The following is a 144,179-nucleotide window of genomic DNA, read 5'->3' as shown; positions in this document are numbered from 1 at the left end:
GTAGGCTGTAGGCTGCATCTCAGTAGTAGGCTGCATAGGCTGCATCTCAGTAGCATCTCAGTAGTAGGCTGTAGGCTGCATCTCAGTAGTAGGCTGCATCAGTAGTAGGCTGTAGGCTCAGTAGTAGGCTGTAGGCTGCATCTCAGTAGTAGGCTGTAGGCTGCATCTCAGTAGGCTGTAGGCTGCATCTCAGTAGTAGCTGCTCAGTAGGCTGCATCTCAGTAGTAGGCTGTATCTCAGTAGTAGGCTGTAGGCTGCATCTCAGTAGTAGGCTGCATCTCAGTATAGGCTGCATCTCAGTAGTAGGCTGTAGGCTGCATGTAGGCTGCATCTCAGTAGTAGGCTGTAGGCTGCATCTCAGTAGTAGGCTGTAGGCTGCATCTCAGTAGTAGGCATCTGTAGGCTGCATCTCAGTAGTAGGCTGCATCTCAGTAGTAGGCTGCATCTCAGTAGTAGGGCATCTGTAGGCTGCATCTCAGTAGTAGGCTGTAGGCTGCATCTCAGTAGTAGCTGCATCTCTGCAGGCTGCATCTCGTAGTAGGCTGTAGGCTGCATCTCAGTAGTAGGCTGCATCTCAGTAGTAGGCTGCATCTCAGTAGTAGCTGTAGGCTGCTGCATCTCTAGTAGGCTGTATCTCAGTAGTAGGCTGCATCTCAGTAGTAGGCTGTATCTCAGTAGTAGGCTGTATCTCAGTAGTAGGCTGCATCTCAGTAGTAGGCTGTAGGCTGCATCTCAGTAGTAGGCTGTAGGCTGCATCTCAGTAGTAGGCTGCATCTCAGTAGTAGGCTGTAGGCTGCATCTCAGTAGTAGGCTGTAGGCTGTATCTCAGTAGTAGGCTGTAGGCTGCATCTCAGTAGTAGGCTGCATCTCATCTCAGTAGTAGGCTGCATCTCAGTAGTAGGCTGTAGTAGGCTGCATCTCAGTAGTAGGCTGTAGGCTGCATCTCAGTAGTAGGCTGTAGGCTGTATCTCAGTAGTAGGCTGCATCTCAGTAGTAGGCTGCATCTCAGTAGTAGGCTGCATCTCAGTAGTAGGCTGTATCTCAGTAGTAGGCTGCTGTATCTCAGTAGTAGGCTGCATCTCAGTAGTAGGCTGCATCTCAGTAGTAGGCTGCATCTCAGTAGTAGGCTGCTGCATCTCAGGCTGCATCTCAGTAGTAGGCTGTAGGCTGCATCTCAGTAGTAGGCTGCATCTCAGTAGTAGGCTGTATCTCAGTAGCTGCATCTCAGTAGTAGGCTGTATCTCAGTAGTAGGCTGTAGGCTGCATCTCAGTAGTAGGCTGTAGGCTGCATCTCAGTAGTAGGCTGCATCTCAGTAGTAGGCTGTATCTCAGTAGTAGGCTGTATCTCAGTAGTAGGCTGCATCTCAGTAGTAGGCTGTATCTCAGTAGTAGGCTGTAGGCTGCATCTCAGTAGTAGGCTGTAGGCTGCATCTCAGTAGTAGGCTGTATCTCAGTAGTAGGCTGTATCTCAGTAGTAGGCTGTAGGCTGCATCTCAGTAGTAGGCTGTAGGCTGCATCTCAGTAGTAGGCTGTATCTCAGTAGTAGGCTGCATCTCAGTAGTAGGCTGTAGGCTGCATCTCAGTAGTAGGCTGTATCTCAGTAGTAGGCTGTAGGCTATGTTTTGGTTATTTGGATCTCCATTTGCCTTTTATTTACTGTGTTTATTTCCTGTTAATGTAACTAGCCTAAATATAGATTGTGTCCTGCCTTTATCCATCAGATATGTTGTTTACTAGGCCTACTTGGTACCGCTGTTTTGTTCTGTTAGCGTTCATTCGTTTGCATTCGCAGTTGTGTCGGTATTCTAAGCCAAACTGCTATTCAGTATTTTTGTTTGCATGCATGAATAACTAGGATACCACTTTCAGCATTTAGTTTGTGTTTTTTTGGTAAAACAAATGTGTGTACGGCTGCATTCACATAGTGTAAATCACCTATTGCAAACAGCCTAAATATCTTGTAGCCTATATTCATTACCTAAATAGCCTTGCTTTAGTGTGTAGGGTGCTGGCCATTGTGTGGATACAGTAAACTTGAGATAGGCTACAGATTTCGTACCAACTTGTCACTTCAAAACACTCAATCAATGGTCTCAGGGTCTCTGCACTTGAACTTAATGTTTGTGATATAGCGTGATATAAGCAGAATTCAATATTATGCCAATGCAATAACCCTCCAAAATTGTGCCCAATCACCAATTTCAACTGCCCCCTTAGTCACTTTATCCTGGCGCCTGGTCTGCAAGGTAGCCTATACAATTTGATAGATGACAACACTAACAAGAGGTGGGATGATGAACCAAAAATGACCTCCTCTTACCTCATATGAGAGCAATTTTGCTTACATTGGTAATTTCAGTGATTAGGCTACAGAACATTCCTGTAGATTTTTTGGTTCTAAAAGCATTATTTGGTCAACAGTAATGTACACTAACCTGCTTACTATAATGAAAGTATCTGCTATGTCTAGCAGAGTATGTGTTTGAGATGATGCACCAGCGGAACACAGTGGAGCGTGCCATTTGAGGTGATTACATCAAGCAGCCTATAGGCCAACCAATGGAACATATGTGTTGGACATTTAATTTACTGTTAGATCAATTGCATGGCTATCTAACAACAATATCATATTCAGAGTTAGCAATCTAGCTAGCTTCCTCAGGTGGTAAATTATGTAGCATATAGGCTAGGACAATATACACAATAGACATGAAGGCCAATTCATCTCTAAAGAGCCAAAAAGATACCCAATTATTCTGGAATCTATTTTGACATGTTGCAAATCAAAATGTCCATCATGCATTCCCTGAACATGTTAGATTAAATAGCTACCTTCTTTTATGTCTTACTTGGCACTGGAAAAAGTCAGTCTAGAGTCCTTTTGCTTAGCTACCTTTCTTCGAAGTATAGCCATTTGATACATGATTCACTGAATGAGTGCATTATTTTATTCGACGTTTTGGTTGTAGGCTATAGCCTTAGGTGAAAGAGACACCCTAAAAATACAACTTTTGCAAAAATGGGCTCATTTCTGGAGGAATATTATAAGGTGTGTGGTGTGTGCAGTCCTCAACATTTGTATTAAATTGCATTCCAAGTTGCATTAAAAAGGTCTTAAAAGGTCTTAAATTCAACTTGAAGTTACCTGCAGATACCCTGGCAAGGGGAAAAACATATTTAAGAATAACAAGCTTCGCTGTGAACCCCTAATCAGAAAACGTACCTAAATTCAGTGTTCAACAGTGTTGGGGTCAATTCCATTTAAATTGCAGTTAAATCAGAAAGAAACCCCAATTCCAAATTAAAAGTATGGAAGAGAATTGACTGGAATTTAGATGTAATTGACCTCAACACTGGTGTCCAAGGGCATCTCCAACCGACTCAGGTAGGGAAAATTGAGAGAAACCGTAAGTACCCGTGGTAAGGACTGTTCAACGTTGGTCTGACCAATCAAAATATATGCTTCAAGATTGTTTTGATCACTCGGACTGGGATATGTTCCGGGTTGCATCTGAGAATAACATTAACGTATATACTGACTCGGGGATTGAGTTCACCAGGAAGTGCATAGACGATGTTGTTCCCACTGTGACGATTACAACGTATCCAAATCTGAAAGCGCGAACCACCACATTTAACCATGGAAATGTGACTGGGAACATGGATGAGCACAAATAGTCCAGCTATGCTCTCTGTAAAGCAATCAAACAGGCAAAATGTCAGTGCAGAGACAAAGTGGAGTCGCAATTCAATGACTCATGTGGCAGGGATTCCAGACAATCACAGATTATAAAGGGAACATCAGCCTTGCTCCCGGACAAGCTAAACACCTTCTTCGCCTGCTTCAAGGGAAACACAGTAACGACGACTGTGAGCTCTCATTCTCCGTGGCCGACATGAGTAAGACATTTAAGCATGTCAACCCTCGCAAGGCTGCCAGCCCAGACGGCATCCCTAGCCTCGTCCTCAGAGCATGTACAGACCAGCTGGTTGGAGTGTTTATGGGCATATTCAATCTCTCCCAATCCCAATCTGTTGTGTCCACATGCTTCAAAATGTCCACCATTGTTCCTGTACCCAGAAAGCAAAGGTAACTTAACTAAATGACTATCGCCCCATAGCACTCCCTTCTGTCATTATGAAGTGCTTTGAGAGGCTAGTTAAGGGTCATATCACCTCCACCTTACCTTACCTGACACCCTAGACCCACTACAATTTGCATACCGCCACAACAGATGCATGGATGACGCAATCACCATTGCACTGCACACTGCCCTATCCCATCTGGGCAAGAGGAATACTTATGTAAGAAAGTTGTTCATCGACTACAGCTCAGCCTTCAACACCATATAGTGCCCTCCAAGCTCATCACTAAGCTCGAGGCCCTGGGTCTGAACCCCACTCTGTGCAACTGGGTCCTAGACTTCCTGAAGGATCGACCCCAGGTGGTGAAGGTAGGCAACAACACCTTCTCGACACAGGTGCTTGCTCAGCCCACCTTAGAAACTGCTGCCTTATGTACATAGTCATTGAACACTGGTCACTTCAATAATGTTTACATAATGTTGTACCCACTTCATATGTATACTGAACAAAAATATAACTGCAACATATAAAGACTTCATCCTATATTCCATGAGCTGAGGAGTATTTCTGTCTGTAATAAAGCCCTTTTTGTGGGGGAAATTAATTCTGATTGGCTGGGCCTGGCTCCCAAGTGGGTGGGCCTATGCTCTCCCACTGCGCCCCCCTGCCCAGTCATCTGAAATCCATACATTAGGGCCTAATGAATTTATTGCAATTGACCGATTTCCTTATATAAACTGTAACTCAGCAGAATCGTTGAAATTGTTGCATGTTGCGTTTATATTTTTGTTCAGTATATATACTGTATTCTAGTCAAGGCTCATCCTATACAGTATATAGTAACTACTGCTGTACACACCTTGTCTATTCGTATACTGTCCATAATGTCTATACCCACCATCATATAAATACTATATAGATTTATATTCCGGACTCTGACATTGCTCGTTCTAATATTTCTAAATTCCTTTATTTTGGGGATTTGCCTGTTAGGTTTTACTGCACTGTTGGAGCTAGGAAAATATGTTATGTGAACAATACAATTTATTCTATAGACACTCCCACTCAGACTAAACCATAGAGCAGCAACACATATGTTTATCTTTTCAATATCCATCTCATATACTGTATGTTTAATCCATAAAATATAGTATGTATAAATTGGATCTCTGTGACAATATATTTTTGAAATGAATAATAATAAAATACTATATTGTTTGTCATTGCATCGCCCTCTCCTCATTGACCTCCATTCTTCATACTGAGTCAAGGAAAGTACCCAACTCATTCTCTCTCTATAGTTCATTGTTAGGTTTAGCTATAAGGATGGCAGATTCCAGTAACTTTCCCTAAATTTCCCAGTTTTCCAGAAATCCTGGTTGGAGGCTTCTGGATTTCCTGCTAATTCAGGGAATCCTCCAACCAGAAGTACTGGAAAACCTGAGAATATTTGGACATTTTGCAACCCTACCTGTACAGCATATTGACCATAGGATATTGACCCATTCATTTGTGTGTTTTGTCTACCTTTGTAAGTGGAGTGAATTATTAATTGGCAATGAACATTAAATGATTCAGTTAACCAAACACGCATGATACACATTTACATTTACATTTAAGTCATTTAGCAGACGCTCTTATCCAGAGCGACTTACAAATCCCACACACACCCTCACACCTTAAGTAGAAAAGAGAAATGACTATCAACAAGAACCCGTTTCTAGGTAATGGCAGTGTCATGTTATGGTTGCTAATTTAAAATGTTCTTCAGGTGTGTCCTCTCCTGGCTCAAAGCCATATCTCCTCCCAACTTACTCTCTGCTGCAGGCTACATACAAGACAGACTGGCAGATGCTCAAACAAACAGATTAGTTCTCTGTATTAAGTTTGTTGATTTTATCCAGTATCCTAAATATGGAGGTGACACTGTAGTTCTAAGAAGGTGGAAGAAGACACAACGATTAAATTTGAATATAACAAGTTGAAAGGTTTATTGCTGGCTGTATATTCATCAAAAAAGCAGCATATAAAGCATTACAAGTCGGCTTTAAGTAAAGTGTTATCACAATTTTTTATGCACACAAAGAGATGGATCCTTGCTTAATCTTCAAAAGGACCTTTCTAGAATGTCTTCAGTCAAACCGATCAAGGTGCCACAAAACTAACAGACATACAGACAAAATGACACACACACACAACGTTGAAGAGAAAATATGTACAGTATTTGATGAAAGTGGAACAGTTGTCATTTCACCTTTGGCTGTTTGCAGTATAGGGTTTACCAAATTTACCGGAATCTTCTGTAATTTTGGTCAGTAAAAGGTAATCTATGGTAACTTTGGAAATGAATTATTGAATAACTATATTTATATACACTACTGTTCAAAAGTTTGGGGTCACTTAGGAATGTCCTTGTTTTTGAAAGAAAAGCTACTTTTTTGTCCATAAAAAATAACATAACATTTATCAGAAATGCAGTGTAGACATTGTTAATGTTGTAAATGACTATTGTAGCTGGAAACGACAGATTTTTTAAAGGAATATCTACATAGGTGTACAGAGGCCCATTATCAGCAACCATCACTCCTGTGTTCCAAAGGCACATTGTGTTAGCTTATCCAAGTTTATCATTTTAAAAGGCAAATTGATAATTAGAAAATCATTTTGCAATTATGTTAGCACAGCTGAAATAGTATATAGTATATGTATATTTTATATCTTTGTCCATATTGTCCATTTTTTCCGAATGTATAGGCCATATGGTTCAAAAGAAAATAGCCTAATAATGAAAAAGCATCTAATTAACAATGGCATTATTATCAATTAACTCCGGCAATTCGAAAGGTGGTCTTGAGGAAGCCCTTCAAGACACTGGGCCTGCAACAAACTTCGGGCTGCGGTCTAGGCCAAGGTGGGGTGGATGAAGATTTTGAAATCTGCGCCATCACATTACCCTTTGAGGGGTGTTGATCAGAGTCCTGCACTGATCGAGTCTTCGACACCGGAAATACAGAAGTTGCGGGAGGAGAAGTTGGGCAGAGCGCTGCAGTGGGAAGCAGGTCTTTGGCTATGAGTGGAAATAAGAGATGAAAGAAAAAATTGGCAGACTTCCGTTGGCAACCTTTGTTGTTTGACAAAGAGCAGTCAAAACTGGGCGCCCTAATCTTAGACGGAGAGGTGAGCAGCTCGTGTAGCCTGGTCTTATAGACTAGACGTAACATAGTAAAAATAAATCCTGGATACTCAAATTAGTATGATACAGGGGAACAACTTTCACTCGGGACGGGGGACTTAACCCCTCCACAATCTGAAATTGCATTTTTGTCCCAGCTCCAGTTTTATCATTACACTGGGGTACAACAATAGGTATTGTGTGCTTTAGGACCATGCGGATGCTTCAGAGCAGTTGGGTAGCTGTTCGGGGGTTTGGGTAGCTGTCGGCTGGATTTAGGACTGTGCGGACACCAGAGAGTGTGCGGATAAGCTGTGTGAAGGCAAAGCTGGCTTATAGGACTTTCACGGGAGAGATGAATAGAGGCAGGTGCAGTCTGTGTTGTGATTTTTCTCAGAGTTGTAAAAGCAAGCAGAGCAGAAGCTGGCTACTTTTTATTTGACTGATAAAAGGTAACTACTGTTTGACTTCAGAGGAAAAATGTAGATTCACAGTGCCGAGCTAATAGTGTAGCTAACTGAACTGTAACATTAGTTAATGTTTCACAGTAGCTATTTTAGCTAGTAGCTACCACAGCCAGTTCAGCTCTAGCCTCTAGCTGTCTCAGTATCTGTCAGGTAGCAGTATCTAACTGCTGTCTTGTGAATGGAAATGTTTTGTAGCCTTTGTTTTGTCCCATTTCAACAGAAGTAAATGAACTTGGCTAGTTTTCACCAGTTGATGTACCATTAGAGCTAGCCAAAAGTTGGCTAACGTCAGCTAGCAAGCTCGCTAACTTTATCTATTATTTTTGCCCTAATTATACTAGACCTGAATCAAATGATGAAACCAGTTGCCAAACGATTAAAGACTGTTGTTTTTACATTTTCTGACAGCACAATGTGAGTTTTTTTCATTAGAGCCAGTATAGCCAGTATAATTCCCTACTTTTCACACTGACACAGCATTAACAGCTCTACAGGCTTCACTGTCATGACTCATTGTGCATAATCAGTACACACTACACAACACAATGCTCATCATGTCTTAGCAGCATTAGATGGTGACAGGTGTCCCAGCAGGGTCGGACAGCCAGGGAAGACCAGTTTACAGAGCTCAGGTGAGTTTTGCAGTGTATTGTAACAATCAGTGAATAGATAAAAAGTTCAATTTAGAGTTGATAGGTAGGTCTATAGTAGCTATATGACAGCAGCTTAAAGCTTCAGTCTGGGATCTGGTCATTTCAATTATTGAACCATTGATTATAGTCTTGGATAATGTAATGTACACCAAGAAGTGCAGCTTTGGGGAATTTTCATCCATATTGGGTGAACTGTTTAGAAATTACAGCACTTTTTGTACGCAGTGCCCCCATTTTAGGGGAGCAAAAGTATTGGGATGAATTCACCTGTATGTCTAAAGTAGTAGAAAGTAAACTAATTGGTCCCACATTCATAGAACCCAATGACCACATCAAGCTTGTTACTCTACACATTTGTTGGATATATTTAGTGTTTGTTTAGGTTGTGTTTCAGATTATTTTGTGTCCAATAGAAATAAATGTATGATACATTTGTTTGTTTCATTTTGGTGTGACTTTATTGTAAGTAAGAATATAATATGTTTCTAAACACTTCTACATTAATGATTACAGATAATTCTGAATGAATCATGAATAATGATGAGTGAGAAAGTTGCAGACGTACAAATATCATAACTCCAAGACATGCTAACCTCTCACCATTATAATAACAGTGGAAGTTAGCATTTTGGGGGGATATGATTTTTGTGCGTCTATAAATTTCTCACTCATCAACATTCACAATTCATTCAGGATTATCCATAGTTATGGTAGTATCCACATTCATGTAGATGTGTTTAGAAACATATTCTATTCTTATTTACAATAAAGGTTGTACATCTCAATTGTCAGTAGAAACCACATTTGTTTACACAAGTCAGCCATATCAGCTATGTTTTTTTAAAGGCAGTTAATGAGGCTGAATGAACTGTTTCTCTGCCAGACAAGGCTCCTCTGATAGCCAGGTGTAGCAGTGGGACTGCTGTTGATAATCTGCTGTTGGGACAGCTTTATGTAGGCCCTAACAGTTTGTGGGCACTGTTTGTCACCCTTAGAGTGCAATTAATGTATTGTTTAGTGGCTTTGCTGGCATGCATCCCACTTATCATTTTTTTGCCCAACCAAGATTTACATGCTAAAATCGCAACTGGATGAGGTCAGACACCTGGCAGTGTGATGCCAGAAAAACAACCTCTCTCTCAACGTGTGCAAGACAACGGAGCTGATCGTGGACTATCTTCAAGTTCTTTGGAGTCCACATCACCAACAAACAATCGTGGTCCTAACACACCAAGACAGTCGTGAAGAGGTCACGACAATGCCTGTTCCTCCTCTGGAGACTGAAAAGATTTGGCATGGGTCCCCAAATCCTCATATAGTTAGAGCATCATGACTGGTTGCATCAAATCAAATGTATTTGTCACATACACATGGTTAGCATTACCGCCTGGTATGGCAACTGCTCGGCATCTGACCGCAAGGCACTACAGAGGGGGAGGGCGTACGACCCAGTACATCACTGGGGCCAAGCTTTCTGCCATCCAGGACCTCTATACTAGGCGGTACCAGAGGAAGGCCCAAAACATTGTCAAAGTGTCATGTTTGTCATTTATTATCATGTCTTGTCCCTGTGCTCCCCATTCTATTCGTTTCCCTCTGCTGGTCTTATTTGGTTCTTTCCCTCTTTCTATCCCTCTCTCTCCCCCTCCCTCTCTCACTCTCTCGCTCTCTCTTCTCTCTATCGTTCCGTTCCTGCTCCCAGCTGTTCCTATTCCCCTAATCATCATTTAGTCTTCCCACACCTGTTCCCGATCCTTTCCCCTGATTAGAGTCCCTATTTATTCCTTTGTGTTCCGTTCCTGTCCCGTCGGTTCCTTGTTTAGTATTCACCATGCTGTGATTGCGTTTCGCCCTGTCCTGTCGTGTTTTTGCTGTGATTGTGTATCGCCCTGTCCTGTCGTGTTTTTTTGCCTTCATCAGATGCTGCGTGTGAGCAGGTGTCTCTGTCAACTTCGGCCTGCGCCTACCCGAAGCGACCTGCAGTCTGTGGCCGCTTCTCCTGTTATTCCCCTCTATAGACTAGAGGATTTCTGTTATTCCCTGTTTGGACTTGAATAAACTCTGTTTCTGTTAAGTCGCTTTTGGGTCCTCTTTCACCTGCATGATAGAAGGAACCGACCAAGGTATGGACCCAGCGACTTCAGACGCTCGTTACACTGCCGTCGAGATCCAAGGAGCCATGCTCGGCAGACACGAGCAGGAATTGTCTGCTGCTCGCCATGCCGTGGAGAACCTGGCCGCTCAGGTTTCCGACCTCTCTGGACAGTTCCAGAGTCTACGTCTCGTGCCACCTGTTACTTCCTGGCCTGCCGAGCCTCCAGAACCTAGGGTTAATAACCCACCTTGCTACTCCGGGCAGCCCACTGAGTGCCGCTCCTTTCTCACGCAGTGTGAGATTGTGTTCTCTCTCCAACCCAACACATACTCTAGAGAGAGAGCTCGGGTTGCTTACGTCATTTCACTCCTTACTGGCCGGGCTCGAGAATGGGGCACAGCTATCTGGGAGGCAAGGGCTGATTGCTCTAACAAGTTCCAGAACTTTAAAGAGGAGATGATTCGGGTTTTTGACCGTTCAGTTTTTGGTGGGGAGGCTTCTAGGGCCCTGGCTTCCTTATGCCAAGGTGAACGGTCCATAACGGATTATTCTATTGAGTTTCGCACTCTTGCTGCCTCTAGTGAGTGGAACGAGCCGGCGCTGCTCGCTCGTTTTCTGGAGGGACTCCACGCAGTGGTTAAGGATGAGATTCTCTCCCGGGAGGTTCCTTCAGATGTGGACTCTTTGATTGCTCTCGCCATCCGCATAGAACGACGGGTAGATCTTCGTCACCGGGCTCGTGGAAGAGAGCTCGCATCAACGGTGTTTCCCTGCTCCGCATCGCAACCATCTCCCTCCTCTGGCTTTGAGACTGAGCCCATGCAGCTGGGAGGGATTCGCATCTCGACTAAGGAGAGGGAACGGAGGATCACCAACCGCCTGTGCCTCTATTGCGGAGTTGCTGGACATTTTGTTAATTCATGTCCAGTAAAAGCCAGAGCTCATCTGTAAGCGGAGGGCTACAGGTGAGCGCAACTACTCAAGTCTCTCCATCAAAATCCTGTACTACTTTGTCGGTCCATCTACGCTGGACCGGTTCGGGTGCTACATGTAGTGCCTTGATAGACTCTGGGGCTGAGGGTTGTTTCATGGACGAAGCATGGGTTCGGAAACATGACATATCTTTCAGAGAGTTAGAGAAGCCTACGCCCATGTTCGCCTTAGATGGTAGTCATCTTCCCAGTATCAGATTTGAGACACTACCTTTAACCCTCACAGTATCTGGTAACCACAGTGAGACTATTTCTTTTTTGATTTTCCGTTCACCGTTTACACCTGTCGTTTTGGGTCATCCCTGGCTAGTATGTCATAATCCTTCTATTAATTGGTCTAGTAATTCTATCCTATCCTGGAACGTTTCTTGTCATGTGAAGTGTTTAATGTCTGCCATCCCTCCCGTTTCTTCTGTCCCTACTTCTCAGGAGGAACCTGGCGATTTGACAGGAGTGCCGGAGGAATATCATGATCTGCGCACGGTCTTCAGTCGGTCCCGAGCCAACTCCCTTCCTCCTCACCGGTCGTATGATTGTAGTATTGATCTCCTTCCGGGGACCACTCCTCCTCGAGGTAGACTATACTCTCTGTCGGCTCCCGAACGTAAGGCTCTCGAGGATTATTTGTCTGTGTCTCTTGACGCCGGTACCATAGTGCCTTCTTCTTCTCCGGCCGGGGCGGGGTTCTTTTTGTTAAGAAGAAGGACGGTACTCTGCGCCCCTGCGTGGATTATCGAGGGCTGAATGACATAACGGTTAAGAATCGTTATCCGCTTCCCCTTATGTCATCAGCCTTCGAGATTCTGCAGGGAGCCAGGTGCTTTACTAAGTTGGACCTTCGTAACGCTTACCATCTCGTGCGCATCAGAGAGGGGGACGAGTGGAAACGGCGTTTAACACTCCGTTAGGGCATTTTGAGTACCGGGTTCTGCCGTTCGGTCTCGCCAATGCGCCAGCTGTTTTTCAGGCATTAGTTAATGATGTTCTGAGAGACATGCTGAACATTTTTGTTTTTGTCTATCTTGACGATATCCTGATTTTTTCTCCGTCACTCGAGATTCATGTTCAGCACGTTCGACGTGTTCTACAGCGCCTTTTAGAGAATTGTCTCTACGTAAAGGCTGAGAAGTGCTCTTTTCATGTCTCCTCCGTTACTTTTCTCGGTTCCGTTATTTCCGCTGAAGGCATTCAGATGGATTCCGCTAAGGTCCAAGCTGTCAGTGATTGGCCCGTTCCAAGGTCACGTGTCGAGTTGCAGCGCTTTTTAGGTTTCGCTAATTTCTATCGGCGTTTCATTCGTAATTTCGGTCAAGTTGCTGCCCCTCTCACAGCTCTTACTTCTGTCAAGACGTGTTTTAAGTGGTCCGGTTCCGCCCAGGGAGCTTTTGATCTTCTAAAAGAACGTTTTACGTCCGCTCCTATCCTCGTTACTCCTGACGTCACTAGACAATTCATTGTCGAGGTTGACGCTTCAGAGGTAGGCGTGGGAGCCATTCTATCCCAGCGCTTCCAGTCTGACGATAAGGTTCATCCTTGCGCTTATTTTTCTCATCGCCTGTCGCCATCTGAGCGCAACTATGATGTGGGTAACCGTGAACTGCTCGCCATCCGCTTAGCCCTAGGCGAATGGCGACAGTGGTTGGAGGGGGCGACCGTTCCTTTTGTCGTTTGGACAGACCATAAGAACCTTGAGTACATCCGTTCTGCCAAACGACTTAATGCCCGTCAAGCTCGTTGGGCGTTGTTTTTCGCTCGTTTCGAGTTTGTGATTTCTTACCGTCCGGGTAGCAAGAACACCAAGCCTGATGCCTTATCCCGTCTGTTTAGTTCTTCTGTGGCTTCTACTGATCCCGAGGGGATTCTTCCTTATGGGCGTGTTGTCGGGTTAACAGTCTGGGGAATTGAAAGACAGGTTAAGCAAGCACTCACGCACACTGCGTCGCCGCGCGCTTGTCCTAGTAACCTCCTTTTCGTTCCTGTTTCCACTCGTCTGGCTGTTCTTCAGTGGGCTCACTCTGCCAAGTTAGCTGGTCATCCCGGTGTTCGAGGCACTCTTGCGTCTATTCGCCAGCGCTTTTGGTGGCCGACTCAGGAGCGTGACACGCGCCGTTTCGTGGCTGCTTGTTCGGACTGCGCGCAGACTAAGTCGGGTAACTCTCCTCCTGCCGGTCGTCTCAGACCGCTCCCCATTCCTTCTCGACCATGGTCTCACATTGCCTTAGACTTCATTACCGGTCTGCCTTTGTCTGCGGGGAAGACTGTGATTCTGACGGTTGTCGATAGGTTCTCTAAGGCGGCACATTTCATTCCCCTCGCTAAACTTCCTTCCGCTAAGGAGACGGCACAAATCATTATTGAGAATGTATTCAGAATTCATGGCCTCCCGTTAGACGCCGTTTCAGACAGAGGCCCGCAATTCACGTCACAGTTTTGGAGGGAGTTCTGTCGTTTGATTGGTGCGTCCGTCAGTCTCTCTTCCGGGTTTCATCCCCAGTCTAACGGTCAAGCAGAGAGGGCCAATCAGACGATTGGTCGCATACTACGCAGCCTTTCTTTCAGAAACCCTGCGTCTTGGGCAGAACAGCTCCCCTGGGCAGAATACGCTCACAATTCGCTTCCTTCGTCTGCTACCGGGTTATCTCCGTTTCAGAGTAGTCTGGGTTACCAGCCTCCTCTGTTCTCATCCCAGCTTGCCGAGTCCAGCGTTCCCTCCGCTCAAGCGTTTGTCCAACGTTGTGAGCGCACCTGGAGGAGGGTGAGGTCTGCACTTTGCCGTTACAGGGCACAGACGGTGAGAGCCGCCAATAAACGCAGGATTAAGAGTCCAAGGTATTGTTGCGGCCAGAGAGTGTGGCTTTCCACTCGCAACCTTCCTCTTACGACAGCTTCTCGTAAGTTGACTCCGCGGTTCATTGGTCCGTTCCGTGTCTCCCAGGTCGTCAATCCTGTCGCTGTGCGACTGCTTCTTCGCGACATCTTCGTCGCGTCCATCCTGTCTTCCATGTCTCCTGTGTTAAGCCCTTTCTTCGCACCCCCGTTCGTCTTCCCTCCCCCCTCCCGTCCTTGTCGAGAGCGCACCTATTTACAAGGTACATAAGATCATGGACATGCGTTCTCGGGGACGGGGTCACCAATACTTAGTGGATTGGGAGGGTTACGGTCCTGAGGAGAGGAGTTGGGTTCCGTCTCGGGACGTGCTGGACCGTTCACTCATCGATGATTTCCTCCGTTGCCGCCAGGATTCCTCCTCGAGTGCGCCAGGAGGCGCTCGGTGAGTGGGGGGTACTGTCATGTTTGTCATTTATTATCATGTCTTGTCCCTGTGCTCCCCATTCTATTCGTTTCCCTCTGCTGGTCTTATTTGGTTCTTTCCCTCTTTCTATCCCTCTCTCTCCCCTCCCTCTCTCACTCTCTCGCTCTCTCTTCTCTCTATCGTTCCGTTCCTGCTCCCAGCTGTTCCTATTCCCCTAATCATCATTTAGTCTTCCCACACCTGTTCCCGATCCTTTCCCTGATTAGAGTCCCTATTTATTCCTTTGTGTTCCGTTCCTGTCCCGTCGGTTCCTTGTTTAGTATTCACCATGCTGTGATTGCGTTTCGCCCTGTCCTGTCGTGTTTTTGCTGTGATTGTGTATCGCCCTGTCCTGTCGTGTTTTTTGCCTTCATCAGATGCTGCGTGTGAGCAGGTGTCTCTGTCAACTTCGGCCTGCGCCTACCCGAGGCGACCTGCAGTCTGTGGCCGCTTCTCCTGTTATTCCCCTCTACAGACTAGAGGATTTCTGTTATTCCCTGTTTGGACTTGAATAAACTCTGTTTCTGTTAAGTCGCTTTTGGGTCCTCTTTCACCTGCATGATACAAAGACTCCAGCCACCCAAAGCATAGACTGTTCTCTCTGCTACTGCACAGAAAGCGGAACCGGGGTGCCAAGTCTAGGTCCAAAAGGCTCCTTAACAGCTTCTACCCCCAAGCCATAAGACCCCAACCCCACCCTTTTTTTACACTGCTGATATTCGCTGTTTATTATCTATGCATAGGCACTTCGCCCCTACCTACATTACCTCAATTACTTTGACTAACCTGTACACCCGCTCATTGACTTGGTACCGGTACCCCCCCTGTATATAGCCTCCACACTGACTCTGTACCGGTACCCCCCCCTGTATATAGCCTCATCATTGTTATTTTATTGTGCTACTTTTTTCCACTTCAGTTTTATTTAGTAAATATTTTATTTTCTTTAAAGTGCATTGTTAGTTAGGCTTGTAAATAAGCATTTCACGGTAAGGTCTACACCTTTTGTTCCATTGGCGAACAATACACTACATGCGAAAGTGCCTCAAACTCTCTGATTTTCTCAAGCAAACAGAGTAAACAGATTGAAAGTGACATGGTTAAAAGTGTTGAGATGTGTGTGATTTTGTATTCAAGATGTGTTCGCTATATTTTGCTGAAAATGAACAGGCTCAGTGGTCCAAGGGAAAGTATGTTGTTTGGTATCTGTGCAAAAATATATTTAAATGTTTTATTGTCACATGCACCAGATAGGTGCAGTGAAATGTAGGCTGACCCAGTAAAACAACACATTATTGTCATGTTTTGTCATTGATTATCATGCCTTGTCCCTGTTCTTCTCCTTCTATTCGTTTCCCTCTGCTGGTCTTATTAGGTTCTTTCCCTCTTTCTATTCCTCTCTCTCCCCCTCCCTCTCTCACTCTCCCGCTCTCTCTTCTCTCTATCGTTCCGTTCCTGCTCCCAGCTGTTCCTATTCCCCTAATCGATCATTTAGTCTTCCCACACCTGTTCCCGATCCTTTTCCCTGATTAGAGTCCCTATTTCTCTCCTTGTTATTCGTTTCTGCCCTGTCGGTTCCTTGTCTAGAATTCACCGTGCTGTGTTTGTGTATCGCCCTGTCGTGTCGTGTTTTCCTCAGATGCTGCGTGGTGAGCAGGTGTCTGAGTCTGTTTGGTTCAAGTGCCTTCCCGAGGCAACCTGCTGTTCACCTGCTGTTCAAGATCGAGTCTCCAGTTTGTCCTCGTCATTTCGAGTGAAAGTTGTGTTTTTTGATTGTATTTACTTTACTGGATTAAAGACTCTGTTTTCGCCAAGTCGCTTTTGGGTCCTCTTTCACCTGCATGACAGAAGGAACCGACCAAGGAATGGACCCAGCGACTTCAGACGCTCGTTACACTGCCGTCGAGATCCAGGGAGTCATGCTCGGCAGACACGAGCAGGAATTGTCTGCTGCTCGCCATGCCGTGGAGAACCTGGCCGCTCAGGTTTCCGACCTCTCTGGACAGTTCCAGAGTCTTCGTCTCGTGCCACCTGTTACTTCCTGGCCTGCCGAGCCTCCAGAACCTAGGGTTAATAACCCACCTTGCTACTCCGGGCAGCCCACTGAGTGCCGCTCCTTTCTCACGCAGTGTGAGATTGTGTTCTCTCTCCAACCCAACACATACTCTAGAGAGAGAGCTCGGGTTGCTTACGTCATTTCACTCCTTACTGGCCGGGCTCGAGAATGGGGCACAGCTATCTGGGAGGCAAGGGCTGATTGCTCTAACAAGTACCAGAACTTTAAAGAGGAGATGATTCGGGTTTTTGACCGTTCAGTTTTTGGTAGGGAGGCTTCTAGGGCCCTGGCTTCCCTATGCCAAGGTGAACGGTCCATAACGGATTATTCTATTGAGTTTCGCACTCTTGCTGCCTCTAGTGAGTGGAACGAGCCGGCGCTGCTCGCTCGTTTTCTGGAGGGACTCCACGCAGTGGTTAAGGATGAGATTCTCTCCGGGAGGTTCCTTCAGATGTGGACTCTTTGATTGCTCTCGCCATCCGCATAGAACGACGGGTAGATCTTCGTCACCGGGCTCGTGGAAGAGAGCTCGCATCAACGGTGTTTCCCTGCTCCGCATCGCAACCATCTCCCTCCTCTGGCTCAGAGACTGAGCCCATGCAGCTGGGAGGGATTCGCATCTCGACTAAGGAGAGGGAACGGAGGATCACCAACCGCCTGTGCCTCTATTGCGGAGTTGCTGGACATTTTGTTAATTCATGTCCAGTAAAAGCCAGAGCTCATCAGTAAGCGGAGGGCTACAGGTGAGCGCAACTACTCAAGTCTCTCCATCAAAACCTGTACTACTTTGTCGGTCCATCTACGCTGACCGGTTCGGTGCTACATGTAGTGCCTTGATAGACTCTGGGGCTGAGGGTTGTTTCATGGACGAAGCATGGGTTCGGAAACATGACATTCTTTCAGAGAGTTAGAGAAGCCTACGCCCATGTTCGCCTTAGATGGTAGTCATCTTCCCAGTATCAGATTTGAGACACTACCTTTAACCCTCACAGTATCTGGTAAACACAGTGAGACTATTTCTTTTTTGATTTTTCGTTCACCGTTTACACCTGTTGTTTTGGGTCATCCCTGGCTTGTATGTCATAATCCTTCTATTAATTGGTCTAGTAATTCTATCCTATCCTGGAACGTTTCTTGTCATGTGAAGTGTTTAATGTCTGCCATCCCTCCCGTTTCTTCTGTCCCTACTTCTCAGGAGGAACCTGGCGATTTGACAGGAGTGCCGGAGGAATATCATGATCTGCGCACGGTCTTCAGTCGGTCCCGAGCCAACTCCCTTCCTCCTCACCGGTCGTATGATTGTAGTATTGATCTCCTTCCGGGGACCACTCCTCCTCGGGGTAGACTATACTCTCTGTCGGCTCCCGAACGTAAGGCTCTCGAGGATTATTTGTCTGTGTCTCTTGACGCCGGTACCATAGTGCCTTCTTCCTCCGGCCGGGGCGGGGTTCTTTTTTGTTAAGAAGAAGGACGGTACTCTGCGCCCCTGCGTGGATTATCGAGGGCTGAATGACATAACGGTTAAGAATCGTTATCCGCTTCCCCTTTATGTCATCAGCCTTCGAGATTCTGCAGGGAGCCAGGTGCTTTACTAAGTTGGACCTTCGTAACGCTTACCATCTCGTGCGCATCAGAGAGGGGGACGAGTGGAAAACGGCGTTTAGCACCCGTTAGGCATTTTGAGTACCGGGTTCTGCCGTTTTGGTCTCGCCAATGCGCCAGCTGTTTTTCAGGCATTAGTTAATGATGTTCTGAGAGACATGCTGAACATCTTTGTTTTTGTCTATCTTGACGATATCCTGATTTTTTCTCCGTCACTCGAGATTCATGTTCAGCACGCTCGACGTGTTCTACAGCGCCTTTTAGAGAATTGTCTCTACGTAAAGGCTGAGAAGTGCTCTTTTCATGTCTCCTCCGTTACTTTTCTCGGTTCCGTTATTTCCGCTGAAGGCATTCAGATGGATTCCGCTAAGGTCCAAGCTGTCAGTGATTGGCCCGTTCCAAGGTCACGTGTCGAGTTGCAGCGCTTTTAGGTTTCGCTAATTTCTATCGGCGTTTCATTCGTAATTTCGGTCAAGTTGCTGCCCCTCTCACAGCTCTTACTTCTGTCAAGACGTGTTTTAAGTGGTCCGGTTCCGCCCAGGGAGCTTTTGATCTTCTAAAAGAACGTTTTACGTCCGCTCCTATCCTCGTTACTCCTGACGTCACTAGACAATTCATTGTCGAGGTTGACGCTTCAGAGGTAGGCGTGGGAGCCATTCTATCCCAGCGCTTCCAGTCTGACGATAAGGTTCATCCTTGCGCTTATTTTTTCATCGCCTGTCGCCATCTGAGCGCAACTATGATGTGGGTAACCGTGAACTGCTCGCCATCCGCTAGCCCTAGGCGAATGGCGACAGTGGTTGGAGGGGGCGACCGTTCCTTTGTCGTTTGGACAGACCATAAGAACCTTGAGTACATCCGTTCTGCCAAACGACTTAATGCCCGTCAAGCTCGTTGGGCGTTGTTTTTCGCTCGTTTCGAGTTTGTGATTTCTTACCGTCCGGGTAGCAAGAACACCAAGCCTGATGCCTTATCCCGTCTGTTTAGTTCTTCTGTGGCTTCTACTGATCCCGAGGGGATTCTTCCTTATGGGCGTGTTGTCGGGTTAACAGTCTGGGGAATTGAAAGACAGGTTAAGCAAGCACTCACGCACACTGCGCCGCCGCGCGCTTGTCCTAGTAACCTCCTTTTCGTTCCTGTTTCCACTCGTCTGGCTGTTCTTCAGTGGGCTCACTCTGCCAAGTTAGCTGGTCATCCCGGTGTTCGAGGCACTCTTGCGTCTATTCGCCAGCGCTTTGGTGGCCGACTCAGGAGCGTGACACGCGCCGTTTCGTGGCTGCTTGTTCGGACTGCGCGCAGACTAAGTCGGGTAACTCTCCTCCTGCCGGTCGTCTCAGACCGCTCCCCATTCCTTCTCGACCATGGTCTCACATCGCCCCAGACTTCATTACCGGTCTGCCTTTGTCTGCGGGGAAGACTGTGATTCTTACGGTTGTCGATAGGTTCTCTAAGGCGGCACATTTCATTCCCTCGCTAAACTTCCTTCCGCTAAGGAGACGGCACAAATCATTATCGAGAATGTATTCAGAATTCATGGCCTCCCGTTAGACGCCGTTTCAGACAGAGGCCCGCAATTCACGTCACAGTTTTGGAGGGAGTTCTGTCGTTTGATTGGTGCGTCCGTCAGTCTCTCTTCCGGGTTTCATCCCCAGTCTAACGGTCAAGCAGAGAGGGCCAATCAGACGATTGTCGCATACTACGCAGCCTTTCTTTCAGAAACCCTGCGTCTTGGGCAGAACAGCTCCCTGGGCAGAATACGCTCACAATTCGCTTCCTTCGTCTGCTACCGGGTTATCTCCGTTTCAGAGTAGTCTGGGTTACCAGCCTCCTCTGTTCTCATCCCAGCTTGCCGAGTCCAGCGTTCCCTCCGCTCAAGCGTTTGTCCAACGTTGTGAGCGCACCTGGAGGAGGGTGAGGTCTGCACTTTGCCGTTACAGGGCACAGACTGTGAGAGCCGCCAAACGCAGGATTAAGAGTCCAAGGTATTGTTGCGGCCAGAGAGTGTGGCTTTCCACTCGCAACCTTCCTCTTACGACAGCTTCTCGTAAGTTGACTCCGCGGTTCATTGGTCCGTTCCGTGTCTCCCAGGTCGTCAATCCCACGCTGTGCGACTGCTTCTTCCGCGACATCTTCGTCGCGTCCATCCTGTCTTCCATGTCTCCTGTGTCAAGCCCTTTCTTCGCACTCCCGTTCGTCTTCCCTCCCCCTCCCGTCCTTGTCGAGAGCGCACCTATTTACAAGGTACATAAGATCATGGACATGCGTCCTCGGGGACGGGGTCACCAATACTTAGTGGATTGGGAGGGTTACGGTCCTGAGGAGAGGAGTTGGGTTCCGTCTCGGACGTGCTGGACCGTTCACTCATTGATGATTTCCTCCGTTGCCGCCAGGATTCCTCCTCGAGTGCGCCAGGAGGCGCTCGGTGAGTGGGGGGTACTGTCATGTTTTGTCATTGATTATCATGCCTTGTCCCTGTTCTTCTCCTTCTATTCGTTTCCCTCTGCTGGTCTTATTAGGTTCTTTCCCTCTTTCTATTCCTCTCTCTCCCCCTCCCTCTCTCACTCTCCCGCTCTCTCTTCTCTCTATCGTTCCGTTCCTGCTCCCAGCTGTTCCTATTCCCCTAATCGATCATTTAGTCTTCCCACACCTGTTCCCGATCCTTTTCCCTGATTAGAGTCCCTATTTCTCTCCTTGTTATTCGTTTCTGCCCTGTCGGTTCTTTGTCTAGAATTCACCGTGCTGTGTTTGTGTATCGCCCTGTCGTGTCGTGTTTTCCTCAGATGCTGCGTGGTGAGCAGGTGTCTGAGTCTGTTTGGTTCAAGTGCCTTCCCGAGGCAACCTGCTGTTCACCTGCTGTTCAAGATCGAGTCTCCAGTTTGTCCTCGTCATTTCGAGTGAAAGTTGTGTTTTTTGATTGTATTTACTTTACTGGATTAAAGACTCTGTTTTCGCCAAGTCGCTTTTGGGTCCTCTTTCACCTGCATGACAATTATACTACTATGCCTGACCCTGTAAAACAATACATTATACTACTATGCCTGACCCTGTAAAACAACACATTATACTACTATGCCTGACCCTGTAAAACAACACATTATACTACTATGCCTGACCCTGTAAAACAATACATTATACTACTATGCCTGACCCTGTAAAACAATACATTATACTACTATGGCTGACCCTGTAAAACGTCACTACAGTCCCTGGTTCGAATTCAGGCTGAATCACATGCGGCTGTGATTGGGAGCCCCATAGGGCGTCATAAAATTGGCCTAGCGTCGTCCGGGTTTGGCTGGGGTAGGCCGTCATTGTAAATAAGAATTTGTTCTTAGCTGACTTGCCTAGTTAAATAAAGGTGAAATAAAAAATGTAATAAAAATGAAAAACAACACATACTACTATGGCTGACCCTGTAAAACAACACATTATTCTACTATGGCTGTAAAACAATACATTATACTACAATGGCTCACTCACTTCCAAGATGGCGTAGTAGTCAGACGTCATTGTCTTGTCTCGTCCCATGTGTATATATCTTTTTTTTCGCGTTATTTTAAATATTTTTCCTAAACCTTAACTTCAAAATACTCTCCTGCAACCTGCCTCACCCAATGTGGTGTGGATTTGATTTTTCCCCCTAAAGTATTTATATTTACCGCCGAACTGGAATACCTCAACTGACGCTAGCTAGCTACCAGCTATCAATCAGCTAACCACTGCTAGCGGTCATCAGCTAACCTTTAGCTCGGAAAGCTCTCACCAGTTCGTACAACGCGTTTCAAACCAGAGCATACCGGACCTATTTTTCTCTCCATATCCCCGAATTCCTACCACAAACTCTGGATCATCACAGCTAGCTAACCGCAACCAGGGTTGACTACTCCTGGCTAACGTTTCCGTCCCATTTCTAGCACCAACTAGCCTGGGGATAGCCCATTCTAGAACCATCTCCCGGCTCACGCCTGGGCTACTGGCTTCCAGTTGAAGCTCGCATCCGCTACAAGACCATGGTGCTTGCCTACGGAGCTGTGAGGGGAACGGCACCTCAGTACCTCCAGGCTCTGATCAGGCCCTACACCCAAACAAGGGCACTGCGTTCATCCACCTCTGGCCTGCTCGCCTCCCTACCACTGAGGAAGTACAGCTCCCGCTCAGCCCAGTCAAAACTGTTCGCTGCCCTGGCCCCCCCAATGGTGGAACAAACTCCCTCACGACGCCAGGACAGCGGAGTCAATCACCACCTTCCGGAGACACCTGAAACCCCACCTCTTTAAGGAATACCTAGGATAGGTTAAGTAATCCCTCTCACCCCCCCTAAGTTTTAGATGCACTATTGTTAAGTGACTGTCCCACTGGATGTCATAAGGTGAATGCACCAATTTGTAAGTCGCTCTGGATAAGAGCGTCTGCTAAATGACTTAAATGTAAATGTAAATGCAATATCCGGACCCCTTCTACTGCCGGTATGGGGCACGGAAACCCGCCGATCCTCTATGACTGGAATACCGACATAATCTGCCCGAGGATTCCAACAGGCCCCCTCAGGCGCGACGCCCATTGAAGGCCCATTCTGCTTACCTGCTAGCTACCTAGACCTACGTGGAACCCTACTAATTCCACGACTGGTCTATCGGCGTCACCTCACGAAAAGGCAAAAACAGACTTACCCCCATCGCGATGTCCCCCAAAGGCTAACTTGCTAGCCCCGGTCTACTAACTGCTAGCCCCTGCTAACTGCTTGCTTGCTAACCCGGTCTGCTAACTGCTAGCTTGTTTAGCCCTGGCCTACTAACTGTTAGCGTGTTAGCATCGGCCTGCTAACTGTCTGAATCGCCGTGTTCCCAGTCAGCCCAACCACTCACTGGACCCATATGTTCACTTGGCTACGCATGCCTCTCTCTAATGTCAATATGCCTCATCCATTACTGTCCTGGTTAGTGATTGCTGTCTTATTTTACTGTAGAGCCTCTAGCCCTGCTCAATATGCCTTAACCAACCATGTTGTTCCACCTCCTACATATGTGGTTGTCATGTTTGTCATTTATTATCATGTCTTGTCCCTGTGCTCCCCATTCTATTCGTTTCCCTCTGCTGGTCTTATTTGGTTCTTTCCCTCTCTCTCCCCCTCCCTCTCTCACTCACTCTCTCACTCTCTCGCTCTCTCTCTCTCTCTATCGTCCGTTCCTGCTCCCAGCTGTTCCTATTCCCCTAATCATCATTTAGTCTTCCCACACCTGTTCCCGATCCTTTCCCTGATTAGAGTCCCTATTTATTCCTTTGTGTTCCGTTCCTGTCCCGTCGGTTCCTTGTTTAGTATTCACCGTGCTGTGATTGTGTTTCGCCCTGTCCTGTCGTGTTTTTTGCCTTCATCAGATGCTGCGTGTGAGCAGGTGTCTCTGTCAACTACGGCCTGCGCCTACCCGGCGACCTGCAGTCTGTGGCCGCTTCTCTTGTTATTCTCCTCTACAGACTAGAGGATTTCTGTTATTCCCTGTTTGGACTTGAATAAACTCTGTTTCTGTTAAGTCGCTTTTGGGTCCTCTATCACCTGCATGACAGAAGGAACCGACCAAGGAATGGACCCAGCGACTTCAGACGCTCGTTACACTGCCGTCAAGATCCAAGGAGCCATGCTCGGCAGACACGAGCAGGAATTGTCTGCTGCTCGCCATGCCGTGGAGAACCTGGCCGCTCAGGTTTCCGACCTCTCTGGACAGTTCCAGAGTCTACGTCTCGTGCCACCTGTTACTTCCTGGCCTGCCGAGCCTCCAGAACCTAGGGTTAATAACCCACCTTGCTACTCCGGGCAGCCCACTGAGTGCCGCTCCTTTCTCACGCAGTGTGAGATTGTGTTCTCTCTCCAACCCAACACATACTCTAGAGAGAGAGCTCGGGTTGCTTACGTCATTTCACTCCTTACTGGCCGGGCTCGAGAATGGGGCACAGCTATCTGGGAGGCAAGGGCTGATTGCTCTAACAAGTTCCAGAACTTTAAAGAGGAGATGATTCGGGTTTTTGACCGTTCAGTTTTTGGTAGGGAGGCTTCTAGGGCCCTGGCTTCCTTATGCCAAGGTGAACGGTCCATAACGGATTATTCTATTGAGTTTCGCACTCTTGCTGCCTCTAGTGAGTGGAACGAGCCGGCGCTGCTCGCTCGTTTTCTAGAGGGACTCCACGCAGTGGTTAAGGATGAGATTCTCTCCCGGGAGGTTCCTTCAGATGTGGACTCTTTGATTGCTCTCGCCATCCGCATAGAACGACGGGTAGATCTTCGTCACCGGGCTCGTGGAAGAGAGCTCGCATCAACGGTGTTTCCCTGCTCCGCATCGCAACCATCTCCCTCCTCTGGCTTTGAGACTGAGCCCATGCAGCTGGGAGGGATTCGCATCTCGACTAAGGAGAGGGAACGGAGGATCACCAACCGCCTGTGCCTCTATTGCGGAGTTGCTGGACATTTTGTTAATTCATGTCCAGTAAGAGGCCAGAGCCCATCAGTAAGCGGAGGGCTACTGGTGAGCGCTACTACTCAGGTCTCTTCATCTAGATCTTGTACTACTATGTCGGTCCATCTACGCTGGACCGGTTCGGGTGCTACATGCAGTGCCTTGATTGACTCTGGGGCTGAGGGTTGTTTCATGGACGAAGCATGGGTTCGGAAACATAACATTCCTTTCAGACCGTTAGACAAGCCTACGCCCATGTTTGCCTTAGATGGTAGTCATCTTCCCAGTATCAAATTTGAGACACTACCTTTAACTCTCACAGTATCTGGTAACCACAGTGAGACTATTTCTTTTTGATTTTCCGTTCACCGTTTACACCTGTTGTTTTGGGTCATCCCTGGCTAGTATGTCATAATCCTTCTATTAATTGGTCTAGTAATTCTATCCTATCCTGGAACGTTTCTTGTCATGTGAAGTGTTTAATGTCTGCCATCCCTCCCGTTTCTTCTGTCCCTACTTCTCAGGAGGAACCTGGCGATTTGACAGGAGTGCCGGAGGAATATCATGATCTGCGCACGGTCTTCAGTCGGTCCCGAGCCAACTCCCTTCCTCCTCACCGGTCGTATGATTGTAGTATTGATCTCCTTCCGGGGACCACTCCTCCTCGAGGTAGACTATACTCTCTGTCGGCTCCCGAACGTAAGGCTCTCGAGGATTATTTGTCTGTGTCTCTTGACGCCGGTACCATAGTGCCTTCTTCCTCTCCGGCCGGGGCGGGGTTCTTTTTTGTTAAGAAGAAGGACGGTACTCTGCGCCCTGCGTGGATTATCGAGGGCTGAATGACATAACGGTTAAGAATCGTTATCCGCTTCCCCTTGTGTCATCAGCCTTCGAGATTCTGCAGGGAGCCAGGTGCTTTACTAAGTTGGACCTTCGTAACGCTTACCATCTCGTGCGCATCAGAGAGGGGGACGAGTGGAAAACGGCGTTTAACACTCCGTTAGGGCATTTTGAGTACCGGGTTCTGCCGCTCGGTCTCGCCAATGCGCCAGCTGTTTTTCAGGCATTAGTTAATGATGTTCTGAGAGACATGCTGAACATCTTTGTTTTTGTCTATCTTGACGATATCCTGATTTTTTCTCCGTCACTCGAGATTCATGTTCAGCACGTTCGACGTGTTCTACAGCGCCTTTTAGAGAATTGTCTCTACGTAAAGGCTGAGAAGTGCTCTTTTCATGTCTCCTCCGTTACTTTTCTCGGTTCCGTTATTTCCGCTGAAGGCATTCAGATGGATTCCGCTAAGGTCCAAGCTGTCAGTGATTGGCCCGTCCAAGGTCACGTGTCGAGTTGCAGCGCTTTTAGGTTTCGCTAATTTCTATCGGCGTTTCATTCGTAATTTCGGTCAAGTTGCTGCCCCTCTCACAGCTCTTACTTCTGTCAAGACGTGTTTTAAGTGGTCCGGTTCCGCCCAGGGAGCTTTTGATCTTCTAAAAGAACGTTTTACGTCCGCTCCTATCCTCGTTACTCCTGACGTCACTAGACAATTCATTGTCGAGGTTGACGCTTCAGAGGTAGGCGTGGGAGCCATTCTATCCCAGCGCTTCCAGTCTGACGATAAGGTTCATCCTTGCGCTTATTTTTCTCATCGCCTGTCGCCATCTGAGCGCAACTATGATGTGGGTAACCGTGATGGAACTGCTCGCCATCCGCTTAGCCCTAGGCGAATGGCGACAGTGGTTGGAGGGGGCGACCGTTCCTTTTGTCGTTTGGACAGACCATAAGAACCTTGAGTACATCCGTTCTGCCAAACGACTTAATGCCCGTCAAGCTCGTTGGGCGTTGTTTTTCGCTCGTTTCGAAGTTTGTGATTTCTTACCGTCCGGGTAGCAAGAACACCAAGCCTGATGCCTTATCCCGTCTGTTTAGTTCTTCTGTGGCTTCTACTGATCCCGAGGGGATTCTTCCTTATGGGCGTGTTGTCGGGTTAACAGTCTGGGGAATTGAAAGACAGGTTAAGCAAGAACTCACGCACACTGCGCCGCCGCGCGCTTGTCCTAGTAACCTCCTTTTCGTTCCTGTTTCCACTGCCTGGCTGTTCTTCAGTGGGCTCACTCTGCCAAGTTAGCTGGTCATCCCGGTGTTCGAGGCACTCTTGCGTCTATTCGCCAGCGCTTTTGGTGGCCGACTCAGGAGCGTGACACGCGCCGTTTCGTGGCTGCTTGTTCGGACTGCGCGCAGACTAAGTCGGGTAACTCTCCTCCTGCCGGTCGTCTCAGACCGCTCCCCATTCCTTCTCGACCATGGTCTCACATCGCCTTAGACTTCATTACCGGTCTGCCTTTGTCTGCGGGGAAGACTGTGAGAGCCGCCAATAAACGCAGGATTAAGAGTCCAAGGTATTGTTGCGGCCAGAGAGTGTGGCTTTCCACTCGCAACCTTCCTCTTACGACAGCTTCTCGTAAGTTGACTCCGCGGTTCATTGGTCCGTTCCGTGTCTCCCAGGTCGTCAATCCTGTCGCTGTGCGACTGCTTCTTCCGCGACATCTTCGTCGCGTCCATCCTGTCTTCCATGTCTCCTGTGTTAAGCCCTTTCTTCGCACCCCCGTTCGTCTTCCCTCCCCCTCCCGTCCTTGTCGAGAGCGCACCTATTTACAAGGTACATAAGATCATGGACATGCGTTCTCGGGGACGGGGTCTCCAATACTTAGTGGATTGGGAGGGTTACGGTCCTGAGGAGAGGAGTTGGGTTCCGTCTCGGGACGTGCTGGACCGTTCACTCATCGATGATTTCCTCCGTTGCCGCCAGGATTCCTCCTCGAGTGCGCCAGGAGGCGCTCGGTGAGTGGGGGGGGTACTGTCATGTTTGTCATTTATTATCATGTCTTGTCCCTGTGCTCCCCATTCTATTCGTTTCCTCTGCTGGTCTTATTTGGTTCTTTCCCTCTCTCTCCCCTCCCTCTCTCACTCTCTCACTCTCTCGCTCTCTCTTCTCTCTATCGTTCCGTTCCTGCTCCCAGCTGTTCCTATTCCCCTAATCATCATTTAGTCTTCCCACACCTGTTCCCGATCCTTTCCCCTGATTAGAGTCCCTATTTATTCCTTTGTGTTCCGTTCCTGTCCCGTCGGTTCCTTGTTTAGTATTCACCGTGCTGTGATTGTGTTTCGCCCTGTCCTGTCGTGTTTTTTGCCTTCATCAGATGCTGCGTGTGAGCAGGTGTCTCTGTCAACTACGGCCTGCGCCTACCCGAAGCGACCTGCAGTCTGTGGCCGCTTCTCTTGTTATTCTCCTCTACAGACTAGAGGATTTCTGTTATTCCCTGTTTGGACTTGAATAAACTCTGTTTCTGTTAAGTCGCTTTTGGGTCCTCTATCACCTGCATGACATGTGGTGACATCACCTGGTTTAAACGTCTCTAGAGACTATATCTCTCTCATCATTACTCAATGCCTAGGTTTACCTCCAATGTACTCACATCCTACTTTACCTTTGTCTGTACACTATGCCTTTAATCTATACTATCGTGCCCAGAAACCTTCTCCTTTTACTGAACGTGCTAGACGTCCTGTTCGTATAGCATTTAGCCATACCCTTATCCTACTTCTCCTCTGTTCTTCTGGTGATGTAGAGGTTAATCTAGGTCCTGCAGTGCCTAGCTCCACTCCCACTCCCCAGGTGCTCTCATTTGTAGACTTAGGTAACCGAAAAAGCCTTGTTTTCATGCATGTTAACATTAGAAGCCTACATTAGAAGCCTTCCTCAACATCTTAAATAAGCATGCCCCATTCAAAAAAAAATGAACTAGGAATATATATAGTCCTTGGTTCACTCCAGACTTGTCTGCCCTTGACCAGCACAAAAACATCCTGTGGCGTTCTGCATTAGCATCGAATAGCCCCTGTGATATGCAACTTTTCAGGGAAGCAGCTCACAGATCACTGCACCTGTACATAGCCCATCTATCTACCTATCTCATCCCCATACAGTATTTATTTATTTATCTTGCTCCTTTGCACCCCAGTATCTCTACTTGCACATGAATCTTCTGCACATCTACCATTCCAGTGTTTAATTGCTATATTGTAATTACTTTGTCACCATGGCCTATTTATTGCCTTAACGCCCTTATCTTACCTCATTTGCACTCACTGTATATAGACTTTTTGTCTTCTTTTGTTCTACTGTATTATTGACTATGTTTTGTTTATTCCATGTGTAACTCTGTATTGTATGTGTCGAATTGCTATGCTTTATCTTGGCCAGGTCGCTGTTGTAAATGAGAACTTGTTCTCAACTAGCCTACCTGGTTAAATAAAGGTGAAATAAAAAATATAAAAAATGGCTGACCCTGTAAACCAACACATTATTCTACTATGGCTGACCCTGTAAAACAACACATTATTCTACTATGGCTGACCCTGTAAAACAACACATTATTCTACTATGGCTGACCCTGTAAAACAACACATTATTCTACTATGGCTGACCCTGTAAACCAACACATTATTCTACTATGGCTGACCCTGTAAAACAACACATTATTCTACTATGGCTGACCCTGTAAAACAACACATTATTCTACTATGGCTGACCCTGTATAACAACACATTATTCTACTATGGCTGACCCTGTATAACAACACATTATTCTACTATGTCTGACCCTGTAAAACAACACATTATACTACTACTTTTTATTACTATATTTCTCCTATAATCCCTGCCTTGTTTCATTCTGAAATATAAAGAATAAATGTTTGTTTGATTTTAGGCCCTCTAATCCCCATTCCCTGTTTGTGACTCTAATTCTGTAGCCTATCACATTAGTACATCATTATGAAATCACAATCTCCACTATTCATTCATCCTGTACATTCAATTGCTTTACTCGGGTTATGTAAACAAAAAAATGCCTGAATATATATATAGTTGATGTTTTTTACTGCTAGATTGATGCCTTCATTGTGAGTGGATGTGATGTCCAGAAAGGTATCTAAGAGTGTTTGGATTCACTGGTTGCATTCTGGTATTTTCCTGTTTTGTTTTGGGCCCATCTGTATTTCTTTTTTTTCTCTCCCTAATTTCATGGTATCCAATTGGTAGTTACAGTCTTGTCTCATCGCTGCAACTCCCGTACGGACTCAGGAGAGGCAAATGTCGAGAGCCGTGTGTTCTCCTAAACACAACCCAACCCCGCACTGCTTCTTGACACAATGTCCACTTAACCCGGAAGCCAGCCGCACCAATGTGTCGGAGGAGACACGGTACACCTGGCGACCGTGTCAGCATGCACTGCGCCCGGCCTGCCACAGGAGTCGCTAGTGCGCGATGGGACAAGGACATCCTTGCCGGCTGAACCCTCCCTAACCCGGACGACGCTGTGCCAATTGTGCGCCGCCCCATGGATCTCCCGGTCGCTGCCAGCTGCGATAGAACCTGGACCCGAACCCAGAATCTCTAGTGGCACAGCTTTAGACCACTGCGCCACTCGGGAAGCCTTTAACCTGATTATTTCTAAATAAATCTGATTTGTTTTATAAAATATCTACAGTCTCCAGGAATGCATTTCCTTGTCATTTTAAGAATTTAATTGCCTCAGAATGATAAATGAACTGTAGTTATAATTGTAACTATTTTATAGTTTTCTGCTGATTTGTAGCAAGTGGTGCCCCATGGATGATGTCATAGTAATCGGTGTACACAGAGTTAGAGTTACAGTTGAAGTCGGAAGTTTACATACACCTTAGCCAACTACATTTAAAATCAGTTTTTCACAATTCCTGACATTTAATCCTCGTAAACCTTCCCTGTCTTAGGTCTGTTAGGATCACCACTTTATTTTAAGAATGTGAAATGTCACAATAATAGTAGAGGGTGATTTTTTTTCAGCTTTTATTTCTTTCATCACATTTCCAGTGGGTCAGAAGTTTACACACACCCAATTAGTATTTGGTAGCATTGCCTTTAAATTGTTTAACTTGGGTCAAACATTTCGAGAAGCCTTCCACAAGCTTCTCACAATAAGTTGGGTGAATTTTGGCCCATTCCTCCTGACAGAGCTGGTGTAACTGAGTCAGGTTTGTAGGCCTCCTTGCTCACACACACACTTTTCTGTTCTGCAAACACATTTTCTATAGGATTGAGGCCAGGGCTTTGTGATGGCCAGTCCAATACCTTGACTTTGTTGTCCTTAAGGCATTTACCACAACTTTGGAAGCATGCTTGGGTTCATTGTCCATTTGGAACACTCATTTGCGACCATGCTTTAACTTCCTGACTGATGTCTTGAGATGTTGCTTCAATATATCCACAGAATTTTCCTTCTTCAAGATGCCATCTATTTTGTGACGTGCACCAGTCCCTCCTGCAGCAAAGCACCCCCACGACATGATGCTGCCACCTCCGTGCTTGACGGTTGGGATGGTGTTCTTCGGCTTGCAAGCCTCCCTCTTTTTCCTCCAAACATAACGATAGTCATTATAGCCAAACAATTCTATTTTTGTTTCATCAGACCAGAGGACAATTCTCCAAAAAGTACGATCTTTGTCCCCTTGTGCAGTTGCAAACCGTAGTCTGGCTTTTTTATGGTGATTTTGGAGCAGTGGCTTCTTCCTTGCTGAGCGGCCATTCAGGGTATGTTGATAAATAACTTGTTTTATTGTGGATATAGATACTTTTGTACCTGTTTCCTCCAGCATCTTCACAAGGTCATTTGCTGTTGTTCTAAGATTGATTTGCACTTTTGCACTAAAGTATATTAATCTCTAGGAGACAGAACACGTCTCATTCCTGAGCGGTATGATGGCTTCGTGGTGTCATGGTGTTTATACTTGCATACTATTGTTTGTACAGATGAACGTGGTACCTTCAGGCATTTGGAAATTGCTCCCAAGGGTGAACCAGACGTGTGGAAGTCTACAATTTGTTTTCTGAGGTCTTGGCTGATTTATTTTGATTGTCCCATGATGTCAAGCAAAGAGTCACTGAGTTCGAAGGTGGGCCTTGAAATATATCCACAGGTACACCTCCAATTGACTCAAATGGTGTCAATTAGCCTATCAGAAGCTTCTAAAGCCATGACATCATTTTCTGGAATTTTCCAAGCTGTTGAATGGCACTGTCAACTTAGTGTTTAAACTTCTGACCCACTGGAGTTGTGATACAGTGAATTATAAATGAAATAATCTGTCTGTAAACAATTATTGGAAAAATGACTTGTGTCATGCACAAAGTAGATGTCCTAACTGACTTGCCAAAACTATAGTTTGTTAACTAGAAATTTGTGGAGTGGTTGAAGAACTAGTTTTAATGACTCCAACCTAAGTGTATGTAAACTTCCGACTCCAACTGTACATGAAAAGAACTGTGGTGAAGGAATGGCTCCACTTCCCACCTCTAACAGGTTGTTGTATGAGAAACACTGAGGCAGGAGGCCTGGTATTGTGAAGTTGTCCCACCAGATTCCATCGATCTAGGCCAGAAAGATCTACCTGCTGTGGCACTCAGCAGATGAGTGCACCCGGAGGATAGCTCACTGCACAGTTAATGAATCGGAGTTCAAAGAAACATGTCTGACAGACTATGGGAGCGACACAAAGATGCCCTCCCTTGACAACTGGCTTAGTGACGCCGCAGTGCCCAATCCAGTACTGGTCTTGTAATTACCAAAGGCTTGCGTCCCCATACCTTGAGTTGCAGGGCTGATCCATTTCCACATTTCCTTGCTATTCCCTCCAGGCCTTGCTAATCCCTCCACAGTGCGATTCAAGCAAGGTCAGTACAGCGAAGGACTTAAGTTGAGGGCCAATGTTTATCCCACCTGGATACTCGCAAGGGGAAGCCCGGAGCTGGATTCCTCTTGCAGGTGTTGGCAGCCCTGTATGAATCTTGCTCACACATCCTGGGTCAATGCCCGTCGATCCAAGGAGCACGCATAATTAGGCACAACAAGGTGTGTGACCTATTAGTAATGGAAGCCGAAAGAAACAGATGGAATTTTATCAAGGACATGCGCATCTCCACACTGGATGGGGGACTTAGGAAACCAGACTAGTTATTTGTGAAAAACTGTGCAAATTTGGTTGTTGATGTTACGGTGCGATACGAAGTTACCTTTGACACATTCGAGGTGGCTAGATCTGAAAGAATGGATGGAGCAACAGGGAGGTAGTGCTCAATCATAAACATTCTGCAAGGAGTCAATAGGAACACCTTCTTTGGGTTCCCGGTAGGGGCCAGGGGCAAGTGGCCGACTCATAACAATCAAGTATTGCGAGCCATGGGAGTATCTCGGTCCCGAAGAGCGGCCTTCGCAAAGCTGGTAAGCTGGTGTCCTGTTCTACTCCATAGATCTGCTGAGAGAATTAAACAACCAGTGGCACACAGGCTAAGTGCATAATGATCTTCCTCCCTACTCCATAGAACGAATACCCTAACCGCGGTTGGAGGCCAATTAAGCTGGCGTCAGAGCATGGTGGAATGTGGGACTCTGGTGACGGCGCAGGCCAAAGAGACTAAACAGGAGATGCTCACAACATACATCCACCCATACTCACACACATATGCACGCTTGGTAAGAAGCGCAGAGACGGTCTGGTACCAAGTATTACACACACTCACGCTGGCAAAACTCACACATGGTCTTACACTTTCATACATCCGATTCCCAGCCAAATAATCCCTCTTGTATTGCCTTCAGGTCTTTCCGAATTCTGGACAGAGACAAGCAGTGAAAATAAACCCAGCTGAAGGACCCTGGGTAGTAGCGTCAGTTCTTGGATCTCTCTTCTCCAGGTAAGTAAATGCGTAACACATTGATGTCTAGACAAGGTGACTGACGACCAGTCTGTAAACCAGAAAATTATTGGAACTAAACTGACATGTGGCTAAACCGAATGACATATTGATGATATTCCAAGGAGCCAAGCCCTGTTTCGCCGGTGCTCCTCATGTCAAAGTGAAGAAATTAATGAAGCGGGGTATTCGGTGGGTAGCTATGGTCCTCTTTAAGTAGCCAATTGGTCACACACTGCTCTAAAACGGCCAGAGGAGTCTCTGTCACTCCCCCATTGCTGACCAGAAATGAGCTAGGCTAATAACTCACTAACTAGCGAAGAATATGAATAAATGTGCACTCGTGGCTAAACGCTTTGATCTCTAAACACCACATCTACCAACGACAGATCATGCCTGTCAATGCAATAGAATCCTCCTCTGATACACTCTGCCTAAAACAAAATCAGACTTGTTTTGGTATGTTGCATGGAAAGGGGCTAATATTATGTTGATTCGATTACAATTCCCACAGTAGAGGGAAATGTTGATGGTGTAAACTAACGGGCAAATTTCTAGTAAAGTTGAGTGAAGTTCAATCTCGTGCGTCTCAGCACGGGCTGGTATTTCTTCTGTGTGGCAGTCCTGTGGGGAGCTGCGTGCCTGCAGGGGGCTTTAAGGAAGTATTATTTTATGTAAAGTCAATAAACATTTGTAAGAAATCACCAAAGTCTAAAAATACTAAACTAATTGCCATTGATTGGAGTGATGAGGTTGCTGAACCAATAACAGTTGGATGTACTCATAAAGGCCAAAGAAATCTCTGCTCTTCACTTCTTTAGGACTTCTGCTCCTGCTGTTATACATGTTTTCTTCTGACGTACCCAACTTCCAGACCAGATCACTCAACTCTGTGTGCGACGTACGCACAAGGTGAAACATGAACAACCTGGAGGTTGCCATGGTGAGAGACTTGTCAATCACACAGGAATCTACACATTGTGTCTATCTTAACTGTTTTATGTATCTTTTATGTTTACTTGATCCATACAGGTTGACTGTAGTGGTTCAGACCAACTCCCCTCCTCCCTTCAGCTACCCTGTGTCAGGATTCTAAAGCCATCCTGGCATCACAAATCTGTAAGTGTTTCTATATAACACTTACATCTATAATGCTCTATAACACATGAAGTCAAAGTTGCAAATCGATTGTGTGTGACTCCGTAGCTACAGCAGAAGCGTGCTGAGGTGAGAGGGGCTCTAGGGGTGTTGTTGGACGGTGTGGGGAAAGTGAGGACACTGACAAAACTCAGCTGTCAGTCATCTTTGCTGGAGAGACTGGTGCATGGAATCACAAACTACCTGCACAGTCACCAACCTGGACATCACAGTGAGATGCACAGACATGCACGCACATACACACAAACTCACGCATGCACAGACAGAGGCACACATACACTCACTCTCTTTCATTCATGCCAGCTCTCTCGTCCTGTCTCCCAATCTCCCCTCACAAACACTTGACTGTGTGTCTGTTGGTCCACAGGGTGACAGATCCAGACCCAGGCTGTCCCAGCCAGCAGACCCAGGCTGTCCCAGCCAGCAGACCCAGGCTGTCCCAGCCAGCAGACCCAGGTGCTGCAGCTGTACGGCAGGCTGCTCCGGGGGAAGCTGGAGTGGCTCTCACTGGACCTCAAAGACAATTGCTTGGACCAAATCAAATCAAATTGCATTTGTCACATGCAATGAATACAACAGGTGTAGACCTTACCGTGAAATGCTTACTTACAAGCCCTTAACCAACAATACCGTTTTAAGAAAATATAGTTGAGAAAAGTAACACAAAAACATAACAATAACAAGGCTATATACAGGGGATATCGGTACCGAGTGAATATGTGGGGGTTACAGGTTAGTCAAGGTAATTGAGGTAATATGTACATGTAGGGGGTGTCAATGCAAGTAGTTCTGGTGGCCATTTGATTAATTATTCAGCAATCTTATGGCTTGGGAGTAGAAGCTGTTGAGGAGCCTTTTGGACCTAGACTTGGAGCTCCGGTACCGCATGCTATGTGGTAGCAGAGAGATATGTCTATGACTTGGGTGACTGGAGTCACTCAAGTGATGTACTGGGCCCACGGCCCTCTGTAGCGCCTTACGGTGGGATGCCGGGCAGTTGCCATACCAGGCGGTTATGCAACCAGTCAGAATGCTCTCTATGGTGCAGCTGAAGAACTTTTTGAAAATTCTGGGGACTCATGACACATTTTTCAGTCTTCTAAGGGGGAATAGGCATTGTCATGCCCTCTTCACGACTGTCTTTGTGTGTTTGGACCATGATAGTTTGTTGGTGATGTAGACACCAAGGAACTTGAAGCTCTCAACCCCCTCCACTGCAGACCCCTCGATGTGAATGGGGGCGTGTTTGGCCCTCCTTTTCCTGTAGTCCACTATCAGCTCCTTTGTCTTGCTCACGTTGAGAGAGGTTGTTGTCCTGGCACCACACTGCCAGGTGTCTGACCTCCTCCTTATAGGCTGTCTTGTCATTTTCGGTGATCAGGGATAATAGCCTGGGAGTTCTTCTAGCTCTCTCCCACTTTATCAAGGCTGAACTGGTTGAGGAATCTAGGGTGACCAGAAGACTGCACTAGCACTCCCTAGTGGAGGCTGTCTATACTACATGGCAGTGTTTCGCTGCCACCTAGATTTATTGATGGAGTTAGCTCGCCCTCTTCTGGTAATATACATTATGACATGGTGCCCTACCTGTTGACGAGTAGGTGCAATCTGTAGGCTACAACTGGCTTCTACAGAGCTCGCCAGCTTGTAGTCCTAAAAACTAGGAATGAGTTACTTCTGCTTCGTTCAACCATTCCTATGGGGGAAATGTGGAACGAATGGGGTTAACACAGGTTTAGGAGATCTTATACGTTTTGTTCTGAATTTTGAAGCCTTTATGTGCATTATGTGCTAGTTTTGATTATATAAATGCATCAAAATTCAGAAAAGGTGACGTAAGCTAATGAAAATAATCTCATAGAACAAAACGTTTATATTTCCTAAACCTGTGTTTACCACAGACCTTATTTTCAGCATTTATCCAAAAACCCTACAAAAGCCCCATTCATTTCCCCATTGGCTTTGGCCAATGAGCTATGGCAGAGCTAGTGCCTATAAAAAGACTCCATTACTATTGTGCTCTATCAGAAGCAGGCACTATTCGAGAAACCAAGACCAAAGAGACTGGACCTATGCTCTTATTAGATAAGACAATTCTAAAGACTTCTTGCCCTGACTTTAAAGTGCCTCTGTGCCAAATTGGAAGAAGTCTACCAACAGTATTTTCAAATGGGAATTTCAACAGAGTAAAGGTATCCTAACGTGCATGGGATTTCCACAGCCATGTCAGGAGGGAAAGAAACATCCACAGTGGAAGTATAGTTGGTTAAAATGGATTACTGCACTGGTTGGAAGAATGGAAGAAGAATATTCGTAAAAAGGCATACTTTTGAAGAATGAGTGGTTTGGAAAAAGTTGAGTCAAAAGACTGAATGAAAATGTTGAGAGAGGGAGAAAGAGTTTGTGTTGTATTCTATATGTATCTCTCTCTGGGTATAATGATTGATATTAAAGTGTCCTTGTCGAAAACAAATTGTTTGGCTATGTCATGTTTTATATTGAAATATTATTTGCTTCTTATTTCTGATTTTTTTTATATGCATGATACAGACTGTTACATGGAATGTTATAACAATTAGCCCACCCTTGATTTCTATTTATAGACTACATCAGTATAAGATTACATCTAATCCAAGAGTGTGCATTTTGGGTATCAGTGTTGGACTCAGGGATTTATTTGGCCGTTTTTAGGTTGCAATTACATGGTAAATAGAAGGATTAGCTAACCGCAACGGAATTACTGTAGGCAAATTTATTCCAACGATACAATGTTACTTGTTGAGTCTAAGCAGGTGGCAACTTTCGTTTCGATACAAAGTTTCCAGTAATAAGGAAGTAAGACATGGAGGTTTTTACAATGTAATATTTTAAGACATCGCCAAAGTGCATTTACAAGTTGGAGAGAGTTGATTGGACGAACGGGCTGGATCATATGATCGGATGACAAACCAGAAAATCCTGGCGTCACATGATAAATCTAGTGAACTGATTGAGCTCCGTGAAATCAGCACCAATAAGCAACATCAACGGGTCCCAAATAGTGCAAATCGCTTCAAAATAAAAGTCCCTCCGTTTACTTGAAGACAATGGGCTTCAAGTAAACGGAGGCAATTGGCCAACTGACTGATCTACAAATCACCTTGCATAATAAATAACTACTTTGTAGATCAGTCAGTCACCATTAACCCACAATACATCGTGGATTTGATGCTCTCGAACACGACCAGCATCACAAAAGCTAGCGCCATTAACTTGACATTATCATACGCTAATTTTCAAATAACAATGTCCCCTTAAAAATGTTACTTGACTGTTAGAGGAAGTTTTTAAAATATAAAACCACAAAACACATATAGTTTAAAGTCACTTAAACATACATTTATTGAAAAGACAAAAAATATAGAGCCTGGTTCTTTAGGTTTCTTCCCACAGCAGGTTCCTTCTGCTTCTGCATCTCCATTGCTTTCTCTTTGGGGTTTTAAACTGGGTAAAGCACTTTTTGACAACTGCTGACGTAAGAAGGGCTTTATGAAATAAATGTGATCGATGATCTACAGATGTTTGATTCTATAACATTTATTTTTCTAGAAGTCATCATCATTAAAGGGGGGTATTTCAGACCCTCTACTAATAAGATCCAGTTTCATAACATGAAGATTGACCGCATAAGTATATTTTATCAGCAGAAAGCTACTGTGACCATTGACCAAAAAAATACACTGCTCAAAAAAATAAAGGGAACACTAAAATAACACATCCTAGATCTTAATGAATGAAGTATTCTTATTAAATACTTTTTTCTTAACATAGTTGAATGTGCTGACAACAAAATTACACAAATTATCAATGAAAATCAAATTTATCAACCCATGGAGGTCTGGATTTGGAGTCACACTCAAAATTAAATGTAATGTAATGTCTTTAAAACAAGTCAAAATGAGGCTCAGTAGTGTGTGTGGCCTCCACGTGCCTGTATGACCTCCCTACAACGCCTGGGCATGCTTCTGATGAGGTGGCGGATGGTCTCCTGAGGGATCTCCTCCCAGACCTGGACTAAAGCATCCGCCAACTCCTGGACAGTCTGTGGTGCAACTGTTGGTGCTTTGGTGGATGGAGCGAGACATGATGTCCCAGATGTGCTCAATTGGATTCAGGTCTGGGGAACGGGCGGGCCAGTCCATAGCATCAATGCCTTCCTCTTGCAGGAACTGCTGACACACTCCAGCCTCATGAGGTCCAGCATTGTCTTGCATTAGGAGGAACCCAGGGCCAACCGCACCAGCATATGGTCTCACAAGGGGTCTGAGGATCTCATCTCGGTACCTAATGGCAGTCAGGCTACCTCTGGTGAGCACATGTAGGGCTGTGCGGCCCCCCAAAGAATTGCCACCCCACGCCATAACTGACCCACCGCCAAACCGGTCATGCTGGAGGATGTTGCAGGCAGCATACCGTTCTCCACGGCGTCTCCAGACTCTGTCACGTCTGTTACGTGCTCAGTGTGAACCTGCTTTCATCTGTGAAGAGCACAGGGCGCCAGTGATGAATTTGCCAATCTTGGTGTTCTCTGGCAAATGCCAAACGTCCTGCACGGTGTTTGGCTGTAAGCACAACCCCCACCTGTGGACATCGGGCCCTCATACCACCCTCATGCAGTCTGTTTCTGACCGTTTGAGCAGACACATGCACATTTGTGGCCTGCTGGAGGTCATTTTGCAGGGCTCTGGCAGTGCTCCTCCTGCTCCTCCTTACACTAAGGCGGAGGTAGCGGTCCTGCTGCTGGGTTGTTGCCCTCCTACGGCCTCCACGTCTCCTGGTGTACTGGCCTGTCTCCTGGTAGCACCTCCATGCACTGGACACTACGCTGACAGATACAGCAAACATTCTTGCCACAGCTCGCATTGATGTTCCATCCTGGATGAGCTGCACTACCTGAGCCACTTGTGTGGGTTGTAGACTCCGCCTCATGCTACCACTAGAGTGAAAGCACCGCCAGTATTCAAAAGTGACCAAAGCATCAGCCAGGAAGCATAGGAACTGAGAAGTGGTCTGTGGTCACCACCTGCAGAACCACTCCTTTATTGGGGGTGTCTTGCTAATTGCCTAGAATTTCCACCTGTTGTCTATTCCATTTGCACAACAGCATGTGACATCTGTCAATCAGTGTTGCTTCCTAAGTGGACAGTTTGATTTCACAGAAGTGTGATTGACTTGGGGAGTTACATTGTGTTGTTTAAGTGTTCCCTTTATTTTTTTGAGCAGTGTACATTCTCATTAGAGGCCTTCATTACAGCCCTATACAGCTGTTTGCTAATGTAATGTTAAAACTATAAATTATCACCAATAAAGGGGGATGTTTTAGAATCATCAGACTCTCTACTAATAAGATCCAGTGTCGTACCAGGAAGATTAACTGCATTAGCTACTTTATTGTATTAGCAAAACGTTTTTTCATTATAGCTATCCACATCTAATTTCTACTCCACCATTTAAACTAGAGAAGTTGTCACCATTAAACATAGGTATTTTAGTATACTCAGACCCTCTACTAATAAGATCCAGAGTCATAGCATGAAGATTGACCGCATAAGTTTGAAATTATCATTATTAATAGAGACCTTATTTACTGCGCTCTAAAAAATACCCTAATGACACAAATCTTCATGGCATTACCCAAAATCCCATTAGTAGAGGGTCTGAGGATTCCAAAATACAATAGCAAGCAGATGTACAGGGCTGACAACTTCTATAGTTTAAATGATACAGTATACATTTGATGTGTAGAGCTATAATGAAAACTATTTAGAGGGTGCAACAGTTCAAAACCTCTGGAGTCAATGTCAGTTGGCTTTTCATAGCCATGCATTCAGAGGTCGAGAGAGAGAGAGAGAGCGAGAGAGAGAGAGAGAGAGAGAGAGAGAGAGAGAGAGAGAGAGAGAGAGAGAGAGAGAGAGAGAGAGAGAGAGAGAGAGAGAGAGAGAGAAGGGGTCGAAACAGCAGGCCCGGGACAAGGTAGCACACCTGGTGAATTAGGTCAGGGGTCTTCAGCTGCAGGTAGAACAGTAGAACATCAGGTGTCGTCCTAGAGAGCATGCCTAAGATTACAGTACACCAGATAATAACCTGGCACATAGGCTATTGCAGCATAGATACTGGGGACTGAGATAAGCGGGGTCAGGGGTCACTGTGGCCCCATCCAAAGTTACCCCTAGACAGGGTCAATGTGAAAATGTTCACTTCAAAACTTTAAAATCCTGTTCTGTCATGAGTTGATCGTAGTCAAAAAAACATTTACTGTTGTCGGTATTGTGTTGTTATTGTTTTTGTTTCTTTACATTATAATAAATAAAAAAAATCATGTAAATCAATGTTTGTTATTTAATTTCAATAATATATTGTTTGTATTTTCAATAATTGTATGTTTAAGCAACTTTAAACTCGCCCTTAACGGTGTAGGCCACAACTGGATGCATTCGGTTGTTCTGGCGATGGTATCAACTGGATGCATTCGGTTTTTAGGGATACATTATCTTCAACCTTGGTTCCCTTCCACTGAAAACGTGGGAACTCCGCTCGGGTCTTTATTTTACCCCTGCTGCGTTAGGTTACTTGAGGGGGACTTTTATTTTGAACATTTGCTGTATGATTACGTGACCTAAATGGCACTAGCTTCATAATGGTCACGGATTGTTGGAAAGTGCCAACAAATGCGACGGGCAACTTTTACGAGAATGTGTGGTTTGTTATGTAGACCCACTACAATATAGTGTTTTCTCTTATTTCGAGTGGGGTTAGGCCACACGAGGAGAAACTGTATTTCTAATGTCGAGGTAGGCAAACTATATTGATTAGCATTCAGATTGTAACGATTGGTGCGTGCCAATGTTGTTCAGCGTCTGTTTACATGATTTGAGAAAACAATGTCGTTGTAAAGTCATGCGCACTGATTTTTGCTTCAATGTTTGAGAGTGAACTCTAGAAACTAGCTTAGTTGAAAAAGACGACACAATTTTGATGAAAGGGTGTTTTAAAGTTCTGGTTGGTCGTAGTAGCAAACAGCAGCTTTGCCATGTCGGAGAGGACACCACTCTTGCACTATCGCCTCTCCACAAGTGTCAATGAGCAGTCGGGGGAGCATCAGCCGTGTCTTCCCAGGGAGGCTGTGGATCAGTCCCCGGCTTTTTCCAGGCGGAAGTCGGCGCACCACAGCTCCAAAAAGCTCTCCACATTCTTTGGTGTGGTGATACCCACCTTGCTGTCTATGTTCAGCGTGGTGGTCTTCCTACGAATTGGTGAGTAACGTTATAGCCTACTGTTATTTATTACAATGCCCACAAAATAGCTTTATTATAGGCCCATGTTGGTAACTTTGAGCCAGTTGTTGCCTGGAAACCCGACGTTGAATTGCATTGAATTCTACATCGGGCAGAAATTAGCGTTGGAATCTGGAAAGTTGTTAGTAACTCTCACGAGCCCTACAAGCCAGAATGTTAAATACAATGTTTTTACGTTAAAATATCATTTTATTCAACATTCTTGAATGAAAAATGTAATAACAGGCCTGGTGGAAACACGTTTCGGCAAACTTTGCAAATGTCGACAAAACAAAATACGTTAGACAAGGTGGGATATTTTTGTTTCGGTAAAATGAATTGTGCAAGATCTAGGTGGAAACGATTTTATTCGCAAATATTGCTTTAATAAGCATAAAATCGAAGTAAACTTGGGAGTCACGCGATGAACTTAATACTAATTTCCAATAAATATCCAGGGGCTTAATCTGGTGACATGATCATCGATACTTGGCTGCCATTTGACAAAATAATAGATTTTGTCACTAATAACCGCATCGTGTAGGCTATACTTGCGCTGTGCTGTTGGCTAGAACACACGTGCAAAAACCGGAGATGGCTCACTCGCTATATTATTATTATTAATTTACATTTTTAGAAAACCATCAGTAGAGTTGAAAATGCGATGGAAACCTATTGATTTTTTAAAATGTTTTATTCGGTAGTGATTTATTTACATCTGTCCCTCATTTTAAGGTAAATCCTGTTACGTGAATTGAACTCTCGTTTTATTATGTTGAACATATTGTTTTTTTAAATAGTGTAAAGCAGTTTACCTGGTTCTACTCTCATTGGCCATTTTCTGGTGTTTTGTGATGGTCGGGCAGAGCACGTCAACCCTGTTAGTCATAGATAGACAGGTTAGATATTTACATTTTTTTTTGTTAAGCTTGCATTTAATTGTACCTCCCTGATGCACACAAGCTTCCATCCCTCTGTCACACGGGGATTTAAGATAACACCGTTAACCCTGTAACTTAATTTGGCACTTACTATAGTAATTTTTGTTTTTAGAGATGGGAACGTGTTGAAAGTGCTCTTTATGACAGAATGTAAAAATTTGGTGAAATCAAACACTTGGTGGAATTACCCTTTTGCCACTTAAGTCCCTTGGTGTGTTACAGTACAAGGGTATGAACTGCTGAGAGTTGCAGAGATAAAAGTAGGTTAACGGATAGAGCCTACTGTAGTGAGTGCACCCTGGGACAGATTGTTATGGGGTCATGATGATAAATGTGTAAATATGTATGACAACAATTTTCTTACTGGAGGAATATAATAGTTTCAAGTGGACTAACAATATGGAGTAAAATGTAGTTCTTGCAAGAAATGGATTATTTACTTGCGCTATAACTTCAGTCTCGAGCCGTTAATCACATTCACATGATGCAGAGCTAGAGGTCCAATATCTCCGATGGCAATGACATCCGTATCCATAGTGATATTAACAAATCATCTGAAGATATGTTTACAAACACAGTCCCCATTTGTCAATGTCTCATCTGTTTTCTTTGTTCAGAGGTGTTTTATTCTACCACAGTGTTGTCATGGTAAGTACAGTGGTCTGCCGGTGAGTGTTCTCTCTGGCCTTGGTGTGTTCCACCCTCTGTTTTGCCCCGTCTCGTGATACCTCAGCTGCTGTGGTTTAGACACGCAAACGTTGAACAGCCACTAGTTTGAGAGACAAGAATGCCATTCCACATAACATAAGCACTGCATTATACCTTATATGGAACAATATGGCACCTTCTGTTTCAATGCATAGGAGTGGTGTACAGTGAATTGGATGACTTCTGTTTCAATGCATAGGAGTGGTGTACAGTGAATTGGACGACTTCTGTTTCAATGCATAGGAGTGGTGTACAGTGAATTGGACGACTTCTGTTTCAATGCATAGGAGTGGTGTACAGTGAATTGGATGACTTCTGTTTTGGTTAAAAGCATAAAGTAACCTGTTCTGCATTTTGACCTATTGTTGAATGTTGCAAGGAAGTGGTAGCATTGTAGAAGTTTGGTATTTTGCTATAGGCTATTGTCAGTCTAAACTGATTTTACTGTGTGTGACATTGAATAACATTTCTTAAACATAACTGGATGCCTTGGTGTTTTGATTAATAATTACATGATTGTGTAACTTCGCATGGGGAGGAGGGTCAAACTGCTGTCTCAACTGTATAGTGAAGGTGAAAGCCAATGAGAATTCCCCACTGCATGTTCTTGTTGACAATTACTCTAAATTCCAAGTTCCAACTTGCTCTACGATAATTGTTAAACTACCAAACCCAGTTCCTGTTAGACTTTGAGATTATTTTAATTTGAAATGTTAAACCATAGTGTGGTCCTTGTGTTCTCTCCTCTCCCGTCAGGTTTTGTGGTGGGCCAGTGTGGGCTGTATCAGGCCATAGCCATGTTCTTAGTGGCCTACTTCATCATCAGTATGACCGTGCTGTCTGTGTGTGCCATCTCAACCAATGGAGCTCTGGATGCAGGAGGGGCCTACTGTATCCTCCTCAGCAACACACACACAGCTCTATATGATAGATGTATAGACATGTCATTTCAGGCCCATTAGCTGCACACACACACTCCACCTTAGTGCTCTTTCAGTTTCATTAATGTAGCATTGTATTCCTCAACGTATAGATATTTGTGTGTGTGTGTCAGTGAATGGCTGGTATTGTTTTCACTTTATCTGCAAGACTCATTGTGAGTGTGTGAGAGGAGGATGGGAATGAGTGTCTGTGCCTGGGTCTATTTCTTTCAGTGCCTGATGACATCCACATTTTAAAGGCCTTCACTTCATTATAGTGTCCACATACACACTCTTTCTCACATATTGACTCCTGTGTATCCCAGCCTTAACCCCTCTCCTCCCCAGACATGATAAGTCGTGCGTTGGGGCCAGAGTTTGGGGGCAGTCTAGGTGTCATGTTCTTCCTGGCTAATGTGTGTAGCAGTGCCCTCTATATCCTGGGTCTGGTCGAGGCCATAGTAGCAACCTTCGGGCTTCCAGAAGGTATACAGCCATACTCTCTACCTCTTCCTGCTCTGTTTGCGGGTCAATGTTTATTCGGGTGAATCTTGTCCTGGAGGCAGAGCTGGGTGATTTCCATTAGATGGGCCAGCGGCAAATTCAAAATTGGCAATTATTTTATACATTTCTGAAAACAAATAACTTTTTGATCTTACTAAAGGTAAGGCTTAGGCATAAGGTTGCCATTGTGGTTAAGGTTAGGTTTAAAATTTGATTCTATTACCTTTTGCTGTTCCAGCTAGTGACAACCCTGCAGAGCTGCCTCCAGTACATGAGTCATCCCAATAAATACCAACCTGTGCTCTGTTTATATTGACAGACTACTTTTTTAGTATATTGTATTTGATCTAAAACTAATCTGCTTTGACAATGTCTACACATGCATGTCATGCCCATTTTTAAAGCTTATTGAATCAAACTGAACAATTTAAATGTAATTGGATTATAACCTTTTGACCTTTTCATGGTCTGTTTCAACTATCACCTCATTCCCTCACCCCCTCATCTTCTCATCAACCACCTCATCTTCTCATCAACCGCCTCACCTTTTAACCTGCTAACCCTCTCACTTACCTCCTCTTCTCACCCCCATCTCTCCCTCTCCAGATGGGGTGAACCCAGCGGGTTCCCTCCAGGTGTTGCCAGCGGGGTATTGGTGGTCGTTGCTCTATGCCACCGGCATCCTCCTCCTCTGCTTGCTTGTGTGTCTGGTGGGGGCAGAGATCTACGCCAAAGCCTCGTTCATCATCTTCCTGGTGGTCATGCTGGTGCTGGCCACCATCTTTATCAGCTTCTTTGCTGTGCGCCCGCGCACCATCCTCCTGCCCGCTGCTCCGCCCATCCTCAACGGCACGGGGCCACAGCCGCCGACCATGGCCAACTTCACCGGCTTTAAACTGAACACACTCCTGGGCAACCTGGATGGTGAGAAAGAGCGTCTGTCTGCGTGATGGCTGGGGTGGGGGGGGGGTAGTTGTGTGTGTGTGTTGTGCACTAATATAAATGTGTGTGCTTAATGCATGTCATTCTAAATAGAATTGCACTTGATTTAAGCTGCAATATGTAACTTTTTGTGTGCCCCTACCAAATTCAAATAGAAGTGTGTGTTATAGATCTGTCATTTGCATTGAAAGCAAGTCTAAGAAGCAGTAGATGTGTTCTATGTGTGCTATTTCTATGCTTCCCGTTAAGTTTCATTCGTCTTTTGCTTTCGGTTTTGTACACCAGCTTCAAACAGCTGATAATACAATATTTTTGGTTTATGGAATGTATATTTCGCAGCAGTGTAGATGGTACAATATTCTCTACACTATGCTTGCTTGTTTTCTCACGTAAACTGTCATTTAGAATTTTACCAACCAGGAAATGGCTGAGTGATTTCTGCATAGTGCATCTTTATGGAATTTAATATAGCAAAGCATTATTAATGTGAGCATAAGCAATGTGAGTGATGTCTCATGTTTAAAATATATATATATATATATATATTTTACCTTTATTTAACCAAGTATGCCAGTTGAGAACAAGTTCTCATTTACAATTGCGACCTGGCCAAGATAAAGCAAAGCAGTGCGACAAAAACAAATGGGATAGCTATACTGGTGTGCAAAAGAGCAACAACAACAAAATAACAATATGGGGATGAAGTAGTTGGGTAGGCTGTTTACAGATGGGCTGTGTACATGTGCAGGGATTGGTAAGCTGCTCTGAAAGCTGATGCTTATAGATGGTGAGGGAGATGTAAGTCTCCAGCTTCAGTGACTTTTGCAATTTGTTCCAGTCATTGGCAGCTGAGAACCGGAAGGAAAGGAGGTGTTTGCTTTGGGGACGACCAGTGAAATGTACCTGCTGGAGCGCATGCTACGGGTGGGTGTTGCTATGGTGACCCATGAGCTGAGATGAGGTGGGGCTTTACCTAGCAAAGACTTACAGATGACCTGGAGCCAGTGGGTTTGGCGATGGATATGTAGCGAAGGCCAACCAAAGAGAGCATACAGGTTGCAGTGGTGGGTAGTGTATGGAGCTTTAGTGACAATGGATGGCACTGTGATAAGACTACATCCAATTTGCTGAGTCGAGTGTTGGAGGTTATTTTGTAAATGACATTGTCAAAGTCAAGGATCGGTAGGATAGTCAGTTTTACGAGGGTATGTTTGGTAGCATGTGTGAGGGATGCTTTGTTGTGAAGTAGGAACCTGATTCTAGATTTCATTTTGGATTGGAGAATGAAAGTTTACAGTCTAATCAGACACCGAGGGAAGTCAGAACCGTCCAGAGTAGTGATGCTGGGCGGGCGGGTGAGGGTAGCGATCGGTTGCAGAGTATGCATTTAGTTTTACTTGCATGTGAGAGCAGGTGGAGGCCACGGAAGGAGTGTTGTATGGCATTGACACTCGTTTGGAGGTTTAACACCGTGTCCAAAGAAGGGCCAGATGTATACAGAATGGTGTCGTCTGCGTAGAAGTGGATCAGAGAATCACCAACAGCAAGAGCGATATCATTGATATGAAAAGAGTAAGCCCGAGAATTGAACCCTGTGGCACCCCCATAGACTGCCAGATGTCCGGACAACAGGCCCTCCGATTTGACACACTGAACTCTAAGTAGTTGGTGAACCAGGCGAGGCAAACATTTGAGAAACCAAGGCTATTGAGTCTGCTGATAAGAATGCTGTGATTGACAGTCGAGAGTCTTGGCCAGGTCGATGAAAACTGCTTTACAGTACTGTCTTTTATCGATGGCGGTTATGATATAGTTTAGGACCTTGAGCATGGCTGAGGTGCACCCATGACCAGTTCGGAAACCAGATTGCATAGCGGAGAAGGTGTGGTGGGATTCGAAATGGTCGGTGATCTGTCGTTAACTTGGCTTTCAAAGACTTTAGAAAGGCAGGGCAGGATGGATATAGGTCTGTAACAATTTGAGTCAAGAGTGTCTCCCCCTTTGAAGAGGGGGATGACAGCGGCAGCTTTCCAATCTTTCGGGATCTTAGACGATATGAAAGAGGTTGAACAGGCTAGTAATGACAGTTATGCATAATTTATGGTGGCAGAATTGACTTGTTTATTATCTTAGACACATACACCAATTATAGGTTTAAGCCTCTTGTTTTGCTGAGTGTTTACCAGGGTTGTAATTAGTGGGTATCATAAATATCCATTGGCTCCCCATTTCCACCATAACCAACCAACCTCACTGAGCTGAGGGATTTATTTCCAGTGTGGAAATCAACCACATGATTACTCTGCTAATCGCCATAACACACACACACACACACACACACACACACACACACACACACACACACACACACACAGCCCCTTTGAAGAACCTGTTGTCAACAAAATGACACACTTTCTTTGCCATTGTAAAGCTTACCCTCCAATGAGAACTGGGTTAAAAGTCAATGGCTTCATATGTAACACAAACTATACTTGAACCAGCAATGGCGAGAGATGGCATTTTTGTACTTTTTGAATTCTAAGAGGCATGCATGTTCATCAATTCCATTTCTTTTGTTAAATATCTGAATTTGCGGTGGATTCGGACATGGAGCTGATTGAATTGATTTCTAAATCTTTCCCTAGCTGACTATGCTGTGGACTACACAACAGGAACCATGATGTCCTTTGCTACGGTGTTTGCTGTCATGTTTAACGGGTGCACAGGCATCATGGCTGGATCCAACATGTCAGGTAAGAAATGGATGTTTGATCAATGGGTGGAGAGATGGGATTTCTATTTAGCTGCTCAGTTTTGAAAGGGGACGTTCAAGACTTATCCAAGGGATCAGAGACGTGTGTGTCTGACCTGGTGTTGTGCTGTGTCCCAGGTGACCTGAAGAACCCTAGCTACTCCATACCTCGAGGAACCATCACAGCTGTCATCTTCACCTTCATAATCTACAACCTCCTCAGTCTGATGGTGGCCTGCTCCTGTGACCGGTCAGTCACACACACACACACACACACACACACACACACACACACACACACACACACACACACACACACACACACACACACACACACACACACACACACAAGTTTGGGCATAATCTATGTAGATGAACACACCTGTAACACGTACAGTGCATTCGGAAAGTATTCAGACCCCTGGACTTCTTCAGCATTTTGTTACAATACAGCCTTAAATTTACAGGCTTAAATGGATTACATCTTTTTTCCCCCTCATTAATCTACACAATATACCCCATAATGGCAAAGCAAAAAAATAGTTTTTTTGTGTGCAAATGTATTAAAAATAAAAAAAGATCACATTTACATAAGTATTCAGACCCATTACGCAGTACTTTGTTGAAGCACCTTTGGAAGCGATTACAGCCTTGAGTCTTCTTCGGTATGATGCTACAAGCTTGGCACACCAGTGTTTGGGGAGTTTCTCCCATTCTTCTCTGTAGATCCTCTCAAGCTCTGTCTTGTTGAATGGGGAGCGTCGCAGAACAGATATTTTCAGGTCTCCAGAGAGTTTTAGATTTGGTTCAATTCCAGGCTCTGGCTGGGCCACTGAAGGACATTCAGAGACTTGTCCCAAAGCCACTGTGTGTGTGTAGGGTCGTTGTCCTGTTGGAAGGTGAACCTTTGCCCCAGTCTGAAGTCCTGAGCGCTCTGGTTTTCATCAAGGATCTCTTGTACTTTTCTCTAGTCAGGTTTGAGGGAAAGATGAACAGTCTCCCAGCCCCTATTGCTGAAAAACATCCCCATAGCGTGATGCTGCCACCACCATGCTTCACCGTAGGGATAGTGCCAGGTTTCCTCCAGTCATGACGCTTGGCATTCAGGCCAAAGAGTTCAGTCTTGGTTTCATCAGACCAGAGAATCTTGTTTGTCATGGTCTGAGATTCCTTTAGGTGCCTTTTGGCAAACTCTCTTTTTCAAGGCAAAACCGCTCCCGCTCCTTCAAGTTGGCTTGGTTCCGCTGGTGTACAGCAGTCTTTAAGTTATACCACAGATTCTCAATTGGATTGATATATTGGCTTTGGCTAGACTATTTAAATGTTTAAATGTTTCCCCTTAAACCACGCAAGTGTTGCTTTAGCAGTATGCTTAGGGTCATTGTCATGCTGGAAGGTGAACCTCCAGCACAGTCCCAAATCTCTGGAAGACTGAAACAGGTTTTACTCAAGAATTTCCCTGCATTTAGCACCATCCATCATTCCTTCAATTCTGACCAGTTTCCCAGTACCTGCCAATGGGGAAAAACATCCCCACAGCATGATGGCGTTCTTGTGGTGGTGAGAGGTGTTGGGTTTGCGCCAGACATAGTGTTTTCCTTGATGGCCAAAAAGCTAAATTTAGTCTCATCTGACCAGAGTACCTTCCATATGTTTGGGGAGTCTCCTACATGCCTTTTGGAGAACACCAAACGTGTTTGCTTATTTCTTTCTTTAAGCAATGGCTTTTTTTTCTGGCCACTCTTCCGTAAAGCCCAGCTCTGTGGAGTGTACGGCTTAAAGTGGTCCTATGGACAGATACTCAAATCTCCTCTGTGGAGCTTTGCAGCTCCTTTAGGGTTTTCTTTGGTCTCTTTGTTGCCTCTGATTAATGCCCTCCTTGCCTGGTCTGTAAGTTTTGGTGGGTGGCCCTCTCTTGGCAGGTTTGTTGTGCCATATTCTTTCAATTTTTTAAATAATGGATTTAATGTTGCTCTGTGGGATATTCAAAGTTTTTGATATTTTTTTATGACCCAACACTGATCTGTACTTCTCCACAACTTTGTCCCTGACCTGTTTGGAGAGCTCCTTGGTCTTCATGGTGCCGCTTGCTTGGTGGTGTTGCAAACTCTGGGGCCTTTCGGGAACATGTATGTGTGTGTATATATATATACAGTGTGGGGGGGGAGAGTATTTAGTCAGCCACCAATTGTGCATTCTCCCACTTAAAAAGATGAGGCCTGTAATTTTCATCATAGCTACACTTCAACTATGACAGACAAAATGAGAAAAAAATATCAAGAAAATCACATTGTAGGATTTCTAATGAATGTATTTGCAAATTATGATGGAAAATAAGTATTTGGTCAATAACAAAAGTTTCTCAATACTTTGTTATATACCCTTTGATGGCAATGACAGAGGTCAAATGTTTTCTGTAAGTCTTCACAAGGTTTTCACACACTATTGCTGGTATTTTGGCCCATTCCTCCATGCAGATCTCCTCTAGAACAGTGACGTTTTGGGGCTGTTGCTGGGCAACACGGACTTTCAACTCCCTCCAAAGATTTTCTTTGGGATTGAGATCTGGAGACTGGCTTGGCCACTCCAGGACCTTGAAATGCTTCATACGAAGCCACTCCTTTGTTGCCCGTGCGGTGTGTTTGGGATCATTGTCATGCTGAAAGACCCAGCCACGTTTCACCTACAATGCCCTTGCTGATGGAAGGAGGTTTTCACTCAAAATCTCACGATGCATGGCCCCATTCATCCTTTCCTTTACGCAGATCAGTCGTCCTGGTTCCTTTGCAGATAAACATCCCCAAAGCATGATGTTTCCACCCCCATGCTTCACAGTAGGTATGGAGGAAGACTCGGGTATGAGGAAGACTCAGAGATTGTGGACAGGTGTCTTTTATACTGATAACAAGTTCAAATAGGTGCCATTAATACAGGTAACGAGTGAGGACAGAGGGGCCTCTTAAAGAAGTTACAGATCTGTGAGAGCCAGAAATCTTGCTTGTTTGTAAATCCTACGTGATTTTCTGGATTTTTCTTTTTTCTCATTTTGTCTGTCATAGTTGAAGTGTACCTATGATGAAAATGTATTTTGTGTATGTCCATTAATAATAATCCATTTAAATTACAGATTGTAATGCAACAAAATTGAAAAAATTCCAAGGGGCATGAATACTTTTGTAAGACACTGTAGATGACATGTATTTGTCCCCGCTGACCCTGTGTCAATACAGGTGCATGATAATGGTCCATTCTAAATCCAATTTCACACATTTCTTAGTATATGTAAAGACAAGATTCAATCAAGAATAGTGACAATATTATCCTATCACTTGTGAATTATATGTCTCTTGGGAATGATGCCCAGCATAAGAAACAATGCTCTTTTTTTGTGACTTTTTAAAAATCAGTCGCACACCTCATGTAGCCTAGCCCATGGGCCTACGGCCACACAAAGGGGATGCCGCCATGAAATTCTAGGCATCAAATTGTGAATGAGTGACTGATGTAGTGTACAGCCTGCACAAAAAAAATCTAAGCAGAGCTCATGCCTTTCAAGCAACTTTTTTCAAATCATCATTAGTTGTGCCATGCAGCCTTACAATGTATAAAAAATCAAAACCTATAGCCCAACATTTGTTTGAACAACTAAAGTTACATTAATAACTCTAAATTAAGCATATAGGAATAACTATTTCTTTGTTAACCGCTCAACACAAAATAGCTGCATGTGCGCACAACCTCCAGTCTATTTTATTCTGTTCCATTGTATTCGACATACTATAAAATAATGCCTCGGAATTCTAAGCAAATCTTGTCAGCTAAATGAACTTGTCAGCTAAATGAACTTGTCGCCTAAAGACATTTTGCATTGCCAGATCAGGACCGAAGGACAACTCCGAGTATGCTATTCTGTTCTTCTGAAATAGACTACATTTTTTTTCATGCTTCGTTAGACCTGTCTAAAATAAATACTGGATATATTGTGAAGGTGTAGATGTTCCAAAGGTCTGCATCAAAGTAAGTCACCCAGTCAAATACTACTTGAGTAAAAGTATTTGGTTTTAAATATACTTAAGTATCAAATGTAATTGCTAAAATATACTTAAGTATCAGAAGTTAAAAGTAAAGTATACATCTTTTCAAATTCTTTATGAAGCTAACCAGGCGGCACAATTTTCTTTTTGAAATTCACAGATAGCCAGGGGCACACTCCAACACCGACATCATTAAGAAATGAAACGTGTTTAGTGAGTCGATCAGAGGCAGTAGGGATGAGGAGGGATGTTCTCTTGATAAGTGTGTGAATTAGACCATTTTTCTTTCATGCTCACCATTTAAAATGTAAGGAATACTTTTGGGTGTCGGGGAAAAAGTGTATGGAGTAAAAAGTCCATTTTCTTTAGGAATGTATTCAACAGTGCCCCAAAAAAACTAATGAATTAGTATTTTACTAAAGTACTTTACACCACTGACAGGTGGACTCCAAGTTGTGGAAACATCTCAAGGATGATTAATGGAAACAGGATGCACCTGAGATCAATTTCGAGTCTCATAGCAAAGTGTGTGAATACTTATGTAGATAAGGTATTTCTGTTTGATATTTTTATGAATTTGCAAATATTTCTAAACCTTTTTTCACTTTGTCATTATGGGGTATTGTATAGATTAATGAGGAAATGTTTTTATTTAATCAATTTTAGAATAAGGCTTTAACGTAACTGTGGAAAAAGTCAAGGGGTCTGAATACTTTCCGAGTGTACTGTATGTTCACATACAGGTGCGCACACCCGATCCAATTCAAACTCGTCTCAAATTTGCACTCAATGAGCGACTCACATTTACAATTCATTCTCTCTCCTACTCACACACGTTCTCTCACTCACACTCCCGTCTCTAGCTCAGTGCCAGTGTGCAGTATTGATGTGGTACTAAAGCAAGTGTTGCCAAAGTGCTAAACTGATATAAAAGGACCATAAAGGAGCATTGGAAATCAATACAGCCATAAATTATACTCCTCCCTGTCCTCCCCTCTACCTGTTTTACCGTTTCCCCTCCTGAAATTGATGTGGTTGTAGTTGTAGTCATTAATTGATGTAGTTGTATGGTTGTAGTCATTAATGTTTTCATTTGAAACAGTGGTTAGTGGTAGTTGTAGGCTAATCTTAGTGTGTGTTTGAGTGTGAAATGGACCTTTCACCTTTTCAAATTGGCACCACCTGCTAATCACATGACCTCACGAGAGGGCTGCTTCAATGGAGGCAATGAGACCCTGTTCCTATGAAGTGTGGGTGGGTTGGTTCTTCTATCTAAACACCTAAAGTCCCCACAAGGATAGTAAAACAAGAATAATGTCCCCTCGTGGGGACATTTCCCACATCCTCATGAGAACAAAGGCTATTTTAAGCTTAGGTTTTAGGGTTAAGGTTACAATTAGGGTAAGAGGTTAGGGAAAATTGGATGTTGAATGGAAATCAATTTTAGGTCCACACGAGGATGGAATAACAAAACGTTTGTGTGTCCGGGGGCATTCATAGTGGAGTTATGTGGAAGTAGTCATTTGACATTTTACACCACAAATAGAAACGAGAAGTGGAATGAGGAAGTAAGAGTAGATCAGACATTAGCAGCTAGAGATGTACTAATTCATTGACCATGTTTACATGCCCACCAATATCTCGTTATTCGGGATACTCAAGTATTTAGTTTTTTTGAGTTAAACATCATATCCCTTTTACAATAACCATAAAAAAGCTTTTATCCCAGTTATGAGAAACCCAGAGAAGATGCCTGGGATATGCTGATCTTAGATGGGATACTGTGGCATGTAAATATCTTATCCCGTTCACTGTTTTTCGCTGTCTGCCAGGCTTAGTTTCACGTATCATGGGTGTTGTGATTATTCTTTTTTTTTCATCTGATTATCAAACAAATGACTTAAAAAGTAGGCTATACCTGCACAGTTCCATCCACCATAATTCCATAAGAATGTATTTTGCTGATACAACAGTCTACTGGACGGTATAGCTCACTTTCACCCCTAATATAGATATGTTTCTGCTTATCATTTTCAGCACTTGGTAGGCCATTTGTCAACTATAGCTTCTCTTCTGTCATAACTGGTTGCCCAGAAGACCAAAATAAGTATTGCTCACCAGAATGTATTTCATCGATCAGAATGTATTTCATCGATTAGAATGAATGCAGTATAATCCAGTTAACACGGTGAAGTTGTCTGTTTCTTTTAGGGACCGGGGAGAAAATGCAATAAATCCAGTATAATCCAGTTAACACGGTGAAGTTGTCTGTTTCTTTTAGGGACCGGGGAGAAAATGCAATAACTCCAGAACAGTGGAATGATGTCCAAATGTCATCAGTTTGACTGGTTTTATGGAAATGAAAAACTGAGAAAACGATAAACTGTTTCTCATAAGACTTCAGTTCGTCTTGGGTGTATATTTTATCTGGTTGAAATACTGTCTGCTTTGCATAAGTGCAAAAGACAATTTGCACGTACATTAACATTTTCTCAAGAGATGCTGAAAGACAGAAATCCTATTTCTCAACTCCTGTTCTCAAGACACTAACATTTGTTATCATTTTTGGCCTGCTACAAGAAATGCATAATTATACAGGAGTTAATATTATATTACTCTACATGTGAGCGGTTATAGACCTACAGTTAATATTATATTACTCTACATGTGAGCGGTTATAGACCTACAGTTAATATTATATTACTCTACATGTGAGAGGTTATAGACCTACAGTTAATATTATATTACTCTACATGTGAGCGGTTATAGACCTACAGTTAATATTATATTACATGTGAGCGGTTATAGACCTACAGTTAATATTATATTACTCTACATGTGAGCGGTTATAGACCTACAGTTAATATTATATTACTCTACATGTGAGTGGTTATAGACCTACAGATAGTAAGTGAAATGTAGACACTATTCCATTTAACCCATATGAACTTAAATGAGGAATATTCATGGGTTCAGGGATATCAAAAATACATGTAAACAGCTTATCCCGAATAAGACCTCAAGCAGGATATGTGCTACTATCTGGAATACTGTGTGCATGTAAACGTGTTCAGGGATGGGTAATGTAGTTGTTGATGAGACCCATCGGATCATGATATCCTAGGTGGTTGGTTTCTACATAATCTAGATCATGAGGGAAGTGGTATTCAGGACTCATAGAGGCACATGTATGTTTTTACACTTTGAGGAAATTCAGAGTATATTTCGATCCATACTTCAGGATATGAACAAAAGGATAATAAGAATGCATTTATTTCTCCAGTAGGTTCAGTTATCTAGCTGTGCCCCGATCTGCTGTGGTTTAGTGTTGCTTTCTTTATGTTGAACAGGGCCTGGCATGCAGTGGAGTGTGACTTTATTGGTCTTAGGTAGTTCGACTGAATGGAGGAAATGTATGAATGATACTGCCTCCAAGGTCCTTTTATAGTACTTGATGGGGTCTCAAAACCATATCTAAACCTTTTACTGAACTGTCTTCGTAGTTAATGCACATGTGAAAACACGCTGACTGCTCCGCCAGTAGTACATAGAGTAAAGTAACGCATTGAAGAGGATAATGGGAACTGGCCAGGGGTAAAGCACCATTTCATCTTGCCTGTTACTGGAAACATAAAACGTTTATTTCTGGTCAGGGAATTCCACATGGATTATAACCTCATTGACCAGAAGGGCTGTATAACGTCCTTAACTAGAGGTAAACTTCATAAATGCCGATTTTACATTACGAAACAGTTACACCCTTGTCACAAGGAAGGTCACAGGTTATGTCTATCAACAATATGCCATGTTTTTTGTTGAAAGTAACATGTGGCTGTCAGTTGTAAGTTTTTACTATTCAAGTCACTTTTCAGGAAAAACCCATGTCGCTAGTGCATCTGTCACCAAACTTAAAAACTTTTATCATATTTCTGATATTAACTTTTAAAGTAAACCTGTCACCACCGTCCCGGTTCATGTCATTAAGAGACAGACTAAATAGATTACTGAGATTAAATAGGAAGAATGTGTATTAAAGCCATCAGTCAACGTCACATGGAGACATTGCTAAATGCCAAACACCCCCATCGTCACCAAGCATTGCCATAGCAACTGCACATTGTTGATGGGAAAGCAGTTGAAGGCTGATCACAGTCTGGGTCAGTGATTCTCACTGAAGAGGAACAACTAGAAGCTTTTTCAGTTAGATATTATTCCCCTTTTGTTAGTCAGAAATGGATTAACATGGTAGCAGTATCCTGAAATATCCAACAGGTGGCGGTCACACCATCTCACAAGATGAGGAGCTCCCTTTGTGTTTTAGACTCTAACATGAGGTCAAGAGGTTTCTTAGGCTGCATTTACCCAGGCAGCCCAATTCTCATCTTTTCCCTGCAAAATTGATCTTCTTACCGATCACATCAATCTTTTCACATCAGATTTTTTTCATATCTGATTGGTCTAAAGACCAATTAGTTGGAAAAAGATCAGAATTGGGCTGCCTAGGCCTTACTGATACAGAAACGGTATAACCTTTGAATAAAGCCAAAATGAATTGCTCTCCTTCAGCTAGTTATTCTGCGTTCTTGGTAAAGACATTGTGTTCACTTAAAGTGAATGTCAGGGAGATTAAGAATGGGTTTTCAGATCTACAGTAGTGTTTCCTTTTGGGAGAGTGACACCTGATGCATACCTGAATATGTTACAGGTGCATATTTACAGAGTGTGTTCTGAGAAGCGTATAGGAGCCCAATGTAAAATATGATGATGATGGAGGAGGAATGTCGAGTGCCCAGAGATGAGGAATGTCGAGTGCCCAGAGATGAGGAATGTCGAGTGCCCAGAGATGAGGAAGGTCGAGTGCCCAGAGATGAGGAAGGTCGAGTGCCCAGAGATGAGAAGTCTGTTAACCCTGTGTGACAGGGTAGCCAGTGGTGACATATAGCCCACTGCCAACTCTCCAACTCCTCACAGCCAAGTCCTGCCCAATCCCCCAATATACACTCAGCTTACCGTGTGTGTATCTTGGTTAGGGACCCGACTGATCTGTGTGTATCTTACTGTCATTCTCTTTCTCTGGGTAAGTGAAGAGAGAGGGTGGGTGGGTGTGTGTTCATTTCCTGAATGAGTGTCATTTGGTGTGTATTTGTGTATCTCTATCTCCTCTATGGATGAGTGGCATTGTAGTGTGTGTGTGTGTCTCTGGTTGGTGTGTGTGTGCACCTGTGTGTATTGTCAGTGACCTGTTGGCTAATCCCATCCTGCTATTGAAGTTTATGTATTTATTACTGACTAAATAATTAAATAAATGTATTCATTTTGTTCTGCTATCTCCTTCATGCAGCCTGTTTGTGGAAGCTGTGTAGTCCCTCAAGGCTCTGCAATCTCCAACATGCAGCCTGGTGTGTATGTGGAAGCTGTGTAATCCCACAAGGCTCTGCAACCTCCAACATGCAGCCTGGTGTGTGTGTGGGGAAGCCTGGTGTGTGTGGGGAAGCTGTGTAGTCCCACAAGTCTCTGCTATCTCCAACATGCAGCCAGGTGTGTGTGGGGAAGCTGTGTAGTCCCACAAGGCTCTGCTATCTCTTTGCTTTTTCTTCTGCTTTTTAGCCCCCCCATATGGCTTTTATTAGTGTGTGAGAGAATGTTGTACTGTGTCTCTCACCCCCCCCCCCCCACACACACACACACACTCGCTGGCTCGTAGTGCTAGTCTCTTGTCCAGACATTGTGAGGCAACAAGTCCAACATTCTCAGTCTGTCTGCTCTCCCTCTGTCTCATACCTCTGTTCCCTTGCATTCACCCCACTGCAGAGTGCCTGTCCTTAGCTCTCTCTGTCCATCCTCACATTATTTGCTTGCTGTCTCTCCACCACAGAGATCTCTCTGTATCTCTTGTTCCCTCTCTGTCTGTCTTTCCATGGCAATAGCGTGGTGAAAGCGGTCTTGTCTGCTGGTGGACTTCACCCTCTGACCCTTACTACAACTGGTCCTGTCACTGTCATCACACAGGTAGAGAGATGGAGAAGGTTCTTATGTTGCCCATGTCCTCTGTAATCCTGTGGACCCCAGGAAGAGTAGCTGCTGCATGAGCAACAGAAAATGGAGACCCTCGTAACTTAACCACATAAACATAGTATCAGGAAGGAGAATGTAGCCAGAGAATAGAATAGGAGAGGGGTGAAGTAAAGACAAAATGAAAGTGGTAGTGAGTGAATGAGAGAGGGAGAGGAGCTCTGCAGGCCTTGCTAGCTATTGATCCCATTTTATACTCCTCAGCCACAGCCTAGCCCCCAGGGAGCACTTAACCATCACGCTCGCTCGCTCTCTCGCTGTATGGCCCGCTCTCTCGCTCGCTCTCTCGCTGTATGGCCCGCTCTCTCGCTCGCTCTCTCGCTGTATGGCCCGCTCTCTCGCTCGCTCTCTCGCTGTATGGCCCGCTCTCTCGCTCGCTCTCTCGCTGTATGGCCCGCTCGCTCTCGCTCGCTCTCTCGCTGTATGGCCCGCTCTCTCGCTCGCTCTCTCGCTGTATGGCCCGCTCTCTCGCTCGCTCTCTCGCTGTATGGCCCGCTCTCTCGCTCGCTCTCTCGCTGTATGGCCCGCTCTCTCGCTCGCTCTCTCGCTGTATGGCCCGCTCTCTCGCTCGCTCTCTCGCTGTATGGCCCGCTCTCTCGCTCGCTCTCTCGCTGTATGGCCCGCTCTCTCGCTCGCTCTCTCGCTGTATGGCCCGCTCTCTCGCTCGCTCTCTCGCTGTATGGCCCGCTCTCTCGCTCGCTCTCTCGCTGTATGGCCCGCTCTCTCGCTCGCTCTCTCGCTGTATGGCCCGCTCTCTCGCTCGCTCTCTCGCTGTATGGCCCGCTCGCTCGCTCGCTCTCTCGCTGTATGGCCCGCTCTCTCGCTCGCTCTCTCGCTGTATGGCCCGCTCTCTCGCTCGCTCTCTCGCTGTATGGGCCCGCTCTCTCGCTCGCTCTCTCGCTGTATGGCCCGCTCTCTCGCTCGCTCTCTCGCTGTATCGCTCGCTCTCTCGCTGTATGGCCCCCGCTCTCTCGCTCGCTCGCTCTCTCGCTGTATGGCCCCCGCTCTCTGGCCCGCTCGCTCTCTCGCTGTATGGCCCGCTCTCTCGCTCGCTCTCTCGCTGTATGGCCCCGCTCTCTCGCTGGCCCGCTCGCTCTCTCGCTGTATGGCTCGCTCTCTCGCTATGGCCCTCTCGCTGTATAGCCCGCTCGCTCTCTCGCTGGCTCGCTCGCTCGCTCTCTCGCTGTATGGCCCGCCCGCTCTCGCTCTCTCGCTGTATGGCCCGCTCTCTCGCTCGCTCTCTCGCTGTATGGCCCGCCCGCTCGCTCTCTCGCTGTATGGCCCGCCCGCTCGCTCTCTCGCTGTATGGCCCGCCCGCTCGCTCTCTCGCTGTATGGCCCGCCCGCTCGCTCTCTCGCTGTATGGCCCGCCCGCTCGCTCTCTCGCTGTATGGCCCGCCCGCTCGCTCTCTCGCTGTATGGCCCCGCTCTCTCGCTCTATGGCCCGCTCTCTCGCTAGCCCGCTCTCGCTCGCTCGCTCTCTCGCTCTATGGCCCGCCCGCTCGCTCTCTCGCTCGCTCTCTCGCTCTATGGCCCGCCCGCTCGCTCTATGGCCCGCTCGCTCTCTCGCTCTATGGCCCTCTCGCTCGCTCTATGGCCCGCTCGCTCTCTCGCTCGCTCTCTCGCTCTATGGCCCGCTCTCTCGCTCTATGGCCCGCTCTCTCGCTCTATGGCCCGCTCTCTCGCTCTATGGCCCGCTCTCTCGCTCTATGGCCCGCTCTCTCGCTCTATGGCCCGCTCGCTCGCTCTATGGCCCGCCCGCTCGCTGGCTCGCTCGCTCTATGGCTCGCTCGCTCTCTCGCTCTATGGCCCGCCCGCTCGCTCTCTCGCTCTATGGCCCTCTCGCTCGCTCTCTCGCTCTATGGCCCGCTCTCTCGCTCTCTCGCTCTATGGCCCGCCCGCTCGCTCTCTCGCTCTCTCGCTCTATGGCCCGCCCGCTCGCTCTCTCGCTCTCTCGCTCTATGGCCCGCCCGCTCGCTCTCTCTCTCGCTCTGGCTCGCCCTCGCTCGCTCGCTCGCTCTCGCTCTATGGCCGCTCGCTCGCTCTCTCGCTCTATGGCCCGCTCGCTCTATGGCCCGCTCGCTCGCTCTCTCGCTCTATGGCCCGCTCGCTCGCTCTCTCGCTCTATGGCCCTCTCGCTCGCTCTATGGCCCGCTCGCTCTATGGCTCGCTCGCTCTCTCGCTCGCTATGGCCCCCGCTCGCTCGCTCTCTCGCTCGCTGGCTCGCTCGCTCTGTATGGCTCGCTCTATGGCCCGCTCGCTCGCTCGCTCTCTCGCTCGCTCTATGGCTCGCTCGCTCTCTCGCTCTATGGCCCGCTCGCTCTCTCGCTCGTTCTCTCGCTGTATGGCCCTCTCGCTCGCTCGCTCGCTCTCTCGCTCTCTGTCTGTATGGCCCTCGCTCTCTGTCTGTATGGCCCTCTCGCTCGCTCTCTCGCTCTCTGTCTGTATGGCTCTCGCTCTCTGTCTGTATGGCTCTCGCTCTCTGTCTGTATGGCTCTCGCTCTCTGTCTGTATGGCTCTCGCTCTCTGTCTGTATGGCTCTCGCTCTCTGTCTGTATGGCTCTCGCTCTCTGTCTGTATGGCTCTCGCTCTCTGTCTGTATGGCTCTCGCTCTCTGTCTGTATGGCTCTCGCTCTCTGTCTGTATGGCTCTCTGTCTGTATGGCTCTCTGTCTGTATGGCTCTCTGTCTGTATGGCTCTCTGTCTGTATGGCTCTCTGTCTGTATGGCTCTCTGTCTGTATGGCTCTCTGTCTGTATGGCTCTCTGTCTGTATGGCTCTCTGTCTGTATGGCTCTCTGTCTGTATGGCTCTCTGTCTGTATGGCTCTCTGTCTGTATGGCTCTCTGTCTGTATGGCTCTCTGTCTGTATGGCTCTCTGTCTGTATGGCTCTCTGTCTGTATGGCTCTCTGTCTGTATGGCTCTCTGTCTGTATGGCTCTCTGTCTGTATGGCTCTCTGTCTGTATGGCTCTCTGTCTGTATGGCTCTCTGTCTGTATGGCTCTCTGTCTGTATGGCTCTCTGTCTGTATGGCTCTCTGTCTGTATGGCTCTCTGTCTGTATGGCTCTCTGTCTGTATGGCTCTCGCTCTCTGTCTGTATGGCCATCGCTCTCTGTCTGTATGGCCATCGCTCTCTGTCTGTATGGCCCTCTCTCTCGCTCGCTCGCTCTCTGTATGGCCCTCTCGCTCGCTCGCTCGCTCGCTCTCTGTATGGCCCTCTCTCTCGCTCGCTCGCTCTCTGTATGGCCCTCTCTCTCTCGCTCGCTCGCTCTCTGTATGGCCCTCTCTCTCTCGCTCGCTCGCTCTCTGTATGGCCCTCTCTCTCGCTCGCTCTCTGTATGGCCCTCTCTCGCTCGCTCTCTGTATGGCCCTCTCTCTCGCTCTCTGTGCGGCCCTCTCGCTCGCTCGCTCTCTGTACGGCCCTCTCTCTCGCTCGCTCGCTCTCTGTACGGCCCTCTCGCTCGCTCGCTCTCTGTACGGCCCTCTCGCTCGCTCGCTCTCTCGCTCGCTCCTCTCGCTCTATGGCCCGCTCGCTCGCTCTCTCGCTCTATGGCCCGCTCGCTCGCTCTCTCGCTCTATGGCCCGCTCGCTCGCTCTCTCGCTCTATGGCCCGCTCGCTCGCTCTCTCGCTCTATGGCCCGCTCGCTCGCTCTCTCGCTCTATGGCCCGCTCGCTCTCTCGCTCTATGGCCCTCTCGCTCGCTCTCTCGCTCTATGGCCCTCTCGCTCGCTCTATGGCCCGCTCGCTCTCTCGCTCGCTCTCTCGCTCTATGGCCCTCTCGCTCGCTCTCTCGCTCTATGGCCCGCTCGCTCGCTCGCTCTCTCGCTCTATGGCTCGCTCGCTCTCTCGCTCTATGGCCCGCCCGCTCGCTCGCTCTCTCGCTCTATGGCTCTCTCGCTCTATGGCCCGCTCGCTCTCTCGCTCGTTCTCTCGCTGTATGGCCCTCTCGCTCGCTCGCTCGCTCTCTCGCTCTCTGTCTGTATGGCCCTCGCTCTCTGTCTGTATGGCCCTCTCGCTCGCTCTCTCGCTCTCTGTCTGTATGGCTCTCGCTCTCTGTCTGTATGGCTCTCGCTCTCTGTCTGTATGGCTCTCGCTCTCTGTCTCTGCTGGCTCGCTCTCTGTCTGTATGGCTCTCGCTCTCTGTCTGTATGGCTCTCGCTCTCTGTCTGTATGGCTCTCGCTCTCTGTCTGTATGGCTCTCGCTCTCTGTCTGTATGGCTCTCGCTCTCTGTCTGTATGGCTCTCGCTCTCTGTCTGTATGGCTCTCGCTCTCTGTCTGTATGGCTCTCGCTCTCTGTCTGTATGGCTCTCGCTCTCTGTCTGTATGGCTCTCGCTCTCTGTCTGTATGGCTCTCGCTCTCTGTCTGTATGGCTCTCGCTCTCTGTCTGTATGGCTCTCGCTCTCTGTCTGTATGGCTCTCGCTCTCTGTCTGTATGGCTCTCGCTCTCTGTCTGTATGGCTCTCGCTCTCTGTCTGTATGGCTCTCGCTCTCTGTCTGTATGGCTCTCGCTCTCTGTCTGTATGGCTCTCGCTCTCTGTCTGTATGGCTCTCGCTCTCTGTCTGTATGGCTCTCGCTCTCTGTCTGTATGGCTCTCGCTCTCTGTCTGTATGGCTCTCGCTCTCTGTCTGTATGGCTCTCGCTCTCTGTCTGTATGGCCATCGCTCTCTGTCTGTATGGCCCTCTCTCTCGCTCGCTCGCTCTCTGTACGGCCCTCTCTCGCTCGCTCGCTCGCTCTCTGTACGGCCCTCTCTCTCTCGCTCGCTCGCTCTCTGTACGGCCCTCTCTCTCGCTCGCTCGCTCTCTGTACGGCCCTCTCTCTCGCTCGCTCGCTCTCTGTACGGCCCTCTCTCTCGCTCGCTCGCTCTCTGTACGGCCCTCTCGCTCGCTCGCTCTCTGTACGGCCCGCCGTACACGGCCCGCTCGCTCTCTGTACGGCCCTCTCTCTCTCGCTCGCTCGCTCTCTGTACGGCCCTCTCTCTCTCGCTCGCTCGCTCTCTGTACGGCCCTCTCTCTCTCGCTCGCTCGCTCTCTGTACGGCCCTCTCTCTCGCTCGCTCGCTCTCTGTACGGCCCTCTCGCTCGCTCGCTCTCTGTACGGCCCGCTCGCTCGCTCGCTCTCTGTACGGCCCGCCGTACACGGCCCGCTCGCTCTCTGTATGGCCCTCTTTCTCTCTCTTTTTTTCTCTTTTTCTATCTCTCTGTGTGTATGGCCCTATCTGCTTGCCTCCCCTCGGTAGTTGGTTCTGAAAAAATAAGAAATGGCAAAAGAACATTAATGTATGAATAAACAAATAAGAGTATGATTGAGGGGATCAACAAATGAGAGAAAGAGCAGATGAGGTGTGGAATGAGAATGAGGGTCCAATCTCTCCAGGCTCTTTCACTCATTTAACTGCATTCCCCTCTTAAAAAACCTATTTTCTTCTGTCAGGTGCTTTACTTCGTTCTGTTCTTTATTTCCATGGCAGAGCTCATTCCAGCTTCATGATCCGATCAATAATCTACATTATGGGATGGAGGGGACACCAGGACGGACACACTCACACACTCAAAAACAACCGTATACACACATGTTTCTACAAATGCATAGCCTACACAGACATGTTAATAAAAATGACCATATGAAAGTACCCAACTGTGTATGAACACACACAAATGCAGTTATTCTCTCCTCTGCTCTCTCTGCATGGCTGTCACCTCTTTATGATGGCTTTGTTTTGGAGTGCAGATTTGAAAATGTCAAGCCCGTTCAGATTTATACTGCACCTGCCACACGTCACAAGGATTAATAACAAGGGCATAGCACTGACCAGCTCCATTACACACACACACACACACACACACACACACACAAAAGTCACTTTCAATGATCCAACCAACACACGAGCATACACTCAAATGGGTGTTTTATGTTTTTGCTATTCTGTGTGTGTGTGTGTGTGTGTGTGTTGCTTGTGGAAAGGACCGTTGAAAGTGAATCACTATTAAGCATATGTCAGAGAGCCTGATTAAAGCAATGGCTCATAAACATTTTACTGCGGCACCCGACTCATAACACAGACGAACAATCGCACACACACAACAACTAACACGCACAAACCAATCATTGGCATTTCCTAATTTTCGGGGGAGATATGAATTTATCGTGTGTGGCTCTATCTGGGTTTCAGTGTGAAAAAATGGTGTTCAGATGTGTGGCTGGACGGAACAATATTTAATAGGGCCATGATGATAAGTATTAAAACTAGACGACCTGAAAGAACGTGACGGGAGTCTTAATTACAGTGGAGAGTGAGGGAGAATGGACACAGTAGTGGGCAGAGAGGGGGAGCGAGAGAATAGACACTTGGGTGGGGAGCGAGGGAATGGACACTGGTGGGTGGAGAAGGGGACAGAGAGAAGGGACACTGGTGGGCAGAGGGAGAAGGGGACGGAGAGAAGGGACACTGGTGGGCAGAGGGAGAAGGGGACGGAGAGAAGGGACACTGGTGGGCAGAGGGAGAAGGGGACGGAGAGAAGGGACACTGGTGGGCAGAGGGAGAAGGGGACGGAGAGAAGGGACACTGGGGGGCAGAGGGAGAAGGGGACGGAGAGAAGGGACACTGGGGGGGGCAGAGGGAGAAGGGGACGGAGAGAAGGGACACTGGGGGGCAGAGGGAGAAGGGGACGGAGAGAAGGGACACTGGGGGGCAGAGGGAGAAGGGGACGGAGAGAAGGGACACTGGGGGGGCAGAGGGAGAAGGGGACGGAGAGAAGGGACACTGGGGGGGGCAGAGGGAGAAGGGGACGGAGAGAAGGGACACTGGGGGGGCAGAGGGAGAAGGGGACGGAGAGAAGGGACACTGGGGGGGCAGAGGGAGAAGGGGACGGAGAGAAGGGACACTGGGGGGGGCAGAGGGAGAAGGGGACGGAGAGAAGGGACACTGGGGGGGGCAGAGGGAGAAGGGGGACGGAGAGAAGGGACACTGGGGGGCAGAGGGAGAAGGGGATGGAGAGAAGGGACACTGGGGGGCAGAGGGAGAAGGGGACGGAGAGAAGGGACACAGAGGGGGGGCAGAGGGAGAGGAGAAGGGGACGGAGAGAAGGGACACTGGGGGGCAGAGGGAGAAGGGGACGGAGAGAAGGGACACTGGGGGGGCAGAGGGAGAAGGGGACGGAGAGAAGGGACACTGGGGGGGCAGAGGGAGAAGGGGACGGAGAGAAGGGACACTGGGGGGCAGAGGGAGAAGGGGACGGAGAGAAGGGACACTGGGGGCAGAGGGAGAAGGGGACGGAGAGAAGGGACACTGGGGGGCAGAGAGGGAGAAGGGGACGGAGAGAAGGGACACTGGGGTGGGCAGAGAGGGAGAAGGGGACGGAGAGAAGGGACACGGCTGGGCAGCCAGGGGGAGCGAGAGAGATTGAAACAGGGGGGTAGAAAGACCTGATGGAATGGGGGGGGGGGGGGGGAGTAGGTTGAGAAGGAGGAAATAGTGGTTGAGGGAGATATTGTGTGAGAAAGGGGTGGAGTGAGGCAGGGCACAATCAGAGAGGGGTGTCCATTTTCTCTCTGATTTTTTTCCATCTCTTATTCAAGTATTAAGATAACACACAGCAAATAAAGTCGGAACATCGGTCTTTCTTTCACCCACTGTCTCACCCCTTTCATCTTGCACCTATTCATGTCGATGTTTGTTTGCGTGTTACCATTCACTCTTCATAGGTAACACGTGTTTAATTTGAATTGTGTATAATAATCTGATTTCTCTCTCAGTATTCTCCTCCAGAGGGACTACAGTTTCCTGCGGGACATTAATGTGTGGAACCCGTTGGTGACCGTTGGTGTGTACTCCTCCACCATGTCTGCTGCCATGAGTAACCTGATAGGGGCCTCTCGCATCCTCTACGCTCTGGCACGGGACGACCTGTTTGGTGGGTACACCCATGTCCTCTTCTCTCTTGTTCTCTCCTCATTATTTGTCTTTATAGCTGCTTCTGTCTCTCCTTTCACTGGTGTTGTGTGGATAGGGGAGATGAATAGCGATATTAAGCAGGGTTCCCGTGTAGTGGGCAGCTGGAGCAGGGGAGATGACTCAAAACCATACTGAACCAAACTGACTGACTCAGCTCTGGATTGCTAGCAATGCTTTTCAGGGGTTAAAAAGAGATTTTAGTAGTTTTTTGTCTTTGCCTAGTTGACTGTTTGATTAAAGGTGTGTAAGTTCAAATGAAGTTCTTATCATGTGTGTGTCATTCATACCTGCTGCATACGACATCACCGTGTCACTCTCCTACACTCACTGGCTAATATAGTGTAAACACACACACCTCATCTCATCCAGTTTAAAACCATCTGCTTTGTCTTCTGTCTTTTATCTTTCTTTCCTCTCTCCTATCATCTCCTTTTATTTTCTCTCTCCATCCCCTGTTCTTGGCTGTTCTTGGCTGATTTGAGTTGAAAGTCTCCTAATTTAATTAATTTCATGTATGAACTGTGAAATGTGGTCCTTAACTTTAATCCCCTCCGTTTTGCTCCTTCTCGACCTCCCTCTTACTCTCACATATGCTCTCGCTCTCTGCAGGCACGGTGTTGTCTCCAGCTAAGAAGACATCTGTCAATGGGAACCCCTGGGTGTCTGTCCTCCTATCCTGGTTCCTAGTACAGGTAAAACAATGGGAACCCCTGGGTGTCTGTCCTCCTATCCTGGTTCCTAGTACAGGTAAAACAATGGGAACCCCTGGGTGTCTGTCCTCCTATCCTGGTTCCTAGTACAGGTAAAACAATGTACAGGTAAAACAATGGGAACCCCTGGGTGTCTGTCCTCCTATCCTGGTTCCTAGTACAGGTAAAACAATGGGAACCCCTGGGTGTCTGTCCTCCTATCCTGGTTCCTAGTACAGGTAAAACAATGGGAACTCCTGGGTGTCTGTCCTCCTATCCTGGTTCCTAGTACAGGTAAAACAATGGGAACTCCTGGGTGTCTGTCCTCCTATCCTGGTTCCTAGTACAGGTAAAACAATGGGAACTCCTGGGTGTCTGTCCTCCTATCCTGGTTCCTAGTACTGGTAAAACAATGGGAACCCCTGGGTGTCTGTCCTCCTATCCTGGTTCCTAGTACAGGTAAAACAATGGGAACTCCTGGGTGTCTGTCCTCCTATCCTGGTTCCTAGTACAGGTAAAACAATGGGAACTCCTGGGTGTCTGTCCTCCTATCCTGGTTCCTAGTACAGGTAAAACAATGGGAACTCCTGGGTGTCTGTCCTCCTATCCTGGTTCCTAGTACAGGTAAAACAATGGGAACTCCTGGGTGTCTGTCCTCCTATCCTGGTTCCTAGTACAGGTAAAACAATGGGAACCCCTGGGTGTCTGTCCTCCTATCCTGGTTCCTAGTACAGGTAAAACAATGGGAACCCCTGGTTGTCTGTCCTCCTCTCCTGGTTCCTAGTATAGATGAGACACAGAGGATAGATTAGGTCTAATTTCACACGCTCAATAATCTGATCAATTCAGATGAAGGAAAGATAGATTGAGAGAGTAGAGGAGAAAGGGAAGTCATTTGAGATTACTGAGAAATGGCCAAGACTTAACAAGAAAGGGAGACCAGTGGTGAGAGTGGAGGCAGGAGATGGGAGGGTAAAGATGCAAAGAGGAGAGAGCTCTGTTAATGATTGGATAGTCAGATACTCTTCAAGAAGTGAGAAAGGCTAAATGGCTTGTCTTTCTCTTCCTCTCTCATCCCTCGCTCTGTTTCTCTGCTGGAGTGGGGGAGTAATTAGAGGAAATCGTTAGCCTGTATCAGAGCTCATTGAGTCACTAGTCCTGGCCCTCTTTTCTATCCCTCGCATGCTCTCTCTTTCACTCTCAGCTATTTCAATGATACACTGATGACACAAACGATAATCTAATCTCACTCCATGTTAAACAATCTCAGACGAGAGAAAGGGAGCAATGGATGGAGGGAGCGAGGGGTGAGTATAAAAAAACTGGGGAAATGTTGCAGTATCATGTACACGTTACATGGACTGGGCATACAGCATGAAGACGAGTGACCTGATCTCACACACACAGATGATTGAGTGGTGCACTGGCAGGCCCATCATTTGCCCATGCTGGCCTGTGGCTGAGGGCTCAGTTAATAGCTAATGAATGCTTTTGTAAAAGAGCCTTCCCTCTGTCCTTTTTCTCTCTCCCGTCAATAAAACATTAATCACAGTTTTACTCTTCTCTCCATCTGTAGTTGGTGTTGTTCGCAGGGAAGTTGAACACCATCGCCAGCATTGTAACCATCTTCTTCCTGCTGGTCTATGCAGCTGTGGACCTGGCCTGTCTGGCTCTGGAGTGGGCCTCTGCTCCTAACTTCAGGTACTAAGTCCCTGTATTTATCACATGCGCCAAATAAAACTGGTGTAGACTTTACAGTGGAATGCTTGCTTAAGAACATTGCCCAACGATGCAGAGTTAAGAAATAATAATACAAAATGAAATGGTAATTAACTTGAGGAATAACATAAAGTACAGAAGAATGGTGCTATGTACAGGTACCAGATCAATGTGCAGGTGTACGAGGTATTTTGAGGTAGATATGTACATGAAGGCAGGGTAAAGTGACTAGGTATCATGATGGATATTCTTATTATAAAGAGTAAAATAAAGAGCAGAGTAGCAACAGCAAGTGTGTGTGTGTGTGTGTGTGTGTGTGTGGTGGGGGGGTGTTGGTGGCACCTTAATTGGGGAGGACGGGCTCATGGTAATGACTGGAGCAGGATGAGTGGAATGGTATCAAACACAGCACACATGGGTTTCCAGGTGATTAATAATATAATAATATATGCCATTTAGCAGACGCTTTTATCCAAAGCGACTTACAGTCATGTGTGCATACATTCTACGTATGGGTGGTCCCGGGGATCGAACCCACTACCCTGGCGTTACATGATTGATACCATTCCAGCCATTATTATGAGCCGTTCTCCCCTTAGCAGGCTCCTGTGGCGTATGCAGGGTTTGGATCTGTGTGGGAGGGACAGCGTTGTGTGTGTGTGTACAGTGCGCTCAAAATATTCAGGCCCCTTGACTTATTCTAAAATTGATTAAATCGTTGTTTTCCTCATCAATCAATACACACTACCCCGTAATGACGAAGCAAACTGGTTTTTAGACATTTTTGCAAATTTATTAAAAATTGAAAACTGATATCACATTTACATAAGTATTCAGACCCTTTGCTATGAGACTTGAAATTGAGCTCAGGTGCATCCTGTTTTATTGATCATCCTTGAGATGTTTCTACAACTTGTGTTGTAGAAACAGTCCACCTGTGGTAAATGACATTGATTGGACATGATTTGGAAATGCACACACCCGTCTATATAAGGTCCCACAGTTGACAGTGCCAAGCCATGAGGTTAAAGGAATTTTCCATAGAACGCCGAGACAGGATTGTGTCAAGGCATAGATCTGGGGAAGGGTACCAAAAGATTTCTGCAGCATTGAAGGTCCCCAAGAACACAGTGGCCTCCATAATTCTTAAATGGAAAAGTTTGGAACCACCAATACTCTAAGAAGAGCTGACTGCCTGGCCAAACTGATCAATCGGGGGAGAAGGGCCTTGGTCAGGGAGGTGACCAAGAAACTGATGGTCACTCTGACAGAGCTCTGGAGTTCCTCTGTGGAGAAGGGAGAACCTACCAGCAGGACAACCATCTCTGCAGCACTCTACCAATCAGGCCTTTATGGTAGAGTAGCCAGACGGAAGCCACTCCTCAGTAAATGGCACATGATAGCCATCTTTGAGTATGCCAAAAGGCACCTAAAGGACTCTCAGACAATGAGAAACAAGATTATCTGGTTTGATGAAACCAAGATTGAACTCCTTGGCCTGATTGCCAAGCGTCACTTCTGGAGGAAACCTGGCACCATCCCTACAGTGAAGCGTGGTGGCAGTATATGGATGTTTTTCAGATGCAGGGACTGGGAGACTAGTCGGGAATGAGGGAAAGATGAACGGAGCAAAGTACAGAGATCCTTGATGAAAACCTGCTCCGGGTGCTCAGGACCTCCGACTGGGGCAAAGTTCACCTAACAGGACAAGACCCTAAGCACACAGCCAAGACAAAGCAGGAGTGGCTTTGGGACAAGTCTCTGAATGTCCTTGAGTGGCTCAGCCAGAGCTATTTGCAGATTTCACAACCTGCTACACTTATGAGAAAACATGTTTTATCATACTATCATTTACACTCTGAGCATTGAGCATGTGTCTAGTGTCTAGTTTCTTTGTTCTATTAATGTTGACGGAGCTTTGTGTGTGTGTGTGTTGTGTGTGTGTGTGTGTGCGCGCAGACCTACCTGATTGCTAGCTAGCTAAATTTACACTATCTTATGAACTCATTATTTAGTGCCCAGCTTTTCGTCAACAAAGTCCATTTTTTTGTTTGTTTTACATCCATTGAAATTATAATAGTTCCTCACAGTAAAAAGTCTTTCCAAAACTCCCCCTCTGATCAGCGTCGCTGATAAATAGGCTGAGGACGTGTGTATTTGTTGCTATTTTGATGATGGCCAATTTCGTCTTCATACTATAGCTTAGCTGTCCGCTTCATACTTTCCTTGTCAATTAATTATCTTATAGCCTACTTCTGGAAAGGTAGGCCAAGGTTTTTTAATATGTTTTCAGGAAAGGAGAAATATTTGCTGGTGGCTTTGATTGACGGGTGCTTTACTGGTGTGTGAGTTGGCTGATTATCTCTATAGACCTATACGGTATGTCCCTTCAGTAAGTTTCCTAAAGTAGTCTGTCTGAACACATCTATTTTAATATGAATAAAACTCTCCTGTCATGATTTCATCATGTAAAAGGCCTATTTTCAGTAGCTTAGGCTACATTAGGACTCATTACTTCTTTGAAGAAGAGAGAGAGAGCACGGCATCCTATCTGATGGTTGGATGGTGTGGAAAGTTAGTGTTCCACAGTGTGCACCAGCTGGGTGTTGTGGCCACGTGCTAATTAAGACATAAACTGGCCACAGCTCCCAGCTGCACATCTGAGAAGGACTGAAAATAAGTGTGTGTTGAATACTGTGAATCCTCAAATGTTGATTTAATCACATTTTAATTGAAGTTACGATATAGACATGCTATATCCACTGCGCAAACACGCACCAAGACCCACCTCCTTTCACTCAAGCAGGCAGCACAGTTCAGTTAGTCTTAGAGCTAAGAGTATCAAGATAATCATGTCGTGCAGCTCTAATGTATGCCGTTGATGTGTGATTGAGTTGGTGTGGACACGTATATCACAACCCATTTTTCATTAAGGAGAAACTATCTCTAGAAGTTCCTACCTCACTGTACTTCTCTGTCCAGATCTGTGCTTGTCCATGTGTCAAGGGTATATAAAGTTAGAAAGTTTTATGTGTATGTATGTTACCCAAACTTTTCCCTCTCTCCGTATCGCCCTCCCTATTGGCCGATGGGGTTCAGCTGGGGGCTGATAAGGCACGTGGTTGGCTAGCTGCTGTGGTGCACTTCCTTAATTATATTTGCATGTTGCTGCTGCTGTTGCAGGGCGGGTTCTGGGTGTTGTTGTTTTTGTTGTTGTTGATTGTGTTCCCTGCACCTCTTTCCAGGCGCAAATCATTTAAAGCCATTTAGCACTGCTCTCCCCTGAGAACTGCTCTGTAATTAGCATAACTAATTTAGCAGAAATATTTTCTTTCCCCTAAATTTGGCACACTGTTGTTTAACTGATGGGAAGGGGAGGGGACTGCTGAATTATGATGTAGCGGAAGAGCTGTCTGCTTGTTAAGTGTGTGTGTGTGTATGTGTCAAAGAATATTGTGTATAGGGGTGTGAATATTTTTTTAATTAAAAAGAAAAAACGGTGTCCCGTAAATGTGTCCACTGTGTCAAACACACTCCTCTTCATCTTTCTGAATGTGTGTGTAAAGGGGTTGGCTGCAGCTTCATCAGTGACTGGCTCCAGTTTTCCAGAGCGCTCCTCTGGGACTTACTACTGGGTTTAGAGGACCGGGCTGACTGGCTTAGACACACACAGGCTAGGTTTTTGGTTAAGACTTGAAGCCCAGGCTCTGTTATTAACTACACATGCAGTGAGTCTGACTATTCTGTCACTCTTGGCGTACATTTTGTGAAGGTTACTCTAATTACAGTGAGAGACCCTTCTGAATGATATGACTGACGTAATGTCTGAGCACTCACTGACGTACTTCTAGATCTGCCAGCTTTGAGTGCACTTGAGTGTGTGTTTGCAGAGCGGGGGTGTTTTAAGGTGATGGTTGGCAGTAGCACAGTTGTGTCCTCTAATCATGACGTGTCTTTTGGCTGGCTGCCGGGTCCCCTCTCTCTCCCTAAGTACTTGATGGTGGACACTTTTTGTTTTTGCTGATGTCAGCAAAGTGACATCAGTCATTGGGAAATGATTGGGTTGCGGGCAAGGAGGGAGGTGGGAAGAAGGGGGGAGACATGGGGAGTGCCAGCGATACACTGACACTAATGAGAGAGGGATTACAAAGAGCAAAAGAAAGGGAGGTGGAGAGGGAGCACAGGCAGGGTGAGCTTTTAAAATAATAACACTCTCTGTCAGGGAGGGAGAGTAAGAGAGGAGTGGAGGGATGTGAGGGGAGGGAGGGGGGGTTAAGACTGAGAAGTAAGACATTGGGGGTGACAAATTATGTGAAATTGGCAATAAAACAAATGGAAAGTAGGGAGAGAAAGTTAGAGCAAATAGTAGGGGAAAGAAGAGCATTTCACTCTAGTGATGGAGAGAAGGGTAACGACTGCGCCAGTCTTCTCTCTCTCTCCCGAGCATTTAGTGCTCGGGTGCGTTCCACTCTGTTAATGAAGCTGTCTTTTAGCGTAGCCTAGCGCTCCCAGCTGGGCCCGGGCCTGTTCATTTGGATGGAAATGACAGTAGCTATCCGTAATAGCTGTTTAGCTGCTGAAGATGTTATTGCAGGAGATTAGGGTCACTACGTGATCAATGACCCTACCTTTACTGCACCTGCCCATAAGGGGGAGCTCAGACGCATCACACACGCACATCACACACACGGACACACACACACACCTCCCTTGGACTTTTTCACATTTGATTGTATTACAAAGTGGGAATAAAAATGAATTTAATTGTATATTTTAACGATCTATACAAAATAATTCAAAGTGGAAGAAATATCAATTTTTTTAGAGATGAATAAAACATGAATATACAGTGGGGCAAAAAAGTATTTAGTCAGCCACCAATTGTGCAAGTTCTCCCACTTAAAAAGATGAGAGGCCTGTAATTTACATCATAGGTACACACTATGACTGACAAAATGAGAAGAAAAAAAATCCAGAAAGTCACATTGTAGGATTTTCTTTTCACTTTGACATTATGGAGTATTTTGTAAGCTGATTAGAAAAAATTCCATTAATCTCTTTCAATCCCACTTTGTTAACCAGAAGGGGACTAGGGTTCCAATTTTGGAACACCCCCCCCCACACACACACACTTTCAGCTGGAAGGTGGCGCATGGAACACAAAAATATTCCTAAAAATATTTAACCTCCACACATTAACAAGTCCAATGGCTCAAATGAAAGATAAACACCTTGTTTATCTACCCAGCAAGTCAGATTTCTAAAATGTTTTACGGCGAAAACATAGCACATATTTATGTCAAACCACCACCGAAGACACAGCTAATTTGCATAGCCAAGTTGAAAAAAATATGCAATCAACAAACGCAGGATTAAAAGAAAAATAATGCACTAAACTTTTGAAATCTTCATCAGATGACAGTAATATAACATGTTACACAGTACATTTGTTTTTTTCAATAATATGCTATATATATCCATAAATCTCTGTTTACAATGATGCATCGTTCAAAAAATGCTACTCAAATGTCCTGAGAAATGACGATAGCTCCGGCAGATAACGTCAGCTAACAAGGAATACACATCATAAACTTTGACTAAATATGCATGTTCTACATATGTATAGGAAGATACACTTCTTCTAAATGCAATCGCTGTGTTACATTTATTTTTAACGTTACAGGTTTCGTTCACTAGGCTATACTATGAGTCGGCGCTCAAAAAGTAGCATTATGGCTCCTATCTTGGAGTCAACAGAAACCCAAATTGACCACATAAATATTCCCTTACCTTTGCTGTTCTTCCATCAGAAGACCTGGAAGGAATTATACTTACCAGTCTGTGTCTTTCGGTTCTCAAACAGACACATTTCGGTTGAAATGTAGCCAAAAGTCAAGTGGATGCGCACCAAAACGTCAAACTTACATATAATATGTCGACTAAACTTATCAAACTAAGTTAATAATCAAGCTTTAACATGTTATAAAGGTGTACAGCAATCGTGAGGATGAACAGAAACGCATGCATTGTATAATCGATCTTGGAAAAAAGACAGGACCGGAGCAGAGCGCACATAATAGTAACCTGTTTTTTCGCGTGACCGAAAGGTTTCGGCCGCCAAAACTCTCGTGAGCCCATGCAATTACTCCAACGGGGGCAGTAAACAGCCCTATCACAAACATATATCCTATTAATTTATTAGAGGGGCTATGTCAAAAACCCTCAGTTCCAGAATGGGATGGAAATGGCAGACCTATTGGTCAGGGGGAAATCTAAACCAGTCTAATTGGAATGAATGGTGGTAGAGGCATAATCCTGATTTTATTTATGGTGGAAAATACAAGTAAGGCATGTGATACACTACCATAAGTATGTGGATGCCTGCTCGTCGAACATCTCGTTCCAAAATCATGGGATTTAAATGGAGTTGGTCCCTCGTCTGCTGTTTATAACAGCCTCCACTCTTCTAGAAGGGCTTTCCACTAGATGTTGGGGCATTGCTGTTTGGACTTGCTTCCATTCATTCACAAGCATTAGTGAGGTCGGGCACTGATGTTGGGCGTTAGGCCTGGCTCACAGTCAGTGTTCCAATTCATCCCTAAGGTGTTTGATGGGGTGGAGAACAGGGCTCTGCAGGCCAGTCAAGTTCATCCACACCGATCTCAACAAACCATTTCTGTATGGACATCGCGTTTTGTGCACGGGGCATTGTCATGCTGAAACAGGAAAGGGCCTTCCCCAAAATGTTGCCATAAAGTTGGAACACAGAATCGTCTAGAATGTTATTTTACCCTGTGGCATTAAGATTTCCCTTTAAACTTTACAGTTGGCACTAAGCATTGGGTAGGTAGCATTCTCCTGGCATCCACCAAACCCCTTCGCCAGACTGCCAGATGGTGAAGTGTTATTCATCACTCCAGAGAGCACTTTTCCACTGTTTGAGAGTCCAATGGCAGTGAGCTTTACACCACTCCAGCCAGAAATGTCCGGGAACTTGCAGGTGCCTTGGTGGAAGAGTGTGGTAACATCTCACAGCAAGAACTAGCAAATCTGGTGCAGTCCATGAGGAGGAGAGGCACTGCAGTACTTAATGCAGCTGGTGGCCACACCAGATTCTGACTGTTACTTTTGATTTTGACCCCCCTCCCCTTGTTCAGGGACTCATTATTCAATTTCTGTTAGTCACATGTCTGTGGAACCTGTTCAGTTTATTTCTCAGTTGTTGAATCTTATGTTCATACAAATATTTACACATGTTAAGTTTTCTGAAATAAAAGCAGTTGAGAGTGAGAGGACGTTTCTTTTTGTGCTGAGTGTAGGGGAATTAAAACACGCTAAACTGAGAATATCTACAGCAGTGATGCATAAAACATTGAGTTGCACCACCCCATTTTACCCTTAGGACAGCTTCAAATCATTGAGTCATGGGCTTTACTGTCGAAAGCTTTCCACAGGGATGCTGGCCCATGTTGACTCCAATGTTTCCCAAAGTTGTCAAGTTGGCTGGATGTCCCTTGGTTGGTGGCTGGATGTCCCTTGGTTGGTGGCTGGATGTCCCTTGGTTGGTGGCTGGATGTCCCTTGGTTGGTGGCTGGATGTCCCTTGGTTGGTGGCTGGATGTCCCTTGGTTGGTGGCTGGATGTCCCTTGGTTGGTGGCTGGATGTCCCTTGGTTGGTGGCTGGATGTCCCTTGGTTCTTGATACACACAGAAAACTGTTGCGTGAAACCCAGCAGCGTTGCTGTTCTTGACTCAAACTGGTGCGCCTGGCAGCTACTGCCAAACCCCGTTCAAAGGCACTTAAATATTTTGTCTTGACCATTCACCCTCTGAATGGCACACACACACACACAATCCATGTCTCAATTGTTTCACTCACTCACACATGAACTAACACACACTAATTTACTCTCGCTCAAACTCACACACATTAACACACACACACGTGCATGGACACTACACACAAACTGTACACCTTTTCTATAGATGCAGTTAGTCATTAAGACTGCTCACAAAAGCACAGCAGATAAATAACCCCATCACTTTCTATATACTGACTCACCTCCAGTTGTTTATCATGCTTAGAGCTTTACATTCACTTAGAATGCTCACGTGAGCGAGAGAGTGGGAAAGCGAGAGAGAAATTAAGATAATTTGCATCTCTAAAAGCAAATTAATTTACGTGTGTGTAAACCCTCTCCCCTCTCCCTCCAGGCCCACGTTCCGTTACTTCACGTGGCACACCTGTGTGCTGGGCATCGTGGGCTGTGCTGTTATGATGTTCCTGATCAACTCTATCTACGCCTCAGCCTCCATCGCCTTCATGCTGCTTCTACTGCTGCTCATCCACTACCTCAGCCCTACCAGCAGCTGGGGCTATATCAGCCAGGCTCTCATCTTCCACCAGGTACACAGTACCATGTGTACACACACACACTTCTGCGCCACATTCACTTCCTCAGCTAGATCAGTCTGCAGAACATTATGATGTCATCCAGTAGGGTTGAGCGGTGTCCAGGCGTCTATTACCAGAATGCTAACTAAATTTGCATAATTAATAGCGAATTTCAAGCTGCTAGATAAGTACTGTATGTTAACGAGCGCAAACTAAAGTAAATGAATCGCAAAGACAGGCAATCTAGCTCAAAGTTAAACACATATAGGAGTTACTGAATGTCTTATTTGGTGAGTTTAGACATCTTCAAGCGCTTGTGAATGAGCAACGTTGTGCAAGTGAACCCATTTTTTTTATGCATCCTTCTCTGAAGGAACAACAACGGTGCTGTCGCTAGTGCAGCATCCGTACATGCGTGGAGTCTGGATTCACTAGGGCAACGGGCCTGCTTGCTCTGACTTGAGGGAGGGGATTAGCAGACGGGCTGAGAAGAGGAAGGAAAAGAAAAACACCAGAGAATCAAGATAACAGTGGCAGTTGTACAGAACTCATCCAAAGGGCTTTGACTTCTCAAACATGGCAGAAAGCTAACACAATATGATCCCCTGTCGCCTTATTAATTCAGCCTCTTAGATGTCTAGCCAATTCAACTTGAGGGTCGCGTTAATGCAGAATTAGTTCATACAGGAAAACAGTATAAAATGCATAAGAAATAGTGAATTTTGGCTGCGTTTTGTAAACGCAGGTCTAAAATGCTTCTTGTTGTAATTTCTGCTCGTCATCAGACTAATTTTGTGCTTCTGTTGCACTTCTCCACTCAAATGAAGAATGCCTGTTCGTCAATTTATCAGCAGACAGCGCTCTGACTGATGTGGAGCTACTTTTCTCTTGCACTTTTCTCAGTGTAACCAGCCTACTTTTCTCAGTGTAACCAGCCTACTTTTCTCAGTGTAACCAGCCTACTTTTCTCAGTGTAACCAGCCTACTTTTCTCCAGTAAAATGCTAGATTAACTTTAAAACATAGGAAATGCAGCTGGCTACATTATTTCTATCACAAACATTATAAATATGATGGCCATGCATAATTTTTGCAAAAAAGACCTTGCCTGTTCATTGTAAGCTCCTTGTGTGACTGCCAGCCAAATAGCGTTGCTCTTCTGTTGTCATGACTTTCAGTATAAAATGCAACCCTTGTCAATACACAGCTCCTCTCACCTCAGTCACCTGCTCCCTCTTTCACCCGTTGTTATTTACAAACAAGTTGCTCAACTATGGTAAGCTTCATAATGTAGAATAATGTGCCAGGTGAAATTTAAGAACGCAATTTGCTTTATCTCCTAACGTATTGCACAAGTTGACTGTGGGGAATTTACTTAAGTAGCTACAAATATTACAATTTATTGAAAAACTTAAAGGAAATTGTTTTGACGGTATTGAAAAACCATCCCATGGCTATTTGGAAATACCCTGGTATAAGGTGTGTGTATATACGGTATACCGCCCAAGCCTCTTATCCAGAAGTGTTTGTGCATTTGTCCTCTATTTTACAAGCCTTTTGCTCTGCACACCATATTTTCAAGGAGGGGGGTAGTGTTGCTAGGAGGGACTGTTGCCAAGGGGACTGTTGCCAGGGCAGTAAGGTGCCAGGAGCCTGTCAAAAGCTAGGCTGCTCCAGGAGTATTATTACAGCCACTTAACTTATTGAGCCTTTCTCCTCCACTGCTCCCTCTCCTCCCCATCCCCCAGTCCCCAGGGAGAGAGGGAAACGAGGGGAACGCAGAGAGACTGGCCCACTTAGATTAAACTAACGTGTGTGTGTGTGTGTGTGTGTGTGTGTGTGTGTGTGTGTGTGTGTGTGTGTGTGTGTGTGTGTGTGTGTGTGTGTGTGTGTGGATTACGAGGGTGCATGTTTCGGCAGTGCTCAGTATGGATCGGTGCCAACTGGGTGACATTGAGGAAAGACGAAGAAGGGATTCATGTGATCCAGCCAAGGAGATGCAAGCTGATAGTATTGAAGGAGTGATGTAAATTAATTAATTTATAGATTACTAAAATAATACAAGTTGGAAATGCAATGGAAGAGGGTAATGGAGAGGAGTGATTGAGAATAGAAGTGATGGATCAGAAGATCGAGATGGATCAGGAGAGGGTGATGGAGAGAGACGGCGTGAGGGAGAGATTAGTGGAGGAGGCAGAAGCACATTGACTCCAGGACCTTTCTCTGTTTAGCAGAAACTTTGATAATGATTATTATGATGATAATGATTGTGTTATTATGAGTGTTTAGTGTTCTCATCATTAGCAGTATGTAAACACGAACATGCACACATTCTCACATAAACATACACACACACACACACACACACACACACACACACACACACACACACTAATTATTCAGATGAGGTTGTCTGGTCATAAGCATGGTTACAGTACTTTTTATCATAGTGATTAGTTATTAAAATACTTAGTGTCTCCTGTAAAGTAAACAGTGATCTTAAGGAAACCTAGACTACACATCTTTCACATATCCAGCCATGCCCCTTCAGTGATCACTCCAAGGAAGGTGGAAGGAACAATGTTTTCAGAGGATTTTAATAGTCCCATTATCTTGAATATCTGCCATTTGGACCTAGTATTTGCTAATTAGCTCTATGGTTGGCTAGGTAACAGGAATGAATATAGGAGAGGCAGGTTTATGTTCCAGACTTGGAATGTTTCAACATTAGTACTATAGATATAATTACAGCTCTGTGATTTTATGTAATGAGAATATGGCTGGAGGTCGGCGGTACTCCCTTTCCTTAATGACAACTATCTCTTCATGACCACCACACACACCCCTCCTACACACTCCCTAGTCTGCAGTCTCTGCTACAGGCTCATGTCTTAATGGGATTCTGATTGTGGATCCAATTTGTTTCTGCATTGGCGGAATCTTGACTAGACCACACAGACACTCTGCAGACAGGAAGCTTGGTGTGGGGGATGCATAAGAACGTGTGTGTCAGGAGAGTGAAGGAATGCTTTTATTCAGTGTCAAACTTTAGCGATATACAACATTTTTCTAGTTGCCTATAGTAACCAGATCTGTGATTTAGCCAACTCCTCTGTGGTTTGTTGTTGTACCATACATAATGTATATGACATGAACATGTATGGTATAACAATATGAACAACTGGGGAGTTTGCCAAATCATCTGGCCACTACAGTAGTAGCAACATGCCTTGGCAACCAATGTATTGTACACATGTAGGATCTTCATTTGATCAGTCTTCTGTTGCTGAGAATTTTACTGTGCTGAAGGAAATGCAGAGGAGCTTTGATTGAAATAAATTCACTGAAAGCCCACACTAACACATGGTTATCTTAACAGTATTGCACCTTTCATGTAGCCTACGGCTAATAGCCTAACTACCGGACTAAAAGTATTTTGCTGTGACTATTGGTCAAATTAAGATTCTGTGTCTGTGTGTTACCAGTCATCCAGTCCTGATAACTATTGTGTGTGCAGTATAGAGCAGTGGTTACCAAGTATGGGTACTAGGACCCCTGGGAGTACCTGTCCTATCCATGGGGTAATTGAGAAGGCTCATGAGACCAGATTGGGTACTCCTTCTGGCAGAGCAAAATTCAGTTGGTGGTACATTTAACCCAAAATGGTTGGGAACCACTGCTATAGAGAATACAGTATATAGCTCTGTTGTAACCTGTCTCTCTTTCTCTCCCTCCAGGTGCGTAAGTACCTGTTGATGTTGGACGTGCGTAAGGACCATGTGAAGTTCTGGAGACCCCAGGTGTTGCTGATGGTATCTAACCCCCGTAGCAGTGTAGGTCTCATCACCTTCATCAACGACATCAAGAAGAGTGGTCTCTATGTCCTGGGACATGTACAGCTAGGAGACCTGGGTAAGAGGGCATACGGAGATGTTGGCTTTTCCAGAGTAAAGAAGCCGTTCCCATTTCACTTCCATTATTCCCCAAGAGTGGCTGAATACCTCCCACTCATCTATTTCAGTTCAGGCTTCTTGGTGAATGTCTAGGGGAATTGTTCGACTGAGTTGATGTCAAACCAATGTTTGAAGAAGTATGTCTCCGACTTGGCTAGTACAGTAACTAAAGTTATATGTGTGGTAAGCCAGGCTGCTTACCAGTGTGACGTTTATTAGATACACCACCTCGTTCACGAAAATAGTCCGCTCCTACAGACAGCGAGTCGCTGCCAGGTGCTTGTTCCATTATCTCAGAAATGTCCGGCCTCCTGGGCTTTTCACCCACATCAGTGTCTAGGGTTTACAGAGAATGGTGCAACAAACAAAAACATCTATTCAGACGGCAGTCCTGTGGGCGAAATCAGCTCCCTGATGAGGTCGAAGGAGAATGGCAAAATAACAGGTAACAGGCGGGCCACAAACGGGAAAATAACGACACAGTACAACAGTTTCCAAATGTTTTCATTCAGGACCCCCTTCCAGCATTGGAGAACATCCTGCACCGACCCGTCGCCCTGGCACAGTTTGGGAACCACTGCTGAACTGTATCTCGGAATTCATAACTCGTCGGTCCTTGTCACACCGGGCTCCACTCCTATCAGCTAAAAACAAGAGCGCCTCCAGTGGGCACGCCATCCCCAACACAGGGCAACTGAGGAGTGGAAAACATTACCTGGTCCAACGAATCCCGGTTCCTGTTGTATCATGCTGATGTCAGAGTCAGGATGGCCCCAAAAAATCAGACTGTTCTGACCCCGCCCCCTCTATGCATCCAGAACTGGTACTGGATGGGTGTACCTAATAAATTGGCCACTTTGTGTGTGTAGTGCTATATGGTGTCCTGTGATCAGGCTGTTCTCTGTAGTGTAGGTGTGTGGTGCTATATGGTCTCTGGTGATCAGGCTGTTGTCTGTAGTGTAGGTGTGTGGTGCTATATGGTCTCTGGTGATCAGGCTGTTCTGTAGTGTAGGTGTGTGGTGCTATATGGTCTCTGGTGATCAGGCTGTTGTCTGTAGTGTAGGTGTGTGGTGCTATATGGTCTCTGGTGATCAGGCTGTTGTCTGTAGTGTAGGTGTGTGGTGCTATATGGTGTCCTGTGATCAGGCTGTTCTGTAGTGTAGGTGTGTGGTGCTATATGGTCTCTGGTGTTCAGGCTGTTGTCTGTAGTGTAGGTGTGTGGTGCTATATGGTGTCCTGTGATCAGGCTGTTCTGTAGTGTAGGTGTGTGGTGCTATATGGTCTCTGGTGATCAGGCTGTTGTCTGTAGTGTAGGTGTGTGGTGCTATATGGTCTCTGGTGATCAGGCTGTTGTCTAGTGTAGGTGTGTGGTGCTATATGGTGTCCTGTGATCAGGCTGTTCTGTAGTGTAGGTGTGTGGTGCTATATGGTCTCTGGTGTTCAGGCTGTTGTCTGTAGTGTAGGTGTGTGGTGCTATATGGTGTCTGGTGATCAGGCTGTTCTGTAGTGTAGGTGTGTGGTGCTATATGGTGTCTGGTGATCAGGCTGTTCTGTAGTGTAGGTGTGTGGTGCTATATGGTCTCTGGTGTTCAGGCTGTTCTCTGTGGTGTAGGTGTGTGGTGCTATATGGTGTCTGGTGATCAGGCTGTTCTGTAGTGTAGGTGTGTGGTGCTATATGGTGTCTGGTGATCAGGCTGTTCTCTGTGGTGTAGGTGTGTGGTGCTATATGGTGTCTGGTGATCAGGCTGTTCTGTAGTGTAGGTGTGTGGTGCTATATGGTGTCTGGTGATCAGGCTGTTCTGTAGTGTAGGTGTGTGGTGCTATATGGTGTCTGGTGATCAGGCTGTTCTCTGTAGTGTAGGTGTGTGGTGCTATATGGTGTCTGGTGATCAGGCTGTTGTCTGTAGTGTAGGTGTGTGGTGCTATATGGTGTCTGGTGATCAGGCTGTTGTCTGTAGTGTAGGTGTGTGGTGCTATATGGTGTCTGGTGATCAGGCTGTTGTCTGTAGTGTAGGTGTGTGGTGCTATATGGTGTCTGGTGATCAGGCTGTTGTCTGTAGTGTAGGTGTGTGGTGCTATATGGTCTCTGGTGATCAGGCTGTTGTCTGTAGTGTAGGTGTGTGGTGCTATATGGTCTCTGGTGATCAGGCTGTTCTCTGTAGTGTAGGTGTGTGGTGCTATATGGTGTCCTGTGATCAGGCTGTTCTGTAGTGTAGGTGTGTGGTGCTATATGGTGTCCTGTGATCAGGCTGTTCTGTAGTGTAGGTGTGTGGTGCTATATGGTGTCCTGTGATCAGGCTGTTCTGTAGTGTAGGTGTGTGGTGCTATATGGTGTCCTGTGATCAGGCTGTTGTCTGTAGTGTAGGTGTGTGGTGCTATATGGTCTCTGGTGATCAGGCTGTTTTGTGGTGTAGGTGTGTGGTGCTATATGTGTCCTGTGATCAGGCTGTTCTCTGTAGTGTAGGTGTGTGGTGCTATATGGTGTCCTGTGATCAGACTGTTCTCTGTAGTGTAGGTGTGTGGTGCTATATGGTGTCCTGTGATCAGGCTGTTCTCTGTGGTGCTATATGGTGTGTGGTGCTATATGGTGTGGTGCTATATGGTGTGTGGTGCTATATGGTGTCCTGTGATCAGGCTGTTCTCTGTAGTGTAGGTGTGTGGTGCTATATGGTGTCCTGTGATCAGGCTGTTCTCTGTAGTGTAGGGGTGTGGTCCTGTGATCAGACTGTTCTCTGGTATAGTGTCACTTTTTTTTCTCTCTGGTATAGTGTCACTTTCAGTGGTGACTGAGCTCCTCCAGTATTGACAAGCCCAGCCTCTGTCTCAATTCAATTCAAGGTCTTTATTGGCATGGGAAACGTATGTTAACATTGCCAAAGCAAGTGAAATACAGTTGAAGTTGGAAGTTTACGTACACCTTAGCCAAATACATTTAAACTCAGTTTTTCACAATTCCTGACATTTAATCCTAGTAAAAACCCCCCACTATATTTTAAGAATGTGAAATGTCACAATAGTATAGTGATTAGCTTTTATTTATTTCATCACATTCTCAATGGGTCAGAAGTTTACATACACTCAATTAGTATTTGGTAGCATTGCCTTTAAATGTTTTAACTTGGGTCAAATGTTTTGGGTAGCCTTCCACAAGCTTCCCACAATAAGTTGGGTGAATTTTGGCCGATTCCTCCTGACAAACTGGTGTAACTGAGTCAGGTTTGTAGGATCCTTGCTCTCACACACTTTCTCAGTTCTGCCCACAAAATGTCTATAGGATTGAGGCCAGGGCTTTGTGATGGCCACTCTAATACCTTGACTTTGTTGTCCTTAATCCATTTTGCCACAACTTTGTAAGTATGCTTGGGTCATTGTCCATTTGGAAGATCCATTTGCGACCAAGCTTTAACTTCCTGACTGATGTCCTGAGATGTTGCTTCAATATATCCACATAATTTTCCTCATGATGCCATCTATTTTGTGAGGTGCACCAGTCCCTACTGCAGCAAGACACCCCCACAACATGATGCTGCCAGCCTGTGCTTCACGGTTGAGATGGTGTTCTTTTTTGCAAGCCTCCCCCTTTTTCCTCCAAACACAACAATGGTCATTATGGCCAAACAGTTATGTTTGTTTCATCAGACCAGAGGACATTTCTCCAAAAAGTACGATCTTTGTCCTCGTGTGCTGTTGCAAACCATATTCTGGCTTTTTAATGGTGGTTTTGTAGCAGTGGCTTCTTCCTGTTTGGCCCTGTCCGGGGGTGTCCTCGGATGGGGCCACAGTGTCTCCTGACCCCTCCTGTCTCAGCCTCCAGTATTTATGCTGCAGTAGTTTGTGTCGGGGGGCTGGGGTCAGTTTGTTTATCTGGAGTACTTCTCCTGTCCTATTCAGGTGTCCTGTGTGAATCTAAGTGTGCGTTCTCTAATTCTCTCCTTCTCTCTTTCTTTCTCTCTCTCGGAGGACCTGAGCCCTAGGACCATGCCCCAGGACTACCTGACATGATGACTCCTTGCTGTCCCCAGTCCACCTGGCCATGCTGCTGCTCCAGTTTCAACTGGCCTGGGCCCTAGGACCATGTCTCAGGACTACCTGACATGAGGACTCCTTGCTGTCCCCAGTCCACCTGGCCATGCTCCTGCTCCAGTTTCAACTGTTCTGCCTTACTATTATTCAACCATGCTGGTCATTTATGAACATTTGAACATCTTGGCCACGTTCTGTTATAATCTCCACCCGGCACAGCCAGAAGAGGACTGGCCACCCCACATATGCTCTCTCTAATTCTCTCTTTCTTTCTCTCTCTCGGAGGACCTGAGCCCTAGGACCGTGCCCCAGGACTACCTGACATGATGGCTCCTTGCTGTCCCCAGTCCACCTGACTGTGCTGCTGCTCCAGTTTCAACTGTTCTGCCTTATTATTATTTGACCATGCTGGTCATTTATGAACATTTGAACATCTTGGTCATGTTCTGTTATAATCTCTACCCGGCACAGCCAGAAGAGGACTGGCCACCCCACATAGCCCGGTTCCTCTCTAGGTTTCTTCCTAGGTTTTGGCCTTTCTAGGGAGTTTTTCCTAGCCACCGTGCTTTTACACCTGCATTGTTTGCTGTTTGGGGTTTTAGGCTGGGTTTCTGTACAGCACTTTGAGATATCAGCTGATGTACGAAGGGCTATATAAATAAATTTGATTTGATGTCGATATAGGACTCGTTTTACTGTGGATATAGATACTTTTGTACCCGTTTCCTCCGGCATCTTCACAAGGTCCTTTGCTGTTGTTCTGGGATTGATTTTCCCTTTTTCGCACCAAAGTACTTTCACTTCTAGGAGACTGAACGGGTCTCCTTGCTGAGCATTATGACAGCTGCGTGGTCCCATGGTGTTTATACTTGCGTACTATTGTTTGTACAGATGAATGTGGTACCTTCAGGCATTTGGAAATTGCTCTCAAGGATGAACCAGACTTGTGGAGGTCTACAATTATTTTTCTGAAGTCTTAGCTGATTTATTTTGATTTTCCCATGATGTCAAGTAAAGAGACACTGAGTTTGAAGGTAGGCCTTGAAATACATCCAATTGGTACACCTCCAATTGACTCAAATGATGTCAATTAGCCTATCAGAAGCTTCTAAAGCCATGACATTTTCTGAAATTTTCCAAGCTGTTTAAAGGCACAGTCAACTTATTGTATATAAACTTCTGACCCACTGGAATTGTGATACACTGAATTATAAGTGAAATAATCTGTCTGTAAACCAATTGTTGGAAAAATGGTTTGTCATGCACAAAGTAGATGTCCTAACCGACTTGCTATAACTATAGTTTGTTAACAAGAAATTTGAAAAATTAGTTTTAATTACTCCAACCTAATTGTAAACTTCCAACCTCAACTGTAGATAATAAACAATAAAAATGTATAGTAAACATTACTCACAAAGTTCCAAAAGAGTAGACATTTCAAATGTCATGTAGATATGGAAGTTTATAAAAATTGGGTTTGTTTTTGAATTCTTTGTGGATCTCATTAATCGGAGGGAAATGTCTTTCATATGGTCATACATTTGGCAGGAGGTTAGGAAGTGCAGCTCAGTTTCCACCTCATTTTGTGGGCAGTGAGCACATAGCCGGTCTTCTCTTGAGAGCCATGTCTGCCTACGGCGGCCTTTCTCAATTGCAAGGCTATGCTCACTGAGTCTGTACATAGTCAAAGCTTTCCTTAAGTTTGGGTCAGACACAGTGGTCAGGTATTCTGCCACTGCATACTCTCTGTTTAGGGCCAAATTGCATTCTCGTTTGTGTTTTTACATTTTTATAAATTCTTTCCAATGTGTCAAGTAATTCTCTTTTTATTTTCTCATGATTTGGTCGGGTCTAATTGTGTTGCTGTGCTGTCCTAGGGCTCTGTGGGGTCTGTCTGTTTGTGAACAGAGCCCCAGGACCAGCTTGCTTCGGGGTCTCTTCTCCAGGTTCATCTCTCTGTAGGTGATGGCTTTGTTATGGAAGGTTTGGGAATCTCTACCTTTTAGGTGGTTGTAGAATTTAACGTGTCTTTTCTGGATTTTGATCATTAGTGGGTATCTGCCTAATTCTGCTCTGCATGCATTATTTGGTGTTTTACGTTGTACACGGAGGATATTTTTGCAGAATTCTGCGTGCAGAGTCTCAATTTGGGTGTTTGTCCCGTTTTGTGAATTATTGGTTGGTGAGCGGACCCCAGGCCTCAACACCATAAAGTAAACTGATTCAGCTATTTTTTTGGGGCAGATTTTAATTGGTATGTCGAATTTATGTTCCTTTTGATGGCATAGAATGCCCTTGTCTTTCAGCTCGATTACAGATTTGTGGAAGTTACCTGTGGCACTGATGTTGAGGTATGTATGGTTTTTGTGTGCTCTAGGGCAACGGTGTCCAGATGAAATTTGTATTTGTGGTCCTGGCGACTTGACCTTTTTTGGAACACCATTATTTTTGTCTTACTCAGATTTAATGTCAGGGCCCAGGTCTGGCTAAATCTGTGCAGAAGATTGTAGGTGCTGCTGTAGGCCCTCCTTGGTTGGTGACAGAAACATCTGATTATCAGCAAATAGTAGACGTTTGACTTAAGATTCTAGTAGGGTGAGGCCATGTGCTGCAGACTAGTTCCCTCGTCAATTCGTTGATATATATGTTGAAGAGGGTGGGGCTTCTCTCGTGTGTCTCTTCTGTCTGGAGCTTATGTTCTTCTGTGGCACACTGCCAAATCAGGTCACTATACATCGGGTCATCTCTTATTCTCTAAGAGCACTTGGCAGATAATGGCCCCTGGCCAAAATGTTTGCATAGATATTGATGTTTTGTTTCTCTCTCACTCTGTCTCCCCCCCCCCCTCTTTCTCAGACACATTGCCGTCCGACCCTCTCCAGTGTCGTTATGACTCATGGTTGTCTCTGGTGGACCACCTCAACATCAAGGCATTTGTCAACCTCACCCTGGCTGACTCAGTACGGCATGGAGTCCAACATCTACTCTTCATCTCTGGCCTAGGTCAATGATTATATTCACTGCTCTCTGATACCATGTTCTCTATTAGCTATAACTGGCCCAACTGTCACTCATACACCTCTTTTACTATCATACCCATTGACTCGTCTCTCCCTCTTTCCATCCCATTGTCTCTCTAGGTGGGATGAGGCCCAACACCTTGGTCCTGGGTTTCTATGATGACTGCACCCCCAAAGACAAACTTGCTGACCCCGCCCTCGCAGATGCTACCGTCCCCACTCAGGACCCCGAGGACGAACGCCCGCCCTACCACTTTCCTGCCCTTCGCGCGTCCATTGATGGCAAGGAGGAGGGCATCGGAGAAAACGGAAAAGTCATGGGACCCCAAGAATACGTGGCGGTGATCGCAGACGCCATGAAGATGATGAAGAATGTAGCGCTAGCCCGCTACTTCCACCAGTTCGACCGGGCCTCGACCATCTCCTCGTCCCCAGGGAAGGGTGCTCTGTACGTGGACGTGTGGCCCGTCAACCTGCTGAGACCAGACAGCTCCAGCTACGTAGACACATGCTCCCTCTTCCTGCTCCAGCTGGCCTGCGTCCTCAACATGGTCCGTGCCTGGCGCCATGCTAGACTCCGCCTCTTTCTGTGTGTGGAGGAAGGGCGGAGCCTGCGGGGCTCTGAAGGGAAGCTGGGTCAGCTGCTTAAGGAGCTGAGGATCAAAGCCAACGTGTACACAGTGCCCTGGGACCAGCAGGTGGCGCTACATTGGCAGAGGCAGGGTGAGGCGGGCAAGCGAAGGCCCTCCCACCAATCACGGAGAGAGGAGGAGGGGCTGGGAAAGAAGGGGTTGTTTGAGGAGGAGGAAGGAGATGACGACTATGTGAATAGCTTCCCTAGCAACGCCACAAGGCTGTCGGATGAGTATCTGTCGGCAGTTAATAAGTTGATCCTGGAGCAGGCCCACCCCCCTCCGGCTGTGCGTTTCCTGTATTTACCCCGCCCCCCGGCTGACACGCGCCGCTACACGGCCTACCTGCGCCAGCTGGAATTGCTCACCAAGGATCTGGGTCCTACCCTGCTCATACACGGAGTTACACCTGTCCTCACAACTGACCTCTAACCCTAAACTTTCACCAGCTAACCCCTGATTAAACCCTTATTTCAACCCCTTACCAAATTGCTGCAGGTGGAAGTGGTACTTAGACAAAGGTCAAGGATCCACTTACCTTCCTCAAAGCTGTACTAAAATACAGCCCCATCCTCCTTATGAATATGGAAGGGTTGCAATGGCCAAAAAGTAAATCATAAATAATATATTGATTTTGCTCCTTCAAGGGGACTGAAGTCTGACACTCTGCCAAGTCATTGGAGCTCAGCTAAATCTTTTCTTTTCTGTAAGCACTTTTGAAGTTTATCTACAAGATAAGAAACATGTGACCTTTTAAACATTTTCAGTTCAAATATGAAAATCTGTCAATCTGTTTAATGGGACAATCTATTTATAGAAACAACAATAAAAAATAATTAAAGAAATGTATTTGGGTGCTCTTGATCTGTTTTCCCTTTTAGAAATATGTTCCTTTGTATCGTTATGACTGACTGAACTGATCAGAATGCCAAAGTGCCCTTGTGTGCCTGAGTGTATACAATTGCACACTCCTCATGTCAGTTTTAGGACTAGTTGTTTCCTGGACCTACTCTAGTCCTACTCTAGTCCTACTCTAGTCTACATGGAATCCCATGGATGTTTACTGAAAGCATATCTATTCTATATAGATCTATTTAATCTCCATGAAGCCCTTCAGTTGGACACTACACTCCTATGCAAAGAATGCTGGTATATGACAGGTCCTACGCAGCTCAATTACTTTTTTGGGTGAACACATACTGGTACATCGACACTATTTTAAATTATAGAACAAATGACATTCTAAAAGCACCATCCAAATCGTATTTTAAAGTGTGTATGTTGTAATTGAATAAAGAAGCTGTTTTGTATAAGTTCTTTGTATTGTCTTTTTTTCATTTCATTATGGCAGCAATTTATCTAAACCTAGTTGAAATGTTGATTGTGTCAATGTTCAGGTTTAAGTAATACTAAACAAAAATATAAGTGCAACATGTAAAGTGTTGGTTTCATGAGCTGAAATAAAATATAGATAATACACCCACCTGACACCTGTGGCATATCAAAAAGTTGATTAAACAGCATGATCATTACACAGGTGCAACTTGTGCTGGGGATAATAAAAGGCCTCTCTAAAATGTGCAGTTTTGTCAATCAACAAAATGTTACAGATGTCTGAAGTTTTCAGGGAGTGCAATTGGCATGCTGACTGCGGGAAAGTCCACTAGGGCTGCTGCCAGATAAATTCATGTTCATTTTAAAACCACGTTTTTTTTTAATTACTTGGCAGTTCGTCCAACCGGCCTCACAATCGCAAACGAGGTGTAAAAAAATGTCATACGTTTTTGTTTGGTGCTTTACGCTCTTAAGTTTAACCATTACCAAACTTTTTTTATCACTACATCACTGATAATACAGAATCGTAAGTAATATTCTAATAACTGTAATATGATGGTCTGTGTGCTGCATTGATATCTGTTTGTGTGGTGCTTGATTAGTAATGATTAGTTGATTAGTAATATATTATTTATTTAACCTTTATTTAACCAGGTAGACTAGTTGAGAACAAGTTCTCATTTACAACTGCCACCTGGCCAAGATGTGACAAACAGAGTTACACATGGAATAAACAAACATACAGTCAATAACATAATGGGGGGGGGGCATCTATGTACAGTGTGTGCAAATAAGGTAAGATAAGGGAGGTAAGGCAATAAATAGGCCATAGTGGTGAAATAATTACAATTTAGCAATTTAAACACTGGAGCGATAGATGTGCAGAAGATGAATGTGCAAGAAGAAATACTGGTGTGCAAAGGACCAAAAAAACAAAAACAGTATGGAGATGAGGTAGTTGGATGTTTACAGATGGGCTATGTACAGGTGCAGTGATCTGTGAGCTGCTCTGACAGCTGGCGCTTAAAGTTAGTTAGGGAGATACGAGTCTATGAACGCTATGCAATTGAGAATATAGATATCGATATAAAGAGTTGATTGATTTTATGCAATGCAGTGATACAACTGACTGCTCAGTCGCTGGTGCTACGTGTTAGTCTGAATCTTTTTAACTTAACACTTGTGTAGCCTTAACATTCTGAATACTCCCCTTGTCCCAAGGGTAAAAAATGACACGCCTTCACTAAACCACTAAAAATAAAGCAGCTGAAGAATCATAAAACACGGGACGAGATGTTAAAAACTGTCCATTGTGCCAATAGATGGAATGCACTCGCATGAGATTTGCCGTGATGTTGACAGAGTGGCATGGGAGGTTTATTTCTTAGACTGGGGTAAGATGTCAATTTTTGGGACACATCCTCAGTAGTGTGCCTTCGAATCAGTGGGTGTTTCGGCCTTTAATCACTAAACACCCTCATCAAAGGTGGCCAGCTAAAGGGTGATCAAGCCTTAGCTTGTGTCCCATGCCCAATTAAGATGTCCCACAGGACTGTGCAAGGCAGGGGCGTCCTCTTCTCTGAGCCAGCCATACAGCTGACCGCATACCTCATATGCCCTCCTCAAGTTGGAGGGATCTGAATTGAGTTCTCAGGTGGGGGTGAGGGGTCATGAAGTTATAGCCCAGCAAGGGTCCTTCCGTTTGATCCAGATCCACTGGCTACCTCTTTCAGCTGCTTGAGAAACTGCTCTGACGGTCTGCCGCAGAGCCTGTCCATGGATTCCAAGTTCTTTCAGCAACCTGATGATGGAAGAAGCCACGAATCCTCTGCATCCCACTTCAACTGGCCAGACTTTTGCATTCCAGCCACGCTGAGTTGCGTCTGCTGCCAACTCTGTGTAACGCAGTTTCTTACGTTCGTAGGCCTCTTCAACAGAGTTTTCCCAAGGGACTGTGAGCTCTATGATGTACACAGCCTTTCGTGAAGGGGACCAGAGTACCATGTCTGGCCTAAGGTTGGTAGAAGCAATCTCAGGTGGAAAAATGAGTTGCTGGCCAATATCGACAAGCATCTTCCAGTCCCGGGCCATAGCTAGGTGTCCAGTTTCTGGCTTTGTAGGAAGATACTTGGGCCTTTTCTGTCCCTCCCGGATGAATGTTGTTGTTTTGACGGGATTGCTTGTTTTTGGAGGTAATGAATTGGTTGCACTCCTCTTGGTCTCAAGTGCTGCAGCCAGGCTCTTGAGGACCTGATTGTGCCTCCAGGTGTAGCGGCCTTGTGAGAGGCTGGTCTTGCAACCTGTCATTATATGCCTGAGAGTCGCTGGAGCTGGGCAGAGGGGGCAGGTCGAGTCCTCGCCATACCATTGATGTAGATTTTTTGGTGATGGAAGCACATCATAAACAGCTCTTATGATGAAGCTGATGTTGCTTGCCTCCATTTGCCAAAGCTCACTCCAGTTGATCTTTCTCCTCTCCAGGCCTTCCCACCGCGTCCATTGCCCTTGTTTAGCAAGAGAGACAGCCTTTGCACTTCTTGCAGTCTCCTCCTGTCTTCGCACCTCCTCGACCACCAGCTTCCTGCGTTCAGATGTTGTTGCCTTATGGAACGTTGGTTTGCTTGCTGCCAGGCCAAAGCCTCCTCTTCCATGCTGGATATTCCCCACAATGTCTTGGTGTCTCAGGGCTGATGTTGCTTGCTGCACAGCATTGGATGATGTCCATTTCCGTCCAGTTTGTAGGGGAGGTGCAGCCTTGCTAATGGTCTGGTCTTTGGAGTCCTTCAATGTCATCTGAAGTCTTACTTTAGAGCACTTGTACTCCTCCGTTAGACTTGTAAGAGGTAGTTCAAGGACCCCTTTGCCATAGAGGCCGATGTTACTCAGGCATCGTGGGACACCCAGCCATTTCTTCACGTATGAGGTAATGGTTCGCTCCATCTTCTCCACTGTTGTTATTGGGACCTCATAGACGGTGAGTGGCCACATTACCCGGGGAGAAGTCCAAACTGTAGGCACCAGAGCTTGAGCCTCCCAGGCAGTAGGGTCTTGTTGATGTTCTCAAGACCGTCGGCGATGTCCTGCCTTACTTGCTGCACTTGATCTTTATCCCGGAGGCTTTCGTTGTACCATCTACCCAGGCTCTTGATGGGTTGCTCAGACACCGTTGGTATCGGGTCATCTCCAATGCAGAACCTCACATCTTTAAGCTGTCCCTTGACTATGGAGATGCTTCGAGATTTGCTTGGCTTGATTTTCATCCGTGCCCACTTGATGTTATCCTGCAGTTTTGCAAGTAGCCGCCTGGTGCATGCTGCAGTGGTGGTCAGTGTAGTCATGTCATCCATGTATGCTCGGATAGGTGGGAGACGGAGCCCTTCCTTAGTTCTCTCACCACCGACCACCCATCTCGATGCCCTGATGATGACTTCCATGGCCATAGTGAAGGCCAGAGGAGAAATTGTACAGCCTGCCATTATGCCTACTTCCAAGCGCTGCCATGTTGTTGTGAAGTCAGGTGTTGTGAAACACAATTGCAGGTCTTGGAAATAGGCCTTTACCAGTGTAGTGATGGGTTCTGGTACGTGGAAAATGTTGAAGGATTCCCAGAGGAGTTCATGGGGAACTGAGCCAAAGGCATTGGCCAAGTCGAGGAAGATGACATAGAGGTCTCTCTTGTCCTTCTTAGCTGTTTGGATCTGGTGCCAAATCATACTAGTATGTTCCAGGCAACCAGAGAAACCAGGAATGCCTGCTTTCTGTACAGATGTATCAATGTACTTGTTCCTTTCCAGATAAGTGGACAGCCTCTGTGCTATTATACTGAAAAGATCTTCCCTTCGACGTTGAGAAGGGAGATTGGTCGGAATTGACTGATGTCTGTCGCATCCTTCTCTTTCGGGATTAGCACACCACCAGCCCTTCGCCATGCCTTTGGTATTATTTCCTTCTGCCACACTATCCTCATGAGCCTCCAAAGAAAGCGTAGAACATCCGGGGCGTTCTTGTAGAGCTTGTATGGTACTCCATTAGGCCCAGGAGCCGAGGCCGCTCTTGCTCTTCGGACAACGTTCTCTACTTCCCTCCATTTTGGAGGGTCAGTGTCCAGATTGAATTCTGGTGGTTGAATAGGTGGGATGTCATGTGGGATGATTATCTGCTCATGCCTTTTCATGTCCTGGTGGACCTTTTCCAGATGTTCTTCCAGTTCAGGCTTTGTAGTTTTTAGGATTCCGCACTTTTCCTTTGCGAAGAGATCTTTGACAAACTTAAAGGGGTTTTTATAGAACCGTGTTCTTGAGTGTTCCTTTTTCCTACGAAGTTTCCTTAAGTTTTCTGCTCTTCGCAAGGTTGCCAGCCGACATTTAATGTCTGCTTGGAGTAGCATGAGACCTTCTCTCTCTGCATCAGAGGCCTTCTTCCACTGCTTCCTCAGCTGCCTTCTCTCTCTGACAAGTATCTCGATCTCCTGCTGTCTCCTAGATTTGGCTGGCGCGGGAGGTGTCTTGCCACTTCTCCTTTCGTTTACGCCAAAGCGCTCTTCTCCGTAGTGGTAGATAATGTCTCCCATCCTTTCAAGCTTTTTCTCTGCTTTTCCTACCTGTTGTTCCAAGATTTTTGTCAGGTCGTTGTTGATTGTTTCCCACTCTCTCTTTTCAACGGCTTTGGGCCACTTCACACTCGGTCTGTGCCCTTTGATCTTTTCCTCTTTTAGAGGTCTCTGTGGTTGGGTGAGTTCATCCACCGGCATTTCTGTGCTTGTGTTATCCTCCTCAGTTACAGGGGTGCTGATGCTCTGCGAACTTTGGTTTGCGTCCCGTCGCTGTGCTTCATTCGACTGATTTGACTGGCTACTTCGTAAGAAGTACTGGTCAATGCGAGGTCCCTGTCTCTGCTTCTCTAACAAGCACCTTTTCCTCCCTTGATGGATCCTTAACCCCCTTGCCGATGTTACTCTCTCCCAACCACAGCTGCACACCTGAAGTGTGTGTCCTGCTGCTGTTATGGTTGTCTCATGTGCTGTGTTCCTACTCGTAGTCGTTTCCGTTCCTGGGTCCGTAACCGTGTGATCAGTCGTTGAGCCATCTTGCGCCCCAGCTCTCGCAGGCTCTAGGGGTATGTTCCTTTGTTGACTTTCAGTAGCACTTAGTGGGTGTCTCCAACATACTGAAACAGCGTCGGAGACTGCCAACATGGGTAGCTAACCCATGACAGCCCCAGTGGGGTCTATTCCCTCCGGTCAGCTGTCTCTCCAAGCTGTCACACAGACTTTCCTATGTTGTCAGCTGTCCTTTCACAGCAGTCACTGGACTGGTCCAGATAATCAGAATCATAAAACACGGGACGAGATGTTAAAAACTGTCCATTGTGCCAATAGATGGAATGCACTCGCATGAGATTTGCCGTGATGTTGACAGAGTGGCATGGGAGGTTTATTTCTTAGACTGGGGTAAGATGTCAATTTTTGGGACACATCCTCAGTAGTGTGCCTTCGAATCAGTGGGTGTTTCGGCCTTTAATCACTAAACACCCTCATCAAAGGTGGCCAGCTAAAGGGTGATCAAGCCTTAGCTTGTGTCCCATGCCCAATTAAGATGTCCCACAGGACTGTGCAAGGCAGGGGCGTCCTCTTCTCTGAGCCAGCCATACAGCTGACCGCATACCTCATATGCCCTCCTCAAGTTGGAGGGATCTGAATTGAGTTCTCAGGTGGGGGTGAGGGGTCATGAAGTTATAGCCCAGCAAGGGTCCTTCCGTTTGATCCAGATCCACTGGCTACCTCTTTCAGCTGCTTGAGAAACTGCTCTGACGGTCTGCCGCAGAGCCTGTCCATGGATTCCAAGTTCTTTCAGCAACCTGATGATGGAAGAAGCCACGAATCCTCTGCATCCCACTTCAACTGGCCAGACTTTTGCATTCCAGCCACGCTGAGTTGCGTCTGCTGCCAACTCTGTGTAACGCAGTTTCTTACGTTCGTAGGCCTCTTCAACAGAGTTTTCCCAAGGGACTGTGAGCTCTATGATGTACACAGCCTTTCGTGAAGGGGACCAGAGTACCATGTCTGGCCTAAGGTTGGTAGAAGCAATCTCAGGTGGAAAAATGAGTTGCTGGCCAATATCGACAAGCATCTTCCAGTCCCGGGCCATAGCTAGGTGTCCAGTTTCTGGCTTTGTAGGAAGATACTTGGGCCTTTTCTGTCCCTCCCGGATGAATGTTGTTGTTTTGACGGGATTGCTTGTTTTTGGAGGTAATGAATTGGTTGCACTCCTCTTGGTCTCAAGTGCTGCAGCCAGGCTCTTGAGGACCTGATTGTGCCTCCAGGTGTAGCGGCCTTGTGAGAGGCTGGTCTTGCAACCTGTCATTATATGCCTGAGAGTCGCTGGAGCTGGGCAGAGGGGGCAGGTCGAGTCCTCGCCATACCATTGATGTAGATTTTTTGGTGATGGAAGCACATCATAAACAGCTCTTATGATGAAGCTGATGTTGCTTGCCTCCATTTGCCAAAGCTCACTCCAGTTGATCTTTCTCCTCTCCAGGCCTTCCCACCGTGTCCATTGCCCTTGTTTAGCAAGAGAGACAGCCTTTGCACTTCTTGCAGTCTCCTCCTGTCTTCGCACCTCCTCGACCACCAGCTTCCTGCGTTCAGATGTTGTTGCCTTATGGAACGTTGGTTTGCTTGCTGCCAGGCCAAAGCCTCCTCTTCCATGCTGGATATTCCCCACAATGTCTTGGTGTCTCAGGGCTGATGTTGCTTGCTGCACAGCATTGGATGATGTCCATTTCCGTCCAGTTTGTAGGGGAGGTGCAGCCTTGCTAATGGTCTGGTCTTTGGAGTCCTTCAATGTCATCTGAAGTCTTACTTTAGAGCACTTGTACTCCTCCGTTAGACTTGTAAGAGGTAGTTCAAGGACCCCTTTGCCATAGAGGCCGATGTTACTCAGGCATCGTGGGACACCCAGCCATTTCTTCACGTATGAGGTAATGGTTCGCTCCATCTTCTCCACTGTTGTTATTGGGACCTCATAGACGGTGAGTGGCCACATTACCCGGGGGAGAAGTCCAAACTGTAGGCACCAGAGCTTGAGCCTCCCAGGCAGTAGGGTCTTGTTGATGTTCTCAAGACCGTCGGCGATGTCCTGCCTTACTTGCTGCACTTGATCTTTATCCCGGAGGCTTTCGTTGTACCATCTACCCAGGCTCTTGATGGGTTGCTCAGACACCGTTGGTATCGGGTCATCTCCAATGCAGAACCTCACATCTTTAAGCTGTCCCTTGACTATGGAGATGCTTCGAGATTTGCTTGGCTTGATTTTCATCCGTGCCCACTTGATGTTATCCTGCAGTTTTGCAAGTAGCCGCCTGGTGCATGCTGCAGTGGTGGTCAGTGTAGTCATGTCATCCATGTATGCTCGGATAGGTGGGAGACGGAGCCCTTCCTTAGTTCTCTCACCACCGACCACCCATCTCGATGCCCTGATGATGACTTCCATGGCCATAGTGAAGGCCAGAGGAGAAATTGTACAGCCTGCCATTATGCCTACTTCCAAGCGCTGCCATGTTGTTGTGAAGTCAGGTGTTGTGAAACACAATTGCAGGTCTTGGAAATAGGCCTTTACCAGTGTAGTGATGGGTTCTGGTACGTGGAAAATGTTGAAGGATTCCCAGAGGAGTTCATGGGGAACTGAGCCAAAGGCATTGGCCAAGTCGAGGAAGATGACATAGAGGTCTCTCTTGTCCTTCTTAGCTGTTTGGATCTGGTGCCAAATCATACTAGTATGTTCCAGGCAACCAGAGAAACCAGGAATGCCTGCTTTCTGTACAGATGTATCAATGTACTTGTTCCTTTCCAGATAAGTGGACAGCCTCTGTGCTATTATACTGAAAAAGATCTTCCCTTCGACGTTGAGAAGGGAGATTGGTCGGAATTGACTGATGTCTGTCGCATCCTTCTCTTTCGGGATTAGCACACCACCAGCCCTTCGCCATGCCTTTGGTATTATTTCCTTCTGCCACACTATCCTCATGAGCCTCCAAAGAAAGCGTAGAACATCCGGGGCGTTCTTGTAGAGCTTGTATGGTACTCCATTAGGCCCAGGAGCCGAGGCCGCTCTTGCTCTTCGGACAACGTTCTCTACTTCCCTCCATTTTGGAGGGTCAGTGTCCAGATTGAATTCTGGTGGTTGAATAGGTGAAATGAATTGAATTTAGGTTTATTATTGTTATTATTGCTATAGTTACTGCATAGGTGTAAACATATTTTTTTTAGCAAGCGATTGCATTTGTATTTCCTAAGAAAGTAGCAGAAATGTGCAGAAAGTAGTTTTGAATGCATTTTATTGAAGGGAAACAATAACAGTCTTGAACTTTGGGCAACAGTGATATATTCTTATATACTGTACAATGAGGAATTCAACTACAAAATACTAGTCTTCTCCCATTTTTTTAACCATAGCCCCCACCTGCAAGGTGTATAAAAAACAAAATAAGATAAAGACAAAACAAAAATATGAAGAACATAAATCAATCACCTCTAATTAGCACATGTAGGACTGTATGCAAGTGTGTGTGCATAGACTTTGCAGATGTATTTCTCACATGTGCAGCACATAGTATTTGTCTTACAGTCCTCCTTTGGGGTCAGAATTGGCATCTCCTCTTGCCTGCCCCAGCTGCAGCCTCAGGTGGATCAGTACAAGATTCAGCCCCCTGAACAGCTTTCACAAGCGCTGCAAAGGCTGCAGTGCGGGGGAGGTGCTCCCTTCTTTGAATGTGTGGGGTTACAAGTGCCTTTCCCAGCTGCTCCAGGAACACCTTCTTGTTCTGCTTGTCAGGCATCCAGGTAGGGTTAATCTTGTTCCATATCACGAAGGCATTGTATGAGGACACATCAATGATGTTATGGAAGATGACCAGGGGACAGCAGGCAGTCATCCCCCTGCAGCTGTAAATTCCAATCACCTTGTCCAGGTTGTCCATGCCTCTTTTGTTGTGGTTGTAGTCCAGGATAATGGCTGGATTCCTGTCCTCACGATCACTGATCTCAGCCGTTTTGTGCAGTTTGCTCAGGAGGACCACATTCTTGTTCCTCTTTGGGAGGTAAGAAACTAGAGTGGTGGTCCATCTGTCACATCAAGCCCAACCAGCATCCCCTGGTTCTCCACGTGTCGGCTTCCCTGTGAAGACTTGCATCTTCCAAGCGTAGCTGGATTGTGCGTTATAGGCCACCCATATCTTGATGCCATACTTTGCTGGCTTGCTGGGCATATGCTGCTGGAAAGGACAGAGACCTTTTGACAATAGAGATTACTATCAGTAATTAGTATCAGTGTCACATAAAACAATCACATAAATCAATGATATTACAGCAATACATAATAAAATGGACAGTGAAAATCACTTACATTAACAGATATGAAAATAAAAATGTACCTCTGAATGGAACCAGTTGCTCATCCACTGTTACTTCAGGCCCAGGGTTGTAGAGGTATTGCAGATGCTCCACCCACTTCTCCCAGACCTCTCTTATGGCCGCCAGTTTATCTCTCACACGTCTTGCAGGTCTTGACTCACGGTTATCAGGCTGGTGTGATGAACATGTAGAATATTGAGGCGATGTTCTGAGCATGAGGAACTGCATGTCTTGTGGGCCCTTGGGTCATCCTTATGACATATGTGCTGCCATCCTGCCCTGGTGATTTTGCTGTGCTTTGACAAAAATGTCTCTCAGCTTAGGGGATTTCTTCTTCATCTGAAGATGATACATTTACATTACATTTAAGTCATTTAGCAGACGCTCTTATCCAGAGCGACTTACAAATTGGTGCATTCACCTTATGACATCCAGTGGAACAGCCACTTTACAATAGTGCATCTAAATATTTTAAGGGGGGGGGTGAGAAGGATTACTTTATCCTATCCTGGGTATTCCTTAAAGAGGTGGGGTTTCAGGTGTCTCCGGAAGGTGGTGATTGACTCCGCTGTCCTGGCGTCGTGAGGGAGTTTGTTCCACCATTGGGGAGCCAGAGCAGCGAACAGTTTTGACTGGGCTGAGCGGGAACTGAACTTCCTCAGTGGTAGAGAGGCGAGCAGGCCAGAGGTGGATGAACGCAGTGCCCTTATTTGGGTGTAGGGCCTGATCAGAGCCTGGAGGTACTGAGGTGCCGTTCCCCTCACAGCTCCGTAGGCAAGCACCATGGTCAGGTAGCGGATGCGAGCTTCAACTGGAAGCCAGTGGAGAGAGCGGAGGAGCGGGGTGACGTGAGAGAACTTGGGAAGGTTGAACACTAGACGGGCTGCGGCGTTCTGGATGAGTTGTAGGGGTTTAATGGCACAGGCAGGGAGCCCAGCCAACAGCGAGTTGCAGTAATCCAGACGGGAGATGACAAGTGCCTGGATTAGGACCTGCGCCGCTTCCTGTGTGAGGCAGGGTCGTACTCTGCGGATGTTGTAGAGCATGAACCTACAGGAACGGGCCACCGCCTTGATGTTAGTTGAGAACGACGGGGTGTTGTCCAGGATCACGCCAAGGTTCTTAGCGCTCTGGGAGGAGGACACAATGGAGTTGTCAACCGTGATGGCGAGATCATGGAATGGGCAGTCCTTCCCCGGGAGGAAGAGCAGCTCCGTCTTGCCGAAGTTCAGCTTGAGGTGGTGATCCGTCATCCACACTGATATGTCTGCCAGACATGCAGAGATGCGATTCGCCACCTGGTCATCAGAAGGGGGAAAGGAGAAGATTAATTGTGTGTCGTCTGCATAGCAATGATAGGAGAGACCATGTGAGGTTATGACAGAGCCAAGTGACTTGGTGTATAGCGAGAATAGGAGAGGGCCTAGAACAGAGCCCTGGGGGACACCAGTGGTGAGAGCGCGTGGTGAGGAGACAGATTCTCGCCACGCCACCTGGTAGGAGCGACCTGTCAGGTAGGACGCAATCCAAGCGTGGGCCGCGCCAGAGATGCCCAACTCGGAGAGGGTGGAGAGGAGGATCTGATGGTTCACAGTATCGAAGGCAGCCGATAGGTCTAGAAGGATGAGAGCAGAGGAGAGAGAGTTAGCTTTAGCGGTGCGGAGCGCCTCCGTGATACAGAGAAGAGCAGTCTCAGTTGAATGACTAGTCTTGAAACCTGACTGATTTGGATCAAGAAGGTCATTCTGAGAGAGATAGCGGGAGAGCTGACCAAGGACGGCACGTTCAAGAGTTTTGGAGAGAAAAGAAAGAAGGGATACTGGTCTGTAGTTGTTGACATCGGAGGGATCGAGTGTAGGTTTTTTCAGAAGGGGTGCAACTCTCGCTCTCTTGAAGATGATGCATCGTGCTCTGTGTTGTATTCTTCCCCAACTTCTTCTTCAGAGACCTCCTCCTCTCCAGAGAATAAGGCTCTCCAGAGGGTAGTGCGGTCTACACAACGCATCACCGGGGGCAAACTACCTGCCCTCCAGGACGCATACACCACCCGATGTCACAGGAAGGCCATAAAGATCATCAAGGACAACAACCACCCGAGCCACTGCCTGTTCATCCCGCTATCATCCAGAAGGCGAGGTCAGTACAGGTGCATCAAAGTTGAGACTGAAAAACAGCTTCTATCTCAAGGCCATCAGACTGTTAAACAGCCATTACTAACATTGAGTGGCTGCTGCCAACATACTGACTCAAATCTCTAGCCACTTTAACAATACAAAATTGGATGTAATACATGTATCACTAGTCAATTTAAACAATGCCACTTTATATAATGTTTACATACCCTACATTACTCATCTCATACCCTACATTACTCATCTCATATACCATCTACTGCATCTTGCCTATGCCGTTCGGCCATCACTCACCCATATATTTATATGTACATATTCTTATTCATTCCTTTACACTTGTGTGTATAAGTTAGTTGTTGTGAAATTCTTAGATTACTTGTTAGATATTACTGCATTGTCGGTACTAGAAGCACAAGCATTTCACTACACTCGCATTAACCATCTGCTAACCATGTGTATGTGACCAATAACATTTGATTTGATTTGATATCATTGTTCTCTGGTTCCTCCTGGATATCTGAAAAAATCAGATCTACGACCTGTTGGGCACTGAAACGTGCACTCATGGCATCAGCAAAGAGAGAACTGGTGGGACTGTCATCTTCAGCACCTCTGACTGCACTCCCCATTAGAAAACAATGCTTTCAAGAACTCTTTATTTTGTCTGAATTTTAAAAAAATGTTGTCTGTGAAGAGTCATGTGTGGGGTCATGGAGGGGAGATGCTGCACATGCACAATAACATTTTAGTTTTGTCTGAGTTCAATCAGTACCACACAATCTCAATTTCTCATTGTGTGTGTGTGTGTGTGTGTGTGTGTGTGTGTGTGTGTGTGTGTGTGTGTGTGTGTGTGTGTGTGTGTGTGTGTGTGTGTGTGTGTGTGTGTGTGTGTGTGTGTGTGTGTGTGTGTGTGTGTGTGTGTGTGTGTGTGTGTGTGTGTGTGTGTGTGTGTGTGTGTGGTGTGTAAATGATTTTAGAACTGCCGGTTCAAAAATGACCCTAAGACAATCTTTGTACTCTACAAAATAGCTTCCAATACTCTACTCAGCAAACTGGATGCAAACTGGATGCAGTTTATCACAGTGCCATCCGTTTTGTTACTAAAGCACCTTATACCACCCACCACTGCGACCTGTATTCTCTAGTCTGCTGGCCCTCGCTACATATTCGTCGCCAGACCCACTGGCTCCAGGTCATCTACAAGTCCATGCTAGGTAAAGCTCCGCCATATCTCAGTTCACTGGTCACGATGGCACCCCCCCCACACCGTTGAATGTGCCTCAGCAGGTGTATCTCACTGATCATCCCTAAAGCCAACACCTCATTTGTCCGCCTTTCCTTCCAGTTCTCTGTTGCCTTTGACTGGAACGAATTGTAAAAATCGCTGAAGTTGGAGACTTTTATCTCCCTCACCAACTTTAAACATCTGCTATCTGAGCAGCTAACCGATTGCTGCAGCTGTACATAGTCCATCGGTAAATAGCCCACCCAATTTACCTACCTCATCCCCATACTGTTTTTATTAATTTACATTTCTGATCTTTTGCACACCAGTATCTCTACCTGTACATGACCATCTGATCATTTATCACTCCAGTGTTAATCTGCAAAATTGTAATTATTCGCCTACCTCCTCATGCCTTTTGCACACAATGTATATAGACTCTTTTCTTCTTTTTTTCTACTGTGTTATTGACTTGTTTATTGTTTACTCCATGTGTAACTCTGTTGTTGTCCGTTCACACTGCTATGCTTTATCTTGGCCAGGTCGCAGTTGTAAATGAGAACTTCTCTCAACTAGCCTACCTGGTTAAATAAAGGTGAAATATATATATATATATATATATATATATATATATATATATATATATATATATATATTAAACTCTGGTGGTGTACAGCTTTCATGGAAATATGAACAAAGGCGATGTTTCACTTTTTCTAATGTTGGGGTAACTCTAGGAAAATTAATCAAATTTTAAGTTGAAAAAATAATAATTTAGGGGGTTTTCTCCGCTGTTTAACATAGTGCAGGGTCATTTTTGACCCTTAAGAGAACACAACGGTTAAACCCTGGTTATGGCCCTGTCTATGGTAAGCTCTGGGTGTGTCAAGGTTAATTAATTAATGTGTCTTGCAGGTTTAGGCCTTGTGGCAACTATGCTGTGTTTCTCAAATAAACTAGACTTGGAAGGAGAGCTGGGGAGGCTCCAGTCTAGACAGACATTTCCAGCCAGCCAAATTGCCCTGTCCCCTAGCTGGCAAGAATAAAATAAATGGATTCCATATCGCGAGTAAGGGAGAGATTTGAAAAATAACCCAACATAACCAATATCTGGTCAGAAAATGGAGCTGAACATTTGTCATTGAGGTAAAGAGCCACACTTCGAAAATGCTGACATGGTATTTGGTGTAAGATTTCTCTATTTGCCCTGAGAAGGTCAGAGGAAGTGTGTAATGTGTTTGAATGATCAGAGAGCCTCAATATCCTCTGACAGTTTTCTAACCTAACATGATAAATCCTTTTGCTCTGGGATAGTAGGAATGAGGGAGAGGGGGAAAGAGTGCAGCCAGAAGAGACAGGGGAGGAGATGTGTCCCCAGTGTGTGATTATGGTCCTGGCTATGTGTGGGGGTGTTGCAGTGCCCCTAGTGTACATTAGACCCCTGGCGAGTGGGCACACCACAGGGACACACTATACATTTGCCTCTGATCACTTTACATGGCCACTCTCATCTGATCAGAACTCTCCTCTCCCTCTCCCTCTTCTCTCTCCATCTTTCTCTTTTCTCTCTACTATCTTTCCTATGTCTCTCTCCTGTCTCTTCTCTCAGGGTATACGTTATATCAGAATGCTTAGTGTTTAATTGGGTTCATTTGACATGAGATTCAGATTGTCTGAGTCATCAGAAGGAGGGAAGGGACTTGGGACTTGGCAGTGGTGTAAAGTACTTAAATAAAAAAATACTTAAAAGTACTACTTAGGTAGGTTTTTGGGGTATCTGTACTTTACTATTCATATTTTCGACAACTTTTACTTCACTACATTCCTAAAGAAAATAATAACTTTCTGCTCCATAAATGTTCCCTATCACCCAAAAGTACTTGTTACATTTGGAATGCTTAGCAGGACAGGAAAATTGTTCAATTCACGCGCTTAAAGAGAAAATCCCTGGTCATCCCTACTGCCTCTTTTCTGGCAGACTCACTAAACACAAATGCTTTCTTTGTAAATTATGTCTGAGTGTTGGAGTGTGCCCCAGGCTATCCGTAAATTAAAACAAGAAAATCGTGCTGCCTGGTTTGCTTAATATAAGGAATGTGAAATGATTTATACTTTTACTTTTAGTAATTAAGTATATTTTAGCAATTACATTTACTTTTGATACTTAAGAATATTTCAAACCAAATACTTTTACTCAAGTAGTTTTAAGTGACTTTTACCTGAGTCATTTTCTATTAAGGTATCTTTACCTTTACTCAAGTATGACAATTGGGTACTTTTTCCACCACTGGGATTTAGTCACACTGACACTAGGCAGGATGAGTAATGGAGGAGAGATGTGTTTCTGTGTGTGAGTGTTTGAGAGGGACACAAATGTATATGTAAGGTAGAGCTATATATAGTAGTATGACACACAAGGCAGTGAATGGAAAAGCTCCAGTATGGTACAGTACAGTATTTTGAAAGAGCCAACATGCCATGATGCCCCATGAGCTGGCTTCTTTGTGGTAATGATGGAGGCTGTACCTTCAATGGCTTGAACTGTCAAACACTTCTACTGTCATCTCCAGGGGCACACCTTTGGTTTTAGAAGTGGGTGGGACATAATTATTATTATATATATATATTTTTTTATCCAGTCAGATGAACACTCCAAACATCCTACCCCACCGCTCGGAAGCATCCACATAGTCCTAAAGCACACAAGCCTCTTTTTGCATCACATTCCAATGATAAAACTGTGTGGGACAAAAATGCAATTTCAGAATGTGGGGGGGACATGTCCCCGCTGTAAGTTGCACCCCTGGTCATCTCAAACTTATATCAGGAAGGATGATTAAAGTACTGTGGAAGATTAAGTTACAGTTTCTGATAAAGTTAACCCTTCAACTATGTGAACAACGGATATAAAGTAGGGACTTTGTATGTATTTGTATCGGGGAGATCGTTGTGTGTGTAAGTGTGTTTCAGATCAAGAGATTTTGGATATGAGATTGGGGTTGGGACATACTGTATTCCCTCCTCTATCCTGCTACATCTGTGTCTCAGATTCCAGTGCCCCTTACACAGTCAATCTGCTCTAATCTCACCCTCAATGCAACTACATTTTCAAATTGAATCAGAATTCGGAACCTCTATGTCATCGGAAAAATGATGTCTCGAAGATAAATTCCTGGGTTGATGGGAAAGACTGAATCAAGGCTTCAAGTTGAGCAGGTAACTAGTTTGAACATTTCTGTAGGATTCTCTGTAATGACATGGCAGGCTCTCCAGTGATGAAACAGCAGGCAGCAATATGGGGTCTATTACAACCCGAGTTAAGCACACGTAAAGGGAACATACAGTAATATGGGGTCTATTACAACCCGAGTTAAGCACACGTAAAGGGAACATACAGTAATATGGGGTCTATTACAACCCGAGTTAAGAACACGTAAAGGGAACATACAGTAATATGGGGTCTATTACAACCCGAGTTAAGCACATGTAAAGGGAACATACAGTAATATGGGGTCTATTACAACCCGAGTTAAGCACACGTAAAGGGAACATACAGCAATATGGGGTCTATTACAACCCGAGTTAAGCACACGTAAAGGGAACATACAGTAATATGGGGTCTATTACAACCCGAGTTAAGCACACGTAAAGGGAACATACAGTAATATGGGATCTATTACAACCCGAGTTAAGCACACGTAAAGGGAACATACAGTAATATGGGGTCTATTACAACCCGAGTTAAGCACACGTAAACGGAACATACAGTAATATGGGGTCTATTACAACCCGAGTTAAGCACACGTAAAGGGAACATACAGTAATATGGGGTCTATTACAACCCGAGTTAAGCACACGTAAAGGGAACATACAGTAATTCCCTTTTTATCTACTTTTATCTCTATGCATATTCTGACATTTCATTTAAGAATGAGCAGTGGAGACCCATCACCTGTTTTGAGCCCCCTTAAGCAAAATATAATTTTGCCATTAATACTACATTAATCAGTTTGCAAACAATGTAAAAATGTATAATAACTGAGTTAATAAGGCCGCCTACAAACATGATCTCTTTTTCAGCTCCAAAATGTAGGTGTTTCAGCTTAGCTCAGTGCTTTCTGTGGTGGTGGTGCAGCCAGCGGAAAATATAGAGCGTAGGGGTTGGTAATGTTCTCTAATTGCGCTGTGATTGGCTCAGTGTTCTGTCACTCTTGGGGACACTGAGTTATCGCAAAATCTACGGGAGATATTGAACATTCAAGCCCCTTGGGTGCTGCCACAGTTACATTAGAAGTGCCCATCCAAGAAGGCTCAAGGTCAATGGCCACAGATAAAGTGATGTCAAATCAAGTTATATTTACAGTAGCTTTGCCTGGACTGATCATGTCAACATCACACTTTCAAAATCTTAGCTAGCTGTCATCATCATGAATCAAGTCGACAATCTACTGGCAAATCATTTTCAGTCCTTGTCATATGAAGATAAATTATAGATAAAACATAACAGTGCTCATCAGACATTGGACATAAACATTACACAACAAGCTGGAAATCTCAAATTCAACAATGAGTGGTTTGGAAGGAATCAGTGGCTAACTGCAAGCATTGCAAAGCAATCACTAGCCTGCTATTCAGTGAAGTGGATGTGTGGTCTAAGTCTGCATTTAAGGGTCTCTTTTCCTTTCTTAAAAGGATTAATATTCAACATTGGCCATGCTGTCAATCCAGCCATTTCCAAAACAACTGGAAACTTGGAAATCACAGACTTCATTGAGTTCAAAACAACTGGGAACTTGGAAATCACAGACTTCATTGAGTTCAAAACAACTGGGAACTTGGAAATCACAGAATTCATTGAGTTCAAAACAACTGGGATCTTGGAAATCACAGACTTCATTGAGTTCAAAACAACTGGGAACTTGGAAATCACAGACTTCATTGAGTTCAAAACAACTGGAAACTTGGAAATCACAGACTTCATTGAGTTCAAAACAACTGGGAACTTGGAAATCACAGACTTCATTGAGTTCAAAACAACTGGGAACTTGGAAATCACAGAATTCATTGAGTTCAAAACAACTGGGATCTTGGAAATCACAGACTTCATTGAGTTCAAAACAACTGGGAACTTGGAAATCACAGACTTCATTGAGTTCAAAACAACTGGGAACTTGGAATAAAATGGTCATCCAACTTGGAATTCCATGTAGGGAACTCTGGCCTCTTTCTAGAGCTCTGACCTGAAGATCACTGACATCATAATTAGACCTTGTTTTTTTCAGAGTTCCCAGATTTCTTGAAAGCATAAATCCAGAGAATGCCAGACTTTGATGACAACGTTTGATGACAAACTTTTCCCATGAAGGACCACCTCCCCACCTTCCTGTTCAAGTGAGCACAGCACAACAAGGTGAGTCCAAACATGTATTGTATGCTGCTGTATAAATTATGTAATATGACAGGGAGATATGTTACTGTAGCTAAGAAAGTAATACTAAGTGTATGTTGTGAAGTAAGCTGTTAGTAGCCCTTGTGCCTCACCCTAATAATTTGGTCCCTTTTCCCCTCATATTTTAGCCTACTGTTCTGACTTGGTGGTGCACATATAGCCTATAGCCTATAGCCCATTTTAGAGAAATGTCATCATCGAATATTGTAAGAGCTTTCGTTATCTGCTGATATGCCCCCTTTATTTATCCTACCTTATTTATCTTATTACCTTATTTATCCTATCAAGCTGTTAAAAGGCACAGTCAACTTAGTGTATGTAAACTTCTGACCCACTGGAATTGTGATACAGTGAATTATAAGTGAAATAATCTGTCTGTAAACAATTGTTGGAAAAATGGTTTGTCATGCACAAAGTAGTGCATGTCCTAAACGACTGGCCAAGATGATAGTTTGTTAACAAGAAATTTGTGGAGTTGGTGAAAAATGAGTTTTAATGACTCCCACCTAAGTGTATGTAAACTTACGACTTCAACTGTATATACAATTACTAATCAGGGTGAATGGGAACCAGGTGTGCGTAATCAGACAGTTCAGTGACACCTAGAGGCAGGTGACGTAGACCTCCGGAACTGTTGCACAGAATGAGCAACGGTACCAGGGGATCCTTGACATTCATCAATATATTTTGAGCGTAAAGGCTCTCCAAACCTGTTATTGTGATTCATACATACTTTCTTTATCCTGAAATGTGCCTAAATAATCTACAAGATCAGAGTATTTTTTAAAGATACCAGTTGGTGCTGAAACAAAGACGAATATGCATATGTTTAGATTTGTATTGTTATTGATCCCTATTCTAGTGAATCTGTCGACAGAATTCTAATTCTACCCCATATTTAAATGGATGGCTTAAGATGAATGTACTGAAAACCCTATTGAATGGGAGGGTTTTCAGCGGTTGAATCAAATGTATTCAGCCCACACAAGGGAACAGTGGCGATTCTAGCTTGTATGGCTCCCTGGGCAAACCCCCCCTTCCGACATTTGGAACAACACAAATAAATAATCAGAACATTTTAAACTATATAAATATAAAAATATATACACAAATAAGACTCATAAATATGAAAAATAAGTAAGAAAGACAAATAGAAACAAATTGTGGTATATGAAGACAAAATAAAAAGAGAATTCAAATGATTACACTATTACCCTATTGCTAACATAAAACACACAAATCAAACTAAACTGCACAAAACCTATATCACACAAATACACAAATAGAATAACACACTTATAAAGAAGAGAACCTGATTATTACACTAATGCACCTCAAACAAGAAACACACAAATTAAATTCCACAACTAATTGCATTACTAATTACATGAGTACTGTACAAAGTTAGAGGTGCGCTATTTGATAGATTCCCCTGCTCCTCCTACCTTGGGCTTCCAGTGGGGAGACCTTCCCAGGCAGTAGCCTGCCTAGCTCACAAACTAGAATCAGGGCGCCCACTCTGACAAGGTTAATTGAGCCACAGTCCCACACGGTGACATGATATCATTCAAGTGTAAGTCGCTCTGGATAAGAGCGTCTGCTAAATGACTTAAATGTAAATGTAAATGTAAGTGATGTGCAAATGAGCGATAGAAAACCGATCGCGCAAATGTCACCATTCGGAATATTAGTATTTTTTTGTTTGTTTTATTGCGGGCGCCCCATGCAGCCCCCGGCAAGATGCCGCCCTAAAACGCCACTGCAAGAGAACCATGCCTGCACAGCCCGTTATGAACCACCATAAAAGGTAAGTCTGAATACCAACTACTGAGAAGTGCATAGGAAAGGCATTTCCTATGTCGGAAATTGCGCCTATGAGCACATCTGCACTGTGACATCACTGCTAGCTCCTGCTAGCTATGATATCATGGCAATCATGCCTGTGACATCATCACAACTAACTCTCCTATGAAGTATTAGCTATCTTCCCTGTGACATCACTTCTAGGTCCTCTATGACATCACCACTATGACTCCTAACTCCTCTGTGACATCACCATTATCTTCTTTTTTTTCTCTCTCTCTGTCTGTCTGTCTCTCACTCACTCACACACAGACACACACACACACACACACACATTGCATATTGATTGGGCTGTTTGTTCTGGGGAGATAAAGAGCTTGCAGGGTGTTATTACCACAAAGAGGAGCCACTCGTCATCTTCCTGCCCACCCGCCCACCCGCCTGCCCACCTGCCTGCCCGCCTGCCTGCCCACCTGCCCGCCTGCCCGCCCGCCTGCCTGCCCGCCTGCCCGCCCGCCTGCCTGCCCGCCTGCCTGCCCGCCTGCCCACCTGCACCCCCCCCCCCTGCCCGCCCGCCTGCCTGCCCGCCTGCCGGCCTGCCTGCCTGCCCGCCCGCCTGCCTGCCCGCCTCCTCACCACCCGACCAATACTAAACAACAATAACAACTCATACTGAGTTTTAGAGGTGCTGTAGAGTTCATATCTGAATCCACTGTGTGTTGTTGCTGTGGTGTGAGTTGTCTAGCTGTGCCATCATGACCCCAGGCATCAGAGGCTTCATGTGTTTGAAGGGATCTCTGGTGGCCGAATGTCCTACTGTCTGTGCTATTCATTACATGTGACGGAATAAAAGCTACATCTGATGTATTTCCATCATACAAATGGATGAGATTGAGGGGCATTTCAATGAAATATATACAGAGATGCCTCAGATTAAATGGGGCGTGATTCCTCTAGTCCTTTCCTGTGTGATGTTTCATGCAGTGTTCTTACGTAAGATCCTATTCCATACCTAGCAGTTAACAACTATGTTGGGTGACTCGGGTCTCTGCTAGGGTCTGCTCAAATTTCTCACAAATTGTGTAAATAGTTTGAGCTGAGAGAGTGTGAGAGAGAGAATGATTGCAGGCTTTCCTTGTTGATTGGGTTCAGGCTGTCTGTCTGAAAGCCTTGTCTGTCCTGTGGAAGACAGACGAGGAAGGAAGCAGGGAAATGAATGTAGTTATGAGGTTGGCAGATTTCATATATTAATTCACTGTAATTGGACCAGGCTGTGTAAACATATGGTTAGACCCACGGGGGGTTATGTTACCAAACTGTGTGTGTGTGTGTGTGTGTGTGTGTGTGTGTGTGTGTGTGTGTGTGTGTGTGTGTGTGTGTGTGTGTGTGTGTGTGTGTGTGTGTGTGTGTGTGTGTGTGTGCTTGCATTAGTATAGTGCCCCTAAAAGTCCCTTCCACTCTCCTCCTTTGCCTAACTACCCTCCTTTCCCTAAATATCCCCCTCTTCTCAACATCTCTCTCTCCATGTACAACCATCTCTATTTCCCTCATTTATTATCTTCTCTTTCTCACCTTCTATTATTCTATTAACTTCCTTCTCTTCATTTCCATCTCATGTATTTTTATTTAACCTTTATTTAACGCTGGGCCAATTGTGCACTGCCCTATGGGACTCCCAATCACGGCCGGTTGTGATACAGCCTGGAATCGAACCAGGGTCTGTAGTGAAGCCTCTAGCACTGAGATGCAGTGCCTTAGACCTCTGCGCCACTCAGCAGCCATCTTCCATCTTCATCTCTGATTTTTTCCTAATATTTTCTTGAATGTTTCTTCCCCTTTTTCTCTTCTCTCTCCTTCTCCCTCTTTCTCTCTTTTCATTCTCCTCGCCTCCTTCTCCCTCTTTCTCTCTTTTCATTCTCCTCGCCTCCTTCTCCCTCTTCCTGTCTTTTCCTTCCCCTCTCCTCCTTCTCCCTCTTCCTCTCTTTTCCTTCCCCTCTCCTCCTTCTCCCTCTTCCTCTCTTTTCCTTCCCCTCTCCTCCTTCTCCTACTCCCTCTTCCTGTCTTTTCCTTCCCCTCTCCTCCTTGTCCTTCTCCCTCTTCCTGTCTTTTCCTTCCCCTCTCCCCCTTCTCCTTCTCCCTCTTCCTCTCTTTTCCTTCCCCTCTCCTCCTTCTCCTTCTCCTTCTCCCTCTTCCTCTCTTTTCCTTCCCCTCTCCTCCTTCTCCTTCTCCCTCTTCCTGTCTTTTCCTTCCCCTCTCCTCCTTCTCCTTCTCCCTCTTCCTGTCTTTTCCTTCCCCTCTCCTCCTTCTCCTTCTCCCTCTTCCTCTCTTTTCCTTCCCCTCTCCTCCTTCTCCTTCTCCCTCTTCCTCTCTTTTCCTTCCCCTCTCCTCCTTCTCCTTCTCCTTCTCCCTCTTCCTCTCTTTTCCTTCCCCCCTCCTCCTTCTCCTTCTCCCTCTTCCTCTCTTTTCCTTCCCCTCTCCTCCTTCTCTTTCTCCCTCTTCCTGTCTTTTCCTTCCCCTCTCCTCCTTCTCCTTCTCCCTCTTCCTCTCTTTTCCTTCCCCTCTTCTCCTTCTCCTTCTCCCTCTTCCTGTCTTTTCCTTCCCCTCTCCTCTTTCTCCCTCTTCCTCTCTTTTCCTCCCCCTCTCCTCCCTCCATCTTTAAGCAGCCCAGATGTCATGACAACTCCTATGTAATGTGATTGTGTCTTTTCTCTTTTCTTCTCCCAGGTGAGTATTTTATCGCCGTGGGAACAAACACACAGGCACCAACTTTTCAACGTCTACGGGAACAAGAGATCACAGGTTTAGAGAAAGAAAGAAAAACGGGACACAGAAGAGTGGGCATCTTAATTGTGTGTGTTTTGTTGTTGTTGGTTAGAGCGTTGGTAATTAGATCATTATGAGAGAGTGCATGAGTAAGTTTTCAGGCCCACTGGTGCAGAAGGAATGGCTGGCTGGATGGTAAATGGACTGTTACCTACCACCCGCCAACCACACTCATTTACTGACTCACAAACACCCATGTCTGTGAGTCAGGGAGACATCACTCCCCTGCTATGCTCTTAAGCTCTGTTTGACCACTTTTTCTGGTCCAGAGTGGTTCAATGACAATCAGCGTGTGCTTCAACATGGTTCCGAGTCATTGATTGCAGTTGAGTATGGTTGAGAAGGACTGGTATGGTAATGTCTTGGTTAGCGGGACTGGTATGGTAATGTCTAGGTCAGAAGGACTGGAATGGTAATGTCTTGGTTGAGAAGGACTGGCATGGTAATGTCTAGGTTAGAGGGACTGGTATGGTAATGTCTTGGTTAGAAGGACTGGTATGGTAATGTTTTGGTTAGAGGGACTGGTATGGTAATGTCTTGGTTGAGAAGGACTGGTATGGTAATGTCTTGGTTAGAGGGACTGGTATGGTAATGTCTTGGTTGAGAAGGACTGGTATGGTAATGTCTTGGTTAGAGGGACTGGTATGGTAATGTCTTGGTTAGAGGGACTGGTATGGTAACCTCTTGGTTAGAAGGACTGGTATGGTAATGTCTTGGTTAGAAGGACTGGTATGGTAATGTCTAGGTTAGAGGGACTGGTATGGTAATGTCTTGGTTAGAGGGACTGGTATGGTAATGTCTAGGGTTGGAAGGACTGGTATGGTAATGTCTTGGTTAGAAGGACTGGCATGGTAATGTCTTGGTTAGAAGGACTGGAATGGTAATATCTTGGTTGAGAAGGACTGGCATGGTAATGTCTAGGTTAGAGGGACTGGTATGGTAATGTCTTGGTTAGAGGGACTGGAATGGTAATGTCTTGGTTGAGAAGGACTGGCATGGTAATGTCTAGGTTAGAGGGACTGGTATGGTAATGTCTTGGTTAGAAGGACTGGTATGGTAATGTTTTGGTTAGAGGGACTGGTATGGTAATGTCTTGGTTGAGAAGGACTGGTATGGTAATGTCTTGGTTAGAAGGACTGGTATGGTAATGTCTTGGTTGAGAAGGACTGGTATGGTAATGTCTAGGGTTGGAAGGACTGGTATGGTAATGTCTTGGTTAGAAGGACTGGAATGGTAATATCTTGGTTGAGAAGGACTGGCATGGTAATGTCTAGGTTAGAGGGACTGGTATGGTAATGTCTTGGTTAGAGGGACTGGTATGGTATTGTCTTGGTTAGAGGGACTGGTATGGTAATGTATTGGTTAGAGGGACTGTTATGGTAATGTCTAGGTTAGAGGGACTGGTATGGTAATGTCTTGGTTAGAGGGACTGGTATGATATTGTCTAGGTTAGAGGGACTGGTATGGTAATGTCTTGGTTAGAAGGACTGGTATGGTAATGTCTTGGTTAGAATGGACTGGTATGGTAATGTCTTGGTTAGAGGGACTGGTATGGTAATGTCTAGGGTTGGAAGGACTGGTATGGTAATGTCTTGGTTAGAAGGACTGGTATGGTAATGTCTTGGTTAGAGGGACTGGTATGGTAATGTCTAGGTTAGAGGGACTGGTATGGTAATGTCTTGGTTAGAGGGACTGGTATGGTAATGTCTTGGTTAGAAGGACTGGTATGATAATGTCTTGGTTAGAGGGACTGGTATGGTAATGTCTTGGTTAGAGGGACTGGTATGGTATTGTCTTGGTTAGAGGGACTGGTATGGTAATGTCTTGGTTAGAGGGACTGGTATGGTAATGTCTAGGTTAGAGGGACTGGTATGGTAATGTCTTGGTTAGAGGGACTGGTATGGTATTGTCTTGGTTAGAGGGACTGGTATGGTAATGTCTTGGTTAGAGGGACTGGTATGGTAATGTCTTGGTTAGAGGGACTGGTATGGTAATGTCTTGGTTAGAGGGACTGGTATGGTAATATTTTGGTTAGAGGGACTGGTATGGTAATGTTTTGGTTAGAAGGACTGGTATGGTAATGTCTTGGTTAGAGGGACTGGTATGGTAATGTCTTGGTTAGAAGGACTGGTATGGTAATGTTTTGGTTAGAGGGACTGGTATGGTAATGTTTTGGTTAGAGGGACTGGTATGGTAATGTCTTGGTTAGAAGGACTGGTATGGTAATGTCTTGGTTAGAGGGACTGGTGTGGTAATGTCTTGGTTAGAGGGACTGGTATGGTAATGTCTAGGTTAGAGGGACTGGTATGGTAATGTCTTGGTTAGAGGGACTGGTATGGTAATGTCTTGGTTAGAGGGACTGGTATGGTAATGTCTTGGTTAGAGGGACTGGTAGCTGAGTATGAGCAGTGGTGGAAAAAGCACCCAATTTTCATACTGTAGTAAAAGTAAAGACACCTTCATAGAAAATAACTCAAGTAAAAGTGAAAGTCATCCAGTAAAATACCACTTGAGCAAAAGTCTAAAAGTATTTGGTTTGAACTATACTTAAGTATTAAAAGCAAAGGTAATTGCTAAAATATACTTAAGTATCAAAAGTAAAAGTAAAAGTAGAAATAATTTCAAATTCCTTATATTAAGCACACCAGACGGCACAGTTTTGTTGTTGATTTAATTGAGGGAGAGCCTAGGGCACAACACTCATACATCATGTACAAACAAAGCATTTGTGTTTAGTGAGTCTGCCAGATCAGAGGAAGTAGGGATGACCAGGTAATTTCTCTTTAAGTGCATGAATTGAACAATTTTCCTGTCCTGCTAACCATTCAACATTTAAGAGTACTTTTGTGTGTCAGGGAAAATTTAGAAAGTACATTATTTTCATTAGAAATGTAATGAAGTAAAAGTAAAAGTTGTCAAAAATAGAAATAGTAGATTACAGATACTCCAAAAACCTACTTAAGTAGTAGTGGTGTAGTCAAGTGTGGTTTAGGGGTACTACTGGAGAAAGAGAGAGAGAGAAAGGAGTAGAGAGAGAGAGAGATGGCTGCTGACACTTTAACTGCTCTGTGTGTTGTTCTTTAGCCCCCAGCAGAAAATGCCACTGTCATATAAAAGTCAGAGGAGAACAGCAGACTTTATGTGAGAGAGACAGAGGGAGGCAGAGACGGAAGAGAGATGGCCATAAAGACAAACAGGTAGAGAGAAAAAGCCTCAAGTAGAAAAGAGAGCGAGAGAAGAGAGGGGGAGAGAATAGACAGTCAGAGAATGAAAGAGAAAGCGCAACAGAGAGGGAGACATGTGGTCCGAAGTGGACTTTGGGGATTTTAGTAATAAAGCTGTTTGGTCAGACTCTGAAGGATTCCCCATATATGTCCCATTGTAAACATCACCTTGGAAACAGATAAAGACAGGTGCATACTCCATGAACACAGGCCTGTTCATTGTAAGGCACATCCCAACATTAAAAATGTATGACTTTTAAGAGACTCTGGCTCTTGTCATTCAAAACCATTCTGGGGAAAAATGTATGTCAGGTTCAATTACATTTTAATGGCATACCAGTGTAGAGAGTGACAACTTTTCTCTCTCGTTGTATCTGTTAGTACAACTTTTGGGGTATGGGTTACCTCATCAATTGTAATAAACGGATTCTTCCTGACATTTGTTAGTGTTTATGACAGTGAGTTGGGGCATTGTTAAGGTAGCCAGACTTCAGCAGTGTGTATGGGTGTGTGTATATGGGTGTGTGTATATGGGTGTGTGTATATGTGTGTGTGTATATGGGTGTGTGTATATGGGTGTGTGTATATGGGTGTGTGTATATGTGTGTGTGTGTATATGGGTGTGTGTATATGGGTGTGTGTATATGGGTGTGTGTATATGGGTGTGTGTATATGGGTGTGTGTATATGAGTGTGTGTATATGGGTGTGTGTATATGGGTGTGTGTATATGGGTGTGTGTATATGGGTGTGTGTATATGTGTGTTTGTGTATATGGGTGTGTGTATATGGCTGTGTGTATATGGCTGTGTGTATATGGGTGTGTCTATTGAATACATAGAGAGGAGTTTGAGGAGGTTGTGTATAAATCTCAGGGCCAGTCCAATCTGAGCACAGAGACACAACTGCAAGTCACCCACTCTGTCACCTGGACCAACACACAAACAACACACTGTAACTCACCCACTCTGTCACCTGGACCAACACACAAACAACACACTGTAACTCACCCACTCTGTCACCTGGACCAACACACAAACAACACACTGTAACTCACCCACTCTGTCACCTGGACCAACACACAAACAACACACTGTAACTCACACACTCATTTCCTCCTGGACACACACACACACACACACAAACACACACACTCTTGTTTCACCCACATATAACCATAATCTGGTAGTGTTGTTGCCGTGACTCCCAGGCCTGTCTCTTTGTGTTGTTGCCGTGACTCCCAGGCCTGTCTCTTTGTGTTGTTGCCGTGAGTCCCAGGCCTGTCTCTTTGTGTTGTTGCGTTGACTCCCAGGCCTGTCTCTTTGTGTTGTTGCCGTGAGTCCCAGGCCTGTCTCTTTGTGTTGTTGCCGTGACTCCCAGGCCTGTCTCTTTGTGTTGTTGCCGTGACTCCCAGGCCTGTCTCTTTGTGTTGTTGCCGTGACTCTCAGGCCTGTCTCTTTGTGTTGTTGCCGTGACTCCCAGGCCTGTCTCTTTGTGTTGTTGCCGTGACTCCCAGGCCTGTCTCTGTGTGTTGTTGCCGTGTTTTTTTTTCCACAGTCAGAATTATGAACATGCAGACTGAAGTGATTTGGCTCCGGCAGGGGAAAGAGAGCGGAAAGAGAAATACAATGGCAGAAAGGAGGACAAACAAAGGCTCCCCACTGATTGAATCTGTTGAGGCGTGGCATTGACAAAGATCACAAACAGAGGTGTGTGTGTGTGTGTACATGTGTGTGTGTGTGTGTGTGGGGGGGGGGCTTGTCAAATCGGGGCCTGGAGTGTCTGTTCAGTTATGTCTTTCTCTGGCCTGGCTGTGCTCCGCAGGTCATCCCTGTCCCTCCTGGGGTCCCCTGAGGTCCTGTCAGAGTGACAGCCGAGGCCCCCTGCTGGTGAACGGTGATAGTCCGTCTACTACCACAGCCCCTAACTGACCACAGGACCACTGCTCTGGGACTGATCTGGATGGAGCTGTGTGTGAGGGGGGTTTAAGAAACATACACTCCCTTAGCTGTACCCCTAAACCCCTCTCTCTTTTTACCCCTCTCCCCCTCCTTCCATCCCTCTCTCCCTCTCAGTCTGTATCCCTCAGGGCCTTTGTGGTTACCTGTGAGGATGTTTTTGCCTGGGCTTCTATTGACTAGTGGAGAGGCTAGTGATGCTAGATTTATAGCCCACTCACACATGGTGAAGCCATCAAGGATCAGCCCACCTCATATCCCCTGGACTCATAAAACTAGACACACTGGGGAGAGGGAGGGAGTAGGGGGAGGGTGAGAGGGCGGCAGGAGAGAGGGGATATGGAGAGAGGGAGCAGGTGGGAGGGAGAGGGGAGGGGAAGAGAGAGGTGAAATAGGGAAACAGAGAGGTAGGGGGTGGGTGGGAGAGAGTAAAAAGAGTTAATAAAATGTTTTTTTTCTACATAGCAGGAAGTTAGAAAGAGAGAGAGAGGAGAGGAAGAGAGGAGGATGGAGTGAGTGAATATAAGATTAAAGTTGGTCTAGCCTCATGAGGCTGTAACTCATATCTTGATGAAAGAAACCTTTTTTGCACCAGTACGTTCATGTCTAGGAGACAGAATGAATGTTGATGAAAGAAACCTTTTATGTTTATAGCAGCCATCTCAGGACCCTTCTCTTCCCTCTCTCCGCTCTGTTTTTCCTCTCTGCCATCCTTTCCCCTTCGACCTGCAAGGGAACCCAGCCCATTGTTTCAACCACCCAAATATCCACACAACATCTAAAAAAATGTTTTGGGTCACTATCCCACTGTGTCACGTGTACTCCCACTCTAACCCTAACCCTAACCCTCTGGCGTTCGACGTCGCCAGGAATACTACCCACCGGTCCTGGGATCCATCATTACGCACACCTGCAGATCATTATGATACTCACCTGGACTTCATTACCGTCCTGATTACCTCCCCTTCATCTGTCACTCCCTTGGGTTCCTTCCTCAGTCCGTATTGTTCCTGTGTTCATTCAATTTCGCCATTGTTATGTTGTCTTGTTTCATGTTTGTTGTTTTATTGAACGTTTCACCTGCACGTGCTCCTCGACTGACAGTGTCTCCGTTACACACTGGGCAAAAACTGGTTGAATCAATGTTATTTCCACATTATTTCAACCCCAAACTTCTGTGTGATGATGTTGAATCAACATGGAAAAATGATTGTTTTTGATAAAAGTCATCAACGTAAGGGCATTTCGTCATTTTTTCTCCCAACTTTTAAACTAAATCCGATGACAACATATGGTAACATTGGTAACATTTTTTGTGGATTTCACATTGAATTCACGTTAGCTGACTACTCAACCAAATGTGCATAAAACTAGATGTAGAACTGACATCTGTGCCTAGTGAGCTGTTGGTCACTGTATCTTTACAGCTATAGATATGGACACCACCAGCCTCCCTGTAGTACCTTTATCCGACTGACAGTTGACATTAGAAATCCAAACTCTCCTCTTCGGTGGTCGCTATAGTAACAGCAGCCACCTGCGTGGGGACTTGCAAATGAACAGGTATAAATATTGGAGATTGGGTTTGTGGCTCCGGCTAGACTTCATCTGTTAGACTGGGACAGCTGTTCTCATCTAGACAGAATATTTACAATGGCTGAGCTCACATAAACACACAGGCTTGACTCATTTATACACACCACTTCAGAGGATACACGCGAGATTGTACGCACATGAACGCACACACACGCATGCACGCACATCCACAAATGCACATACACACACACATGCAATTATAGGAGGACACACACACATACAGATACTCCCTCCCTCCCTCGCTCTCTGACAGTTGAGATGGGGACTGAGTGATTAGTAAGGTAATATGGTGACAGAGTCCAAGCTCCTCTAGGGAAGTTCATGCTGACCTCCACACTCCACTGACCTGGCTTCTCATTAGACAGAAACATGCTGACACTCCCTACACCACACATTACCAACCCTGACCTCTCATCACTTATTCACACTTTCTCTCTCTCTCTCATTCTCTTATTATTTCTCTCCTTGATGTTTTTGGTCTTTGTAGTCACCTCATCCTTTCACAGACTGAATTACCTTTTATTTTGTTCCTCTCCTTTTGTTTTTCTATTTTGCTGTTAATATTTTCTCTAACTTAACTTATCTTTCATTTAGTTTCCCTTCCCCCCTTTCTATATGCCCTTTTCCATTTCTCCCTCTATCTTTCTATTTTCTCCATCTCTCTATCCATCCATACCTCCCCCTCTTCTCGTTCTCTGTCCTCCATCCTTCTTCATTCTCCCTCTCTCTCTCTGGATCTACCTCCACCCCCCCTTCCTGCTCTCCTCCTCTATCTCTCCCCTCCATCCTCCTCTCTCTGACCCCTTATCCCTTCATCCTCCCCCTCCACCCTACTCTCCCTCACCCTCTCTTTCAGAGGGTAGTGTATGGGCATGGCAGCTTTGACAGTGAGTGAGGGGAGTAGAGCTGGGGCCATGTGCTTGTTCTGATAAGCCCAATGTTTTCCTCCTAGGTACCCTGGCCCACAGCCAGCCTTCCGCTTCCCTTATCCTGCCCCCCATAGTCCCTGTACGCACCCACACACACACCAAACACTGTGTGCGTACAAGCACATGCACCCACCCACATGCACGCACTTCACGTACAAGTGCACGTGTGCACACACACACCCACACACACAAACAAACACATAGGAGCACAGTTAGGGATGCAACGACCGGAGCATTACTGCAGTTACAGATTATGTCTTTGTTGATGTTGCTGTTGCTGTGTTTGTCAGTGCTCATGTTTCCTGGTGAAGAGTTGGTCTCATGCTGTCTGAGTGTTGCCTGATGCCTGACATCCATGTTAGAGAAATGAATCACAGCTAGTTAGATAAGAGGCATTCATAGAGTCCATTCATAGAGTACTGAATCATTGTCCCTGATCTTGTTAGTCCATTCATAGAGTCCATTCATAGAGTCCATTCATAGAGTACTGAATCATTGTCCCTGATCTTGTTAGTCCATTCATAGAGTACTGAATCATTGTCCCTGATCTTGTTAGTCCATTCATAGAGTACTGAATCATTGTCCCTGATCTTGTTAGTCCATTCATAGAGTACTGAATCATTGTCCCTGATCTTGTTAGTCCATTCATAGAGTACTGAATCATTGTCCCTGATCTTGTTAGTCCATTCATAGATGATTAATAAAAAGGCAGACATGGCCATGAGGAAACTAAAATCTCTATTACACGCACACACACTTACTTACTTACTTACTTACTCTAATGAATAGGGGCATTTTGTTTGTGTGTGTGTGTGTGTGTGTGTGTGACTTGGCCAATGTGTTATGTATTTTTCTGTGAGTAAGTGACTGAGTATGTTCTCTCCCTTGTGTGTTTTATGGACACGATTTATCGGTCTCAGACTCCACAGTGAACAATAGCTAGCTCCATCTGAACTATGAAAGAGAGGAAGAGAGAGTGGAGGGAGAGAGAAGGAGATAGATGAAGTGAAAGTTAATCTATCGGAACTTTGAAAGATGGAGAGAGGGAGAGAAAGAGATCAGATCCATTTAAAATATTAGGCTACGGGAAGACGAGAGTTGGTTTCAAGAAGAAGCAAGATAGAGGGGAGCATGAGGGTTTGGGAAGATGGAATGGGTAAAACAGATGTAGAAGGAGAAATTAGCAAATGGGTGGGGGGGAGTAGGTAAGTGATGGAGAGAGAAAAAAAAGGGGAATTTAGTGGATTGATGATGTAGGTGGTTCCTCGTTCCTGAACACCTTACTATCAACAAAGTATTATTCACATGCTCAACCGACAGCATACTTAACATTTCAACAATTGTAAAAAGCTTTCCAGTGGGCTTATCACTTTGCTTTTCAAGTGATTTTGTGATTGGTGGACATATGCAGCTTTGGAGCCAGTTGTGCTGTGTGGTTGGCTCTCAGCTCTTAATCACTCTTTCATTGATTGAGAGTGCAAGACTAGCCAATGAGGTCAGTTGTGATGTGTGTGTTCAAGTGTGGACAGCTCCACTGACCTCAGGGGCAGAAGACAGCCTGGTCCCACTGTGTTAAGTGCATCACATTGTCTCTGATCCAAGCCTTGCATCTGGCCCATATCCTCTGTGCGTGTGTGCGTGAGTGTCTGTGTGTTTGAAGGTGTGGTGGTTGAACGCTTGAGAAAGAGAGAGCATGTGTGTGAGGGAATGTGAGGATGGGAGTGGTAGAGAGACCGTGTGTGTGTAAGGGAATGTGAGGATGGGAGTGGTAGAGAGACCGTGTGTGTGTAAGGGAATGTGAGGATGGGAGTGGTAGAGAGACCGTGTGTGTGAGAGTGAGTGTGAGAATGGGAGTGGTAGAGAGACAGTGTGTGTGTGAGGGAATGTGAGGATGGGAGTGGTAGAGAGACAGTGTGTGTGTGAGGGAATGTGAGGATGGGAGTGGTAGAGAGACAGTGTGTGTGTGAGGGAATGTGAGGATGGGAGTGGTAGAGAGACAGTGTGTGTGTGAGTGAGTGTGAGGATGGGAGTGGTAGAGAGACAGTGTGTGTGTGAGGGAATGTGAGGATGGGAGTGGTAGAGAGACAGTGTGTGCGTGAGGGAATGTGAGGATGGGAGTGGTAGAGAGACAGTGTGTGTGTGAGGGAATGTGAGGATGGGAGTGGTAGAGAGACTGTGTGTGAGTGAGTGACTGTGAGGATGGGAGTGGTAGAGAGACAGTGTGTGTGTGAGTGAGTGAGTGAGTGACTGTGAGGATGGGAGTGGTAGAGAGACCGTGTGTGTGTGAGTGAGTGTGAGGATGGGAGTGGTAGAGAGATAGTGTGTGTGTGAGTGAGTGTGAGGATGGGAGTGGTAGAGAGACCGTGTGTGTGTGAGTGAGTGTGAGGATGGGAGTGGTAGAGAGACAGTGTGTGTGTGAGGGAATGTGAGGATGTGAGTGGTAGAGAGACAGTGTGTGTGTGAGGGAATGTGAGGATGGGAGTGGTAGAGAGACAGTGTGTGTGTGAGGGAATGTGAGGATGGGAGTGGTAGAGAGACAGTGTGTGTGTGAGTGAGTGTGAGGATGGGAGTGGTAGAGAGACAGTGTGTGTGTGAGGGAATGTGAGGATGGGAGTGGTAGAGAGACAGTGTGTGTGTGAGGGAATGTGAGGATGGGAGTGGTAGAGAGACAGTGTGTGTGTGAGTGAGTGTGAGGATGGGAGTGGTAGAGAGACAGTGTGTGTGTGAGGGAATGTGAGGATGTGAGTGGTAGAGAGACAGTGTGTGTGTGAGTGAGTGTGAGGATGGGAGTGGTAGAGAGACCGTGTGTGTGCATACAAGAGAGATGGCTCTTTAGGCACCATTAGCAAGGTTTTTTATAGGGAATCTAATTGAGTGAAGGTTGTTGGAAGGATAAGGCTGTTTTTAAACGTTGGTTCCTGCCCCGTCTTAAAGGAATCCAATACCTATTTTTGCATGTGCTAAAAGCATAAATAAAAAATGATTTGTTGGCTTGAGCTTTGTGCCAGAGTCTGGAGAGAAGAGAAAGGAGAGAGAAAAGGGGAAAAATTAAAGACAGAACAGAGTAAAAGAGGATGAAAGCTGAAACCTGCAGGAAGGGCTTTGGTTCTATTAGAGAACTAGGATCATGGCTACATTTGATATTCTGCTTAGCCATCAGCTGTGACAATGTGTGTGACTGAGTGAAGTGTGAGTCATATAATATGATGTCATGATAATAGCGGCCACGATTGTCAACAGTTTGATAATGGTGACTATGCTGGTTGTTCTCACATCTGTGTTGTCATCTTGATATCCGTTGTGATGTCATAATGGTATCCATGACAGATTCTTACTCGTTTGTGATGTCATAATGGTATCCATAATTTGTGATGTTATAACAATTACTGGCGCTTTTCTCTAATCAGTGTTGATGTCATGGCCGCAATCAATGCCATTAGGTAAGCCATTGGCGGCTCTCTCTTTCACACAAGCTCTCATTAATTAACAAGCATTAAAGAAGGATTCAGAGGCTGAGAACATCTGAATGCAACTGTTTCATAATAGTCCACGGTAGAATTGAAGTGAGTACAGTAACTTCTCTGTATCACGGAGGCGCTCCGCACCGCTAAAGCTAACTCTCTCTCCTCTGCTCTCATCCTTCTAGACCTATCGGCTGCCTTCGATACTGTGAACCATCAGATCCTCCTCTCCACCCTCTCCGAGTTGGGCATCTCCGGCGCGGCCCACGCTTGGATTGCGTCCTACCTGACAGGTCGCTCCTACCAGGTGGTGTGGCGAGAATCTGTCCTCACCACGCGCTCTCACCACTGGTGTCCCCCAGGGCTCTGTTCTAGGCCCTCTCCTATTCTCGCTATACACCAAGTCACTTGGCTCTGTCATAACCTCACATGGTCTCTCCTATCATTGCTATGCAGACGACACACAATTAATCTTCTCCTTTCCCCCTTCTGATGACCAGGTGGCGAATCGCATCTCTGCATGTCTGGCAGACATATCAGTGTGGATGACGGATCACCACCTCAAGCTGAACCTCGGCAAGACGGAGCTGCTCTTCCTCCCGGGGAAGGACTGCCCGTTCCATGATCTCGCCATCACGGTTGACAACTCCATTGTGTCCTCCTCCCAGAGCGCTAAGAACCTTGGCGTGATCCTGGACAACAAACTGTCGTTCTCAACTAACATCAAGGCGGTGGCCCGTTCCTGTAGGTTCATGCTCTACAACATCCGCAGAGTACGACCCTGCCTCACACAGGAAGCGGCGCAGGTCCTAATCCAGGCACTTGTCATCTCCCGTCTGGATTACTGCAACTCGCTGTTGGCTGGGCTCCCTGCCTGTGCCATTAAACCCCTACAACTCATCCAGAACGCCGCAGCCCGTCTAGTGTTCAACCTTCCCAAGTTCTCTCACGTCACCCCGCTCCTCCGCTCTCTCCACTGGCTTCCAGTTGAAGCTCGCATCCGCTACAAGACCATGGTGCTTGCCTACGGAGCTGTGAGGGGAACGGCACCTCAGTACCTCCAGGCTCTGATCAGGCCCTACACCCAAATAAGGGCACTGCGTTCATCCACCTCTGGCCTGCTCGCCTCCCTACCACTGAGGAAGTACAGTTCCCGCTCAGCTCAGTCAAAACTGTTCGCTGCTCTGGCTCCCCAATGGTGGAACAAACTCCCTCACGACGCCAGGACAGCGGAGTCAATCACCACCTTCCGGAGACACCTGAAACCCCACCTCTTTAAGGAATCCCTAGGATAGGATAAAGTAATCCTTCTCACCCCCCCCCCCCTTAAAATATTTAGATGCACTATTGTAAAGTGGTTGTTCCACTGGATGTCATAAGGTGAATGCACCAATTTGTAAGTCGCTCTGGATAAGAGCGTCTGCTAAATGACTTAAATGTAAATGTAAATGTAACTTGTATTGTTGTACAGAGTACTATACTTGATTTGGCTGCTGGCCTTGGTTTGGTCAGGTCTGTAATTGATTTGGCTGCTGGCCTTGGTTTGGTCAGGTCTGTAATTGATTTGGCTGCTGGCCTTGGTTTGGTGAGGTCTGTAATTGATTCGGCTGCTGGCCTTGGTTTGGTCAGGTCTGTAATTGATTTGGCTGCTGGCCTTGGTTTGGTCAGGTCTGTAATTGATTTGGCTGCTGGCCTTGGTTTGGTGAGGTCTGTAACTGATTTGGCTGCTGGCCTTGGTTTGGTGAGGTCTGTAATTGATTTGGCTGCTGGCCTTGGTTTGGTCAGGTCTGTAATTGATTTGGCTGCTGGCCTTGGTTTGGTCAGGTCTGTAATTGATTTGGCTGCTGGCCTTGGTTTGGTGAGGTCTGTAATTGATTTGGCTGCTGGCCTTGGTTTGGTCAGGTCTGTAATTGATTTGGCTGCTGGCCTTGGTTTGGTGAGGTCTGTAATTGATTTGGCTGCTGGCCTTGGTTTGGTCAGGTCTGTAATTGATTTGGCTGCTGGCCTTGGTTTGGTGAGGTCTGTAACTGATTTGGCTGCTGGCCTTGGTTTGGTGAGGTCTGTAATTGATTTGGCTGCTGGCCTTGGTTTGGTCAGGTCTGTAATTGATTTGGCTGCTGGCCTTGGTTTGGTCAGGTCTGTAATTGATTTGGCTGCTGGCCTTGGTTTGGTGAGGTCTGTAACTGATTTGGCTGCTGGCCTTGGTTTGGTGAGGTCTGTAATTGATTTGGCTGCTGGCCTTGGTTTGGTCAGGTCTGTAATTGATTTGGCTGCTGGCCTTGGTTTGGTCAGGTCTGTAATTGATTTGGCTGCTGGCCTTGGTTTGGTCAGGTCTGTAATTGATTTGGCTGCTGGCCTTGGTTTGGTGAGGTCTGTAATTGATTTGGCTGCTGGCCTTGGTTTGGTCAGGTCTGTAATTGATTTGGCTGCTGGCCTTGGTTTGGTGAGGTCTGTAATTGATTTGGCTGCTGGCCTTGGTTTGGTCAGGTCTGTAATTGATTTGGCTGCTGGCCTTGGTTTGGTGAGGTCTGTAACTGATTTGGCTGCTGGCCTTGGTTTGGTGAGGTCTGTAATTGATTTGGCTGCTGGCCTTGGTTTGGTCAGGTCTGTAATTGATTTGGCTGCTGGCCTTGGTTTGGTCAGGTCTGTAATTGATTTGGCTGCTGGCCTTGGTTTGGTCAGGTCTGTAATTGATTTGGCTGCTGGGTTTGGTCAGGTCTGTAATTGATTTGGCTGCTGGCCTTGGTTTGGTCAGGTCTGTAATTGATTTGGCTGCTGGCCTTGGTTTGGTCAGGTCTGTAATTGATTTGGCTGCTGGCCTTGGTTTGGTGAGGTCTGTAACTGATTTGGCTGCTGGCCTTGGTTTGGTGAGGTCTGTAATTGATTTGGCTGCTGGCCTTGGTTTGGTCAGGTCTGTAATTGATTTGGCTGCTGGCCTTGGTTTGGTCAGGTCTGTAATTGATTTGGCTGCTGGCCTTGGTTTGGTCAGGTCTGTAATTGATTTGGCTGCTGGCCTTGGTTTGGTGAGGTCTGTAATTGATTTGGCTGCTGGCCTTGGTTTGGTCAGGTCTGTAATTGATTTGGCTGCTGGCCTTGGTTTGGTGAGGTCTGTAATTGATTTGGCTGCTGGCCTTGGTTTGGTCAGGTCTGTAATTGATTTGGCTGCTGGCCTTGGTTTGGTGAGGTCTGTAACTGATTTGGCTGCTGGCCTTGGTTTGGTGAGGTCTGTAATTGATTTGGCTGCTGGCCTTGGTTTGGTCAGGTCTGTAATTGATTTGGCTGCTGGCCTTGGTTTGGTCAGGTCTGTAATTGATTTGGCTGCTGGCCTTGGTTTGGTCAGGTCTGTAATTGATTTGGCTGCTGGCCTTGGTTTGGTCAGGTTTGTAATTGATTTGGCTGCTGGCCTTGGTTTGGTCAGGTCTGTAATTGATTTGGCTGCTGGGTTTGGTCAGGTCTGTAATTGATTTGGCTGCTGGCCTTGGTTTGGTCAGGTCTGTAATTGATTTGGCTGCTGGCCTTGGTTTGGTGAGGTCTGTAATTGATTTGGCTGCTGGCCTTGGTTTGGTGAGGTCTGTAACTGATTTGGCTGCTGGCCTTGGTTTGGTGAGGTCTGTAATTGATTTGGCTGCTGGCCTTGGTTTGGTCAGGTCTGTAATTGATTTGGCTGCTGGCCTTGGTTTGGTCAGGTCTGTAATTGATTTGGCTGCTGGCCTTGGTTTGGTGTGGTCTGTAATTGATTTGGCTGCTGGCCTTGGTTTGGTCAGGTCTGTAATTGATTTGGCTGCTGGCCTTGGTTTGGTGAGGTCTGTAATTGATTTGGCTGCTGGCCTTGTTTTGGTCAGGTCTGTAATTGATTTGGCTGCTGGCCTTGGTTTGGTGAGGTCTGTAACTGATTTGGCTGCTGGCCTTGGTTTGGTGAGGTCTGTAATTGATTTGGCTGCTGGCCTTGGTTTGGTCAGGTCTGTAATTGATTTGGCTGCTGGCCTTGGTTTGGTCAGGTCTGTAATTGATTTGGCTGCTGGCCTTGGTTTGGTCAGGTCTGTAATTGATTTGGCTGCTGGCCTTGGTTTGGTCAGGTCTGTAATTGATTTGGCTGCTGGCCTTGGTTTGGTGAGGTCTGTAATTGATTTGGCTGCTGGCCTTGGTTTGGTGAGGTCTGTAACTGATTTGGCTGCTGGCCTTGGTTTGGTGAGGTCTGTAATTGATTTGGCTGCTGGCCTTGGTTTGGTCAGGTCTGTAATTGATTTGGCTGCTGGCCTTGGTTTGGTCAGGTCTGTAATTGATTTGGCTGCTGGCCTTGGTTTGGTGAGGTCTGTAATTGATTTGGCTGCTGGCCTTGGTTTGGTCAGGTCTGTAATTGATTTGGCTGCTGGCCTTGGTTTGGTGAGGTCTGTAATTGATTTGGCTGCTGGCCTTGGTTTGGTCAGGTCTGTAATTGATTTGGCTGCTGGCCTTGGTTTGGTGAGGTCTGTAACTGATTTGGCTGCTGGCCTTGGTTTGGTGAGGTCTGTAATTGATTTGGCTGCTGGCCTTGGTTTGGTCAGGTCTGTAATTGATTTGGCTGCTGGCCTTGGTTTGGTCAGGTCTGTAATTGATTTGGCTGCTGGCCTTGGTTTGGTCAGGTCTGTAATTGATTTGGCTGCTGGCCTTGGTTTGGTCAGGTCTGTAATTGATTTGGCTGCTGGCCTTGGTTTGGTCAGGTTTGTAATTGATTTGGCTGCTGGCCTTGGTTTGGTCAGGTCTGTAATTGATTTGGCTGCTGGGTTTGGTCAGGTCTGTAATTGATTTGGCTGCTGGCCTTGGTTTGGTGAGGTCTGTAATTGATTTGGCTGCTGGCCTTGGTTTGGTCAGGTCTGTAATTGATTTGGCTGCTGGCCTTGGTTTGGTCAGGTCTGTAATTGATTTGGCTGCTGGGTTTGGTCAGGTCTGTAATTGATTTGGCTGCTGGCCTTGGTTTGGTCAGGTCTTTAAGGTGGTAACACTGAGAGACATGTTGTTAGGCCATCTTACCTCAGCTCTCCACTCCTGCTGAGATAAGACACTAGAAACACTGAAATCCATTCTGCAGTTTAAGCTCGCACATCCTGCTGTGTGTGTGTGAGAGCATGTGAATAGAACGAAACCAGACCTGTAAAAGGCTGTCTGCTAATGTGAGTACATCACTCAAACTCACATTGCTTCTGTAGTAGTTTGTCAGTGGAGAGAATGTATGGACTTGATTGACTCCAGATGAACACACACACACACATACAGTGGGGCAAAAAGGTATTTAGTCAGCCACTAAGTTCTCCCACTTAAAAAGATGAAATACTTATTTTCCACCATAATTTGCAAATAAATTCATAAAAAATCATACAATGTGATTTTCTGGATTTTTTTCTCATTTTGTCTGTCATAGTTGAAGTGTACCTATGGTGATTTGTACAGGCCTCTCATATTTTTAAGTGGGAGAACTTGCACAATTGGTGGCTGACTAAATACTTTTTTGCCCCACTGTATGACTTAAGGTATTGTGAATATCAAACACTGATTAATGTTAACATGGGATCCTCATGGCTGTTTATATTTGTAATCAAACGTGTGTTTGTGTGTGTGTTTTTTTGGTTTTATTATCATTGTGGGGACCTTACAAGGATATTAAAATAAGGAAAATTCAGAACAAGTGGGGACATTTCACCGGTCCTCACAAGGAAAAAGGCTATTTTAGGCTTAGGGGGTAGGTTTAGTGTGTGTGTGTGTGTGTGCGCACGCAGAGAGTGGTATGATGTCATCATGGGACCTCCTCTGCTGTCTCTCATTACCATCCACTATGGAGGAAACCAAGCCTTATGAAAGAGATGTATATAACTGATTTGATTTCAGGAGAACAGGATATTTGATTTCATGCTTATATATCAGCATTTTAATGATGTGTTATTTTGCGCTAGTGTGTGCAGCATGTGTGTGCAGCATGTGTGTGCAGCATGTGTGTGTATGACCAGCAGCAGTAGTCAGACTCCAGGCGTGTATGAGAGTTAAATGGGGCAGTGGGTTGGGGAGGAGCTCCTTTAGTTCCAGCAGATTGCTGATAAGCAGCTATCTGCTGGTCCCCATACAGAGACACGTGATGTAGATAAGCAGCTATCTGCTGGTCCCCATACAGAGACACGTGATGTAGATAAGCAGCTATCTGCTGGTCCCCATACAGAGACACGTGATGTAGATAAGCAGCTATCTGCTGGTTCCCATGCAGAGACACGTGATGTAGATAAGCAGCTATCTGCTGGTCCCCATGCAGAGACACGTGATGTAGATAAGCAGCTATCTGCTGGTCCCCATACAGAGACACGTGATGTAGATAAGCAGCTATCTGCTGGTCCCCATACAGAGACACGTGATGTAGATAAGCAGCTATCTGCTGGTCCCCATACAGAGACACGTGATGTAGATAAGCAGCTATCTGCAGGTCCCCATGCAGAGACACGTGATGTAGATAAGCAGCTATCTGCTGGTCCCCATACAGAGACACGTGATGTAGATAAGCAGCTATCTGCAGGTCCCCATGCAGAGACACGTGATGTAGATAAGCAGCTATCTGCAGGTCCCCATGCAGAGACGTGATGTGTGGGATATTTGTGTGGCTTTGTAAGGCTGGCAGATGCAGTGTGGACTGGGGGGTACTGGGTAGGAGGGTTAACTTCCGGCGCCGACTGGAATGGCCACCTCGCTTCGCGTTCCTAGGAAACTATGCAGTTTTTTGTTTTTTTACGTGTTATTTCTTACATTAGTACCCCAGGTCATCTTAGGTTTCATTACATACAGTCGAGAAGAACTACTGAATATAAGATCAGCGTCAACTCACCATCAGTACGACCAAGAATATGTTTTCCGCGACGCGGATCCTGTGTTCTGCCTTACAAACAGGACAACGGAATGGATCGCATGCAGCGACCCAAAAAAACGACTCCGAAAAAGAGGGAAACGAGGCGGTGTTCTGGTCAGACTCCGAAAAAGGGCACATCGCGCACCACTTCCCAGCATTCTTCTTGCCAATGTCCAGTCTCTCGACAACAAGGTTGACGAAATCCGAGCAAGGGTGGCATTCCAGAGGGACATCAGAGACTGCAACGTTCTCTGCTTCACGGAAACATGGCTTACTGGGAAGACGCTATCCGATGCGGTGCAGCCAACGGGTTTCTCCACGCATCACGCGGACAGAAACATACATCTCTCTGGTAAGAAGAGTGGCGGGGGCGTATGCCTCATGACTAACGGGACATGGTGTGATGAAGGAAACATACAGGAACTCAAATCCTTCTGTTCACCTGATTTAGAATTCCTCACAATCAAATGTAGACCGCATTATCTACCAAGAGAATTCTCTTCGATTATAATCACAGCCGTATATATCCCCCCCAAGCAGACACATCGATGGCTCTGAACGAACTTTATTTAACTCTTTGCAAACTGGAAACCATTTATCCGGAGGCTGCATTCATTGTAGCTGGGGATTTTAACAAAGCTAATCTGAAAACAAGACTCCCTAAATTTTATCAGCATATCGATTGCGCAACCAGGGGTGGTAAAACCTTGGATCATTGTTACTCTAACTTCCGCGACGCATATAAGGCCCTGCCCCGCCCCCCTTTCGGGAAAGCTGGCCACGACTCCATTTTGCTGATCCCTGCCTACAGGCAGAAGCTAAAACAAGAGGCTCCCACGCTGAGGTCTGTCCAACGCTGGTCAGATCAAGCTGACTCTACACTCCAAGACTGCTTCCATCACGTGGACTGGGACATGTTTCGTATTGCGTCAGATGGAAATATTGACGAATACGCTGATTCGGTGTGCGAGTTCATTAGAACGTGCGTCGAAGATGTCGTTCCCATAGCAACGATAAAAACATTCCCAAACCAGAAACCGTGGATTGATGGCAGCATTCGCGTGAAACTGAAAGCGCGAACCACTGCTTTTAATCAGGGCAAGGTGTCTGGTAACATGTCCGAATATAAACAATGCAGCTATTCCCTCCGCAAGGCTATTAAACAAGCTAAGCGTCAGTACAGAGACAAAGTGGAATCTCAATTCAATGGCTCAGACACAAGAGGCATGTGGCAGGGTCTACAGTCAATCACGGACTACAAGAAGAAACCCAGCCCAGTCACGGACCAGGATGTCTTACTCCCAGGCAGACTAAATAACTTTTTTTGCCCGCTTTGAGGACAATACAGTGCCACTGACACGGCCTGCAACGAAAACATGCGGTCTCTCCTTCACTGCAGCCGAGGTGAGTAAGACATTTAAACGTGTTAACCCTTGCAAGGCTGCAGGCCCAGACGGCATCCCCAGCCGCGCCCTCAAAGCATGCGCAGACCAGCTGGCCGGTGTGTTTACGGACATATTCAATCAATCCCTATACCAGTCTGCTGTTCCCACATGCTTCAAGAGGGCCACCATTATTCCTGTTCCTCGGAAAGCTAAGGTAACTGAGCTAAACGACTACCGCCCGTAGCACTCACTTCCGTCATCATGAAGTGCTTTGAGAGACTAGTCAAGGACCATATCACCTCCACCCTACCTGACACCCTAGACCCACTCCAATTTGCTTACCGCCCAAATAGGTCCACAGACGATGCAATCTCAACCACACTGCACACTGCCCTAACCCACCTGGACAAGAGGAATACCTATGTGAGAATGCTGTTCATCGACTACAGCTCGGCATTCAACACCATAGTACCCTCCAAGCTCGTCATCAAGCTCGAGACCCTGGGTCTCGACCCCGCCCTGTGCAACTGGGTACGGGACTTCCTGACGGGCCGCCCCCAGGTGGTGAGGGTAGGCAACAACATCTCCTCCCCGCTGATCCTCAACACGGGGGCCCCACAAGGGTGCGTTCTGAGCCCTCTCCTGTACTCCCTGTTCACCCACGACTGCGTGGCCACGCACGCCTCCAACTCAATCATCAAGTTTGCGGACGACACAACAGTGGTAGGCTTGATTACCAACAACGACGAGACGGCCTACAGGGAGGAGGTGAGGGCCCTCGGAGTGTGGTGTCAGGAAAATAACCTCACACTCAACGTAAACAAAACTAAGGAGATGATTGTGGACTTCAGGAAACAGCAGAGGGAACACCCCCCTATCCACATCGATGGAACAGTAGTGGAGAGGGTGGCAAGTTTTAAGTTCCTCGGCATACACATCACAGACAAACTGAATTGGTCCACTCACACTGACAGCGTCGTGAAGAAGGCGCAGCAACGCCTCTTCAACCTCAGGAGGCTGAAGAAATTTGGCTTGTCACCAAAAGCACTCACAAACTTCTACAGATGCACAATCGAGAGCATCCTGGCGGGCTGTATCACCGCTTGGTACGGCAACTGCTCCGCCCTCAAGCGTAAGGCTCTCCAGAGGGTAGTGAGGACTGCACAACGCATCACCGGGGGCAAACTACCTGCCCTCCAGGACACCTACACCACCCGATGTTACAGGAAGGCCATAAAGATCATCAAGGACATCAACCACCCGAACCACTGCCTGTTCACCCCGCTATCATCCAGAAGGCGAGGTCAGTACAGGTGCATCAAAGCTGGGACCGAGAGACTGAAAAACAGCTTCTATCTCAAGGCCATCAGACTGTTAAACAGCCACCACTAACATTGAGTGACTGCTGCCAACACACTGTCATTGACACTGACCCAACTCCAGCCACTTTAATAATGGGAATTGATGGGAAATGTAAATATATCACTAGCGACTTTAAACAATGCTACCTTATATAATGTTACTTACCCTACATTATTAATCTCATATGCATATGTATATACTGTACTCTACATCATCGACTGCATCCTTATGTAATACATGTATCACTAGCCACTTTAACTATGCCACTTTGTTTACTTTGTCTACACACTCATCTCATATGTATATACTGTACTCGATACCATCTACTGTATGCTGCTCTGTACCATCACTCATTCATATATCCTTATGTACATGTTCCTTATCCCCTTACACTGTGTATAAGACAGTAGTTTTGGAATTGTTAGTTATATTACTTGTTGGTTATCACTGCATTGTCGGAACTAGAAGCACAAGCATTTCGCTACACTCGCATTAACATCTGCTAACCATGTGTATGTGACAAATAAATATATATATATATGTATGTTTTTCAAAGGTTAGATACTGGAAGAGGCCAGAGGAGTTTTTCAAAAAATGACCACAAGTTATCATCATTGTTGAAACCCCTCTCTAAAGTCACATCCTTTACACATATCAATATATCAATATATCAATATATATAATATAACTTTAACAAAGTATCTATTATCTCATTTGGCCTCTAATAATTTAGTACAATAAGGTTGTTGACTGTAAAGTAAGTTTAAGTAGGTTAAGTCAGTGCCAAACCATCCCAGTTCCCACAGCATGACAACCACTTCCTTAGCACAGCAGTCCTCCATGTTGGAGTCAGATAAAGAGCTCAGAACAGGCCTTACCCTGTCATTCCTACACTAATAGTTCTGTCAGATGGTCCCTGTTGGTCTAATAAGATGTGTTGCCATGGCTCTGTCTCTGCAGTGATGGGTCATCTGTTGCCGTGGGCGTCCCATGTTGGAGACACAAGCAGACAGGCACTCCCCTACCCACCGCCCCTCACTCACGGCCCGCTAGTCTGACGCACGCCACGGGAGATGCCATTTGATTTCCATTAACCACTGGGCCAAAAGACAGAGAGAGGGAAGGGGAGGAGACGGGGAGAGAGGCTAAAGGGAGAGAAAGAGAAGGAGATGAAGTGAGGAAAAGAGAGAGAGTAGGAGAGAGGAGGGAGAGAGAAAATGAGAGGTAAATGAAAACAAAGAGAGAGAGAGAGAGAGAGAGGGGTGGGGATGAAGAGAGGGAGATAAGGAGTGAGAGCATGTTTCCGTCCTCTCAGACTGCACTTCACTACCCCAAGTGTAAATGCCCGTTGGGAGATGGCCAAATATTGCCTGTTCACACAGAGTGAAGGACCCGTTGAGAGGCGGCCAGACATCGCCTGTTCACACAGAGTGAAGGACCCGTTGAGAGGCGGCCAGACATCGCCTGTTCACACAGAGTGAAGGACCCGTTGAGAGGCGGCCAGACATCGCCTGTTCACACAGAGTGAAGGACCCATTGAGAGGCGGCCAGACATCGCCTGTTCACACAGAGTGAAGGACCCGTTGAGAGGCGGCCAGACATCGCCTGTTCACACAGAGTGAAGGACCCATTGAGAGGCGGCCAGACATCGCCTGTTCACAGCAGAGCATAGGACAGATGGACAGAGAACAGACAGATATGGAAATGTGTGGTGCAGGCGGCCAGACATCGACTGTTCACACAGAGTGAAGGACCCGTTGAGAGGCGGCCAGACATAGCCTGTTCACACAGAGTGAAGGACCCGTTGAGAGGCGGCCAGACATCGCCTGTTCACACAGAGTGAAGGACCCGTTGAGAGGCGGCCAGACATCGACTGTTCACACAGAGTGAAGGACCCGTTGAGAGGCGGCCAGACATCGCCTGTTCACACAGAGTGAAGGACCCGTTGAGAGGCGGCCAGACATCGACTGTTCACACAGAGTGAAGGACCCGTTGAGAGGCGGCCAGACATCGACTGTTCACACAGAGTGAAGGACCCGTTGAGAGGCGGCCAGACATAGCCTGTTCACACAGAGTGAAGGACCCGTTGAGAGGCGGCCAGACATCGACTGTTCACACAGAGTGAAGGACCCGTTGAGAGGCGGCCAGACATAGCCTGTTCACACAGAGTGAAGGACCCGTTGAGAGGCGGCCAGACATCGACTGTTCACACAGAGTGAAGGACCCGTTGAGGGGCGGCCAGACATCGCCTGTTCACACAGAGTGAAGGACCCATTGAGAGGCGGCCAGACATCGCCTGTTCACAGCAGAGCATAGGACAGATGGACAGAGAACAGACAGATATGGAAATCTGTAGTGTAGTAGTGCAACCTGCAATCTACCTGCCCCCATACAGGTCAAGCCATAAAAGGCTTGGGATCACCCCACACACTCACGCACACACTCACGCACACACTCACGCACACACTCGCGCACACACTCGCACACACACTCACACACACACTCACACACACTCACACACACTCTCACACACACAATCACGCACACTCGCACACACACACTTGCACACACACTCACACACACACTCGCACACACACTCACACACACACTCACACACACTCACACACACACTCACACACACACTCGCACACACACTCACACACACTCACACACACACTCACACACACAATCACACACACACTCACACACACACTCACACACACTCACACACACACTCACACACACACTCACACACACACTCACACACACATCACACACACACTCACACACACACTCACACACACTCACACACACACTCGCACACACACTCGCACACACACTCACACACACTCACACACACACACTCACACACACTCGCACACACACTCACACACACTCACACACACACTCACACACACTCACACACTCACACACACACTCGCACACACTCACACACACACTCACACACACTCACACACACACTCACACACACACTCACACACACACTCACACACACACTCACACACACACTCACACACACACACACACACACACACACACACACACACACACACACACACACACACACACACACACACACACACACACACACACACACACACACACACACACACACACACACACACACACACAAACCCAGGAGGAAGGGTTGAATAAAGGGGTGGGCAGCAGGGGGGAGAGAAGGGGGAGAGAAGGTAAGGACCGACAGGATGGAGAAAATAGATAAATACCGAGTGATAGTGCACTGTGGAGAGTGAAAGAAAGACACGCATGGAGGGATAGAGAGAGGAAGATAGAGAGGATGACATGGGGAGGGAGCAAATTGGTCATGATAGAATAGTGGGGGAGGGATAAAGAAAGGAGAGATGGAGAATTAGTGGGGGGTTATATAGACAGAGTAGGGAAGGAAAGTTGCCACACACACACACCAAGCGGGGAGGCAGGCCGGCATGCTCTCCTCTTCCCCTGGAGTTATCTCAGTCAGAGAGGGGTCAGCCATTTATCCTGTCCCATTACTGCGGACACTGCTGTGAAATTGTCCAATAAATCAGTGTGGTAAAGGAGCAGCCCTCCCCTCGGTACTGGCTGGCCCTCCTCACTGGATTGCCAGAACAGCAATTAGGACACAAACACTCAGGGGCCTGGGCCCCCAGCCTATTTTCTGTCTCACTGAAAGACACAGAGAGTGATAGGGGCCCATAGCTTACATCCCGCTGAGACAGAGAAGGAGAGGGGTCTACCTGTTATTGATATACATATTACATTCTTAAAAATAAAGGTACAAGTTTGAACCACATAAGGTTATTGAGAGTGATGCCATAGGGGAACCATTTTAGTGTCTCTTCTTCCAAAACCAGAAATGTTTTGGCGCTCCAGACCGGAATTGAATAGCCCTGCTGTAGGGTTTTAAGTCTTATTGACATAAATAGGGTGCATTTTTGTTACCAGTACCACCTATAACTGTGTTTGGGGGTGACAGAGTCATGGTTGTTGCATTCATTCAATTTCAGTCCTGTGGCTTTTACCAAGTGAGATCCTAAGTGAATATGTTGTCATTAAAATGTTAATAGTTACACACACCTTAGACAAATACATTTAAACTCAGTTTTTCACAATTCCTGACATTTAATCCTAGTGAAAATCCCCTGTATTAGGTCAGTTAGGATCACCACTTAATTGTAAGAATGTGAAATGTCAGAATAATAGTAGAGAGATTGATTTATTTCAGCTTTTATTTCTTTCATCAAATTCTCAGTGGGTCAGAAGTTTACATACACTCAATTAGTATTTGGTATTATTGAAGTTACATTTTTTAACTTGGGTCCAAAATTTTGGGTAGCCTTCCACAAGCTTCCCACAATAAGTTGGGTGAATTTTGGCCCATTCCTCCTGACAGAGCTGGTGTAACTAAGTCAGGTTTGTAGGCCTCCTGGCTCGCACACGCTTTTTCAGTTCTGCCCACAAATTGTCTATAGGATTGAGGTCAGGGCTTTGTGATGGCCACTCCAATACCTTGACTTTGTTGTCCTTAAGCCATTTTGCCACAACTTTGGAAGAATGCCTGGGGTCATTGTCCATTTGGAAGACCCATTTACGACCAAGCTTTAACTTCCTGACTGATGTCTTGAGATGTTGAATCAATATAGCCACATCATTTTCCAGCCTCATGAAGCCATCTATTTTGTGAAGTGCACCAGTCCCTCCTGCAGCAAAGCACCCCCACAACATGAATATGCCACCCCCGTGCTTCACAGTTGGGATGGTGTTCTTTGGCTTGCAAGCCTCCCCCTTTTTCCTCCAAACATAACGATGGTCATTATGGAAAAACAGTTATATTTTTGTTTCATCAGACCAGAGGACATTTCTCAAAAAAGTACGATCCTTGTCCCATTGTGCAGTTGCAAAACGTAGTCTAGCTTTTTTATGGTGATTTTGGAGCAGGAGCTTCTTCCTTGCTGAGTGGCCTTTCAGGTTATGTCGATATAGGATTTGTTTTATTGTGGATACCTGTTGCCTCCAGCATCTTCACAGGGTCATTTGCTGTTGTTTTGGGATTGATTTGCACTTTTCACACCAAAGTACATTCATGTCTAGGAGACAGAACGTGTCTCCTTCCTGAGTGGTTTGATGGCTGCGTGGTCCCATGGTGTTTATACTTGTGTACTATTGTTTGTACAGATGAACGTGGTACCTTCAGGCGTTTGGAAATTGCTCCCAAGGATGAACCAGACTAGTGGAGGTCTACAATTTTTTTCTGAGGTCTTGGCTGATTTCTTTTGATTTTCTCATGATGTCTAGCAAAGAGGCACTGTGTTTGAAGGTAGGCCTCAAATACATCCACAGGTACACCTCCAATTGACTCAAATTATGTCAGAAGCTTCTAAAGCCATGACATAATTTTCTGGAATTTTCCAAGCTGTAAACTTCTCACCCATTGGAATTGTGATACAGTGAATTATAAGTGAAATAATCTGTCTGTAAACAATTGTTGGAAAAAGGACTTGTGTCATGCACAAAGTAGATGTCCTAACTGACTTGCCAAAACTATAGTTTGTTAACAAGAAATTTGTAGAGTGGTTGAAAAACAAGTTTTAATGACTCCAACCTAAGTGTATATAAAATTCTGACATCAACTGTAAGACAATTGAATACATATTTCATAAGGTTTTCTGTTGAGGGTCTAGTTTAACCCTAATGCAGTGGCCTGGTTCAACTCTGGTTATCAACACCAATACTGTGGTTCCTTTACACCACAGGCATCAAACTAATTCCACGGAGGGCCGAGTGTCTGTGGGTTTTCGCTCCTCCCTTGGACTTGATTGATGAACTAAGGTCACTAATTAATAAGGAACTCCCCACACCTGGTTGTATCGGTCTCAATTGAAGAGAAAACTTTAACCGACAGACACTAGGCCCTCCATGGAATGAGTTTGACACCATTGCTTTACACCACTGAGTGTTCATTTACCTCTTGAATCAACACTATAAATCTTACACTGAAAAATAAACACTATTTAACACTGGCCAATTTGCTGTGTGCTATGAAAGGGGCACATGTGCAGGCTTTCATACATTTCAAGAACCTTTTAGAATTCTGAAGAACGTCAAGAACCCCACACTTAACTCAAAGGTTCTTTATTGGGCAATAGTTCTCCAAGGAACCTTAAGAGCTGAGGAAGAACAATTTAAGAATCTTTCCATGTACACTATATTATAGTGTACATGGAAACAGGGTCCCTCTCACAGGTAAGCCTACACATGACTACACATGATACATGCTCACTAATACCCTTACACCCTAACACACTGAACCGGAGACATACTGGTAAGACTGACTGACACACGCACGCACGCACGCACGCACGCACGCACGCACGCACGCACGCACGCACGCACGCACGCACGCACGCACGCACGCACGCACGCACGCACGCACGCACGCACACACACACACACACACACACACACACACACACACACACACACACACACACACACACACACGATCATAGTGATGTGTGGACAATAGACAAATATAAAACAGAGAGTGAGATATATGTAGTGATAGCCTAGCAGTAGGCTGGGGAGATACAGTACTGATTATACTTGTTATGCAGAGGACCCAGGCATACAGACGCCTCTAGTAGATATATGAGAATAGTTATGAAGACTGACAGCATTTACACTCACAGTCAAGGGAAAAGCTAAACTCACTCTCGTTCTCCCCTCCTCCTCTCTTCCTTTCTTCTTCTCTTCCTATACTCCATCCTTTAGTATCTCACCTGTTAGTTCCTTTCAGAGGTTTGCTCAACCTCATAGCCCTCATAGCCCGGGAGAGAGGAGGAGAAAGAGAAGGAGTGGGAGGGGGGAGGAGGAGGATTAAGATGAGTGAGAGGGAGGAGGAGGGGTGGAGGGAAGAGGAGATGGAGTGAGAGGGAGGAGGAGGAGGAAGAGGAGTGAGAGGGAGGAGGAGGTGAAAGAGAAGGAGTGAAAGGGAGGAGGAGGGGTGGAGGGAAGAAGAGATGGAATGAGAGGGAGGAGGAGGAGGAGGAAGAGAAGGAGTGAGAGGGAGGAGGAGGAGGAAGAGAAGGAGTGAGAGGGAGGAGGAGGTGAAAGAGAAGGAGTGAAAGGGAGGAGGAGGGGTGGAGGGAAGAGGAGATGGAGTGAGAGGGAGGAAGAGGAGGAGGAAGAGAAGGAGTGAGAGGGAGGAGGAGGGGTGGAGGAGGAGGCAAAGGAGTGAGAGAGGGGAAGGAGGAGAAGGAGTGGGAGGGAGGGGGAGGAGGAGTGGGAAGGAGGGAGGGAGGGGAAGGAGGAGGGAGGATGGAGAGGTTGAGATAGTAAGGAATGGTGATGGAACAGCAAAGTGGTGCAACAACGGGGGGGAAGTGACTGTGTGCGTCGTGGGTTACGGTTGGTTCCCGCCATCCTGCTCCATCAGCTTGAGAATGGTGCCAGTCTCGACGGGTAGGGGAGAACAGGGGAGGGTAGGGGAGGGTCGGGGAGCGCCTGTGAATACCAAACGGCGAGCGGCGGCCATCGATCCGCTCTAGAGCACAGGCAGTTTCATTTGGCCATTCAATTATTCAGTCATTTACTTGATTTTGTTCCCTCTGTGGTAGGCTGTGTTCTGAGCTAACTCACTTCAGAGCAAGCTTGGTTTGGGGAGCTCATGTGAGCCTCCAGAGAGAAAAGCTGTCTAGGATTGTGTGTTTAAATGTCTGTTTAGGACTTTTTAAATGTAGTTTTTCCCTATTTAATCTTAGCTGTGTTTTTGTTGAGAGAACGATGTCGACCTTGAAATACCTACAAGGAACTGTAGGGTGTCTCCATGCTGTTGTTTGGGGTTCACTTACCACCATAACCTTAACGCAGCTATTGAACAACCTGTAAGATTTTATATTATATTTATATTTATATACCCCTTTAATCTCCCCCATTGGTAGTTCCAATCTTGTCTCATCGCTGCAACTCCCGTACGGACTCGGGCGCACGAGTCGCTATTGCACGAAGAGACAAGGATATCCCTGCCGGCCAAACCCTCCCTAACCCGGACGATGCTGGGCCAATTGTGAGTCGCCCCATGGACCTCCCGGTCACGGTTGGCTGCAACAGAGCCTGGGATCGAACCCAGAATTTCGGGTGGCACAGCGGGGGGATTTGAATTTGCAACTTTCCGGTTACTACTCCAACGCTCTAATCACTAGGCTACCCTGGCCCCCCAGGGCGACCTCCTATCAAATCAATGCCATCAATACATCAATTTAGAGCTGCAGACTCATTATATCAAGGGCACAACTTTCACCGGGGATGGGGGGAACGATGTGCAACGATGTGCTTTAGTACCATGTGGACACCTCCGAGCAGCCGAGGAGGCTGTTTGAAGTGTTTATCCGACTGGATAATAACACCTCTAAAACCATTGTTGTGCCCCTGCATTATATTAATCATCAAACTGTGACTTAATGTCTCAGTCAAAGACAATAGATGGGGTCAGAGGAGGGGGGTCTATTCTCAGGTTACAGGGACAAGACATTCATAGTCATCCCCTCAACAGTTCTGACATTGGAATAATACAGACGGGAATGAAAACCCTTCCTTTGCTGACAGAACTATTTACTCAAGGAGAACCAATTGACTTTGATCTTTGTTTATTGTTTAGCGTACAAGGATATAAGGTTGTAGGACTCCCCCCCGCCAGCTTCCTCTCTGTATCTTTCCATGAGTTAGTGTTGTATGTGATTAGTGTTGCTGGTCTCTGACACGAGGAGAGGTTGATTATCACCAGACACAAACACACCTCTATCTGTTGTTAACACACACACACACACACACACACACACACACACACACACACACACACACACACACACACACACACACACACACACACACACACACACACACACACACACACACACACACACACACACACACACACACACACACACACACACACACACACACACACACACAGAGAGACACAGACACATGTCACATCACACACTGTTAATTAATTGCCTACTGACGTCGTTTAGGTTCACTCATCCATCTTCCTGTTGTCTTTTGTACCTTTTCTCATCCGTATCTTTCGCCTATCTTGTTTTCCCACGTTCTCCCTGTTTCTGTCCCCCCTCTCTCCCCCTCCTCTTATTCTCCACCTCTTCCTCACAATTGGCATGTTTCTGTCCCCTCTCTCTCCCCCTCCTCTTATTCTCCACCTCTACCTCACCATTTACATGTTTCTGTCCCCCTCTCTCCCCCTCCTCTTATTCTCCACCTCTTCCTCACAATTGGCATGTTTCTGTCCCCTCTCTCTCCCCCTCCTCTTATTCTCCACCTCTACCTCACCATTTACATTTTTCTATCCCCTCTCTCTCCCCCTGCTCTTATTCTCCACCTCTACCTCACCCCTTACCTGTTTCTGTCCCCTCTCTCTCCCCCTCCTCTTATTCTCCACTTCCACCTCACCCCTTACCTGTTTCTGTCCCCTCTCTCTCCCCTCCTCTTATTCTCCACCTCTTCCTCACCCCTTACCTGTTTCTGTCCCCTCTCTCTCCCACTCCTAATATTATCCACCTCTACCTCACCCCTTGCCTGTTTCTGTCCCCTCTCTCTCCCCCTCCTCTTATTCTCCACCTCTTCCTCACCCCTTACCTGTTTCTGTCCCCTCTCTCTCCCCCTCCTCCTCTTCTCCACTTCTACCTCACCCCTTACCTGTTTCTGTCCCCTCTCTCTCCCCCTCCTAATATTATCCACCTCTACCTCACCCCTTGCCTGTTTCTGTCCCCTCTCTCTCCCCCTGCTCTTATTCTCCACTTCTACCTCACCTC

The 144,179-nt window shown here is 46.0% G+C and overlaps 1 protein-coding gene across 1 annotated transcript; it reads left to right on the top strand.

Moving 5' to 3' along the window:
- Window positions 1-41,450: 41,450 nt before the first annotated feature.
- LOC124005110 (solute carrier family 12 member 9-like) lies at window positions 41,451-90,690 on the top strand. Its single transcript, XM_046314049.1, has 13 exons — window positions 41,451-42,101; window positions 44,528-44,662; window positions 45,040-45,177; window positions 45,802-46,119; window positions 48,783-48,890; window positions 49,028-49,139; window positions 66,750-66,907; window positions 67,558-67,640; window positions 69,214-69,338; window positions 77,570-77,762; window positions 81,487-81,661; window positions 88,582-88,728; window positions 88,866-90,690. Exons 1-13 carry the CDS (start codon window positions 41,879-41,881, stop codon window positions 89,807-89,809), a joined length of 2,859 nt encoding a protein of 952 aa, XP_046170005.1. The 5' UTR covers window positions 41,451-41,878; the 3' UTR covers window positions 89,810-90,690.
- The last annotated feature ends 53,489 nt before the right edge of the window (window positions 90,691-144,179 follow it).

The sequence above is a fragment of the Oncorhynchus gorbuscha genome, linkage group LG19, assembly GCF_021184085.1.
Source record: "Oncorhynchus gorbuscha isolate QuinsamMale2020 ecotype Even-year linkage group LG19, OgorEven_v1.0, whole genome shotgun sequence".
Lineage (NCBI taxonomy): Eukaryota > Metazoa > Chordata > Actinopteri > Salmoniformes > Salmonidae > Oncorhynchus > Oncorhynchus gorbuscha.
This window is presented reverse-complemented; position numbering and strand designations above follow the sequence as displayed.

Bases quoted from the DNA above. Each gene is read 5' to 3' on its own strand.
- LOC124005110 (XM_046314049.1), top strand. From the start codon at position 41,879: ATGTCGGAGAGGACACCACTCTTGCACTATCGCCTCTCCACAAGTGTC. The intron at 42,102-44,527 runs GTGAGTAACGTT...CTCTCCCGTCAG, and splicing joins GGTGGTCTTCCTACGAATTG to GTTTTGTGGTGGGCCAGTGT. The intron at 49,140-66,749 runs GTCAGTCACACA...TTTCTCTCTCAG, and splicing joins GTGGCCTGCTCCTGTGACCG to TATTCTCCTCCAGAGGGACT.